Source organism: Hemicordylus capensis, chromosome 1 (genome assembly GCF_027244095.1).
Source record: "Hemicordylus capensis ecotype Gifberg chromosome 1, rHemCap1.1.pri, whole genome shotgun sequence".
NCBI lineage: Eukaryota > Metazoa > Chordata > Lepidosauria > Squamata > Cordylidae > Hemicordylus > Hemicordylus capensis.
This window is the reverse complement of record NC_069657.1, coordinates 9,641,758-9,775,724: the sequence shown is the minus strand read 5'-3', so window position 1 is coordinate 9,775,724 and position 133,967 is coordinate 9,641,758. Positions and strand designations below refer to the sequence as shown.

Sequence of the window (133,967 nt, the reverse complement as noted above, 5' to 3'; positions counted from 1 at the left end):
TCGGGAGAGAATCCCTCTAAATGCATCCGACCAAATCCTCAAATCTCCAAATAATGAAAACAAAGGGATCCAAGTAATGCAATCTGCCGGAAGTTGACTGCAAAGTGCCTTGCATCTCAGCTGGCTTAGGAGAAAGTGTCCATTAACGAGAGATTAAAATCCGTGCAAGAGCCAGGCAATACCAAGTCAGGAAAGAGCGATTTCCACAATCATTTCAGGGATGGGAGGAGGGAGCCCCAACACTTTCGTCTTGCTCTCCTGCAACAGAGCATGGTTTGCTGAGTTTTGCTGAGAAAAATGCCTAGGTCCAAGCTTATTTGTTTTCCTCATTAATCACTTCCAAAATGGTCTAGGGGGTCTTTTTTAGTGGGGTGTGTGTGTGGGACCAATAACAGCCTCCCCCCTTAAAGCAGTTTACATAGAGAAATAATATAAACAAGATGACTCCCTGTCCCCAAAGGGGTCACAATCTAAAAAAGAAACCTCAGATAGGCAGCAACAACAGGCACTGGAGGGAATGTCCACTCTGCTCTGGCCAGAGACCTTCCCTGGCACCCTCAACATTGTGACCTTGCCGACACCCTCACCCCATAAACCATGAGTGAGTGTTCCCGGCTGTGAGAAGGCTTTACCAATGTTCGATGACACCCTTGACAAGATGCTGCAGTGACACCCCCCCCCCTTTGAGGCCTCTTCTTGGCCAACACCTGGTTGCTTAAAAGAGTCAAAAGGACAGCCAGTGATGCCCTTAAGGAGAAACACAAGGTGGGGCTATAATGGGGCAGATGATGGGTTCAAAGAACCCAAGCCGCCCAGCTCCTGGGAGCCGCCTGGCTCACCTCTCCCCCTCCCCCCGAGCTCCAGCCGGCCTCATTCCCAGCTGACAACAAAGCTGGCTGGGAAATGAGCTCTGGAGGGCCGTGCTAGCCCTTCTGGGTGCAAGCCACCCTCTGCATGTGACATCATATGTGGGGTGTGTGGCTGACGCATGTGAGGGGCCACCAGGGAGAGGGGAGAACACAAGTCCAACCTCCCCTCATTACCTGCCTGGAGGAAGAGTCGCCACCATTGCCTGTGCACTAGCCTGGTCAAACCCCACCCCCACCTGCCACCCTGAAGGAGAGGGCAGGTGAACACGTGGAGGGCTGATTACCTGCCTGAGAAGGTGGGGAAGCAAGGAAGTGGGGGAAGGCGGAGCAGGAGGGGCAGGCCAGAGATCAGCCCCAGGGTGGCCTCAGATACTGCCATGCCTGAGGTTGGTGGCAAATGCTGTCTTGCCCCACCGCCCTGGTGGGGGCAGCTCCTCTTCCCAAACCAACCCTTCCAAGCTTTGAAAGTGCAGGGGGGCATGGGGGTGTGTGTTTGCCAGCAGCCTCCCCTTCTCTCCTTGTCTGCTTGCAAGCTTTGCAAGGAGTGGGAGGAGAGGCACTGCTGGCAAAGCTCACAAGGGCCAGAGGGCTCCCGAAGCTGCCCTTCTGGTGCCCCAGTCGTCTGCATCCTGAGACAACTGCCTCTCCTTGTCTCAAGGTAGGGCCACCCACTAAGTCAGCTGCGGGCGGTTCTGGGGTGCTCCAGCCTCAGCAAGCGCCTGAGGAAGCTGATCCCTGATGCTGGACATGATCAGAAGCTGCCTTCTGCTGAGTCAGACCATTGGTCCATCCAGGAGAGCTGGTCCTGTGGTAGCAAGCACGACGTATCCCCTTAGCTAAGCAGGGTCCACCCTGGTTGCATATGAATGGGAGACTACATGTGTGAGTACTGGAAGTGATTCCCCTCAGGGGATGGAGCTAGTCTGGGAAGAGCATCTAGGTTCCAAATTCCCTCCCTGGCAGCATCTCCCAGATAGGGCTGAGAGAGATTCCTGCCTGCAACCTTGGAGAAGCCACTGCCAGTCTGTGTAGACAAGGCTGAGCTCGATGGACTCAGTATATGGCAGCTTCCTATGTTCCTCAGTGTTGCCCACACTGACTGCCAATGGCTCTCTCCCTGCCCCTACCTGGAGATGCCTCCAGGGATTGAACCGGGGACCTCCTGCATGCACAGCAGGTCCTCTCCCACCCGCAGGAGTGCAGCTACTCCTCTCACTGCCTTGCCCGTGCCAGTTTCTAAGAGTGCTGAGCTGGGAAAGGTTGGCCTGGATAATGCAAATAATTAATTTGTTTGGTAGATTAGCGTTTCACTTTCTTTTTTTAATGGCCAACGCTCCTCTCTTTCTCAGCACACATTGTCTGGAAGAATTTGTGCCTTGGTTAGCAGTTTGCAATTTGCGGTGCGTGCCGTCACCACTGTTTCTCGACTGGTGCCATCAGTGACAGATTAGGCCTACCAGGGGTGCCTGCCTTTAATCTCGTTTCTGAAGGCATTAACGTTATTAGTTTTGATGAATTATTAATGGTATTTAGGTGTGCTGGGTTGGCATGAATTAATGTCCACCTCTTGCATGGGACACAAGCTCCTGTCCGTCTCCAGGGAAGTTGCTCAGCAGTTTCTGAAGTCTGCCTCCCTTCCTGCCCCCATCCCGCTCCTTGCATTTTCTTTATTCTTCCTTCTGTGATACCCGCTTGAAGCTTGGAACCAAGCACACAGCGGAGGCTGAGCCACGCTTACTTCAGTCACATGTTTGTGGTTGGCACTCTGGCGTGTTTCAGCTCAACCCATGGCAGAGCGGCTGGAAGTCAGCTGAGGAGGTACACAGGAGGAAGATGGGGGTGGGGGGCCCTGACAAATCTATGGTGCGGCCACATCTGGAATACTGTGTACAGCTTTGATCACCGTATCTTAAGAAGGCTATTGTAGAACTGGGAAAGGTGCAGAAGAGGGCAACCAAGATGATCAGGGGCCTGGAGCACCTTCCTTATGAGGCTAGGCTGCAGCATCTGGGGCTCTTTACCTTGGAAAAGAGGCGACTAAGGGGAGACATGATCGAGGTGTATAAAATTATGCATGGAGTGGAGAGGGTGGACAGAGAGACATTTCTCTCCCTCTCTCACAACACTAGAACCAGGGGTCACCCCATGAAACGGAAAGTCGGGAAATTTAGGACCAACAAGAGAAAGTACTTTTTCACACATGGCATTTCTTGCCATGGGATGTGGTGGTGGCCACCAGCTTAGAGGGCTTTAAAGGGGGCTTAGACAGATTCATGGAGGACAGGTCTATCATTGGCTACTAGTCTGGTGGCTGTGGGCCACCTCCAGCCTCAGAGGCACGACGCCTCTCAATACCAGTTGTAGGGGAGCAACAGCAGGAGGGAGGGCATGCACATACCTCTTGCTTTGGGCTCCCCAGAGGCATCTGGAGGACGACTGTGTGAAACAGGGTGCTGGACTAGATGGGCATTGTGCCTGATCCAGCAGGGCTCTTCTTATGTTCTTATGACTTCTACTGAGTCAGACCCTTGGTCCATCTAGCTCAGTGTGGTCTACACTGACTGGCACCAGTTCTCCAAGGATGCAGGCAGGATTCTCTCCCAGCCCTATCTGGAGATATCAGGTATTGAACCTGGGACCTCCTGCATGCCAAACATGTGTTCTCCTGCTAAGCTATGGCCCCATACCCAAAGGAGGAAAACTCTTGCCTGTGGGCTTCTCAGGGGCATCTGGTAGGCCATTGTGTGAAACAGGATGCTGGACTAGATAGGCTTTGGGCCTGATCCAGCAGGGCTGTTCTTATGTACTTAATATAGGAAGCTGCTGCCTACTGAGTGAGACCATTGCTCCATCTAACTCAGTGCTGTGTAATCTGACTAGCAGCAGTTTGCCAGTTCAGGCAAGAGTCTCTCCCAGCCTTATCTGTAGATGCCAGAGAATGAACCTGGGCCTTTTGTGCTCAAGCAAACACTCTGCAACTGAGGTACAGCCCCTTCCCCTAAGAAGACTATCTTTCAGTGCTCACACGTAGTCACTCATCCAAATGAAAAACAGGGAGGACACTGCTTAGCAAAGGGGACAAATCATGCTTGCTCCAAGATCTGCTCTCCTCCCCAGGTCCTGGAACAGCTCTCAGTATCATGTGAATTAGATGTCTGTGGGAAGAATAGTGTGGCAGGAACTGCCCTGTCCTCCATCATGAACATTGTTACCTGCTCCGCTCCTGGATTGCTCTTGCAAGTGTGTGTGTGTGTGTGTGTGTGGTGGCCTGAGGCAGTGTCTCAGGGGACTGCCTTGCCTCCTGCCCATGATGGGGGTCAATGTCCTTTCAGAACTGACCCTTGCAAGCTGTAAAAATGGCATGGGGAAGGGGGAAGGTTGCTGGTAGCCTCCTTCTCTCCCTGTACTCCTTGGAAAGTTGGCAAGGGTCAGATCGGTCCCAGAGAGCTGCTCCAATAGTGGGAGGCATTTTGCCACCCCTCTGGTGCCTCAGTAATTTGTTGCCTGAGGCCACTGCCTCACTTTGCCTCATGAAAGGGCCTCACTGCCTCACTTGGCCTCATGAAAGCTCCTCTCCTGCCCACTCCCCTGGGTGGGCAGGGGAGAAGCTTCCAGAAAGGGCCTGCTCATGGCCCTGTCTCTCAGGTGGTAAGAGCCAGAATCTGAGCAGACATCTGTGTATAATGAGGGAGTCTATTCCTTTCTTATAGGGTAGAAGATCTACACGTGGAAGCCCCCACTTGCTGAGACCGGAAATGTTATCCAAATCATTGTGAGATGCTGTTAATAAATAGCAGCAGCAGCAACAACAAATACTTTGTTAGCCTCCCCATGAATTGTTCTCTGGGTGGCACACAACATTAAAAAGCATCCAATAAAATCACATAAAACACCACAAACAAATCGGAAGAGAAAACAAAAAATACAATACAGTACAAAACATTTTAAAAACCAATTTTCAAAAGCCTGAGCGAACAGAAAGGTCTTCACCTGGCTACTAAAATAACAAAGTGATGGTGCCAGGCAAGCCTCACTGGGGAGGCTGTTCCATGCATGGAATAGCCTTGAAGACCTCAGTGGTGGGAATGTGGGTTAGAAATCTGCAAAATGAATAAAACAGAATGATAATCATGGAGAGCTCCTGATCAACCGTTCAAACAGCCCGGACTTGCTTACCTTAAATGGGTCCCCAGATGTTGCTGGACTGCAGTTCCCACTAGATATGTGCATGGAACCGGCTGGCCTGGTTTGGTTTGAGTCTGGACCGGACTCGAACCTGACCGGGCCAGTTAGGTCCGGCACCCCCTCGAACCCCCCCGGCGTGGTTTGGTCTGGGGGGGTTCACGGACCATTTTAGTTTTTTAAAAATTACCTTATTCCCCCTCGGGGGAGTTCCTGGAGGCGGTGTGTGGGGGGAGTTCACGGAGGTTCCCCTCCCTCCTCATGGCCCCCTCGGCTGGTTCAGCCACTCTTCGGCCGGTTTTCGGCCTTCACCTGGCAGTCTGGCAGCCATTATGGAGGCCGTGTACCTGCACACTGGGCCTGTGCATGGCCCTGGTGATGCAGAGGCCAAGTGCGCAGGTGCATAGCCTCCATAATGGCCGCCGGGCTGCCAGGTGAAGGCCGAAAACTGGACGAAGAGAGGCTGAACCGGCCGAGGGGGCCATGAGGAAGGCCAATGGGGGAAGGGGAACCTCCACGGACCCCCACCACCACCTCCAGGAAGTCCCTCTGTTCAGTCCGGGGTCGGACTGAACAGGGGATGGTTTGGTTCAACCCCAAACTGTCATCGACATCTAACCTGTTCAACGTCGAACTTGTTTGCACACCCCTAATTCTCACCACTCCAACCACAATGTTGCTTGTGACTTGGGCTGATGGGTGTTGTAGTCCAACAACAAAATGGGGCTGTAGCTCAGTGGCAGAACATCTATTTTGCATGCAGAAGATCCCAAGGTCAATCCCAGGCATATCTCCAGGTAGGGCTGGGAGAGATGCCTGCCGAAAACCTTGGAGGAGCCGCTGCCAGTCCATGTAGACAATGCTGGGCTAGATGGACCAGTGGTCTGACTCGGTATGGCAGCTTCCTATCTTCCTAACATAGCTTTTCATGCTGGCTGATTACCTTTATTCCTGCTAAATTAAGGGCTTTAATTCTTCTTCTTCTTCTTTTAAACCTATTACAATATTCAGACATTATGCTAACAGAGCAAAGAGGCACCTCTTAAAGTGGCGGTTCTCTTATATTGAGCAGGGGGAGAGCAACTGGCCCATTCCAACCCCAGCACAGCATCCCTCCAGTGGCTGTTGCTGGTGTCTACCTTATGTTTCATTTTAGACTGTGAGACTTTTGGGGGAGAGGGAGCCATCTTATTTATTTATTTATTTATTTATTTTCCGGGGGGGGGGATTACTCCTTTTGAAGACCTTCTTTATTGCGTATATTAAAAGAGAAATTAATCCAAAAGGGTTTTATGAGAAAGAAAAAAAGCAAAGGTTTCGACAATAACACGTCATCATCAGTGCTGGATGTTCCATTATCTGAGCAGACATCCTTATACAGTAAGCTCTTCGAGTCAAACACCTGAAGTAAATACATAGCAGTGGGGAGGGCGAGGGGGGAGGAAGATAACAGAACTTTTCCAACTCAGTGCAGACAAGGAGAAAGGGAGGGGGAAAGAAACAAGTCCAGCAATATACCCTTTAGTGGCCAATATTCTTCAAATTTTCTCTCGGTTCCTCCTTACCATTAACCTCAAATAGTGGATCATAGAGCACTGCTGATGATGTGTTAATGTCGAAACATTTGCTTTTTTCTTTTTAGCCTACTTTCCCGTAGGCTTATGAGATCACCCGGCATTCTCTATGTGTGTGTCTGTCTGTGTGTCCATCCGTGTGTCCCCCCATCAACTTCGCAATGCCTGGACCAATATGAACCAATTGGGTACAGTTGTAGCGACACATAGGGACACCTCAATGGTGTAGTTTGTGGTTATGTCATCCACCCCGATCCAAGATGGTGGACACGTAAACTTTTGAAGCACAAGTGGGCTAACTTGGGAACCGCCTAACTGATTGGAACCAAATTTGCTACAGCTGTAGGGACACATAGGGATGCCCAAATGGTGTGACATGTGATGATGTCATCTATTCCACTTCAAGATGGCGCCCACATGAACATCTGAGGCTCAAGCAGGCTAATTTGTGGACTGTCTAACCAATTTAAACCAAATGAGGTACAGTTGCAGTGAGTGATACACAGGGACACCTCAATGGCATAGTTTGTGATGATGTCATCCACGCTGATTCAAGATGGCAGACACATAAACCTTTGAGGCACAAGTGGGCTAACTTGTGAACCGCTTAACTGATTTGAACCAAATTTGCTACAGCTGTAGGGACACATAGCAATGCCCTAATGGCATGGTGTGTGATGATGTCATCCACTCCAGTTCAAAATGGCAGACACATAAACTTTTGAGGTGCAAGTGCACTAACTTGTGGACAGTAATCAATTTGAACCAAATTTAGTCCAGTTGTAGAGACAGTGAAAGGAAAGTGGGCTGATTAGTTCTTACTAGAACAACTTGTTTATAGAAACCTTTTGGATTAATTTCCCTTTTATATATACACAATAAAGAAGGTCTTCAAAGGAGTATTGTTGCAGGTTTGTCATCATGGGTATTTCATCACCACTATACCAGCTGATTCAAATAAATAAATAAATAAATAAATAAGCAAGCAAGCAAGCAAGCTTTGGAAACTGTGGTTGAAAAGTGGTATATAAATACTGGTGGTAGTTGTAGTACTTCATGTAGTTGAATGCACCCTCCTTACGAGGCAAGGCTACAACATCTGAGGCTCTTAAGCTTAGAATAAAGACAATTAAGGGGAGAAATGATAGAGGTCTATACAATTGTGCATGGTGTGGAAAGATAAATGTTTCTCTTTCTCTCATCACATTAAAACCGGGCGTCATCCCATGAAACTGATGGCCATGAAATTTAGAACCAACAAAAAAAGCCCTTTTTCACACAATGCAAAATTATCCTATGGTATTCTCTGCCACAGGATGTGGTGACAGCCACCAGCCTTGATGACTTTAAATTTGGCTTCGACAAATTCATGGAGGACAGGTCTGTCAATGGCTAATAGCTATAGACCACCTCCAGCCTCGGAGGCAAGATGCCTCTGAATACCAGTTGCATGCAGGGGAGCAACAGCAAGAGAGAGGGCATGCCTTTATCTCTTGCCAGTGGGCTTCCCAGAGGCATCTGGTGGGCCACTGTGTGAAACAGGATGCTGACTAGATAGGCCTTGGATCTGATCCAGCAGGGCTGTTATGTATACCAAAACATCCCTTCACTCGGAAAACTAGCAAGTCAAGGAGAATGGTCCCACCCTTCCTTCTTTCCTGTGCTTTCACATTTCTATGTGAAGGGATTTTTCTGCATGAAGAAACCTTTAAGAATGTGTCTTCCACCCCTGCAGGTTGAAGTGATATAGGCCAGACAAGGGCTTACCACCTCCGTGAGAATGAGGCTCTACAGCAGGCCGCCTGCTCAACTTAGGCCCCCCAGTTGTCTTTGAAATACAATTCCCATGATCCCCAGCCACAGTGGCCAACAGCCAGGGATTATGGGAGTTGTAGGCCAACATCTGCAGGAGGGCTGAAATTGAGCAGCCCTGCAGAGCTGCTGACGTCCCAGCCCTGGCTTGGCTTTGCAAAACAATACTTTGGAAGCAGCCCTGAGTAAGAGAGAAAAGAATATCTGTGGAAAAAACTGCCTTGAGCTGTTCTTTAAGTTAATTATCACTTCTTTTGGTACCCTGAATGGCTGTTCAATGACAGTGTCAGCGAGTGGAAAGAACCAAATTACTTTAATTATGGAGTAATTGCACAGAGTGATGGTAATTAAATCTTGATCAGTTTAAGTGAGCGAATTAATTGCTCCAACTTGGAATGCAAATCACAGCGAGAGGAGTTGTTTTGTAGTTTAATTAACACCAGCCACTAAATTCTTATCATATCAAAAATGCAGACCATTAATGAGTTTGATTCTGTTCTCACCTTAATAAGAACTAGGACATAATGCCTGCTGAGAAAGGTAGTCAGGCTGGGGGGAAGTGATGGGAAACTTAATATTCCTGTCAGTTGTGTAGATATTAGTGGCACACTCCACTCTGCCTTCCAGTGAAATGTGCAAATAGAAATATTTCCATATAATTAGCTTCTCACCCCCTTTCATTTCAGTTTTCACTGATCTGCTAAACAGTAGCCACTTTTAAATTTGTCCCCCCCCCCAAATTTTGAATTTGATATTTGCAGCATGATTCTTATCCTTCTGTACCTGATGAGAGAGAGAGAGAGAGAGAGAGAGAGAGAGAGAGTGAGTTAGTTTTCTGGCACTTTATACGAATACAAATACAATGAATATTTATATACCACTTTTCAACCAAAGTTCCCAAAGTGGTTTACATAGATATAAATTAATAAATAAAATGGCTCCTGTCCCTAAAGGGCTCACAATCTAAAAAAGAAACATAAGGTAGACACCAGCAACAGCCACTGGAGGGATGCTGTACTGGGGATGATTATTTCTACAATTATGAGAAAGGGAATGGATTAGGTGGGGGGGCCACTGATCAGATGGTCCAAGATGCTAGCAGCCATTGATACACCTATGGTGGGTGGGCTAGTCTTTGACCAGAAGATGTAGCAACATAAAAGGAGCCAGGATCAGGCCAAATGCCATCAGGTTCAGCATCCTGCTTATAAAGTGGCCAACCAGATGCATCTGAGGAGCCCACAAGCAAGGCATGAAGGTGGCAGCTCTCCCACACTAGGTAGCCTCTGAATATGGTATTTGGAGATATAATTTAACATTCCAAGAAGAACTTTGCTGGATAGGAAGAAAAGTTCATCAAGTCCAGCATCTTGTTTCCCATAGTGGCCCATGAAATGTTTGCAGGAATCCCACCAGCAAGATATGAAGGCAATCATTCACCCTTGCTCTTCCCCTGGGAGATAAGATGATGAGAGAAGCTTCGCCTTTTTAAGACCATAAGAAGAACCTTGCATCCTGTTTCTGACAGTTGCCAACCAGATGCTTTTATGAAACCCTCATGAAAAGAATACTCTCTTCTGCTCTTTGCTTCCTAGAAACTGGTATCCAGAGGAACACTGCCTCTGAACTTGGCCCCTTGACAAGAATGCCAGGATCCCAGTGAGGATTGAACTCAGGACCCCTGGTTTACAAGACCACTGAACTATGGAGCTACTTTAAATCTGTATTGCATACTTGTGTTTTTCCAAAAGTTGATCCCCCTCCCTAGGAAAAAGGAAGGAAAAACATCCCTTTCCGCCATGATTTCAAATGTTTTGGAATTAAGAAACATCTTTCTTCAGTCCACATGTGCTAAAGCCAAGTCACAAGAAACTAGCAAAATTTATGGCATGCAAAATGAGTGTTATTTTTTTAAATGCACGGTTCTCATGTTCCTCCAGTTTTGCATGCCATAAACTTTGCTAGCTTCCTGTGCCTTGGCTTTAACACATGTGCATTCGTCCTCTGGTCCCACTGACATGTTCCAGCTAGGCTAAAACTTCATGTAGTGCTAAGAAAGGTCTGAAGTGAACTGTCCTGTTGTATGTGTGGATTGATTTTCTAAAACAGAGCAAAGAACAGAGAGCTCATATATGGTAGCAGATAGCAGGTCAGTCAGGTTCTGCAGGACCATGGAGAGCTCCAAGAAGGGATAGCAGGTTGCTCCAGGAAAATAAAAAACTCCTGATATTCTCAAGCAAGTCTAAAGACTGCCAGATCCCTGCCCCTCTAGTGAAATTATGAAAAAATTATTATTATTGTTGTTGTTGTTGTTGTTGTTGTTGTTGTTGTTAACATTTATATCCCACTCTTCCTCCAAGGAGCCCGGAGCGGTGTAGTACTTACTTAAGTTTCTATTTAAACGGGGCAGAGATCTGGCTTGTACCCATGTACCCATGTGCTGACAGTTAATGATCTCATGGAGCCTTCTGCCTTCTCAGCCTGGAACCTTATGGGGACTAACAGCCTTGGGTGATCAGAGGGTGGATTCAGACTCATTACTAGGTGGATTGGTTCCAAGCTATGAGACCTGCATTCTCTGTAGCCTGCGCTATGGTACGGTGGAGACAGAAAAGGAACTAACACGTCAAGAAGTCACCAGTGCAGACTGAGAAGGGAGATGCTAACATTACCTGTTCATGTCCACACACCTGTTCCCATTCAAAAAGGTGCCCCCTGGATGTCCCTCAACTTACACAGTACAAAGGTGGCCACCCCACTACCTGATCCGGAACAGATATCCCGTCCTTGTGAAAATGCCGATGTTTGAGGGTGGGGTGAGGGGAATGGGGGGGTGAGCATCTGGACTCCCAGAGAGCCCCCTTCCTTTATCTGTCCATCCTTGAGAGATTTGGGTAGCTTACTTTTTATTTTCGTCCCTTCCAACACATTTCTGCAAAGCTGCTTTGGGCTGAGTGCTTCTTAGTCTCCTTTTCTGTTTCTATTTAAACATATAAAAATGTTTTTAAAAGCACGTGGAGGAGGAGGGGCAGAGTGTGGGTTCTCTAAGAGCCAGTGCGAGATGCTTCACGCCCATTTCTTGTTTACCAACCAGCTCAGTGGCACAATAAATGTGGCAGATTAAGATTTCCACTAAACTCTGTGTGCATCATTCTCTCTCTCTATTTTTGAAAGGGGGGGGGACTCTTCTCAAAGTGCAGAATTTATTAGTTCATGACCTTATGTTTTAGTCGGAAGAAAGTGGCTTTGCACTCCATGAAATGTGTTAATGCATGGATGGAAGCTCCTTTTATCCCTCTGCTTTCGCTGCTTCCAATCAACAGAATGGATTATGTTTCTAATAATCTGACATTAGTATTAAAAGTGATATTTAAAGCATTAGTCTCCGTAACTGGCACAGAGCGTGGAGGGCTGTTGCCCTGGCTTTCTCGCCAGTGATAAAAACATATGTTTATGAAACAATGCATTAGCCGGGACAGTCCAAATGCCCAGAGATCAACAGAGGGACTAGATTACGCGCGGAACATCGCTTCCCCTCCCCCTCCCCACTCGCCCCCAATTAGTGGCGAGGGAAAGATTTGAGAGCCATTATGAAACTGATGATGGGGAAATGGATTAAACGGGCTCTGTGCAACTGGTGGCCAGAGAGACGGCCGGAGCCGGGAAACAGTGACTGGCTGCAACTGGCGTGCTGGACGCTGCGAAATCTCTTTCGAGCAAGAATTCCAGTGGCTTTAATGACAGACCTGGCAAAAGGGACAAAGAGCCCTGTGCAGGGCCAGCTCTGCCATTAAACAGAGTGAGCTGACCTGCTTCAGGGGCCCGATTTGGGGATACCGTGAAAGCGCAGTGTGTGGTCAGTTAAGGAGCATGATGATTACATCTTTACCACCATGGAAAATGCCATTTGAATTTTCTGTGTTTTCTGTGGCCCACCAAAATGCCCTGGGTTGCCTCTGGTTCTGTTGAATCTCATAGGTTGAGAGGAAGTTTAGAAACATAGGAAGCCGCCATATCCTGAAGTCAGACCATTGGTCTATCTAGCTCAGTATTGTCTTCACAGACTGGCAGCGGCTTCTCCAAGGTTGCAGGCAGGAGTCTCTCTCAGCCCTATCTTGGAGATGCCGCTGGGGAGGGAATGTGGAACCTAGATGCTCTTCCCAGAGCGGCTCCATCCCCTGAGGGGAATCTCTTCCAGTGCTCACACTTCTAGTCTCCCATTCAAATGCAACCAGGGCAGACCCTGCTTAGCTAAGGGGGGAAGTCATGCTTGCTACCACAAGACCAGCTCTCCTCTCCTTGTTCACCATGAATCAATGTTCAGATGTTGTTCAGTTTAGATTAGATTAGATTTAATTGGTATATTGATTCATTAACCAAATGTGTGTGTGTGTACTTTTATATGGCTAACACAATAGTTTTGAATAAAAAAGGCACAGCGGCTGATAGCCAGTCTAAATTACTCCTGAGTAGTTCACCTGAAATTAAGTCTTTCCTCAGTAGTGCTATTGAATACCTTAGTGTGGATATCACCTGCTTTTTTCAGATGGTGCTTTAAGTTTTATATTATTTTATTTTAGATGCCACCATTCTTAATAAATGAATTCATGGACAACAACATTCTTAAAAAAACCAAAACCCCACTGTAAAACACAACCCCTAAAATGATAGAAATGCAGGCTAAGTTAATCATTAAAAGAGGATAGTTACAGAGAAATGTATAGAGTTAAGGGAAGGCTTGCTGAAGTTTTTTTAAAAAGTCTTCTGCTTTTGTTTAAAATTAAACAGGGAGAGGACAATCTTAAGATCAAGGGGCAGGGAGTTCCAGAGAGCCAGGACCACCACTGGAAAGGTTTGCCCACACGTTGCCGACAGTCGAGCTTCAGAAGATGGCAGGATGTGCAGTGGAGTCTCTCTACATGATCTCATGGGCCAGGCAGAGCTATAAGGCAGTAGGTGCTCCTTCAGGTATCTTGGCCCTAAGAAAACTCATAGCTGCCAGCTTAGAAAAACCATTCCCTCTTATGTGAGAGTGAAAGGAGAAGGCCTATTCTAGTATGGCATCTGTCACCTGCGAATTTTGTAAGTACTATATTAAAAACTATTTTTTTAAAAAAATGTGTAGCTTGAAAATGATTTTATTTTAACCAATTAATCAATGAAAGTTGCAGCCTTACTTAAAAGATGCCCCCCTCAGCATTACTTACTTTATTATATTTAAACCGCCTAACACCCAGATCTCATGGTGGTGTACACAACTTAAAAGAACAAATAAAGCTCAGTAAAAACAATTCTGAAATACAATTTTACATAGTTTTAACAAAAAACTTTTTTTTAAAAAAAAAAAGTCGGTCAGAACCCATTTCACCAGAAGCAAGAAATGGCATCTTAATTCAGGAAGAACACAAATACTCCCGTTTGTGCAAGATGGAAGTAGAAACGTCTCTGCTTGGATGGTTCATGCTGTCAGCAGCTTTATGGATACAGGGCAATGGCAGGTTTACAATGAACAGCAAACATAGGATGCTGCCTAATACTATCAGACCACTGGTCCATCTAGCTCAGTACATAGGAACATAGGAAGCTGCCATATAATGAGTCAGACCATTGGTCTATCTAGCTCAGTATTGTCTTCACAGACTGGCAGCAGCTTCTCCAAGGTTGCAGGCAGGAATCTCTCTCAGCCCTATTTTGGAGAAGCCAGGGAGGAAACTTGAAAGCTTCTGCTCTTCCCAGAGTGGCTCTATCCCTTAAGGGAAATCTCTTACAGTGCTCACACATCAAGTCTCCCATTCATGTGCAACCAGGGCAGACCCTGCTTAGCTAAGGGGACAAGTCATGCTTGCTACCACAAGACCAGCTCTCCTCTCTAGCATTGTCTACACAGACTGGCAGCAGCTTCTCCAAGGTTGCAGGCAGGAGTCTCAGACTTATCTTGGAGATGCTGCCAGGGAGGGAACATAGGACCTTCTGAATCCAAGCATGCAGGTACTCTTCCCAAAGCAGCCCTATCCCCAGAGGGATCTTACAGTGCTCAAACCTGTCATCTCCCATCCAAATGCAAACCAGGGTGGATCCTGCTTAGCAAGTGGGGACAATTCATGCTTACTACCACACGAACCCAGTCGTGCAGTGGCATGGGGCCCTTGAATGACAGGGAGGCCTCCACACAGCTGTTCTCTTGCTGCTGCTCAGAGGTGCTGAACTGCTGCTTGACAATGGCTTGAAACAAGATTTGAAATATGGCGGGCATTTCCAGATGGAGAGAAATGGTGTTTGGAAATGGAAGTCGTTTGTGTTTATGTATTCTCTGTCCAGATTACGTAGCTCCCTTTTGTAGAATATATTAACATTTATTGGGGGCTGTTCGCATGGCTTACTTCCTTTGTGTTCTATTATGTAGCACCATCTGTAGGTCATATGCAAAAACTGCATCTCTTGAGACTACTTTAAGAGTAGTTTAATTTCCATCTTGAATTTCTTGCGAATGGCCAGCAGGTGGTGCAGCATAATAGCTCATGGAGGAAGGAAGCCGTGAGAACAGTTTGACAAATGCTAACACGGGTAGGAGGATACGACTTAACCTGGGACATATAAACATAGGAAGCTGCCCCCTATAGCGAGTCAGACAATTGGTCCAGACCAAGAAATTTGCAAGAAATTCAAGATGAAAATTAAACTACTCTTAAAGTAGTCTCAAGAGATGCAGTTTCTGCATATGACCTACAGATGGTGCTACATAATAGAACACAAAGGAAGTAAGCAGCTTCTCCATGATTGCAGGCAGGAGTCTCTCTCTGCCCTAGTGTGTAGATGCTGCCAGGGAGGGAACGTGGAACCTTCTGCTACAAGAAGACCAGCTCTCCTACCTGGACTGAGAGTAGACAGATGCAATCTGCTTCCATTTCCAAATCCAATATTTCCCCATCTGGCTGTAGTGGCTTGTACTGTACACAGAGGCTGTAGTGGCTTCTCCTAATGAGCCGGGGGGGGGGGGGCACCAAAGGAAGCAACTTGGGTTGCTCCCCCCCTCTCCCCGCCCTGCCTGAGGGCCACGATCTGGAAATGCCCTCTTCCATTTGAAATAATCAGTGGTTTTGATTGTAAGGGCCACAGGCCAGTGGTGACCTCATCAACCCTAAATGTGCCTCCCTGACTCATTGTTTGTTGGGCATGCGTGACCCTTCGGCCAAAGCTGAATACCCTGCATAGTCACCCTGGCACCATGTGGAGACAACCACTCCCACCATGCAGTACTGCACTTTGGTTAGTGCCAGGGTGCTCTTTTCAGGGAAACCGAACCCACTTGAGCCCCTGTCCCATCTTGGAAGGCACGTGCCAAATCCTGGGGCGTGCAACCCTCTGCAGACGCAGAGCTCCTAGAACTCTTAAGAGAGGGCTCTGTCTCTCATAAAGGGCCCACCCAGCACTGAGAAACATGCCGTACGGTGTGCGGATGTCAGGCCAGTGGGAAATGGTTCTTGCCTTAAAAGTTCTTTCCCCCCCAAAGTGGCCCCCCACTTGAAAAATAGTGAGAGTTGCTGAGCTCAGCACTCTCGCCTCCCCTGCTCACTTTTCCTTCTCAAGGAGGGAGAGTTATGCAGGAGAACGAAGCTGCCAGTCTGTGAAGACAATACTGAGCTGGATAGACCAATGGTCTGACTCAGCATAAGGCAGCTTCCTAAGGGCCATAGCTCAGTGCTACAGCATCTGCTTTGTGTGCCAAAAGACCCAAGTTCCCTCCCTGGCAGCATCTCCAGGATAGGGCTGAGAGAGATTCCTGCCTGCAACCTTGGAGAAGCCACTGCCAGTCTGTGAAGACAATACTGAGCTAGATAGACCAAGGGTCTGACTCCGTATATGGCAGCTTCCTATGTTCCTATGAACATATGCCCCGGGAAGAGACACTAGCTGTAGGGTGGCGCCGGGGGTCACCAGGGGGGCCCCAAAGCAGGCATCCAAGAAGTGCTCCCCACTCTCTCTCTCTCTCTCTCTTCCTGCCCCGCCTGAGAGCCATGCTGCCTGCAGGATGGCCATTAAGGAAGTTAACCACCCAGCTCTGCCTGATGGATGGTCAGCCTACAGGCAGCAAGTTTCTGGGGCTGGGCGGGAAGAGAGAGAGGTGCAACCCGAGCTCTTCCCTTTGGCATCTCCTGGTTCATTGATGAGTCACTACTGGGCACTGGGTAGTGAGTATGCATGTGCTTGGCTGGCGGGCTGATTGATGCTACTGCCCCATAGCTAGCTTGCCTGTCTAGCTGTCCCTCCCTCCCTCCTTTTGAAAGTTGCCAGGGATAGGGAGGCTCTTATTTCAACAGGGAGCACATTCCAAAGCCCAGGGGCAGCAAAGGAGAAGGCCCCGTCTCTGAGTAGCCATCAGACAATCCGGTGGTAACCGTAGATGAACCACTCAAGATGATCTCAATGGGCAATGGGGCTCAAAGTGAAGAAGATATTCTATTAAATACCCTGGGCCTAAGCTTTTTAGGTAATAACTAGGCCCTTGTATTTTGCCCGGAAACTTACTGGCAGCCAGGGTAGCTCTTTCAACAAAGGAGTAATATGGTCTCTCCAAGATGACCCAGAGACCAACCTGGCTGCCGCATTCTGAATCAACTGCAGTTTCTGGACTATGTACAAAAACAGCCCCACATAGAGTGCACTGCAGTCTAGAGGTTACCAGCATATGTACAACTGTTCTGAGGTCGTCCATCTCAAGAAACGGATGCAGCTGGTGTATAAGCTGAAGCTGATAGAAAGCACCTCTGGCCACTGCCTCAACCTGGAATCTGGAAATGTTGGGATCCAGAAGTGCTTCCAGACTGCTTACCTATTCCTTCTGGAGGAGCATGATCCCATCCAGAATAGGCAGAGCAAGATCTTCTCCTGAGTTCTGACCCCGCACAATAAGTACCTCTCTCTTATCTGGATTCAGCATCAGTTTATTATCCTTCATCCAGCCCATCACCGCCTCCAGGCAGGCATTTAGGGAGGTTATGCTTTCTCCCAATGAGGCTGACATGGAGAAATAGATTTGGATGTCTTCAGCATACTGATAATACTCCCAGCGGCTTCATGTAGATGTTAAACAACATCGGAGACAATATGGTGCCCTGAGGGACACCATACGAAAGTTCAGATTTTGAAGAACAACAGTCTCCCAGAGACATCATCTGGAATCTGCCTGAGAAGTAGGAGCAGAACCACTGCGAGGCATTGCCTCCCACTCCCAATCTCCTCAGACGATCCAGAAGGATACTATGGTCGATAGTATCGAAGGCTGCTGAGAGATCCAAAAGGACCAACAGAGTCCCACTTCCTCTGTCAATTTCCAGTTGGAGATCATCCATCAGACTGACCAAGGCAGTCTCCACCCCATAGCCCACCAGAAAGCCAGTTTGAAATGGGTCTAGATGATCAGCTTCCTCCAAGACCACCTGAAGCTGGGAGGCCACCACCTTCTCAATCACCTTGCCCAGCCACCGAAGGTTGGAGACAGGCCTGTAGTTGCTCAAATCTGAGAGATCCAAGGCAGGCTTCTTCAGAAGAGGTCTAATTATTGCCTTCTTAAGTCAGGAAGCCATCCTGCCCTCCCTCAGAGAAGCATTTATAATCTCTACCAGGCCCTCTACAACAGCCTCCTTGCCAGATAGTATAAGCCATGTTTGGCAAGGATAAAGAATGCAGGTGGTAGGCTGGACCATTCCGAGCAACTTGTCCACATCCTCAGGAGTCGCAAACTGAAACTGATCCAGTGTCACCACATAAGGGGAGCTGCTGGACACCTTGGCATCAGACTCTGTAACAATTGTGGAGTTTCCTGTTGGCCCAAATACGAGAGATTTTGTCCACAAAAAAACCATTTAAAGCATCATAGTGAGTAATTGTTGGTTCCAAGTTCTGATTCAAGGCACACATTAGCCCCCTCACAACCCTGAACAACTCTGCCGGACGTGAACCTGGGGATGCGATAGGGGCAGAAAAGAATCACTTCTTTGCCACACATATTGCCTGAGCATAGATCTTCAAATGTGCTCTATGTAATAATCTATCGAATTTGAGTCAAGTCTTCCTCCACTTGCACTCTAGTCGTCTACCTCACCGCTTCAGCCCCTTCTGTATACTAAGGGGCCAGTTTCGAAGCAAGTCAGAGGGGACGCTTAGGAGCTATTGTGGCCTCTGCCCTGGTGAGTTGGCTGTTCCAATTCTCCACCAGGGCATCAACAGGGCAATGACAGAGCCAACACTAAATCTTTCCAAGTTTTCTCGGAATCATATTGGATCCAATAACCTTCTCGGGCGGATCATCCTAATGGGCCCTTTGCCCCGAGGAAGGTGGGACATGATTGTGAGTTCAGCCTTAACCAGATGTCGGTCTGTCCATGACAATGGGGAAATCATAGGAGTCCCCACCCATGAAACACCACCCTGTTCAGAGTGAAAGACCAGACTGAGTGTGTGACCAGAAACATGCATCGGTCCCGAGACCACTTGGGATGCCCATAGTTGTCATGGCCACTATTAACACCTGAGGTGCCCTGGACAAATTGGTCCCAAAGTGAACATTGAAGTTCCCCACCACCAGAAGCCTAGCAGACCCCAATGCCAAGCCCAAGACCAAGTCCAACAGCTCAGTTAGGGACTCCGTTGAGCAGCGGGGCGATCGGTACACTAACAGAAGTCCCAATCTATCCCTGGTCCCCAAACATAGGTACACACATTCCATATGGTCAGACACTTCAACAGGGATCCTGGCAAGGGAGATGTTATTCTTATAGACCACAGCCACTCCACCTCCCCACCCACGTCCCCTTACCTGCTCCTCAAAAGAGTGCCATGGAGGGAGAAGCTGGGACCAGACTAGGCCACCAGCCTCACCCAACCAATTTCCTGTGATGCAAACTAGGTTGGCCCCTTCATCCAGAATCAGATCATGGATGAGTCCAGGTTTATTCTGGGCTGACCTGGCATTACAAAGGAGCAAGGTGATGGTCTGTGGCCCCAAGATCAAAGAGCTGGCAAGACAGCCAGAAGAGGAAACAGCTATTAAGTTTCTGATTTCCCTTCCCTTGCAACAGCCTGCTGATCTGTCAATGTTCCTTCTTCTATTCCCCACCACCACCGGAACAGCTGCCCCATAATCAGTAGATACGCTCCCTGTCTCCCCTTCTCCAGACAAACCCAGGCACATTAAAACTAAACGCATCCAGGATTTAAAACAGAAGCTGGATCAAAAATACCCACCCACCACTATCACATCCACAAAGCATCCTGGGCCAGGCAGTCTAGCCCTCACCATCTCCTGAAGTGGTTCCCCCAAAGGGGCAGCCACCTTTGGTGTCACCCCTTCAGTGGTGAACCCACAAGTGGTGGGCCTGCCGCCACAGACAGCATTTCTATAAAGGCCCAGAGCTGGGCAGATGGTAGCAGGAACTTCTAGCATTAAAAAAATATATATATATTATTTGCATTTGAATTTTTTAATTGATTTTAACAATACCTTAACAAACAAGTTACACTTAATTAAGTAAATATTGACTTCCCGCTTACCAGTCTGCACGGTTCTTGTTAACTATACATATAAGCCATGTATAGCTTAGCAGGAATTTCTGGGTCACTCGCCCCTGGCCCCAGTCCTGCACACACTCTCCACAGAGGTTCAAGAGAGGCAGCAGGCCACAGTCCCACAGGGGAAGCAAGGAGCAGGCAGGTAACAGCAGAAAGATCAAGCAGTACTCAAATATGGGCTCTCACCCCGGGCAGCACTGAATGGGAAGCAGATGGTCTCTTCTCCTCCTCCTCTGCTGGGCTCTGCTCTGCTCTCTCTGCTCTGCTCCTCTCCTCTCCTCTCCTATTTTTTACTGATTTCAAAAGAGTTTTAAATTGTTTTGTATTATGTAGTTTTCTCCCCCTCCCCTTTTGGTCTATTATGATTTAATGTGTTATGTGTTTTTATTTCAGGTTTAAATTAATGTTGTGTTGTGAACTGCCCAGAGAACAATTTGTTATGGGGTGGCTAACAAATAAAGTTGTTTATTATTATGCTGTTTACACACAGTCTACCAGATGTTATTGACTGGATTTGGTACTTTAATTATCGGGCCCTTTCCAAGGATCTAGGATTACTAAAGAAAAATTAAAGATATCGTCGTAGTATTTGTGCTGTCCCAGGTAGCGTGGCCTTCTGTAGTTCTGTAGTTTTTGTAAACATACGGTTTACAAAATAAAAACAGAAAGTAAAACATTAGTTAACATAAAAAGAAAAAGTTAAAAACATTACAACAATTTATTTTTTTTAAACAATATTTTAGAACAGCATTAAAACCAATAACACAATATTAATTAAAAGCCTGGGTAAACAGATGCATCTTTAAAGACTTTTTAAAAGCTGTCAGAGATGGGGAGGCTCTTATTTCACTTGGGGCAGCAACAGAGAAGGCCTGTCCCTGAGTGGCCACCAGACAAGCTGGTGGCAAATGCAGACGGACCTCTCCTGATGATCTCAATGGGCGGTGGAGTTTATGATGAAGAAGGTGTTCCCTTAAGTACCCAGAGCCCAAGCTGTTTAGGGCTTTATAGGTTATAACCAGCACCTGGTATTCTGCCCAGAAACATATCGGTAGCCACTGTAGCTCCTTCAATACAGGAGTAATATGGTCTCTCCGAGATGACCCAGAGACCAACCTGGCTGCCGCATTCTGGACCAGCTGTAGTTTGTCTACTACAGTTTCTATAGGAGAGGTTCAAATCCAGAAGTACCCCTAGACTGCGTACCTGTCTAAACGTATAAATGTATATTTAACAACCAATAAAAACATAATACATATAATTGTGTATTTTTTATTAAAATAATTATTTATGTTTTCATATTTCTGTTGTATAAATTTAAATTTATATACATTATAATATTAGAAATAATTATATTCTAATATATATAATTAACATGAGAGCTCATACATTTCCCTCGACTTTTTTGGCTCATATTTTTTTCTAGCAACAACATTTTGCTGTTTGACTGCTGGGAAAATATTTTCTCTGCTGATAGAAGTGCTCCATTGAAGAACAATGTCTAGCTTCCCCTGAAGGAACTGAATAAACAACAGTTTTATTGATTGGCAACTCCACCACAACGGTTCTTTATCAAATGCACACTGGCAGCATCTGACAGTGTGACAATTATTTATTTGTGTGGTTCCAATCCTGCTTTTGATCCAGAGGGATCCTCAAGGTCGCTCACATAAAGTAACCCAATCGAAAAACATCGCTGGCTGTTGTTTGTCTCCAGCACACGACATCGCTCTGGGGTGATATGTCTTCACTCTCCCCTATGACTGCAGGCCCTCTCTCCTACTGGTACTCCCCTGCACCTAGTATTGAGAGGCATCTTGCCTCTGAGGCTGGAGGTGGCCTATAGCCCTCAGACTAGTAGCCATTGATAGACCTCTCCTCCATAAATTTGTCTAAACCCTTCTTAAGGCCTTCCAAGCTGGTGGCCATCACCACATCTTACAGCAGTGAAAAAGTACTTCCTCTTATTGGTCCTAAATTTCCTGGCACTCAGTTTCATGGGATGACCCCTGGTTCTGGTGTTATGCGAAAGGGAGAAACAATTCCCTCTCTCTACTCTTTCCACACTAGGCATACTTTTATAAAGCTCTGTCATGTCTCCCCTTAGTCTTTCTATGCTAAAAAGCCCCAGCTGTTGTAGCCAGAGGCAGCACCCAGGCCTAGGATTCCCAACCCTACAGGGGTTCCCAGGAACTGGCATCAATCCCCAGGTCAGGGGTGTAACTATAATAGGGCAAGAGGAGACAGTTGTCTGGGGGCCCACTGCCTTGGGAGGCCCCCCAGAGGTGAGTCACATGACTGACTCCCCCAGCCGCGCACCCACCCGGGCTTCCTTCAGTTGTATTCATCCTCCGAAATTGATGGGAGTCTTAAGACCTGGAGCTACCAGAACAAGAAGTCTTTCTCTAGTACCATTAAATGACTTGCATCATCCACAATTTACAAAACCTTTTAAAAAATAATTTAGGATGATGTTCAATTGTGGCACATAGAAGAGATAGATAGATAGATAGATAGATAGATAGATAGATAGATAGATAGATAGATAGATAGATAGATATTTTAAAAAATTACTATTCTTTTTGTTACCACTATTCAGTCTCATTTAAGATTGCTTTACTTCATGAGCTGAGATTCAGTGTGTGTGTGGGGGGGGGGGGCATTTTAAAATCTTGTCTCTGGGCCCACTCCAACCTTGCTACGCCCCTGCCCCAGGTGATGATCGAAAGCAATCTTTGAGATTAAAGCGGTTGTGTATTGCGAAACATACTCTGTGTAGGGGCAGGGGGAGAGATAGTTTCAGTTAGACGGCTGGTTTGGATGATAACTTACTGGTCTATGGGATTAGAAAGTGGATACACTGAAAATGTGCCTATAGGGATGGGTTATGTAGACACCCAGACACCAGCCGGGCACATCTTCTGTGGGCATCCTGACTCTTTTTCAGCAGGGGAGGTCCAGAAGGGGCAAAGTGCATTTCTGGGTGGGCAAGCTGTGTCCCATATGTTAGATTTCTGAAACAAAAAGGGGGGGCAGGTGAAGGGGGAAACTATATGTCTGCCCCCCTGCCATTTTTCACACCCCTTTATTGCATAGGGCGGGGTGATCTATTCCTCCAAATGGCCACAGAGTAATTTGGAATACAATCACCTTGATTACGGTCATTGATGAGCCACTTGGATGCATCCTCACCATTGTTTCCTCTAACAGGGACTCCCAGCTGTTGTTCACCAGGGGTGTCGCTATAATTGAGCAGATGGGTTCAAAGAACCCGGCCCCCCAGCTCCTGAGGGGCCCCCAGCAACACCCCTCCCTATTTTCTTCATTATCTCCCTCAAACTGAGGGCCCCCCGCTCCCCTAGCTACACCCCTGTATGTTCACTACAACTCCCAGCATCCCCAGCTGTAGTGGGGATGCTGTTAGAGGGAACACTGATCGTCACTTTTGGAAAGGTCCTCTATCTTGCCAGCACATGATTCTATACCGCTTGCCCTGGCACCCTGCAAAGCATCCTGGGAACTGTAGTTTGGTCAGGCACCAAGTACGCCCTTTGAGAGCTCTACTCTCACCTTTCAATTCCCAGGATTCCCTGTAAAATGGGAATAGCAGTTAATCCAGTTTTGGTCTCTGGATATACCTTTTGTTTCAGGATTGAACTGCTAGTTTTCTCGATGCCGCCTGCCTGTTTTGTGCCCGCCCCCCTGTCTCCATACAGCACCCTTTGGGTGTTTTCCTATTAACCTTATCACCTGATGGGCAAAAGAAAAGGTTTAACGGAAGCTTAGGCCTAATTGGAAGGTATTTCTGTATTTTCTTATGTAAAACGGGTTCTGGTCCATTGTTTTTATTTATTTGCAATAACTGTGCTCATTCGAGTTTGTAATGACAATGCCATGGGTGAAGAGAATTTGCTCTAAGTATTATTCTCTCCTTGTGTTATCTCCTGCCTCTTCTCTAAACTAGGTGTCTCCAGAGAAAAGCTGCCACAGAGCCCGGCTCCAAAGACACCTCGCTGAGTACACAGCCGCTTGTTTTTAGAGACGCCTTCTCCAGCTGCGTTTGAAATTGCTTTACAAATATCTTGTTTGTTTTCCCCTCCTCTGCTTCCACCTTGGGTACTTCCCAGTCTGGGGAGGGAAAAGGACTAAACAGAGAAAAACTGGTGATGTGCGGCCGCCAAAGAGTCTGTGCCCTCTGTTGAAAAGTGCCTACTCTGAAACTTCCCTCTGCAATGAACTTACGAAGTTCCAAGTCCAATGTGACTTATGGTGACTGGAATGCCTCATATCTTCTAATAATATCCATATATATAATTCTCTAAGGCGTACCCGTAGATAATCCTGTGCGTGGCAGCTCTCGTGAGAGTTTGTGAGCAGCTGCCGGGAGAGGAAGAGGAATGCTGGAAAGTGGCAGTTGGCCGGCTGAGAAAAAGTGGTGATGGCAGCAGGCAAGGGAAATAAGGTGGGGGTGGGTGGGAGGAGAGAAACAGGTGGTGCGAGCTGCCACTGCTGAGTGCTGCTGCCGAGAATGGCCCGACCATGGTTGTCCTCCTTGCGAGAAGACCAGCTGAGCAGGCAGCGGAGAGGGCAGTGCTGCCTCCCTCTACGGGCCCGCCTGTCAGCCAAATGGCAGATCAGGCCACACTGTGGCCCAATCAGATCTCAAGAGGCCTGATTCAGCCCCAGTGTGGCCTGACCTGCCATTTGGCCAGCTGGTGGGTCCAGAGAAGGAAATTGTGCCGCCCTCTCCGCCACCTGCATGGTCATGGGGAGGGGGAGAATATAGGAATAACAGAGTGCGCCCCCCCTTTCTTGTAGAATGGAGCACGGGGGTGGGGAGCTGGGAAAAAGATGTGTGAAGCGAACTGTCATTTTCTGAAAGAGCTGGGAATGTTACGTCCCTTCCAGGGGGCATAAAGAGTTGGGCTGCAGACAAGGACCCCGAGGCTTTACCACTGCGTGTGTGCCCCAAGCCACACACCCTGCACCTGACATCGGCTGCAAGGGGGCAGGGCCAATGTCAGCCTCCCCAGCAACCTCCTTCTTGAGGAGGCAGGGAAAGGAGCTCCCTTTCGGCTACGCCACGAATCGCCGAGTGGGGGAAGGGGAGCTCTGCTGGGGCTGACGGGCCCCATTCTCAGCATTGGCCGGCCCCCTTGCATCTGATGGCAGACGCAGGGGCAGGGCCAATACCTGGGAGAAGGTCCATTCGGACCCTCTCCCCTCCCTCCCCAGTCTGCGTTGCTCTGAAATGCTGGCTGGCTGGCTGGGCGGGCTCCTCCACCCCCCAGCACAGCCAGCATTTCAGTGACACACTGGCTGGGGAGGAAAGGGGCACGCCTTATGCTCCCATTCGGCAAGCACTTCTTGGGTGCAGGAGTGGGCAAGAGGGAGCCCTGGCTGAGGGCAATTATAATTAGGGTAGGACAAGGGTTCTACTCTAGTTCAGGAGCTGTGCACAACCCCATTTTGTGACAGTGTGCGAGGGAAGCAGCAAGGTTGGAGGGGGAGGAAGTGATTGTCTGGGAGGGGGAGTTGGCCGGTGTTTCCTCCTACCTTGGTAAAGTGCTGGGTAGGAGAGCTGGGTAGGATAGCTCTGTCCGACCCTGTTCCTCTCTCCCAGACAACCACTTCCTCCCTCTCTGACCCTGCCATTTCTCTCGCACACGATCACAAAACAGGAGAGTTCTCAGGCTCCAAACTAGGGTGGGGTGTTTGTGCCACTGTCATTATACTGTATTTTCCTGAACCCAAGACTAGGTTTCTTCCGAGTCCATGAAGGCATGCCCTCTCTCTTGCTTTTGCTCCCCTAAAACTGGCATTGAGAGGCATCTTGCCGCTGAGGTTGGAGGTGGCCCACAGCCACCAGACTAGTAGCCATTGATAGACTTGTCCTCCATGAATTTGTCTAAGCCCCTTTTAAAGCCATCCAAGCTAGTGGCCATCACCACATCCTGTGGCAGAGAATTCCACAGATTAATTATGCTCTGTGTGAAAAAGGACTTCCTTTTGCTGGTCCTAAATCTCCGGGCCTTCAGTTTCATGGGATGGCCCCTGGTTCTAGTGTTGTGAGAGAGGGAGAAACAATTCCTTCTCTCCACACTCTCTACTCCATGCATGATTTTATATACCATGTCTCCCCGTAGTCGCTTCTTTTCCAAACTAAAAAGCCCCAGGTGTTGTAGCCTTGCCTCACACAGAAGGTGCTCTAGGCCTCTGATCATCTTGGTTGCCCTCTTCTGCACCTTTCCCAGTTCTGCTATGTTCTTCTTAAGATACAGTGACCAGAACTGCACGCAGTACTCCACATGTGGCCTCACCATACAGTTGTACAAGGGCATTACAATATTCGCATTTTTATTTTCAACCCCCTTCCTAATGATCCCTAGCATGGAATTTGCCTTTCTCACAGCTTTCGCAAACTGAGATGACACTTTTAATTAGCTGTCCACCAGGACCTATGATCTCTCTCTTGGCCCATCAACGACAGCTCAGACCCCATCAGGGTATATGTGAAGTTGGGTTTTTTTGCCCCAATATGCATCACTTTACACTTCCTTACAATGAACCACATTTGCCATTTTTTCACCCACTCACCCAGTTTGGAGAGATCCTTTGGAGCTCCTCACAATATGTTTTGGATTTCACTACCCTAAATAGTTTAGTGTAAATCTCCAAATTTGGCCACTTTGCTGATAACCCCAACTTCTAGGTAATTTACAAATTAAAAAGCACTGGTCCCAGTATAGTTCCTTGGGGGACTCCATTTCTTACTTCCATCTTTTGTGAAAACTGTCCATTTATTCCCACCCTCTCTTTCCTTTTCTTCAACCAGTTACCAATCCACACATGAACCTGTCCCCTTATCCCATAACTGCTAAGTTTACTCAAGAGCCTTTGGTGGGGAACTTTGTCAAAAGTGTTTTGAAAGTCCAAGTATTCTGTTTCTGTCATGAACCCAGAGTTTGACACAGAGTCCAAGTATACTATTTTATCACCTTTATCCACATGCCTGTTGACACTCTCAAATAACTTCAAAAAGTTAGTGTGGCAAGACTTGCCCTTGCAGAAGCCATGCTGGTTCTCCTTCAACAAGGCCCATGCTTCTGTATATTTAACAATTTTCTCCTTAAGTATGCTTTCCATCAATTTACTCAGCACCAAAGTAAAGCTAACTGGCCTATAATATCCCAGATCCCCCTGGATCCCTTCTTGAAGATCGGAGTCACTTTGGCTACTTTCCAGTCCTCTGGTACAGAGCCTGATTGTAGGGACAAGTTACATATTTTTACTAGGAGATCAGCAATTTCACATTTGAGTTCCTTCAGAATTCTTGAGTGGGTGCCATCTGGCCCTGGTGATTTGTTATATTTTTAGTTTTTCAAAACAGTTTAGAACATCCTCTCTTGTCACCTCAAATTGACCCAGTTCTTCAGCTTCCAAGCCTGAAAAGTTCCATTCCAGAGTGGGTATATGGTCAGTATCCTCCGCTGTGAAGACAGATGCAAAGAACTTATTCAGCTTCTCAGCAATTTCCTTATCCTCCTTAATAATCCCTTTCACATGCTCATCATTCTAAGGGTTCAACCGCCTCCCTGGCAGGTTTTCTGCTTCTGATATATTTAAAGAAGTTTTTGTTATTCCTGTTGACACTTCTAGCTATATGCTAGAAATACTTTGGACCCTTTACAGCAGTATATAATTACTAATTTGCTATTAGTGTTGTTGAGCTTCCTTTTAAAAGAAGGGAAGCTCTTTATTGCTTTCCTGCTTTACTCTGCAGACTCACCACTAGAGTATGCTCAAGTGCCACCAAGTTCTAGAAGCACAGCATAAGGATGAAGCTGGCAAACTGGTGGGAGAAATCTCCAGGTACAGGATTGTTTGATCTTCTAAATGCAGTAACCTGTCTCCTTTATCAATGGCCATTTACTGCCACCTGCTCTGATCTTTGGCTGTGTCTCTTCCGTCAAAGAAACTGACCATTTAACTAATGTTATCATCTAAACGTTCTCACATAATTATAACTCCAAAGAAAATGGTGCCAGATAATAAAGGAAATGGTGCTAAAGATATCTAAAATTGTTATCTCATGGTGTGTGTGGGGGTGGGGTGGGGGGTGGGGGCTACTTTCTGGTTGCCAACTTTGCAGTGTGTCCCCTGCTCCTATGCTCTTAACAACAGCTTAATCTGCAGACCTTAGCAGGGGATTATGTTTATTTCCACACTGGGGAAAGTTTATTTTGCTAATTCAAGACTTAACAGGCATATGTTAAAAGCCACAGCTAGCTATAAGAGCCAGCTGAAAAGCCGATAACCCTATGGCACTCCTGTGCAAATCCTTATACAGGACTATAACTTTTTACCTGACCGTACTCACTCAGTTTCCCCTTTCAATCTTAGTGAAATTTGGCACAGATGTGCTTGCAAGGATCCTTGGGACAAAAAACTGGCTGACGGGATGAAGACAATTACTTACAGTAGTCTCATTGAAATTAAAAGGGCAGAGAAGCTAAGGCAACCCCTGACAATAGGTGTGTGTTTGTTTTTTTAAATAAAAAGGCTCCCTGAAATTGCTCCTGAAATAGAATACAAATATGAGAATATTTATATACTGTTTTTCAGCAAAAGTTGCCAAAGCAGTTTACATAAAGAAATAATCAATCAATCAATAAGATGTCTCCCTGTCCCCAAAGGGCTCACAATCTAAAAAAGAAACGTATGATAGACACCAGCAACAATCACTGGAGAGATGCTGTGCTGGGGATGGAGAGGGCTGGTTGCTCTCCCTATGCTAAAACAGAGAATCACCTTTTTAAAAAGGTGCCTCTTTGCTCAGTTAGCAGGGGACAAAACAGGGACATTGATTAACCAGGGATGGTTTCCAGAGAACTCAGGCTGTCCCTGGAAAACCGGGATGTTGGAGAGTGTGAAGGTGCACAAGAAGGCTCCTGGTGCCGAAAGGAAGGAAGCTAATCTTATACTCCCTTCCTTCTGTTTCTTGTGCTCTTTGCCCTCACTATTCTTCTATGGGTTTTGGCCCTTGTGGTGTTAGGCCAGAGCTGCACAACTTTGGCCCGCCTGCAGATATTGGACTACAAGTCCCATCATCCAGGAACATAGCTAGGGGAGAGTGGGCTCACGTTCACCCCTCCCCCTGGCAACCCTTTGCATGGGCCAGCCACACCCCCGTGCGTGTGGCATGTGGCAGGGAGTATGTGTCTTTATTAATGGCAATGGAGTAAGCTGATTTGTGCACGCCAAGGGATGTCTGTACACAGAAGTTCCCTCCGTAGATATGAATGGGGGAATCATTCAGGATGTGAGAGGGACATCTTTGTGTGTATTGGGCTGGATGTACTCCCATCCGGCTAAAAACAAAGACGGCACTGCAGGAGCCTATTTTGCACCGTGCTGAGTTTATGCCACCTGTTAGACTGGGCTGGCCAGCTGTTGTTGGTTGGACTACAACTCATAAGAAGAACATAAGAACAGCCCTGCTGGATCAGGCCCAAGGAGGCCCATCTAGTCCAGCATCCTGTTTCGCACAGTGGCCCACAAGATGCCACTGGAAGCCTACAGGCAGGAGCTGAGGGCATGCCCTCTCTCCTGCTGTTACTCCCCTGCAACTGGTAATCAGAGGCATCCTGCCTTTGAGGCTGGAGGTGGCCCACAGCCCTCCGACCAGTAGCCGTTGATAGACCTCTCCTCCATGAAGTTATCCAAGCCCCTCTTAAAGCCATCCAGGTTGTTGGCCGCCACCAGATCTTGTGGCAGAGAATTCCACAAGTGGATTATGCGTTGTGTGAAAAAGTACTTCTGTTTGTTGGTCCTAGATTTCCTGGCAATCAGTTTCATGGGATGACCCCTGGTTCTAGTGTTATGGGAGAGGGAGAAGAATTTCTCTCTATCCACTTTCTCCACACCATGCATGATTTTATAGATATCTAGCATGTCTCCCTGCAGTCATCTTTTTTCTAAACTAAAACGCCCCAGGTGTTGTAGCCTTGCTTCATTAGGAAGGTGCTCTAGGCCCCTGATCATCTTGGTTGCCCTCTTCTGCACCTTTTCCAGTTCTACAATGTCCTTTTTTAGATGTGGTGACCAGAATTGTACGCAGTACTCCAAGTGTGGTCGCACCATAGTTTTGTATAAGGGCATTATAATATTAGCCGTTTTATTTTCAATCCCCTTCCCAATGATCCCTAGCATGGAATTGGCCTTTTTCACAGCTGCCGCACATTGAGTCGACACTCCCATCACCCCTGCTGCATGGTGGGAGAACCTCAGGCGGACCTGTTTTAGGCTTCTTCCGTATTCCTGGAATGCCGATCGGACACACATACGGACCCTCTCCCAACCCCGAGTGGCTCCAGTGAATGTGGGCCCACACTACCCCTTTATCCACCCACGAGCTTCTAAGCACACACAGACCCCTGGAGCAGGGCAGTTGCCTCGGATGCTCCTGTCTGATGGCCCTCCTGCTCAGAATGTGATACACAACATTTCAATCATGCTATCCCTTAATCTCCTCTCTCTCCCTCTCTCTCTCTCTCCCTCTCTCTCTCTCTCTTTCAAATTAAATGAATGCAAACCTAATTTCCCAAACGTCTCTGCTTAGATATAATCCACACGACTGTTTTATCGTCCCAGTTACGCTCAGCTATCTCTCCCCTCCCTCTCCATTTGTATTCAAAACCCTTCCTTTAATCTTCTCCGGTACTCCAGGTATGGCTTCACTAGTCTTTTGTTACAATCCCATAATGATTTCTGCGGATGTGTGTTTTATTCTTCTATCAATACTTCCCTGTACTCTATTTGCTTTCCTAACTACTGCCACACGTTGAGCTCTGTTTTTAATATCCTTTACAGTGGAACCTACAATCCCCAGCCCAACGTGTGTGCTCTTCTGGATGGACCCCTTTGGCACATACCATTTTTTATTCCTTAAGCCCAGTGACTAACATGGAACATTTTTTAGATCGTACACTCCAACTGCCCCTATTTACCAGGGATAATTCCTGTTTTCCGGTTCCCTTCCTGGCAAACCATTGCCCCCTTTTAATCCCTATTTCTGCTGTTGGAGGGCCAGCTCTTCAGTAACTGATGCCCTGAGCAAAATCCCAAATCCACCCCTGTATTAAATACAGGTATTGTTGGTTTGGTCTCCGGCAGCACCCCTGTGTGGCACTCCCTCCGGGGCGGATCTACCATTGAGTGATCGTGTGCTCTGCACACAGGCCACCACCAGGGAGTGCTAAGGGCCACACAAGAGGAGTCACTGCATCCTCTCACCGTTCACATGGGATGTGCACGAACTGGCAGTGGAGGGGGGTTACCTTTAAGGAGCAAGGAGGAGCCCATCCTACCAGACACATTCCCACTCCCCCCACCCACCACAAGGTGCTGTCGCCAAAAATGCTGGAGCAGGGCTGCTGCATACCTCCTTGCAGCCCCGGTCAGTGTCATACCGGGTGTGGCTGCCACTTGATAAGGAAGGAAGAGGAGAGCTGGTCTTGTGGTAGCAAGCATGATGTGTCCCCTTAGCTAAGCAGGTCCATCCTGGTTGGTATTTATTTATTTATTTATTTATTTATTCATTCATTCATTCATTCATTTATTACATTTATATACCACTCTTCCTCTGAGGAGCTCAGAGTACATGCTTACTTTTATCCTCACAACAATCCTGTGAGGTAGGCTAGGCTGACAGATACATGACTGACCCAGAGTCACCCAGTGAGTTTCATGGTTGAATGGGGATTCGAAGACGGGTGTTCCTGGTCCTAGATACTTTTCAGAGGTCCAATATTGTTCTATTCTTCAATCCTTGTCTTCTTGGTTCTATGTAATATTCTAATTTTCTGAGATTGTGGATTTGGGGTTTTCATGAGCTGTACGCCATGATCATCACAATTATAACAAATTAAGGCTTGACTTATCTCGCTTTGCATGTAATGCGTCTGTCTCATATATCAGTTTCACCTTTTAATTTGCATTACTGAAATTAATGGACTTTTGCACGATATTCTAATTTTCCGAGTTTCACCTGTAACTGGCCCTATCCAACCCCAGCACAATACTTCCAGTGACTCTTGCTGGTGTCAGTCTTAAGTTTATTTTTTAGATTGTGAGCCCTTTGGGGACAGGGAGCCATCTGATTTATTTATTACCAGAATGTTGCAGCCGCTAATTTGAATAAGCAAACAGCTCTTTCCTCATTTCATGATGAAGATTTCTCTATGTAAACTGCTTTGGAGACTTTGGTTGAAAAGCAGTATATAAATATTTGTAGTAGTAGTATTCTACCTCACGAGTAAAGCAGATGTAATTGGGAGCCCATGTTTTTTACTCTCAGAATCACCGATTCTTAATTTTCAAGTTTTGCAGATGAATATGCCAAAATGAAGAAAGGATTTCAAAGACTATTAAGAGGGTGGTACTCATTATGAGGACAAGCAGAAACCCAGCTGTTTTGTTAGAAATGCACAAGGAGGAATCACATGGAATTGTGGACTCCACAAATCCTTCAGCACAGCCACAGAAGAGAATTAAGCTACAACTTGGGATCCGTAGTGCTGGCGCTTTTCTTATTTGGCTACAAAGATGAGCAAGTGCTGCAGGGAATGTGTGTGGGGTGGTGGTTTCCCCAGCCTTCTACAGTACCTAGCCCCCAGCCTGGCTTCCCAGGGTGGGTCAGAAGGCATTCCTCAAGCTGTCCCGTAGCAGACATAGCAGTGCATGGGCTGACGTGACCAAATTATGGTAGAGTGAGTGGGGAGAGCTGGTCTTGTGGCGGCCAGCATGGATTGTCCCCTCTGCTAAGTAGGGTCAACCATGGTTTGCATTTGGATGGGAGACTACATGTGTCAGCACTGTAAGATATTCCCCTTAGGGGATGAGGCCATAGCTCAAGTGGAAGAGCATCTGCTTGGTATGCAGAAGGTCTCAGAAGCAATTCCTGGCAGCATCTAAGGGCTGGGAAAGACTCCTGTCTGAAATGTGGGAGAAGTTGTTGCTGGTCAGCATAGACCAGTGTTTGTCCGCGGACCGGTGCCAGTCCATGAGCTGTTGATTACTGGTCCGTTATGGTACTGGTCCATCATGTGTCAAGGGACGGGGCCTGGGATCCTTCCCCACATCTGTCTTCTAGCCAGCCTGAGACTCTCCAGATGATGTTGGACTACAGCTCCCACCATCCCACTGCTTTATTTATTGCTGATGATGGGTGTTGTAGTCCAACAAAAGCTGGAGAACCTTGAGTTGGTCACACCTGTGCTAGAGGGACTCTTTTGAATAGAAGACTGGCTGTACGGCAAACCCCCCCCCTTTCCCTACTTTGAGTGTTGGTTTGCTTTGTGATGTATTTATCTGTTTAACTTTGCTGTACAATAAGACTGACTGGCTGCTAAAAGTGAGGGGCGGAAGAAAAATAAAAAATGAAATAAGCTGTTGTGTTTTAAAGGTTTATTAATCCTCCCTGAAGATGTTGTTAGTAATGGTTTGGAAATTTCTGTCTGCTGGAAAATGGGAAAGGAAACCATTGCATTCCTTTGTTTATTGGTTTTTGAAAACACATTTGCTTGAACATTTAGACACAGGAACTTATCTAATTCCTAGGCACTAGATGTCCTAGTGGGTTACAAGAAGGTGTTCACGGAGTATTACATTTTCAAGTGTGTGTGTGCTCATTGCTTCTGCTGTGGTAGCAGCTTTGTGAAGGCATACAAATATTCTTAATAAAAATAGTAATGATAATTGCAAAAATCATTACCTAATTATGTCACGTGTGCATAGAGGAAGCACTTCATATCCACACCTGTGTACATTTCCCAGTTTGACTGACTTGGGGTTGTGGTGGACAGCTCGTTGAAAGTGTTGACTCAGAGCGTGGCAGGGATGAAAAAGGCTAATTCTATGCTAGGGATCGTTAGGAAGGGGATTGAAAATACGAATGCTAGTATTATAATGCCTGTATACAAATCTATGGTGCAGCCACATTTGGAGTACTGCGTGCAGTTCTGGTCACCATATCTTAAGAAGGACATTATAGAACTGGAATGAAGAGGGCAACCAAGATGATCAAGGGCCTGGAGCACCTTCCTTATGAGGCAAGGCTACAGCATCTGGGGCTTTTTCGTTTGGAAAAGAGGCAATTACGGAGAGATGTGATAGAGGCCTATAAGATTATTCATGGAGTAGAGAGAGTGGACAGAGAATTTTTTTCTCTTTCACACACAACCCTACACACACAACCCTAGAGCCAGGAGCTATCCCATGAAACTGAAGGTTGGGAAATTTAGGACCAATGACAAGAGGAAGTACTTTTTTGCACGGAGCATAATTCTTCTTCCTCTTTAGTTGCTTCTCCTATTGGAAGTTAGCTATCATAAGGCTGCTTAATCTTCTGGCACTGCATCTCTAAATAGTGATGCAATGCTTGTACCAGACCAGTCTCAAAGGTTTTTTCAACCATGATGTTTTCCTTCTTCCTGCCCTCCTCCTGCCTTCAGCCTTTCCTTGCAATATTAACTGCAGAAGATGATATCTCTGATGTCTCATCGCATGCCCCAAATATTCCAGTTTCCTTTCTTTTATTGTTCTTAAAATTTCCATGTTTTTATTCATTCTTCGCAGAACTTCTAAAATTGTGACTCTATCTAAAGATAGAGACGTAAGCCGCCCAGTGATGTAAGTTTGGGCGGGGTATAAATTTAATAAATAAAGTAAAGTAAAGTTGTGCCATCGAGTTGGTGTTGACTTCTGGTGACCACAGAGCCCTGTGGTTTTCTTGGGTAGGAGGGGTTTACCATTGCCTTCTCCCGTGCAATATGAGATGATGTCGCCTTTCAGCATCTTCCTATATCACTGCTGCCCAGTATAGGTATTTCCCATAGTCTGGGAAACATACCAGCAGGGATTCAAACCAGCATCCTCTTGCTCTCTAGGCAAGTTACCTCTCCATTGCACCATTGGGTGACCGTTGACTCTATCTACCCATGATATTTTCAACATTCTTCTATACATCCATGTTTCAAAAGCCTCAAGCCTTTTACATATATATTTGGTGAGTGTCCAACTTCCCATTCCATAAAGCAAGATGGGGAAAGAGCATAATTAATCTATGTAACTCTCTGCCACAGGATGGCCACTAGCTTGGATGGCAAGAACTCTAGACTTGGCTTTAAAAGGGGCTTAGACAAATTCACGGAGGACAGCTCTATCAATGGACAGTAGTCTGAAGGCTATAGGCCACCTCCAGCCTCAGAGGCAGGATGCCTCTAAATACCAATTGCAGAGGCGCAACAGCAAGAGAGAGGGCATGCCCTTGTCCCCTGCTTGTGGGCTGCCCAAAGGCATCTGGTGGGCCACCGTGGGAAACAGGATGCTGAACCAGATAGGCCTTGGGCCTGATCCAGCAGGGCTGTTCTTATGCATCCTCCTCTCCTGCTAGGCTGCACCAGTGCGGAGATGGCTATCCATCTCCGAGGCCCTGCAGCTTTTGCTGGACTACAACTCCCATCACCCCCAACCACAATTTATTGCAGCATAAAGTGTAAGTCCCTGATCTGAATCTCACCTCTCTTGCAGCCTCATTAGGTGGCCTTAGGCAAGCTACTCTCTCTCTGCTCAGCCCTGCATCTGCATGGGGATGATGAGCATACATTATTGAAGTCAATATTGTTATCCTCAACACTTGAAATGCTCAGTTTTGTTACTTCAGAGAGAGACTTTTCTCTGTCTCTCCTGCTAGAACTTGGGGGTCATTCAAGGAAGCTGATTGACAGGACATTCAGGATAACAAAAGGAAATACTTTATACATGTAATTCACTTTTGGGGAGGAATCTGTGCCCCCAAATATGGAAATAGACTCTAGCTGAGATGGTTTTGAAAAGAGGATTCCACATATTCATGGAGGATAGTTTAGTTCTATCAATGGCTATGAGGGATGATGATAGCTAAATGGAACCTCCTTGTTCAGGGGCAGTTATCCCCGTGCACGAGATAATGTTGGATTTACACTCTGCTTTCCAGGGGGTTGTAAGAACCCATAGGTACGTTGGAAGTTCCCATACACTGAGTCAAACTATTGGTCCACCTAGCTCAGCACTGTCTACCCTGACTGGCAGCAGCCAGCTCCCCAGGGTCTTAGACAAAGATCTTTCCAAGCCAGCCTAGTAGATGTGGTGAGGGATTGAACCTGGGGCCTTCGGCACATCATGCTCTACCTCTGAGCTTCAGCCCTACCCCCTAATAAGCTGGGTGCATATGAAGTTGTCTTGCACCAAATCAAAGCACTGGTTCATCAAGCGAAGTATTGTGTGTTTCTGCTCTGACTGGCAGCATCTCTCCAAGATTTCAGACAGTAGAGGGTTGTCTTCTTTCCCATCCCTACCTGGAGATGCTGCCAGCAGGGACCGAACCTCTAGGGACTTTGTGTGCAAAACAGATACTCCGTCACGGTCCGGAGCAGCAGTCAGCATTCTCAGCTGAATGGCCTCAGCTCATAATCTTATATCTCTTATCTGCTATATTGGGAAGCAAAAACACAGAAGAACCGATCAGGTGCAGTTTGACCCTTGATCAGGGAATTCTCAGTATCAGACCCAGGTCTGCCTCTGCGTAACGTGTGGAAGGTGCAAAGAGGCAAGATTCCCAGCCGTACAACGACTGGCCTTAGAAAACGGGAACTCAAGGAAACTGCTCCGCATTCCGCAAACTAAAACGACGCGGCCCTTCGCTATTGCCGATCTCGCCTTTCCGCTCGGTTTTCTTTAGAAACCACCTGCGCATGCAGTACCGCCCTCCACCAGCCGGGGAAGCACATCGCCGCCGCCGTTCAAGGCAAGCAAAAGAGCTCCCTTGCCGATGAAACCATCGTAGCATTTCAGTAGGGGGAAGCGCTTCCTCCCCCCCTCCAAAATTTCGAAATGGCACGAGCCGGCCTGGCCCCGCCCACCTCTTCCCAGAACCCGGAAGCCGAAGGAGCGGCGCGCGCATGCGGAGGCGGCTGGGTGTCCACATGGGTCCGCGAAGCGGGGCGAGCGCGGTGGGCGCAGCGGTGGCAGCCCTGTACGTGTCGGCCCTGCCCCACTCCGCGCCCGGGGGAGATTCCGGTAAAGTACCACGCCTCTCCCTTTCCCCACGCACGTGACTCCTTCCAAGATGCAGCGCAGGCGCTGTGCTAATGTGCACATTTTTGCATTTTGTAATTAATGCTAAAATCTCCTTTTTGGGCTGTTGTTGTTTTTTTTTTTGCAGCTGACATAACTAAGGGAGGATTCGAAAAAGCTGGACAATAGTGTGCTAAAAAAAACACCACCACTTCAAAATTATTTATTTATTTATTTATACACACACACTTCAAAGTTGTGTGTGTTTGTGTGTAACGGGTTCAATCACTGCTGAGCTTTGAAGGGCATGGGATTAATTTAGGTAATTCTTTTCTTTTTTTAGCCTGGTCTACCTCCCAGGGTTGTTGGGAACAGAGGAAGCTACTTATACTGAGTCAGACCATTGGTCCATCTACCTCTGTATTGTCTAGCTCTGTATTGTCTACGCTGGCTGTGGCTCTCCAAGGTTTCAGGCAGGAGTCCCTCCCAGCTGTGCCTGGAGATGCCAGAGATTGGACTTGGGACCTTCTGCATGCAAGCATGCAGATGTTCTTCTCAAAGTGGCCCTGTCCCCTAAAGGGGATATCTTGCAGTGCTCACACATGTAGTCTCCCATTCAAATGCAAACCAGAGCAGACCCTGCTTAGCAAAGGGGACAAGTCCTGCTTGCTAGTGCAAGACCAACTCTCTTCACCTTGCTGTGGGGATAAAATGGGGGTGATCCCATAGAGTCATCCTGAGTTCAGAGTCGCACGTATTTCTACATCCCTGCTCCCTTTACACTTGCTGGAAATTGCTGAACACTTTTGCTCCTTTCAGGCATTTTGAGGAACCCAGTGAGAGGAGTTGGATGGATCACATGCCCCCATTCTCCATGCATGCATTTGAGTGTCTGTAAAGAGTCCTCGTGTCTATATGCATCGGGCTCTCTCCACATGATTGGGAATGCTGCTTTTTCAGGTTTCCTGAGTGCTCAAGGAAAGCCCACTGTGTGTACGGTTAGGCATGCAGGATCTCTTTGCAGGCCTTCAGGTGGATGTGTCAGTCACCTCAAGGTTGGAGCCTGTAATCCTGCTTCTTCTTTACACGTGTTGATTGAAAGGGCTGAAAGAGGTTTTAATAGCTGACAGTGACACTTGTGAAATGGTGGTGCCCTTGGGAAATGTGTGGGAGGGGAGGGGAGATCAATGGCCTCTCTGGGGTGCGTTCTGTGCAGTGGCCCACTCACTGTTATGCACATGGTCACTTGATGTTCCGTTCATTATGTGTTGACTGCATTTGTGAAGCAGGGTGATGAGCGGGATCGCCGTATGCTAATAAAACAGCACAAAGAGCCTTGCAAGGTAGGCCCCCTCCTGTCACACCCATTTGGGGGATGCAGAGCCGAGGCCTGATTTGTACATGCAGCACAGTTTGTTGGTGAGGAGGTGATAGAAAGGACCCTATTACTTTAGACTGCAGGAGAAGGATTTTTTTAAAATAATGGTCATGCTCCACCCTCCCCTTAAATCATCAGTGCTCTGCAATCAGAAAAATAGTACAACAGAGATTGGGCTGTGGTAGAAGCTATCTCTCTGTGGTAGTTCTTTGCTTGCCCAAAGCTTGGTACGTGAGCAGTCAGTCAGGGGACTAGATAATAGCTCTGTGGTTGAGCACGGGTTTTGCACATAGAAGGTCTCAGGTTCAATAACTGGCTGGGGAAGTAACCTTTGAGGGCTGCTGCCAGTCAGTGTAGATGATACTCAGCCAGGCAGATCAATGGTCTGACTCAGAAGGCAGCTTCAGATGTTCCATCAAAAATGTGATTCCACCATCCACAGTAAGTGACCATTTTGCCAGCTGTTTGTGCTGCATGTGTGTGAAGCCCATAAGAACATAGGAACATGAGAACAGCCCTGCTGGATCAGGCCCAAGGCTTATCTGGTTCAGCATCCTGTTTCCCACAGTGGTCCACTAGATGCCTCTGGGCAGCCCACAAGCAGGGGGCGAGGGCATGCCCTCTCTCTTGCTGTTGCGCCTCTGCAATTGGTATTTAGAGGCATCCTGCCTCTGAGGCTGGAGGTGGCCTATAGCTCCATTGACTAGTAGCCATTGATAGACCTGTCCTTTGTAAATTTGTCTAAGCCCCTTTTTAAAGCCAAGTCTACAGAAACAGAGTTCTTGCAAGTGATTTATTTTTTAAAAACCCATTTTCCACCTGATTTCACCCTCCTTTTTCGCTTTTCTCATCGTAGCTCTGTGCCTGTAAGAGCTGTGTGGCAGGCGGAAATTTAGCTGGTGCAGCTTTTCACCACCATGGAGTTGCGGTGAGAGGGGTCTGCTTCACTTGCAGCTGTTAAAGGCACAGAGCTCTCTGCAAGGGAAAAAAATGGAAACCGCGTTTGACTTCCTTCATGCTGTTTGTATGCACATGTGAACGACTGGAACACATGTTTGGAGTGCAAGAGATTCAAGTTTTGATTGAGGGCTGTGCGGGAATGTGGGCTTCTATTTGCAGTTCAGCTTTTTTGAGGCACCTCGGAGCTAGATAAATAATAAATAATAATAACTTGTGTGCTCTGCTTGAAGCACTGCGGTCCTCCACTATGAATGTCGTAGAGCTGTATGCCTTTTGGATTAGACAAATGGGTTTGGGGGCGCGGGGAGAAAGTATCCTCTCCAGCAGTGGCGTGGCGATTTCTGTAGCAGGAAAAAGCTGCCACAGAAATTGGTTGGAGTAGCAGCAATGTCATTAGTGATTTGATGGTGTTAATTAGAATAATGTTCAGCAGCTTGTGAAAATGCCCTTTGGCTTGCTAGTAATATGATATTCCCATGAAACGAAAGTATACAGCTGCCTTCTACTGAGTCAGACCTTGGTTAATCTAGCATAGTATTGTCTACACTGACTGGCAGCAGCTCTCCAGGGTTTCAGGCAGGAGTCTCCCCCGGCCCTACCTGGAGATGCTGCTAGGGATTGAAACTGGAACCTTATACATGTAAGCAGATTCTCCACTATATATTACAGTGCTCACACGTAATCACCCATCCAAATGCAAACCAAGGTGGGCCCTGCTTAGCAAAGGGGACAATTCTTGCTTGCTACCACAAGACCAGTCCCATCACCCACAATGTTTACTGGTTAATCCCCAGCCAGTTTCTTCCTCCCTCTCTCTCTCTTGCTCTTTCAATTCATTCCAACCTTGCAGGGTTGTTGTGAGGCAACAGTTCCATATTCCATGAACACCACCCTGAGTTCAATGAAGGAAGGCTGAGATATAAATGGTGAATAAGAATAGCCACTATCAAACATGGCAGTTAGTTTGTGTTGCTTCACAGCTGACAGAATTCCCACACTAATATGATTTCCATTAATCTGAGTCATTTCAGTCTACATAGGGAACCGGTGCAAATTTTGACACTGAAGTGAAATCCTGTGTGGGATTGTTGGCATATGTGATGTGACGATGTAAAAAAGAGATATTGGAAAAGCAGAGCTGCAACACTTAAATTGGTGAGAGTTAGGGATGTTCACGAAATGACATTTGTGTTCCATTCCAAGCTCAGAATGGAACACAAATGCCTGGAACATTCTATTTGAACAACTGGCTGAGCCGTTTGTTCCGGCGGAATGAGCTTGGAACACTCACAACGTTCCAAGCACAGTTTTGGTCTCCAAAATGATGTTCTTCCGGCCTCTGAGCATGCATGCCAGCCATTTGCGTGGTGGTGCTGACCACACAGGTGGCTGTTGCGCATGCTCAGAGGCCAGAAGAGCACTATTTTGGAGTCCAAAATGTGCTCGGAACGCCCAAAATGTTCCGACTCGGAATGGGGTCGTTCTGAGCTCGGAACAGGTCCTTCATTTGAACGGCATTCTGTTCTGAGCTTGGAATGTTCTGCACATCCCTAGTTAGAATTGGGGGTTCTTACACCTGGGTCACAGATGTTGTTGAACTACAGCTACAGTCCAGCAACTTCTGGGGACCCAGATGTGATGATAACCCGGAACGATACAATGAATATTTATATACCACCCCAAATAAGTTTACATAGAGAAACATAAATAAATAAGGTGGCTCCTTATTTAAAAATAAGGAGGGCTTTTTAGTTTAGAAAAGAGACGTCTGCGGGGAGACATGATAGAGGTTTATAAAATAATGCATGGTGTGGAGAAAGTGGAGAGAGAGAGTTTCTTTTCCTTCTCACACAACACTAGAACCAGGGGTCACTCCATGAAATTGATTGCCAGGAGGTCTAGGATCAACAAACGGAAGTACTTTTCCACACAATGCGTGATCCACTTGTGGAACTCTCTGCCACAGGATGTGGTGACAGCCAACAACCTCGATGGCTTTAAGAGGGGTTTGGATGACTTCATGGAGGAGAAGTCTATCAATGGCTACTAGTCAGAGGACTGTGGGCCACCTCCAGCCTCAAAGGCAGGATGCCTCTGAGTACCAGTTGCAGGGGAGTAACGGCAGGAGAGAGGGAATGCCCTCAACTCCTGTCTATGGCTTCCAGCGGCATCTGGTGGGCCACTGTGTGAAACAGGATGCTGGTCCAGATGGGCCGTGGGCCTGATCCAGCAGGGCTGTTCTTATGTTCTCCTCTGTCCCCAAAGGGCTCACAATCTAAAAAAAGAAACAGAAGATAGACCCCAGCAACAGCCACTGGAGGGATGCTGGGCTTAGGATGGATAGGACCAGTTTCTCTCCCCCTGCTAAATAAAGGGAATCACTGCTTTAAAAAGGTGCCTCTTTGCTCACTTAGCAGGGGTGTTAGATTGGTTATTTTAAGAAACTTTTGATTGCCTAAATCAGGGCTGCACAACTTCAGCCCTCTAGCTGTTGTTGGACTACAACTCCCATCACCTCCAGCAATAGTGGCCAGTAGTAAGGGATGATGGGAGTTGTAGTTCAGTATTTGCAGGAGGGCTGAAATTGTGTAGCCCTGACCTAAACAGATGCCCTGCTTATTATTATTATTTTTTAACAAAATTGTCTTTAATCTACACTCTTATAAAAACTTCAGGCAGCGGTGCTACCTTAGAGAAGAATTCCACTTTTTCTGACACGAGAGGGAATACCGCTTTCTAAAATGATGCCTTCTACAGCATACTTGTGAAACTTTTAAAACAAAGCACGATTTATTTTCTTTGGAAAAAGCAGCTATGAGGGTGCTGCATATTTCTAGTGTGTCATGACAAGGGGGAGATCTGCACATCTCCTGCAGGGAGATGCTCAAAGTCCCCGATGCAAGTTCCCTTTTGGCACGTTATGCTGGGAGTGTGAAGGTGGGAGTTGCTCGTGCACCTGCATTTCACCATTTGTAGCCTGCAGAACTCCATTTGCTTCATGCGGCTGTAGCATCTGAACACACTTGTGTGGGGAATTGTATCGCGCCGGGTGAAGGATGCACAAAAGGATCTGCGAATCTGTAAGGTTGCATTCCAGTAAAAGAGGCAAACGGACCTCTCTCCCCGTTTTTGGAAGCTATTTTGCCCTGATTCTCACATTTTAATTTATATTTTAATTTATATTTTAAATTATATTTTAAATTATATTTTTATTTATATTTTAATTTATATTTATATATTTTTATTTTTATATTTTTATTTATTTATTTATTTATTTACTTACTTACTTACTTACTTACTTACTTATTTGATGTATATACCACCTGACTCCAAAGGCTCTAGGCCAGTGGTTCCCAAACAGGGAGCCTCCAGATGTTGCTGAAAAACAGCTCCCATCATCCCCAACTCCAATAAATTGTAGATGGGACTGATGGGAGTTAGGGGTGTGCACAGAACTGGCTGGTCTGGTTCGGTTTGAGTGTGAACAGGACCCCCTTGAAACACCCCCCCGCCCCCAGTTTGGTCCAGTCCAGAAATAGCCCTTCATTCTTCAGGTGGGGGCTCATGTGGTTGAAGCCAGTGTGCAGCCGTGACTAGCATGCCTTGCTAAAAACAAGGGCGTAAAGGTAAAGTGTGCCGTCGAGTCGGTGTTGAACTCCTGGCGACCACAGAGCCCTGTGGTTGTATTTGTTAGGAGGAGTTTCCCATGGCCTCCTCCCGTGCAGCATGAGATGATGCCTTTCAGCATCTTCCTATATTGCTGCGGCCTTATATAGGTGTTTCCCATAGTCTGGGAAACAGACCAGCGGGGATTTGAACTGGCAACCTCTGGCTTGCTAGTCAAGTCATTTCTCTCTGCACCAACGAGGAGAGTTGGGTTCAAATCTTCACTGAGGGCTCTGAAGCTCTCTGGGAGACTTTGGGCCAGTCACTGTCTCTCAGCCTAGCCTACTTCGCAGGGTTGTTGTGAGAATAAAATGAGGAAGGGGAAAAGACCTTTCTTTGGGGATGGGGTGATCTGTAGTTCAGAGGCAGAGCATCTGCTTTGCATGTGGAAGGCCCCAGGTTCAATCCCTGGCAGCATCTCCAGGTAGGGCTGGGAAAGATTCCTGCCTGAAGAGCTGCCTCCAGGCAGTCCAAGTAGGCAAGATTGGACCAACAGTCTGATTCCATGGAAGGCAGACTCCCCTACTCCCTACTTTGCTTTCCAGTTGTTTTTTAAACCTTGTACACTTCTCTGAGCTCCTTGGAGGAAGGCTGAGATAAAAACATCAGGAATAAATCCTCCTTAGTGCACAAATGTTCCCTGCACATTAAAATTTTTTGTTTTAGCCCAGCTGGAGGTACCTTACAGGTCTGGGCTAGCATTCTGAACTGTGACAATTTATGCCAGGGTTTGGCAAGCCTTTGCTCTCCAGTTGTTGCTGAACTACAACTCCCATCACCCCCCAGCACAATAAATTGTGGCTGGGGGTGATGGGAGTTGTAGTTCAGCAACAGCCAAGTTTGCCCACCCCTGATTTATGCGCTAAAATTGTGGGTCCCTGTTTGCAAGTGAACACATCTTTAAGAAAGAGGGGACCTTTTGCACACCATCTCTTCTAGTTCACCAGTATCTGATTTCCTCACAGGAATTTGGGTTGCCACATGGCTGATTCTAGAATGGACCTGCTGTGCCTTTAGCAGCTTTGGACGAATGAGGATTTCACGAAAGTGCCCTTCCCTCCCTCGCCCCTGTAGAATGAACTGTGTCTGCTGGAATTCCCTCTTCAAGTAACGGCACACAGAGGAAGCTTCTTCCTTCCTTCACATCTGGGCACCTTCAGATCTGTATTGGTACTTGCAACCATGACTTCTTGCTGTATTTGGATACAGATCAGTGTGACTTTTAGTTTTATTTATTAAGAAATCTTTTATCTCACTTTTCACCTCAGCACAGGGCCCCAAACAGCTCATGGGCACAAATTAAAACCATCTATAAAAACAACAAAACAGTATCAACAACAAGCAGTGTGAGAGAGTACTAAAAATCACCACTTGAAGATCAGGGAATGCCCGCTGAAACAGAAGCATTTTCAGCTTCTGCTGGACCACAGGGAGTCAGTCTCATCTCCTGTGGCATGGAGTTCCACAGGGAAGCACTTCAGGGAGGGCCCTCTCTTGTGTCACCACCAGCTGAGCCTTGGAGGCTAGTGGAATGCACAAGAGGACCTTCCTAGGAGATCTCTGGGGCTGGGCAGATTCACACGGAGGAGGATGGTCCTTGGAGTGCCTTGGTCCTGAGCCATTTAGGACTTTAAAGATGAAAAACCATCATCTCGAATCATGCTTGGCAACTGATAACTAGTGCAGTTGAAACAACAAAGCAGCAACATGCTTATAAATTAAACACATTTGCAATTAACTTGCCTATACTCAGGAGTCAGGAGCCTAGAGGTATGGGTTCACAGCGCACCTGTTTAATTTGAGTTGGGTGGTATAGAAATACAATAAATAAATTGTAAGATTTTGTGTAGCAGCCACTTGAAAAACTTTGATATATAGTGCAGGAAATCAATATGGTGGATTTTTCTTGCTAAATATATAGGTCAGATATCAGGCCAAATCTATTTGGGGCATCTGGGTTGGATTGCTAGACTGAACCATTTTTGTAGTCTGTGTGGAACCTTGACATTTGGTGGGGAAGAATGCAAGTATTTTGCAACAACTCACTGAAAAAATACGTAGATTTGTGGTTTCTTAATGGACAAATGTTTGAGTCGAGAAATGCAGATTATGTCATGAATATCCCCAAAATTGTTTGGGGCCGAGCCTGTGAGCCCATGGATTTGCCATCTTTTTGAAGCTTGCTCTCAGGCCTACTGATAGGTCCTATCATTTTGCTTAATGTTACATTTTAGATGAATGTACCTAATGCCATCTGACAAATCTTTCCAGATGAGATCGGCATGCAATGCTTTGAAGATGTAGCATGCTTCAGAAAATGCTAACGAAGCAACGCTATTACGCCACCATCTTCCTCTTAATTTTCGAGGCATTTCAAAACAAATTGAAAAATTCAAGGCAGGGCTGGTGATATGTAATAAAATCAGGACAAGAATAATCGTAAGGCAGCACAGAAATCATAATGCCCTGAGGAACACACTGTCCTGAGTAGTATGTCGATGTTGGTTAAGGTGGTTTTGTGTGTGTGTGTGAAAATTAAAAATGTAAGTGTCATTTTGCAAATGTATGATTATAAATGTATTGCATATTGATTATATAAAATGTACAGAAAATACAAAGACAGAAAAACTATTAGGACAGATGATTCATTGACAGTTCATCACACTTGGTTCAAACTAGATAGTGATAGATAAATTCCCTGTTAACTCAGCAAAGAGTAACCTTTAAAGTGGTGCTTCTCTTATTTTTAGCAGGGTCTGGGAGAGCAACTGTCCTTTTCTCTAACCTCAGCACAGCATTTTTCCAGGGACTGTTGCTGTTCTCTTCCTTGTGTTTCTTTTTAGATTGTGAGCCTTCATTTCATTTTCAGTGTGAACCACTTTGAGAACTGTTTCTTGTTGAAAAGTGGTGTGCAAATATCTGTAAAAAATGCTTCCAGTTAATGTACAAGGGTTAACTATTTTTGGACTCCGTTCAGCCACCGTTTGAGGCTAGCAAAGTGGGATTCTTATCATGTCACCTGTGAGGCTGGTGGGATTCTTCTCCCACCACTTAGCAAAAAAGATTCTTTTGGCAATTATGATCATATATAGCAAATATATTAAAGGTTTTTGAAACTTCTTAGGCTCAACGCGCCTGGAATAATTAACCAGTAGGTCATGGATTTTAAATAGTATCTGACAATCAAATATTATGTTAGTTGCATCAATCATTATTTCTCAAAATTTCTTTGCTTTATTGCCATCTTTCCTTGCTCGGCTTCCTTGCTTGGATAGTTGCCCTACTTCACAATATGAAACTGCAGTTCTTTCAGGAAGAACTAGCCGTGGTGGCAGCGAAAGACGGTGCTTCCGAGACTGTGCTACTGTTGAAATCAACTCTCCTTGATTATTTCTCTTTAATTTCTCCTTGCAGACTCTTCCTGTACCTTGAATGGTTCCAACCTTTTAAAAATCATTGTTGTTCTTTTTATTATTAACGCAGCTCACCTTCACTTATCGGCCAGAAGAAGTGTCAAGAAAAAAATAACAAAAGCTATTTTGTGCAACGACATCAGAGAGGAAAGAAAATATTCTTGGAGAATTTCATGCTGTTAAATCTCCACAGATTTACACTTTTATCCAGTCAAATTAATGCAAAACCCCCCAACGCAAGGGTTTGGATTTTGAAAACTTGGGAGGAGTGTCATTCCCTAATAGTAATTATTGGTTTTACATTATTTTTCCACAGGGGAGTTGATCACAGCCGCCTATGAGCTTGGAGTAAGTATTAGTTTTATTGTTTAATCAATGCTCTCATTAACAGTTTTAGGAATTAAGGAAGTTTAATTAAGCATGGAGTTAAAGTAGATTAATTTATTTTCAAACCACAGTTTTTGCTAACTTATAAGTACAGCACGCGACAATTTACTCCCAAGTTTTAAATCCAATTAAACTAAATTATAAAGCAAAAGCTTTACTGTATGTACAGTAGCTGGCTTATTATCAACCCAAATTTTGTATAAGCTGGGGAGAATAAAATAAATCGGGTTAACAATTTTAATAAGTTTTATTATTTAATAAACTTTATTATGGCGCATGATCCCCTTTAGGCGAGACCTTAGGACTGTCATCGTGGTGGTAATCCGATAGCAGTGTGGTCTTTCAACTTGCTAACCAATAAAATAGTTCAGAATCTGTTCTGTGTGTGTGTGTGTGTGTGTGTGTGTCTGTAAGTGTAATTATTAAGAACAGAAACCTGGCCTTTTGAATGACCCTAATATACTATGAACCCAAACTTCAAGCCATTTAAGGGACGATAATGACGAGTGTCACCGCCTTTCTAAGTGGTACATTCTTATGCGTGATGCGTGTCGCCAAATCCACTCGGGCAAATATTTTGCTAAGTTTGAAAATTGGCACTTCAGAAAAGGGAAAAGAGAAAAGCTGCTTTTGGAGGGAGGGTGCTGCAACCTAGTGTTTATTACTGGGCTAATAAGGGAGTTATTTCTCAATTAGGCAGCCATTGTGACATCTTAATGAAAATGCCTTCTCTGTTTGTTCCTAGGTTGCTCACCCCCCTGGCTATCCGCTCTTCACAATTCTGGCTAAACTGGCAATCGAGCTGCTCCCGTTTGGCTCTGTTGCCTATCGAGTGAATCTTCTCTGTGCCTTGTTGGGGGCAGCTGCAGCAGGCTATCTCTTTTACACCGTTTCCAGGTAAAGGGGATGCTCATGTTTTGCCGTCTGCTGCTGGGGTTCCAGCTTCTGGTTAGAACATGCATGCAAAAGTTAATAGCACAATTGTTAATTTAGAGCTAAGAACAGGAATTGTGCAAATGCTAAAGTCCATGGCCAAGAATGCTGTGTGCATTCAGCTGGAAAAAGCATGCGTGCAGTGAATGCACTTTCTCTTCAGCAGTGCGGGAGCTCATGCTTGAGGAGAAGGTGGATTTTGATCTCCTTTTTCCCTGGAAGTGCTCTGTGCAGTGTGCAGATATGTCCAGCAGTTCTCCCGGATATATTTGTGCATTGCACAGAGCACTTCCAAGAAAAGAGGAGATCAGCAAAGAGCATAGGAACCACGAGCGCATTCACTAAATGCCTGCTCTTGTTTGGGCTACATGTCTGCAGCATTACGTGGGATGTCAGCCCAGGAAACTAGGATAAGGAGCCGTAGACAAGCTAAGGACCATGAAACTAGTTCCATGAGCCCAAAGGGACTTTTAGGCTTGCTGCCTTGAATGGTAGCCTGTTGAGCCGAGTGGCAGACAGCTCTTGAAACTGAGGGGAATTTCAAGAGTCGCTTCTGATGTGATACTGGGAAGAGTCTGTTGTTGTTGAAAGAAGAAGAAAACTTAATTGGCCTAGCGCAGGCGCCTTGTGTAAGTATAGGTTCTTCCTTGGATCCCAGGCTATGGAAACATGGAAAAATGTGGACCACCGGATGGTAGTCATAAGAACAGCCGTGCTAGATCAGGCCCATGGCCTATCTAGTCCCGCATCCTGTTTCCCACAGTGGCCCACCTCTGGAAAGCCCACAGGCAAGAGAGGAAGGCGTGTCCTCTGTCCTGCTGCTGTTGTTCCCCTGCCACTGGTATTCAGAGGCATCCTGCTTCTGAGCTTGAAGATAGCCTATAGCCACCAAGACAGTAGCTGTTGATAGACCTGCCCTCCTGGAATTGGTCCTGCTTAAAGCCAACCATCACCACATCCTATGGCAGAGAGTTCCATAGATTGATTATGCGCTGTGTGAAAAAATACTTCATTTTGTCGGTCTCTTTCACAGATGCTCCCCACATTAAAAAAGCAGAAGGTGAAGGAAGCATCTTCACAGGAGCTTCCCCTGGCCTGCCACTGCCCTCATTTGTAGTGAAATGCATTACGAATTAGGGCAGAGAGAAGACCTGTGCCTGGTTACAAAAGACTGGGTGTTCTGCAATGCACACATGACATTCCTGCACTCAGATGCTCCCTTGTTTGTTTGGCCGTGGAGGGGCTGCATGGACTTTCTTCTGCATGTCCTTTGGAATGAATGGGGACCCTTGGCTGGCAGTGGTGTTCCTTGTGTGCATCCGAGCACCTATAAGAACTGGCAGGTTTGGGATACATGTGGAAGGCCAAAACAGTATGTGTATTGGATAGGTTGCGCATGCGCCACTGAGGCATGTACGTTTGACTACCTGCCAATAAATCACAAAATGTAAAAATCTCCATGCAATTATGTCCAGCGTTTCAGCAATGAACCCAGAGGATATACACATAGGGCCAAATCATTCCTGGGAGTGCTGTGACAGGATTTCCCAATCCAGGGGAAATCCACACCCTAGCTGATTCTGCAGGTGTGCACGGCATCCTAACTGATTCTGTCGGTGTGCAGTGAAGAATGCACTTTCTGGGCAACTCTACCCCCACTTGCGCTCAGGGTCAAGGAGCAGTTTTTGCTAATCTCCCCTTTCTCCAGAAACACTCTCCAGATGCATGTCTCTCCCCCCCCCCCCTCCCATAACACTAGAACCAGAGGTCATCCCATGAAATTGAATGCTGGGAAATTTGGGACCAACAAACAAGTACTTTTTCACACAACGCATAATCCACTTGTGGAATTCTCTGCCACAAGATGTGGTGACAGCCAGCAACCTGGGTGCCTTGAAGAGGGGTTTGGATAACTTCATGGAGGAGAGGTCTATCAACGGCTACTAGTCGGTGGGCTATAGGCCACCTCCAGCCTCAAAGGCAGAATGCCTCTGAGTACCAGTTGCAGGGGAATACCAGCAGGAGAGAGGGCATGCCCTCAACTCCTGCCTGTGGGTTCCCCAGTGGCATCTGGTGGGCCACTGTGCGAAACAGGATGCTAGACTAGATGGGCCTTGAGCCTGATCCAGCAGGGCTGTTCTTAGGTTCTTATGTCCCTGAGGGCTGGGCAGCAAAGCTGCAAGATAAAATTGTGTGGGACACAGTGTTCTTCCAGGGGAAGGGGAGATTGGTGGGAATCGCCCTGCCTGTGAAGAGTCCCTATGCTCTGTCTGCATACCTGAAGTGGTAGTGAGGATGTTGGCCAATATCATCATCTTCTGACTAAAACCAGCCTTGAGGGTGAGTGATTTGCAGTGGGGCTGGAGTGCTGGAGAAGGTTGGTTAGCCCCTTCCACTCTGTGCTGTTTTTCCACTTAAAACACCCCCCAAATTCCTATTAACCTTTTGGGTGGAAAAAAATAGTCTGTTGTGGTGGTGGTGCAACTTGGATCAAGGTTGTGGCATGGGGAGGAAAGGTTAAAGCTCTTAATTTCCCCCATGCCACCGCCATGATCCCAATCAGGCTCTCGTATAGTTGCTTTTAACGAAATAAAAAGGTGTTGGGTATCAGCAGGGAAGTAACTTGCCTAGCGAGCAAGAGGTTACCGGTTCGAATCCTCACTGGTATGTTTCCTAGAATATGGTATGGGAAACACCTATATCGGGCAGCAGCGACATAGGAAGATGCTGAAAGGCATCATCTCATGCTGTGCGGGAGATGGCCATGGTAAACCCCTCCTGCATTCTACCAAAGAAAACCACAGGGCTCTGTGGGTGCCAGGAGTCAACACCAACTCTATGGTGCAACTTTACTTTTATCAGGCAATTCAGTCAAGATCTCTGGGATCACATGTTGTTTGGTCCTCAGCTACTGTGAAAGGAATTGTGCATTGTAAACAATACTCTCTAGAGCAGGGTTACTCAACCTTGGGTCTCCAGATGTTGTGGGACTACAACCCCCACCATCCCATATTGGCAGGGGGTGATGGGACTTGTAGTAGAACAACTTCTGAGGACTCAAGGTTGAAGAGCCCTGCTCTAGACAGAAGTTTTAGGGACATGAAAGCTATCCTTGGGATATGCAGCTGACTATTTTGGTTAATAAGCTTATATCTCATTCCCTTTCTGCCCCAGTTTTCCTTCTCAGCTTCCAAGCCACTTCTCTCATCTTCTTCTCCTTCCTTCTCTTTCTCCTCTTCTCCTTCCTCCAATTTCTCTTGAAATCGAGCATTGTATGTTGTAGTGGGATCCTTGTTTGGATCACAAGAAGATAAGTATATGTGCACTCTGCCTTAGTTCATAAAGTTTGTGTCCAAGCTAAACAAATTGTGACCTATTCTGTGAATATATTATAACAAATACACGCAAGGGGAATATAGTTGTGGTGTCCGAAAAGGCCTCCTCCTCCTCCTTGGTTTGAATATTAAAACTCAATATAAAAGTTATTAACAATATGAGCTCATCATCACCCAGCAGGCTGCTAAAATGTCAATGTCTCCCTGGTGCTTGCTGCAAACTGTTAATTGATTCATCTGGCTGCAGTTCATATAATTTGAATTTTACATTGGAGCTTGGATTCTTCATAAGAGTTCTGAAACAACACAACAAACTCACCCAGCCCCAACTGATTTATTTCAAAAGAGTAGCAACATTGTTCAGTCTCATTAACGCAGACCACTGATCAGATTTATCTGACCAGAACTAACAAAGTTTGTCATTATAGAAAGACACAGATGGCTTTTCTTTGTTTCCCCCCTTTCCTATTTCTTTCTTTCTTTCTTCCTTTAAAGTATATTAACATGAGCACCAACTGTATTGGCAAACTTTTAATTGCTAGTATTACAAAGGACAGGCAGCTGCCTCCCTCGTTTTCTGCTCTGCGTTTTCTACCTGTGTTTAGTACAGTAACTTTTTTTAAAAAAAGGATCCTGTAGAGCATTGAAATAGAATTTAGATTTGCTGGAATTGTGATGCGAACAGGAAACGTCATGTGCAAGTTACTTGCTGCATCCCAGGAGATGTACTGGGTTGCAGCCTTCTAGACGTCTAACCATGTGAAAAGAAGAAGCATTTAGGAACCTAGGAAGCTGCAATATACTGAGTCAGACCCTTGGTCCATCTAGCTCAGTATTGTCTACACAGGCTGGCAGCTTCTCTCCAAGATTTCAGGCAGGGGTTTTCCCCAGGCCTACCTGGAGGTGGCAGAGATTGAACCTGGGACCTCCTGCATGCAAAGCAGATGCCCTGCACACTGAGCTACAGACCCATTTGGAGCTGTGGGATATGGATGGTTTTGCTGCATCCTTGCAGAATATGTGAAGGCCCCTGTGAACGATTCACACAACAGCATGTGAGGATATCGCAATAACATGGGTGGAGCCAGTCTTATCTATCTATCTATCTATCTATTATAGACTGCCCTTCCAAAAATGGCTCAGGGTGGTTTACATCAAAATGGGTCCCACCTAGCTGGGAAGGACCTCCTGTTTCTTCCTCTCTCTCTTTGACGCACATGCACACAGCAGCCACATTCCCGTCTTGCAATCACACAACTCTGCAGTATTGTTTGTTTGTTTGTTTGAAATACTTGGATCCCACCCCTCCAGCAGTGTTCTTTCTAATTTATTTATTTATTTTTTGTCTGTGTGCGGGATGAGTTTTGTTCCGGGCAGCAGTGTCAAGACAGTGTGAGCGCGCGTGCCTTCAGAGTGGGACCTTCCTGATTAAACCTGAGTGGGATCTAAAATTAACTGAGCGGACACTAAAAAACGTGTGAGCATGCGCACACCTTGGAGGGAACGCTGCCCTCCAGTGCAATACTGCTTGGAGTGGCTTACAACTGTAAAACAGTAAAAGTAATATGAAATTTAAGCCACTGAAACATAATGTAGAATGAAAAATAATTAATTTGTGTTGTATTTGAATGCTCAAATGTAATGGTATTCACATGGACACCATAGGAGTCCACCTTTAGGAAGTGACTGCTGTGAGTGCATGAGGACGGGATGTTCTCTTTGATGTGGGGTTAGGGGAAAGCTTATTTTATAACTTGGCTATAATCCCCCACTATAAATTAAAGTTTCAAAGCAATGTTTGGGAAATGTAAAATGTGTCACACTGTCCCTGAGAGTGCTCTGGCAAGAGAGTTTTCTAGTGATGGGGTAATTGAGCCCCAATAAACCCAATTATTTTGCTGATCAAAAGTTAATTTAAGAGTCTTTCCACACAGGGGTCATTCAAAAAAGCATATGACTCTAATGGATTAAAAAAAACTTTTGGATAAATAAGTTGGTCTTAATTAACTGAGGACACCCACACCCTGGGCAGATGGTCAGAGGTGACCATTCCTGTTTAGAAATCCAGTTAATCATTATTAATGGTTTTGATATTGTGTCGAGTGCCTGAAAGCACATTGACAACCCTTATTGCATTCATTTTTGCAAAAACCCCTGTCAGTCGGGTCATTAATAATCCTGTTTTATGGATGGGGAACTGAGGCTCGCAGATAGCACGCTGCCCAAGGCGCCTCAGTCGAATTTCCATGGCTAAAAATAAGGTTCTGGGCCCGAGTGGCCTGCGTCCAAATGCCAACAGTGGAGCTAACCGCTGGGCTGCACTGACGGTGTTGATGGCGTCCAGAACTTTAAACAGATAAACGGTGCCATTTCTGCCGACAAACAAGGCACCCTTATAAGCAGGTGAGAATTTAAAGAAATGAACAGTGCCAGTTTGAACCCACCATGTGCCGAGATCTCCTGCAAATGCCACTGGAAAGGAGAACAGCCGGCAGTCTCTTGACTATCCCTTATTACACACTTCCTTTTCTGTCGTAGAAGAATTAACGTTCTCGCTTAATGTTGTTTGAAATCCAAACCTGTTCCGCGCTCCGCCAAGCGCTCCTTCTGCCAAGCCTCGTTAAAACAGATGCAGGCTGAGTGAGAAGAGAGCTTTGTGGACGGCATTTGGAGGCTGTGATAAATGTTTAACATACTGCGTGCCTGCGGGCTCAACTGCCTTCAGCTGCCTTATTTGCTTAAGTACACCTCTCTAATATTTTATGAATAGGGACTTGCCCTATCAGATAATTCATCCTTAACTAATTTTCAGTGTAGTTAAAGAAATAGGGTTAATATGAAGAAGGAGAAGAAGGAAAAGGCCCCAGAGCTTTTGAAGGGAAATATTTAAAGCATAAACTCTCAAGGCGAGATCGCTATTGTATCGGTGAGGAACAGTGTCGGGCGTAATGTTCGAGAAGAATAAATAATAATGCTCAAGTTCCATTAGTGGGGAAAAATCCCTTATTCTATACATTTTATTTTAAATTAATCTTTAATGCATTCCCAGTAATGCCGCTCTTTGTACGGATCTGCCCTCGTCGTCCGTTTATTCTAATAACCCGGACTGAAACCGTACAAAGGAATTACATTTGTGGGTGGGGATTTTTGTTGCCCTGCTGGGGAAGGGGACACTGAATAAACAGGTAAATGAAAACAACATCACAATGGCAAGCTAATTTTGGTCCCCTCCCGCCCCTTTTTCATTTTAAATCGGACTTGAAAATTTAATTTTAGAGGCAGTAAACATTATGTACAACGGTGCGATGCACTTGAGAGAATGCACAGGAAAGACTGGAATTGTGAAATGTGACAGTCGGACATCTTGTGACCATATATTTACATGGTCTTACAGGGAGAGCCAATAAGGTAGCCTCCTTGTTTGCCACCTTTCTAATTTGCTAGCCATGTACTTCATTTCAAACTCACTAAAGTCAATCGATGGGCCTCCTCTAGAGTTTTGTGACTTGAGCATAGCTCCTTTTGACTACTGTGAGTCTGTTATTGCAGTACCTTGCACACTTTCAAGCCCCCAGTCCTAAACATTTGTGCAGGTGTTTCCAACTATATGGTGGTGGTGTCCTGTCCTGTTGCTCCCACAACGTTCTGTAATGTGGCATTGTAGGTGGTTCGTAGGCTATGCCCACTCTAAGCTCGGGCTCAGCAGCTCTAGTGCTAACACCACCGATCCGTAAATGTTGCTGATATGTTTTTGAACTTGGTTGTCAAATTTGACTTGAGGTGGTGGCTACTATTTGCCTGCATATTTACTGTAATCTCTCTCTAAAATAAACCAAACAAAAATCTCCATGCCTCCCTGTGGAAAAGCCATGGGGATGTTTTCCATTGGGATGGCCCTACGCCCTCTCTAAAGCATCTGCACTATTTCCTCTTTTCTTGAAGGGATTTGGAAAATGTTTAGATTATTTGCAGGGGGTGGGTGGGAATTGCAGGATTCTAGAGATCCTGGAGCAAACTTCCAGACACAATCTCCATACCTCAGACTGATGTATGGTAGAAGTGGCCTTTTAAATCCTATTGGGATTTTTGTTTTGGGATGGGTGGTGGTGGTGGGGTCAAGCAATAACCACCCCTCCTTTTCCCTGTGGGTGTTTACTGGTGTATGGTTCCTATGAAAAGTCCATCGATGTTTTTTAAGACGGCCAGTAATTAATGACGTGCACATCCTTTGGGGACAGCACAGTTCAAGTGGCAAGTCTGTTTTCTCGCCAGACAATAGGCACCCTTCAGGAAAGAGCACACCATCTCTATGGTAATTTGGGGCCGAGAGCGGCCTATTGATTTGGTGGAAGAAGACATTATACAGTGTCAGTTGGGGTTGTTACAATTTCATTTGCCGCGTGATCCGAACTTAACCTTCTAAAAACCTTTTCTTGCGTGCACATAAGCCCCCCAGCCAGCCGCCCTGACTGCACCAACAGTTGCGTACAGTAAAGAATCACAGCGTGGGTCGCTTGCTGTCGGGGGGTGTGTGTGTGTGTGTGTGTGTGTTTATTCTTTAAAACCAACCATCTCCGCGTGCACCCACCCTGTTTCCTACATTTATATGTTATGTTAATCATTCCTTTTAACAGATTTTCTTTCTTTGTCTGGTGTGTGTTTTGAGACATGTCCCAAGTTTTTATATTCATTTGCAGGTCAAGATAGTTTCATTTTAATGTTTAATTGGAGGAGGCTTTTGATTCACACAATAGTTTCATTCATTCCCACTTAAGAGGACATTGTTCTACATGCCGGATTAGTGTTAACTATATTCTGACACTTTGTTCTTCTAATCAGGTTTTTAATTCTGCCAGGTAGTTAGGGTTGTTTAAAGTCCTTTTTGATGTGTATATTCTTTTTAAAAAAGCAACAACTATACTTGTCTGAAATAGACATTTTTCAGAAGACTTTTTTAGTTCCTTAATTTTTGTCACTTACACTTTTGTCGGAGCATGTCTGATGTCAAAAGCTCCATTTCCAGCTCTGTTAGTTCTAGAACAATAAAATTCTTCAGTACTGTCCTTTTCTCTGGTAAAATATTTTGATTGCTTATAAAACAAAAACACACACACACACATGCGCACGCGCACACACACACGTTTCATTCATAATTTGTGTGGCTGTGTTGGTTATTTTTGAGTATGTGTGGGAGCAAGAAATCTAAAAATATGTTCTGTGTTGACATTTTTGTAGTTTAGAAATTAAGATGCCACAGTTGCTTATTAAAATCTGCATGATTCATTCTCTTGCTTGCTTGAAAAGGATTTTTCCCAGTCTAAGAGACATTTTTGTATGCTTTCTGCTAAATAGGAAGGTGAACAGCCTGGTTTCTTATATATCTAATTTCGCTTTTGCAGGGATGCATTTTTGCAATAGGGAAACATGCCTTGTAGCTTCCATAGAACAAAAAAGGCTAACCTTTTAGGATGCAATTGTTTCATAAATGCTTCTTTCTAGGTTTGCAACTGTATTGCAGTGTTTGACTGTGAAGGCTCCTAAAAAGAGATCTCTCTCATTAACTTGCATTCCAAAACTGAAATGTTAAAATGAATTCAGTTCAGATTTGGAATTGCATTGCAAATGTTAGGTTGTAAGATCATTGACATTAAAAAAAAACCCAAAAACCACAGGGGAGGGCATACATAGACATTTAAAATAAATGCAACTTGTTGTTTTTTTGGGAAAATCCATCACAAAATTCTCTGGGACAGGCATAATACATGTTTGCTGTTTGACACTATACGGTGGTGCATAGAGGGGGGAAATATTTAGGAAGACTTGTTTTCCACTCAATTTTTCGATTGTTCATTCTTGACAAGAGGAAGCAAGACACAAATTACCTTGAAGTGAAGCTGTAATATGCTGCTCATTTAAAACAGAAGCAGAGATTTACGGGGCAGGTGAGAAGCAACAGTGATACTCGCATCCATTTGTACCCACAGCTGAAGTCACAGAGTAGCATTAATGTTTTCTAAAGTGGAAGGAATCTTAAATATTCAGGGAGTGGGGGTAGAGGCTCCCAAAGTTAAGCCAGAAATGATAAGGTAAGTTTGATTTTAAGGCATTGCTTCTGCAGTGCACTTAGCTGGCAAAACAGAAGGTTAGCCTGAGTTGCGTCTTTGCGTTTGTATTGCAGTTCATTGCCTGATGTTCAGTTGTCAAGTTTAAATAGGACAAGCTGGTTGAGAGTTGAGATTGATTGTTTTCATTCCTTTATTGATCTTTTAAAACTTCAGTCTTGTTTGAGGCAGAATGATTTGGGGGGACTTTTTTGTACCTTTTCAATGGTTCTCTGTAGTGTTGAGTCTCTTCCCTACTATTGTCCTAGTGTGTGTTGTTTGCTGTATGGCCCATTATATGATGCTACTGCTCTGTCAAAATCCTCTTTCCCATCTGCCGGTCCTTACCTGCCTATTGTTAGACAAATTAATTGATCAGATTTTCCACCTACCCAAATATTTCTGTGCTTTCACATACGAAACTGGAGCAAAAAGGATCCTTATTCTAGGCGGAGAGTTCATTCTCTTCCAACATTGTATCTTTCACCATCATCCCATTCAGGGATGAGCAGAAAATTAAAATGCTGTACTTAAAAAAGAGTGAAGAATCTTCCGATTAAGGTATATTTGGATACATTTCTTCCAGATTAGAGATTATTCTAGACTATTGCCTTTGTGTGGCGTTCTCCGGGGCTCTTTATAATTTCAAAAGCAGCTAATAACAAGCAGCTTCTAAGTTTTAGTGAAGCGGGAATGTGGAATAAAAGACTATAGAAAGCTCTCGTATTAATTTCCCTTTTAGCAGACTATCTACCGTGACCCCTTGGCTAATTGATCTCTCTCTCTCTCTCTCTCTCTCTCTCTCTCTCTCTCTCTCTCTCTCTCTCTCTCTCTCTCTCTCTCTCACACACACACACACACACACACACACACACACACACACACACACACACACACACATTTCTCTCTTACTTGCAGCAAAGTTCCATTGAATCTGACTTTCTGGGAGCCTTAATAGTTTCTCCTCATTTGCATTTGCTTATAAAGCAGACACATTTTAGGCTCCCGGATCGGATGTGGGCTTCTTCATTTTGGAAGTGCGAGCGGGGGGGGTTGGGGGTGGAGAGAAGAAGCAGGCCAACTTGGCCCCCTCCCTCCTTAAGCAAAAGAAGAAGAAGAAGAAGACTGAAGAGTCTTTCGTGACAGCTAGTCAGAGTTAGAATTAGTTCAAGGAAATGTTAATAAAGCACTGCCTAGCCTAATCCTCTTGATATCGCCAGGTATCCTCCTGTTCATGGGTTAATTGCTTTAAAAGCGGAGGCACTATCCTGAGCGGTGGGCCGCTTCACCTTTTCACAGCTGTTCCCATTGAGTGACAACTAAATCCCATGTGTAAGATGAGGAAGAGCTCAATCTCCAATTGGGAGAAAATTTATGTAAACCGCAATCCCTTCAGAATGTGCGGAAGTCATAGACTTTCTTGATTTACTCTGCTTTCCCCAGAAAGCTCTATTGTTCCCTTCCCTAAGTCCCATCAACCCTTTGTAGGAGAATATCACAGCGGCGGCAGATAGCTTGAAATATATAAATGCTATCATAGCTCTGATTAATAGCACCGCTTATGAGTCAGGTCTGATAACGGGGCTGCTCTCCACTCAATTTCAGATACTGCTAATGGAATCTGTCTTCTGCAATTGTAATATGAGAAGGTCTAATTTGCTATGGAGCTTGGATCTGTCACCAGTAGGGGATTGTGGGGTCAGAAGGGAGCCGCCAGGTTTTTGCCCCGAAGCTTGTATCTCTCACTTTGAATGAAGCAGCCCCCTGCCTGCCAGTGAGCTGATAGGCCCTCTATGGGGTTTATGCCACTTCGCACAATAGGCAAAGGGCTTCCTAGCCTGGCTTCATAATTGTGAAGCGAGCTCATATTTCCACAGCTACTCTGCTGCATAATTTCTAATAAGTGGGGTTTTTTATTATTTTTTTTTAGCAAATGTCAGATTATGAAAAGTTTCCTCAATTACAAAAAAAAAAAACTTATAAAACATTTAAATTGCTAAATCTGTTTCCTGCCGAGTTTTTCCACCCCCAACTTTCTGTTCCACTGGCATCCAGCTCTACTTAAACAGTACCAGTTGAGGCAAGAAGCTAGAAAGGTGCGTGTTTGTACACACACACACACTCTCTCTCTCTCTCTCTCTCTCTCTCTCTCTCTCTCTCTGATCGATTGGGTCGTAACACCACACTGGCTGTCTTAGCAGAGCATTGCAGTCCCAAGAACTACCGTAGCAGCAACTCAGGGTGACATACATACTTTCTGTTAACTCATAGAGGAAAGCATTATTTTGATGGTGCTGTTTTAACTTAATATGTCTCAGGAAGATCCTGCAAGAGCAATGCAGGAGAAATCACTCTTTTCAAACGTTTAGCAGACTCAGTTTTCCCTCCCTCAAAATCCCACATTTAATCATGAATCCGCCGAACTTTGTAAGATTACATGGATGTCCTTGTAAAATAGGGAGAGATCTGAAGTCCATCTCTTCCAAATAGGGTTGGACATTTGACTGGTCAGTGGGAAGTTCTCTTTGTGAACTCCCATTGGAATGAACTGGAGCTTGGGAAGAAAATTTGTGCACTGTTCCTGGTCTCTCCAATGGGCTTTGTGTAGGACAAGCTGTTGAATTGTGTCCTTGGTACATCGGTCCAAAAACTGCCAAGTGTTTAAAGCATTATTTCTGTTAGTACTGTGACACACAGACTCACACACGTAACAACTTAAGAACGTAAGAACAGTCCTGCTGGATCAGGCCCAAGGCCCATCTAGGCCAGCACCCTGTTTCCCACTGTGGCCCATCAGATGCTGTTGTTGGAGAGGAGAGCTGGTCTTGTGGTAGCAAGCATGACTTGTCCCCTTAGCTATATGCAAGGTCCACCTTGTTTGCATTTGAATGAGAAACTAGAAGTGTGAGCACTGTAAGATGTTCCCCTCAGGGGATGGAGCCGCTCTGGGAAGCCAGCGTGGTGTGGTGGTTAGAGTGCTGGAGTAGGACGAGAGAGACCCTAGTTCAAATCTCCATTCAGCCATGATACTTGCTGGGTGACTCTGGGCCAGTCACCTCTCTCTCAGCCTAACCTACTTCACAGGGTTGTTGTGAGGAGAAGCTTAACTATGTAGTACTTCCTATACTATATAAAATATAGTTATATAGTAACTATAAATATATAGTTATTTATAGGGATATAAAATGAAATGAATAAATAAGAGCAGAAGGTTTCAAGTTCCCTCCCTGGCTTCTCCAAGATAGGGCTGAAAGAAATTCCTGCCTGCAACCTTGGAGAAGCCGCTGCTATTCTGTGAAGACAATACTGAGCGAGATAGACCAATAGTCTGACTCAGTATATGGCAGCTTCCTATGTTGCTATACTCTCCTGCAACTGGTATTCAGAGGCATCTTGCCTCTGAGGCTGGAGGTGGCCTATCCTCCATGAATTTGTCTAAGCCCCTTTTAAAGCCATCCAAGCTAGTGACCATTACCACATCCCATGGCAGAGAACTTTCACTAACTGCAGAAACGCCAAGCCCTTGATCCAGTAATGAGTTATGCACCCTTAAGCCCATTAGCTGACATCCAGACTAACCCTGTGCCAATGTGTCAGAGTTGCAAGGGTTGTGTGTGAAATCCTTCCTTTTGCAGCTGCCTGTGTCTTCTGAATCTATGTGATTTCCCAGTCTATCATTTTATTTTTGTTTATCTGTCTGTCTGTCTATCTACCTACCTACCTACCTACCTACAACATTGGGGGGGCACCCAGGAGGAGAATTAGTCTTGCAAGCATTAATTGCCCTCTTTGCTAAGCAGGGTCTGCCCTGGTTTGCATTTGAATGGGAGGCTACATGTATGAGCACTGTAAGAGATTCCCCTTAGGGGATGAGGCCACTCTGGGAAGAGCACATGCATGCTTGCAGCACAAAGTTCCAAGTTCCCTCCCTGGCAGCATCTCCAAGAGAGGGCTGAGAGAGACTCCTGCCTGCAACCTTGGAGAAGCCGCTGCCGGTCTGTGAAGACAATACTGAGCTAGACAGACCAATGGTCTGACTCAGTAGAAGGCAGCTTCCTATGTTCCAGGGGCATTTTCAGGGAGGCACACGTGGCCGCAGAGGGAAGCAGGGTAGCTGAAAATTGTGCCCTCCCTTGTGTGACAGAAAAGTCTGGCACAGCAGTTCAGGGTTAGTCTGGATATTCATAGACTAGAAGGGCATAAGAACTCTTAACTCGGTGTTGGATGGTGGCCGAAGTTAGTTAACTCTTTTGAAGGGGGAAATGAGATTAAATTGTAATCGTTATTCATATTAATATATTATGCAAATCCAAACAACTTTGAGCTCCAGTGACATCCATATGCAGATGGCACCCAACTGTAGCCCTATTCAGACATTATGTTGCACGAGTACAAATATCTATATACAGGTACATGCTTTATGTGAATGACTGTGCCTGTGTTCAAGTTAAAAGTGAACCTGGATACAGGCCCCTCAAATGCATGGGACAGATAGGAAATGTTCTGCTGTATACATGTGAATAATTGTGCCTGTGCACAGATTTGTACTTGTGTACTCAACGTATGAGTGCCGAACATAAAGTGTGAATGGGCCTAGGTATAGATCTGTACACAGGTACAGTCATTCACATGTTATGTTGAACACAGGTACAGAAGTATATTTCCTGTCTGTACCATGCATTTGAAAGGCCTGTATCCAGGTTCACTTTTAAAATGAATGCAGGTACAGTCATTCACACAAAAGGGTGTACAGAGATCTGTGCACTTGTCAGCATAATGTCTGAATCAGGCTTTGTTGTACAGTGTTGAGCATAATGTGTAAAGAGAGCTTCTGTTGCTTCCTTTTATCGGATGCTGGGACAGCAATGGGAGTGCTAAGATGATAACTGAGATTGGGAATAGACAAGGGCTGACAAACTGAAGCTCAGTCCAGATGAGATGGAGAGGCACTTGATCCACCTGGAGTGGGAGATGGTCCTTAGCCGGTTTTGGATGGGGTTGCACTTCCCTTGAAGGACCAAGATTGGACCAAGTTTCCCTTGAAGGACCAATAAGGTAGACACCGGCAACAGCCCCTGGAGGGATGCTGTGCTTTCCCCTTACTAAATATAAGGGAATCACCACTTGAAAAGGTGTCTCTTTGCTCAGTAAGCAGGGGTATTCCCTCCTCAACTGCAATATGCGGATAATGATACCTTAACAAAGTTGTTTTAAGGATGACATTCAAGTAATTCACATCAAGCACTCTAGACATTTAGAAACCCCCCTACAAATGCTAAGTATTATTAATAATACCTAATGAGCCCTTTCTCACGACCATGGAGAAAGGGCTCCATGCTGCAGGGGAGGAAGCCTTAAAAAACTCCCATAATGCACTACGCAAGTGCACGGTGCATGATGGGAAGCCTCCCAACGCTGGTCGGGATCCCTGCAGTCTCCCAGCCCTGGCTGCAAAGCAGCTGGGGCTGACAGATGATCAGCAAAATTGGGTTTGGGGTCAGGGGAGTGCTTACTCTCTTAACCTGGCTCAGCGGGTTTGCCACCAAGGCACCGCCAGGATCGGGCACAATCCTAGCGGTTCTCATGCGTGGGCAAGTCCAGGCTTGGCTTTGTTAGCCTGTTGTGTGTTGTTCCCCCCCCCCCAGTGTGTGAGAACAGCCTCTATAAATGGCTTGGGACAGCCCACCTTAAGGCTTACCTCCTCCCACATCAGCCTGCTCAGCTTTTAAGAACTTACTCGGAGAGGGAGGCCCTTCTTTAGGTCCCCCCCCCCCCGCTTCAGAAGACGGGTTGGTGGGGATCCATGACATGGCCTTTTTAGTTGTGGCTCCCCACGTTTAGAACTCTCCTTCCCAGGGCTGCTGTCTGGCTGCTGAGCCCCATGCCTTTCTAGTGCTAGCCAAATAGCTTCTTATTCACCCAGGCCTTTTATTTTCTCTGTTTTAAAAGTTCTGTTTTTAACTTGGCTCATACGACTGCACCGCGATTATTTTCTTTCTTTCTTTTTTTTAATTTTATATTTTCTATCCCGCTCTTCTTCCAAGGAGCCCAGAGCGGTGTACTACATACTTAAGTTTCTCCACACAACAACCCTGTGAAGTAGGCTAGACTGAGAGAGAAGTGACTGGCCCAGAGTCACCCAGCAAGTCTCATGGCTGAATGGGGATTTGAACTCGGGTCTCCCCAGTCTTAGTCCAGCACTCTAACCACCACACCACGCTGGCTCTCTTATAGATTCTTATAGATCAGCAGTTCTCAAGCTTGGGCCCCCAGATGGTGTTGGGCTACAACTCCCAACATCTCCAGCCACAATGACCTATGGCCATTTTAGCCCAACACCATCTGGGGGCCCAAGTTTGAGAACCGAAGGGGAGCAACAGCAGGAGAGAGGGCATGCACATACCTCTTGCCTGTGGGCTTCCTAGAGGCATTTGGTGGGCCACTGTAGGAAACAGGATGCTGGACTAGATGGGCCTTTTGCTTGATCCAGCAGGGCTGTTCTTATGTTCTAACCCCTGTGATAGATTATTGATATTTTTAAATTATGTGTTGTCTTGGGAGGTGCTTGCCTGATAGAGTTGGGTTTAAAAAAAAGGAAGGAAGAAACAGCTTGGTTATTTTCCTTTTTTTGTGTCTGTCTATCCCTCTACAAGAGCCCTTAATGATTTGGGCCCTGGGTACCTGCGGGACCTCCTGCTCCCAAGGGTTGCTGCCCGCTTGACGAGGTCACCTGAGGGGGCTCTTCTCTGGATCCCGACTATGAGGGAGGTTGTCATGCACTCGGGACAGGGCCTTCTCAGTTGTTGCCCCTAGATTCAGGAATGCTCTCCCGGTGGCCATCCACTCCTCAGTCTCCATCACAGTTTTTAGAAAGCATGTGAAATCTTGGCTTTCTACCCAGGCTTCTATATGATTGTTTCTATTGCTGCTGCTTTGTATTTTTTTTTTTAATGGTTCTGTTGTGCTTGTTTTTAAATTCTTTTAAATCAGATCTGTATTTTAATATTCTAGCTTAATATTTCAACTGTGTATTTTTTATAGTCTTGTTTTGACTTTTGTGTCATTATGATTTTTTTTTAATGAAATTAAATTTTTTAAAAAAATTTAAGATTTTTTTTAATGAAAGGCGGTATAGAAATTTAACAATGAATAAATTTAACCATGAATAAAGATGCCACAAAGGGCATGGGAAATACTTGCTCATCCTACATAAAGAGCACAGGATAAAAAGGAATCATTTTAAATTTCAAGGAGGTACACTTTGGATTTACTTTTTAGAAAACTTTTAAGTTTTTTACTTTTAAGGAAGAATGAACTTGTAAATGATGAGGGAGAGCTGGTCTTGTGGTAGCAAGCGTAACTTATCTCCCTAGATAAGCAGGTCCTCCCTGGTTGCATTTGAATAGGAGACCACATGTGAGCACTGCAAGATATTCCCCTCAGGGGATGGAGCCGCTCTGGGAAGAGCATCAGAAGGTTCCAAGTTCCCTCCCTGGCAGCATCTCCAAGATAGGGCTGAGAGAGATTCCTGCCTGCAACCTTGGAGAAGCCGCTGCCAGTCTGTGAAGACAACACAGAGCTCGATGGACCAATGGTCTGACTCAGTATACGGCAGCTTCCTATGGTTCTGTGGTTCTCCTACCCTAATTCGGGAGCTGTGCACACTTCCATGTGCCGATCGATTTTCAATTTTAAAACAAGGTTGGCGGCACCGTCTGTGATCATGTGCTCAGCAGTGGCTGAGTTGGAAGACTTTCCCTCCTACCTCATTCAGCAGCTGGGCACAGCCGCTGGATAGGAGGGAGCCCCTCTGACCCAGCCGCTGCTGCTCAGCACACGATCACAGATGGCTCCCCCTACCTTTGTTTTAGCTGACAGACGGTTGGCTTCTCTAACCCTATTCTTCATCGTGTGAACTGCCCTCTCAAAACACAGCAAGGAGGAACAGCAGATTGAACAGTCCAGAGTGGTTTAAAGCAGGAGTAGGCAACCTTGGCTTTCCAGCTGTTGCTGAACTACAATTCCCATCTTCCCCAGCCTCTGGGGAATCACAGGAGTTGTAGTTCAGCAACAGCTGGAGAGCCAAGGTGGCCCACCCCTGGTTTAAAAGGTCCCCAAAATGTTATTTTTTAAAAAGGGGTTTTGCCTGGTGCTCAAAAGACATCCGAACAGGCCCCTGGATGAGAAGGGCGTTCCACAGACAGGGCAGCACAGCCAAGAAAGTTCTTTCCCTGTTGGCCATCCACCTCAATGCAGAAGGCAAGGGTGCACAAGATGAAAGTCTTGGTTAGTTACTGTTGGCTGACATCCTGACTAACAAAGGGCTTGCTTAATGATCAGAGTTGTGCTAGTGCAAGAAGAGAGCTGGTTTTGTGGTAGCAAGCGTGAATTGTCCCCTTTGCTAAGCGGGGTCTGCCCTGGTTTGCATATGAATGGGAGACTACATGTGTGAGCACTGGAAGATGTTCCCCTCAGGTGATGGGGCTGCTCTGGGAAGATCACCTGCATGTTTGCATGTAGAAGGTCCCAAGTTCCCTCCCTGGCATCTCCAGATAGGGCTGGGAGAGACTCCGGCCTGCAACCTTGGAGAAGCAACTGCCAATCTGGGTAGACAGTACTGAGCTAGGTGGACCTATGGTCTGACGATTTCTATGTTCTTAAGACTGGCCGATTTCTATGTTCTTAAGAAGGCCGATTTCTATGTTCTTAAGATTGCATCATTGCATTAAAATGCCAAGATGTGACGTGCTGCAGTTGTGCACTGTTGCACAAGAACAAGCATGCATACCATGGTGCGTGCTATGGAATGCGAGCTCCAGGCTTCGCAGAAGTAGCTAGCTCAACAGTTTTGCACCGGCATGGTGTTCTTCCACAAGCGTTTCATTAGCCAAGATGTCCACATAGGCCACTCTGCCTACATTTTCTAGTTTAATTCAGAAAAGACATGTAAACCGTCACTTACCTGGTTGCCTCTGGCAAATAGGAAGTGTCTCCAGAGCAGAGTTCCCTGTAATGGGAATTCCCAGACGTTGCTGACTGTAACTCCCATCACCCCCAGCTGCAGTGGCCTCTGGCTGGGGATGATGGGAGTTGTAGTCAATACCATGTGGGAATCGTTGTTGTTGTTGTTGTTGTTGTTGTTGTTATTATTATTATTATTTTTAATTTTTTTTACATTTATATCCCGCTCTTCCTTCAAGGACCCCAGAGCGGTGTACTACAACTTGAGTTTCTCTTTCACAACAACCCTGTGAAGTAGGTTAGGCTGAGAGAGAAGTGACTGGCCCAGAGTCACCCAGCAAGTCTCATGAGGCTGAATGGGGATTTGAACTCGGGTCTCCCCAGTCCTAGTCCAGCACTCTAACCACTATACCACGCTGGCTCTGTTCCAGAGAGGGTGTTTTTGAACTGCAAGACACGAGCTGTGTTTCCCCTCCCTTTCAGGCCGAAGGACTAACACAGGTGTAAGAAGACAGGCTACTGGATGGTGTTCTTGGGCTACCATTGTCTGACAGGCTGCTTCTCCCCTGGCCGTTGGCCACCCTTGGTATGTGGTGAGGTGGCAGTTCTCTGCTTGAAATCTCATCTTTGCTACAGACATTCACTATTTGGGCCTGAAACTAGCCATTGTTCTGTCACCTCAGGCTTCCATCACCAACACTGGAATAGTAACACTAAGCCTACCTCACAGGGGAGGTGATTCCTGATTGCTTCCCCATGGTGAGAAGTTGGAGTCCACTGTGGCGTTGTGGTTAGAGTATTGGACTAGGACTGGAGAGACCTGAGTGCAAATCCCCATTCAGCCATGGGTGACTCTGGGCAGGTCACTTCTCTCTCTGCCTAACCTACATCGCAGGGTTGTTGTGAGGATAAACATAAACCATCTATACTGTTCCGGGCTCCTTGAGGAGAGAACTGGAGGGCTGTGGGCCACCTCCAAGGCAGGATGCCTCGGAGTACCAGTTGCAGGGGAGTAACAGCAGGAGAGAGGGCATGGCCTAAATTCCTGCCTCTGGCTTCCAGCGGCATCTGGTGGGCCACTGTGCGAAGCAGGAGGCTGGACTAGATGGGCCTTCTTGGGCCTGATCCAGCAGGGCTGTTCTTACATTCTTGTGTTCTTAGCAGGATGTAAATGTAAAGATAAATGAAAGCAAGCATCCCCCAAACTCTCTCCACTTTAGTTGCCCCCCCATTGGCGCATATGCAGTAGTTTTCTCTCTGTCAAAAGTATCCAGCCGTGGGATTAAGTAGCATTTTGAGATACTTGCACTTAAAATAAAAAGTGTTTTCTGAAGGCCCATTAATATTCTTCAAATCTTTCTGCTGGAATTTGTTCCTCATAAAGCTCACCTGAAAATATTAATAAAGCTATCTAGGGATGTGCATGAACCTGTTTGGAGTTCTATTGTTAGGATGCCGAACAGGTTCGGAACCCCCTCGTTCGCACCGGTTTCAATGCAGGGGCAGGGTTTAGGGGAGGGTGCACTCTCCCCCCCCCCCGCTGCCTCACTTCCCCCTCCGGTGCTCTGTGTATGAATAGTTTGGTGGGGTGGTAACATACCTCCCTGCAGCTCTGTTGTTTCTGTGACCGGAAGTGCCGTGTGTGTGTTGCGGGCAGACGCATGCACACATGATGTGCGCCCACGCACACGGCACTTCCGGTCAGAGAAACAACGGGGCGGCAAAGAGATATGCCACTGCCCCACTGAACTATTTATACACAGCGTGCCTGAGGGAGAAGCACAGTGCGTGTGTGGGGGTGTAATTGTACCCTTCCCTCTCCTTAAAGCCACCCCCCCCCCCACCATCGGCTCGAAGGGAGTCGGTTCTGTGCACATCCCTAAAGCTATCATCTCTTCCCCAATTTGCTGCCTCAATCAACAGATGCCCCACTGTGTTCAATGGGGCTTACTGTCAATTAAGTGTACATAGATGGCAGCCTTAATTTCTTCAGTTTCATAAGAGTGTGTTTGATTTCCAAGTGGCTGTAAGGATGCTGTCCCTGTTGTACCATTTCTTGGCATTCTTCAAAAATGCCCCGTTTGCCTTCAAAATGGAAATATTCTATCAACCTGAAAATTGATGGGGATTTCCCAGGATTTAACGCTTTGCTTTCCTCATCCCATGTCTTTAGGAGCCAGATTACAAAGTTCTTTGCTAACCTACATCGCCTTCTCCTTCTTCTTAACGCATAAGACGTGTTCTAAAGCTATCTTAAGTGAGTCTTGTCTGAAATCGTATCTGGAAAAGATTTGAGAGGCTTTCTCCTCTTTCGTTCTTCATTGTTCTTTGCGTTTGCTCATTCCCGGGTTCCTCTTTTTTCCGGTCAATGACTCTAATAAAGATTCACTGACTGTCTTGCTTTCTACTCTTCCTGAACTGTATGTGGCATTTGGTTTTTGGTTGTATCTTAAATTTTGGAGACCATCAGTTGTTTTGAGTGTTCTGTAACGGGGCAGAAAAAGTGGGTTATAAAACTTTTAAAGATAAACAGATTCTTGTTTTAACTAGGAGAATTTTTAAATTTCAGTTCTGGACTTGAAACATGCAGAGTTTTCCATTCAGTTCATTTGCATCTCTCCCCCGACCCCACCCCACGTCCTGATCTACACTGAGCAAAACACAGTTTTGCTGTGCTCACACATATGACTGTATCATTCTTTTTGTGATGTCTATTGCGTACTTTCCAAGGGGAAGGCATCTGAGACCACTGTGTGGTCAGTGGTGTAGTTGAAAATTCAGAAGCGCATGATGCCTCCCCCCTCTGAGATAGATGCAGTTATTTGGAGGGTTCTGTTACAAGAAGTCAAGGATGGTTTCCTAATCCTATAGAGGCTGAACATCATGTGGTTCTTCACCCAGAAGAACAGCCTGGATGGTCTACCACAAAGGGTGAAGTATGACCCCCTCTATCTAATAACTATTGTGTTAAAGTCAGAATTTATGTATGTATGTACTTTTTGCTCAGTTTTATACTGTCTTTCATAATGCATCTCAAGGGGGTTTACAAAAGTTAAAATACAATAAAATTCCGTAAAATTTACATCTAAAACCTTAAAATCAAACCATAAATGCCAAGAAACAATTAGAAACAAACGCAAGAAAGCTGAGAAACCTGAAGCCTCTAGGATGTAAAAGCCCAAGTAAATTTTTAAAAAGTCTTTGTTGTTTTTTAAAAGCAGCCATAGTAGTCACAGAGCAGATGTTTACTGGGAGAGCATTCCAGAATCAAGCCAAATGCACAGCACCTGGAGGGAGGGGGGTGCTAGAGGACCCTAATTTTGTGTGTGTGGCTGATCTGTGTTGTTGCAGGACAGTGGCCCCTCAAAGTGTAGAGAGCACCTCATTGTACTGGCAGCAGGATAGAAAAACCAGCCATTTCTCATAAGGAATGTTCTCCCATTCATGATCATTGTGATGGTCCTTTGCTGTACCTTACCCAGCTCTACAATTCTGTTTGAGGAAGGGTGACCAGAACGGCACCCGGTCTTCCAAATGGGACCACACCCTCTATTTCACAAGGGTATTTTTCAGAGTCCTTATACTGAAAAACAAGCCCTGTTTTTAAAATAAAATAAACTTTCCAAGAGGTGTTGTTATCAGGAATATCTTGTGGTGGGAGTGTGCTGTCAGCCAGGTGTATTTCCCCGACGCTCTTATTTTTGGGTTTCAGGGCGGGTGGGGTGGTAGCGGGGAGGGACAGTGAAGTCGGCTTCTTATTTTTTTTTTCCTTGTCGGAGAAGAAGATATAGTCTTGTTATCTGCCTTTGCAGGCTTTCTGGCACGCACGCTGCTGGAATCTTTGCTGTGGGGATGTTTTCTTTCTCACGCCTAACATGGCAGTGGTCCATCGCGGTGGAGGTTTTCAGCTTGAACAATCTTTTCGTGGGGCTGCTAATGGCTCTCTCCGTGCACTTTGAGGGAGCAACTTCCGCAAAGGAGAGATCAAAGGTAACCCATTCGGGATCCAAAAGGAGGGTTGCATTTTCTCCCCTGCCTTTCACAGAGCCAACCGGATCTGGTAGACGTCTGACTACAAGCTAGGCATGAGAGTGGTAATTTTGTCTTTTTAGGCTAAAGCTGAACTGAAAGGTCTTCTCCGCTGGGAACATGTGGCTCAAACTGGAGATGGGGGTGGCTTGAAGGCAAAACTGCTCCCCCACTCACTCCCCCAAACCCTGGCATCACTAGTTTTGCAGCTGTGGGGCTGCTGCTCTGGATGCCTGATTTCAGCCATTTTTTATTTCCCAGTAGTCCCCTGGGATTGCCACTTTGTGAAGATGTGACATCATTCTCAGGAGACTTCTGAGAAATAAAACATGGCGGATGGTGGCTGCTAGCAAGAATGCTGCTGGAGCAGAGAAGCCTGTCCCCCACTTTTGCCCCCATGCCTGAGAATCACTGAAATGCCCCCCCCCATTATCACTTTCTGTGAATGAGGTGTTGAAATTGGGGGGACTTGGATCTGTCTCAATTATATAGGAAGCAGAGGCTAGCTAGCTTCTGCTAACTGAGCATAGAGGCACCTTTTGAAATGCAGATTCTCTTGTATTTTGCATGAGGAGAGCAACTGGCCCTATCTATCTCCATCACAGCATCCCTCCAGTGATTGTTGTTGGTTTCTCCTTTGTGTTCCTTTTTAGATTGTGGAAGGACAGGGAAGCCTTTTTCTTTATTATTTTCTTTATTATTTTATTATTATAATAGCGTTGATAACTTTTGTTGGGAAAAGGCATATGAATATGAGGAGGAGGAGATGAATATGAGGCATATGAATATGAGGTTGGAGAGTCCAGTTCTTTGAAGAGCTGAAAGGATGCACAAGTGGGAATGCCAGACTCTCCTCCTGCTCATTGCTTCAGAATCTGCCAGCATCCTTCACTCTATTCTCAGCCCTGCCTTTGACACAGGATTGGTGGTTGGGTGCTTATTTGTATAGTGTTTTACAGCAGAAAGGTTCTCAAAATGGTTTACCTAGAAAAACAATAAGATGGTCCCCTATCCCATAAGAACATAAGAACAGCCCTGCTGGATCAGGCCCACGGCCCATCTAATCCAGCCAGAGGCGTATCTAGGGAAAATAGCGCCTAGGGCAAGCACTGAAATTGCGCCCCCTGTCCAAGCATCTGACACCCATCTTTCAGATAACTTTACCATAATATCAGCTGAAAAATACAAGTCAAGCTCGTTAACCTTTTAATATTTCAAAAACTATTTTAGCAGTGGACTTAGCCAGATCAAAAAATGCTGGAAAACTACAAATTTCAGTATGCTGGGGCTCATGAAATACCCAAATACTATGTGGAGGTGTACTTGGAAAACTAAACAGAAGTGCCTGTCTAATTCTCTACTATGTATTGTAGCATCACCATTACATAAGTTTTAAAAATCAATGGAGAATTTGACTTTTCCCAGATACTCTGTAAATAAAGGATATGCAGAGTAAACTGTGTCACTGATTGGAATATATTCTAGTCTTTCAGAAAGACAGTTGAAATGAGAGAAAGAGAGCAAGAAATTCCCAGTGGGCCTTAATATTAAGGATTTCACACTGATTCAAAGACAAACTCACCATTAATAGCCATATTAGCAAGACATCACATTTAACTCACTTATCACAAGAAGCAAAGTAAGAGCAAATGAATACAATCCTAGCTCATAAGCATCAGCTCAGTATTCACAAGCCCTGATTCTCTGTACATAGTGCCAATCTGAATATGTGTACAGTGACATATTATATATTATTATTATTTTTTACCTGTAGCCCCTTTGGGGGGCTTCCTAAAGGCTGGGGGGTTTGCAAAGGTTCCTCCTCCCCCCACTGGCCTCTAGGGCCTCGCAGGGACCATTTGAGCATGTGCAGTGGCCATTTAAAAAAATCTTTTTTTTTAAATGGCCACTGAAAACAAAATGGCCACTGCGCATGCTCAAATGGCCTCTGCAAGGCCTGGCATGACCTAGGGCCTCACAGAGGCCATTTGAGCCTGCACGGTGGCCATTTTGTTTTTGGCAGCCTTTAAAAAAAAATAATAATTAATTTTACAAAATGGCGCCCCCCTTCAAGTGGCGCCCAGGACACGTGACCTGCCTGCCCTACCCCTAGATACGCCCCTGAGTCCAGCATCCTGTTTCACACAGTGGCCCACCAGATGCCGCTGGAAGCCACAGACAGGAGTTGAGGGTGTGCACTCTCTCCTGCCATTACTCCCCTGCAACTGGTACTCAGAGGCACCCTGCCCTTGATGCTGGAGGTGGCCCACAGCCCTCCGACTAGTAGCCATTGATAGACCTCTCCTCCATGAAGTCATCCAAACCCCTCTTAAAGCCATCCATGTTGTTGGCTGTCACCACATCCTGTGGCAGAGAGTTCTACAAGTGGATCATGCGTTGTGTGAAAAAGTACTTCCGTTTGTTGGTCCTAGACCTCCTGGTAATCAATTTCATGGAGTGACCCCTGGTTCTAGTGTTGTGTGAGAGTCTAAAAAGAAACCCAAGGGGGAGACACCAGCAACAGCCGCTGGAGGGATGCTGTGCTGGCCCTGAGAACAGGGACAGTTGTTCTCTCTCTGTTCAATATAATGAGAATCACTACTTTGAAAGGTGCCTCTCTGAGACTGGTGGCGACCAGGAGCAGGGCCTTCTCAGTAGTGGCTCCTGCCCCCCATTTTTGGAATTCCCTCCCAGAGAAGTTTCACCAGTTGATTTTTAAAAGGAGCTTGAAAGCCCTTCTTTTCCAAGAGGCATTTTCATTCTGGTTTTAATTGGTTTTCCAGCTTAACCCATTTTAGCCTCTTGTGTTATCGCCCTTAGTTTTCTTGTTTGTTGGTTATATTTTTATATATTTCTATACAAATATATTGTAATCATTATTGCAATGAGCTTTTCCTTAGGCTGCCCTTGAAAACTATTTGGAAATTACAGATGGTGCAGAATGCCAGGTTGATTTCTGAGACTGCACCCATTGCACACTTTACTCCAATCTTGCACTGGTGGCTAATCTGTTTCCAGGTACAATTCAAAGGGCTGGTTGTTACATTTAAAACCCTAAATAGCTTGGGCCCCGGGTAGGTTAAGGAGCATCTGCTTCCAGCTTAATTTATCCACCTGACTAGATGGGCTAGGAGGGCCCCTTTCCGTGTGCTGATAACTTTTGAGGCTCGTTTGTCAAGGCCTTGGGACGGGGCCTTCTCAGTGGTTGCTCCCAGGGTGTGGTTAACTTGCTCTCAGCTGAGACCTGCATGGCTCCCTCTCTCCCAGCCTTTAGGAGGAAAGCAAAGATGACCCTTTTTATTCAGGCTTCTGGCCAATGACTTTCCTCCTGCTCTCTTTATAAATTGTAGCTGTTGGTTTTTTTCAGGTTGCTTTTATTGAAATTTTATGCTTGTTTTTGACTGCCCTGGGGTCTTGGGATGAAGGGCAGTATATAAATATAAACAAGAAATTTTGGTAAGAACTAATCTGCCTACTTAATTTATAATTGCCATCTTCACAATTTAGCCCACTTGCGCCTCTTAACATTTACGTGTTCACCATTTTGAATTGGGGTGAATGGCATCGTCACAAACTACACCATTGAGGTGTCCCTATGTGTCTCTACAGCTGTACCAAATTTGGTCCAAATCAGTCGAGGCACTGCGAAGTAGATAGGGACAGAGAGAGAGAGAGCTGTGCGATCTCGTAAGTTCACTTTCCTGAAGAAAAGTAGGTTAATAAAGATAAATAAATCAAATAAACACAGTTTCCAGGCTATAAAATGGGAATCGTCAACTATCTCACAGGGTTGTTGTGAAGACAAGATAATTTTATTTATTTATTTATTGTTGATTTTATTTTATTTCTATTTCTATACTGCCTTTCCAAAAATGGCTGAGGGCAGATTATAGTAAAACAAAACTAAAATCAATTATTAAAATAAAAAACTGTAAAAATAACATAAAACAGTTTTTAAAACCCTGGAAAACCAGGCCAAACCTTTACAGTTTAAAAACCCTGGAAGGCCAGGCCAAACAGATAGGTCTTAACGGCTCTCCTGAAGGCCACTAATGAACTCAGATTATGGATTTCTGCCGGGAGTGCATTCCACAGCCCAGGAGCGGCTACAGAGAAGGCCCGCCTCTGAGTCACCACCAGACGTGTTAGTGGCAACGGAAAAGAATCACAATTAAAAGTTCTCTCCTCCATTACAGATCTGTAAAATTGGTGCCTTTTGCTGTGGACTGAGCTTGTGCAACCAGCATACCATCGTGGTCTACGTGGCATGTGTTGCCCTGTGGGTTTTCTCTCGCTTGTTCAGGGAGAGGGTAAGTATATTTATGGCTGCTGTTTGAAAGGCCAAGAGAGTCTAGAAATATGCAGATGTGGCCTACTCTGGCCCTGCAATGACCCTGCATGGGTGTGTGGAGAGGGCGGGGCTTGCCACCCAGAGTGGGCGGAGCATCTGACTGCTCACAGAAACGTTTTATTGAACTTGATTGAGGAGGTTTGAAAAGCCAAGAAATCCATGCTGGCTCCTAAGAAAATAGCAATAGCACTTACATTTAGCACTTACATTTATATACCGCTTTATAGCCGGAGCTCTCTAAGCGGTTTACAATGATTTTTTAGCATATTGCCCCCAACATTCTGGGTACTCATTTTACCGACCTCGGAAGGATGGAAGGCTGAGTCAACCTTGAGCCCCTGGTCAGGATTGAACTTGTAACCTTCTGGTTACAGGGCGGCAGTTTTTTTACCACTGCACCACCAGGGGCTCAAGGAAAATAATGATTCCTCTGTTTACCTATTGATATGCACAGCAACATCAGCCTATGTACTGTAGGTGTTTGCAGAGCTTCAGGGGCTAAAAATAAGGGCTTTATTCACTCTTTCATTCATTTATTATATGTCTGCCGCTCTCTTGCAGTACACTGCTGCTCGGGGCGCCACACAAAACCAGCAAGACACAAGATAAAACAATATAAAACTAATCAAATAAATCGACATTAACTAAAAAGAATACTCCGTTGAAACCAAATTTTAAATTACGGGTTAAAAAGTTAAAACCCATCAAATGTAAAATGCAGGTAAAATAATAAAACACCTCTCTAAAGAGATGGTCAAACTACGCATTCCATGAAACGCTTCTCTAGCCCTGATGTGCTTAATTTTTGCTTGCTAAATAGCCACCATGGGTGAGGAGCTTGTGTGCAGTCTGGATGAGGACCTGGGGCAGGAAGCTTTAGCAGTTTGCCTTGACCACAGTCTCTTCGTGGATGGCCTCTCAAACTTAGGACCTCAGATTTTGTGGGACTACAACTCCCATCATCCCCAGCGACAGTGGCCGCTATTAAATAAATAAGCAGGCCAGCTTTGGGCCATTGTGACTGGGGATGATGGGAGTTGTAGTCCAATAACATCGGGTGGGAGGTCCCAGGCTTGAGAACCCTCTGTCTTATCTGGATTGAGTCCCCTATGGCTGCTGATTGCTCTGGGAAGGAGACCCTTTTCATGAGGGGGCCCCCCGATCCAGATTTAGACTGCAGCAGAAGCAAATGGTTAGAGCTCCCCCCACTTTCACACTCTTGTTCTGCTCTGACTTTCACTCCCTGGCACAGCTGCTGTATAGTGGATGCCAGGGCCAAGGATGTGTGTAATGCAACTGGTGGCTTGATCCCCAAGGTAGGCCCCTGCTCCCAAGCACAATTGGAACTGATTGCTTGCTGCACTCATGGACACCCCTGAAATTGCTGCTGGGGGCCACAGTGGAGCGTGGGAAGGCTGCCCCCGGAAGTGCCTCTAGCTCACCTTTTTGTCATCACCTCCTGTTTCATGACAGCCGTGCATCTCCCAGCAGTGCCAGATGCCTTAAAAAAAATTTACCCAGAAAACCTCTTGGAAATCCCAGATCACAGAGCATTTTCTGAAGGGACTTCTGGGTCATAAGAACAGCCCTGCTGGATCAGGCCCAAGGCCCATCTAGTCCCAGTGTCCTGTTTCACACAGCACTCCTCCAGGAGCGTTCCCAGACAGCAGGATTTATTGTGGGTTTACGGCGAGGCTTTATTGCAAGTTCAAAGTTGTGCCCCCACAAATGATGCAAAAAGTGGATTTTTAAAAATCCCGGATATAAATTGGGCTACACTCTGACACGCAATGAAAAACCCGAATTGTGTGTGAAGTGCTCCTTGATAGCTCGCAGGGACTTCAGGGTAAATTGAGCCGGTATGTGAACACACCCCTCCATTCCGGAGGAGATGCAAAATAAAAACTGAGTGTGAAATACTTCCAGATGCCTCTGTGAAGCCTACAGGAGCTGAGGGCATGCCCTCTCTCCTGCTGTTTCTCACCCGCAACTGGTATTCTGAGGCATCGTGCCTCTGAGGCTGGAGGTGGCCAATAGCCACCAGACTAGTAGCCATTGATAGACTTGCCCTCTATGAATTTATCGAGACCCACTTAAAGCCATCCAGGCTGGTGGCTGTCACCACATCTTGTGACAGAGAATTCCATAGGTTAATTATGTGTTGTGTGAAAAAGTACTTCCTTTTGTCATTCCTAAATTTCTTGGCAATCAGTTCCATGGGACGGCCCTTGGTTCTAACATTATGAGAGAGGGAGAAAAATTCATCTCTATCAACCTTCTCCACATCATGCATGATTTTATAGACGTCTATCATGTCTTTTATCTGTTGTCTTTTTTTCTAAAATAAAAAGTCTCAGCTGTTGTAGCCTTGCCTGGTAAGGAAGGTGTTCTAGGCAAGCCTTTTGTTGAGGAGAGTCTTTTTCTTAAGAGAGCTGATCTTGTGGTAGCAAGCATGAATTGTCCCCTCTGCTAAACAGGGTCTGCCCTGGTTTGCATTTGAATGGGAGACTACATGTGTCAGCACTGTAAGATATTCCCTTTAGGGGATGGGGCCGCTCTGGGAAGAGCACCTGCACGCTTGCCTGCAGAAGGTTCCGAGTTCCCTTCCTGGCTGCATCTCCAAGATAGGGTTGAGAGAGACTCCTGCCAGCAACCTTGGAGGAGCCACTGCCAGTCTGTGCCGACAATACTGAGCTAGATGGACCAATGGTCTAGCTCGATATGTGGCCACTTCCTATGTAAGGATCCCATCATGGGGATCCAAACCATTGTTTCCTGCAGTTAGACGTGCATTGAGCATGCCCCTTGAACTGTTTCCAAATCCTTCCACGTAGACACGTCCCAGCACTCTCTCCAAAGCAATAAAGATAAATCTAAATGGTGAGATTGGCCATCGATGAAGAGCACGTTGAAACAAATTTAGGTTATAATTTAATTAATGGAGAGGGGGATGCCGCCGGAAAAGCAGCCAACTCTTAATCATTGCAAAGTGGTTTATCTCAGCCTTGCAGCGCTTCAGCCATCCAGGCATGTCACGGGGCAATTTAAATGGCAAAAGATGCCACCAACGTGATCCTCGGGAACCTCTAATATTATTCGCTTCACTTAAAATTTCACCCTGCCATGCAAAAGAGATCAGAGCAATGTCGTCTCCCCAAGTAATCCACAGAAATCGTGCCGTTTTTACATCGCGTTTTGCAGGGACTTAAACCACAAATTGAGAGATCTGTGTGTGTGTGTGTGTGTGTGTGTGTGTGTGTGTGTGTGTGTGTTTCATTCCTCTCCCCCGCCCTCCACAACTTGATGTCCAATCTTGAAGTTCCAGCAGGGTTCAATGGAAATAATCGTTGTTGTGACATATTTCTGGTGTAGGAATTGACCGTGGGCCACATGCTGAAACTGAGTTTCTGCTTCTTGGCTGGTTGCCTGCCTTATCTCTACCTGCCTGCTTCTTCCTACCTCAACAAAGCACGCTGGACCTGGGGAGACCAAACTACTCTCAAAGGTTTTATGACCCATCTTCTCAGGGAAGAATATGGAACGTTTAGCCTGGTAAATAGACCTCTCTCCCTAAGAACAAGTTTGCTTTCCTTTTTCCTCCCCCCCGCTCCCCGAATACGGAATCTGTGCAAGGACCTCACCTACAGGTCGTTATCCTGGAGGCAGAAGAGGCTTAAAGTTATTACTATTTGGTGTTTGTCCAAAGCAGTGTAATAACACTTGTGCTTGTTCCTTGGGATAGCTAAAATCACGGGGTAGCTGGAGAAGTAATTTAATCTGCCTTCATGCTGCTTAGATGTAATTTTGTTCAGATGCAAAAACGAATGTCCAGGTAGGTGTGTAGCAGAGAGGCAGTTGGGTGCTTGGATCCAGGTCCTGGGGGGTGTTTACTGTGTCTGTGCACCCCTCTTGTGTATCCAGCCGCCTTATTCTTGTGTATACAGCTGCCTTATTTGGGAAGGGGGTAGTATTCAGCATGTCCAGAATTATCCTTGCCATTGAAGTAAATGGGGATGCCCTTGTGACGTGTAGAAATGTTTAGCTGCTTGTAATATCCAAAAAGGAGGGAGTTTCAGTCTGATATATGGCCAGCACCAATGGAAAGATTTTCATGCAGCAAGCAGTACATTTTATTTGCATTTAGTCATCAGACCATAGCAAAACAAGTGGAACAAATCCAATAAACAATTTACGCAGAAGCACCCCAAAATGGCACACAGGCCCAAATGAAAAACGAAAAACAATATAGCACCAATCTAGTTTTTAAAAACAGATTACACAAATGCAAGCATTTTGCCCTAGCATCATTCTCTACGACTTAATGAGGGCATTCCAGTTGGTGGAAATGATGGCCCTTGACCATGTGGAATGGGTGGGGCTTATTTGCATGACTGGGAGGAGCCTAGTTTAAATTATGGCGGACATGGAACATATTTATCATGAGCAGAAATCATCAGAAGTCATCTTCATGCATCTTATTATTATTGTGACTCTTACAGGGCTTTCAGCTGATGAAAACAAATGGGAGTTGATTGTGAGTTTGTCAGTTTGCATACATTTCATATTAGTAATCTGCAGCATAGTTTTACTGACACTAACAAAGCCATAATTCTCAACAAACTGTGGGCTGGTTCAGATGGCACTGAGAGTGCACCCACCTTGTCAGCACTGCAGGACATCCCAGCGTGCTTTTAGGATGTTCTGCAGTGATGTCTGGAGGAGGCACCCTGTGCTACTCACATGTTGTGTCTGGTGCTTGTGCGAACTGGCCCTATTTTTGTCCATAACCCTATCAAGGCTGCTTTCAGGCATGACATTGTTGTGAAGGAAACTTCACAACATCTATTTACCCAGAAGTTGTACTGAGTCCAGTGGGATTTACTTCCTGGTAAATTTCCATAGGATTGCTGCCTGAAATAACCTGGAATTGCTTGCTCGTGTGGGCACGGGTGGTTATTTCAAGATAGCCATGGAATGACCTCTACATTTGGGCTGGAACCAATTGTATTAACCAAAGGTCAGCTGTAGCTTTCAGTTTTATACCTATATGAGTTTCTTTCTTCTTTTCTGCCCAGGCAAAATCAGAAAATGGATCCAGTATGGCTGATATATTGCTGTAAGTGAATGCAAGCTGTATGGTTTAATTTTTGTGTATTTTGTAGTAAGAATTGTTAATTTGGTCTTAACCTAACATATGAAGCTGCCTTAAATGCATGAGGCCATGAGTCTGCTGAGCTCTGTTTGGTTTGCGCAGGCTAGCAGAGGTTCTCCTGGGTCTCAGTCAAAAGTCTTTCCCAGCTCTACCTGGAGATGCCACAGATTGAACTGGGAGAAGGATCTATTAGATCAATTCTTTTACGAAGGGATAGAAATGCACAAGTGGAAGAGAGAAGTTCTTTTGAATAATTACCATACCACTGAGGAAGACAGCATTACAGTCAAAATATGATTGGCAAAAGCTACAAGACTGATCGCATGCTCCACCTTCCAATTGAATACGGACTTAGGTAAAGTGTGCCGTTGAGTCGATGTTGTCGTCTTTGGTAGAATACAGCAGGGGTTTACCTTTGCCATCTCCCACGCAGTATGAGATGATGCCTTTCAGCATCTTCCTATATTGCATAGTCTGGGAAAAATACCAGTGGGGATTTGAATCGGCAACCTCTGGCTTGCTAGTTAAGTCATTTCTCGCTGCGCCATTAGGTTACAGACATAGTTCTGTATTATTATTTTATTTTATTTTATTTTTAAATTTTGTTTTATTATACTGGTCTTGGACTGTAATAAAGATTATTGATTGATTGATTGATTGATTGATATTTTATATTCTGTCTTGGACTATGACTATCCTGTCATATTAAGAACATAGGAACAGCCCTGCTGGATCAGGCCCAAGGCCCATCTAGTCCAGCATCCTGTTTTGCACAGTGGCCCACCAGGAAGCCTACAGGCAGGAGTTGAGGGCATGCCCTCTCTCCTGCTGTTACTCCCCTGCAACTGGTACTTAGAGGCATCCTGCCTTTGAGGCTGGAGGTGGCCTGTAGCCCTCCAACTAGTAGCCATTGAGAGACCTCTCCTCCATGAAGTTATCCAAACCCCTCTTCAAGCCATCCAGGTTGTTGGCTGTCACCACATGTCAGGGCAGAGAATTGGACAAGTTGATTATGCGTTGTGTGGAAAAGTACTTCCATTTGTTGGTCCTAGTTTTCCTGGCAGTCAATTTCATGGGATGACCCCTGGTTCTAGTGTTATGAGAGAGGGAGAAGAATTTCTCTCTAGCTACCTTCTCCACACCATGCATGATTTTATAGACCTCTATCATGTCTCCCCGCAGTCGTCTTTTTTCTAAACTAAAAAGCCCCAGGTGTTGTAGCCTTGCCTCATAAGACAGGTGCTCTAGGCCCCTGATCATCTTGGTTGCCCCCTTCTGCACCTTTTCCCATTCTACAATGTCCTTTTTTAGATGTGGTGACCAGAATTGTACTCAGTACTCCAGGTGTGGCCTCACCATAGTTTTGTATAAGGGCATAGTTTTGTATAAGGGCATTACAAAACATACATAAATTTATTTAACTAAATAAAATAAATAAAATTATATTAGCAGTTTTATTTTCAGTCCCCTTCCTAATGATCCCTAGCATGGAATTGGCCTTTTTCACAGCTGCTGCACATTGAGTTGACACTTACAATGAACTGTCCACCACGACCCCAAGATCCCTGTCCTGGTCACTCACCGATAGCTCAGATCCCATCAGCATATACTTGAAGTTGGGGTTTTTCATCCCAATGTGCATCACTTTTCACTTACCAACATTCACTTTACACTTTTGCAACATTGCAATCACTTTACACTTGCCAACACTGAACCACATTTGCCATTTTGTTGCCTACTCACCCAGTTTGGGGAGATCCTTTTGGAGCTCCTCACAATCCATTTTGGATTCCACTACCCGAAATAGTTTGGTATCATCTGCAAATTTGGCACCTCACTATTTACCCCTACTTCTTCTACATCTATGAATAAATTAAAAAGCACCAGTCCCAGTACAGATCCCTGGGAACAAATGATATTGATTTGGAGGAACGAGATCCAATTGGGTCAGGGTACATTTTTATTGTATGGTATATAGTTTTATTATTATATTAAACATTTGTATTATATCATTGGATTCTTTTTGGCATTGTGGTAGATTGTTGAATCCAAATAAAGGTTTTTGTGTCTGCTCTTCTTCAGAATGGGACTTAGCCACTGTTTTTCCATGGTTCCCAATCCCTGTTGCTTCTGATTTATTGGCTTTACTATCATGTCATGAACATATCAATAATCAATGATTTATTGGCTTTACTATCATGTCATGAACATATCATAATCATCTGCCTGGTGCTTTAATGTCTGTTTTTCGTTATTTCCCAAATAGGACTCTTTGTGTCTCTTTCCTCTGCTTCAGCCATTGTTTGTCTTCAGCAGCAGATGAATTCTTTCACTTGTTCATTACCCTTCTTCTTCTTGATGTCTCCACAGTTCCCAGGTGACCCATATGAAGACGGAGCTTTCCCCCGTGGTCCAGGCCCTAGCAATTGCAGCATGCTTCTGTGCTGCAGCAAGGTAGTGGATTTGTCTTAACTTTGCTCTCTGAAAAATTGTGAGAATGCATTTGCCTGCAGTTTGATTCATGTGCAAATTAATTTGTGCCAAATCGAGGTGAATCGAGTGATTCAACCTCGAATCGAATTGCCCCTAAAATGAAGGGCCTGATTTGAGGTTGAATCAAATCATCCCAATTCTCTATAAATCGATTCAAGTGTTTCAAGTTGTGAGTGCCATTTTGTTTCCATGTTTTCCCCTTGCTGATTGGTTTTCTGGGACTGGCCTCCAATTGGCTTGAGATCTCCTTGCTTCTTGGTTGGCTTGTTGTCATTCAAATCAAGTGTTGGCATGGGCAACTGTGCCCCCATTGGCTGCAGAGAGGGAGCAGGGGAGGCCAAAGGAAGAAGTTTCAAAATGTATTTAAGGGGCTGATTGCAGGCAGAGAGACAGCGAGCCGTTTGTGCCTTAGGACAGAGAGAAGGATCAGAGAGCAGCAGCAGCATTGAAAAACCGAGCAGAGGCTGGTGGTGGTGGTCTGGGCCTGTCTGTCTGGTCCAGTGAGTGGAGAGAGAGGCAGAGGTTTATCTGACTCTCTCTCTATATTTTTTAATCCTAATTTGCAGTGCTGCCAGCAACTGCTTTTATTTTCTTTGGATTTTTTTTTAAACAGCAGCCCCAGTGGCTTGAACTTGGTGCTGCTTGGAATTTCTGTTCCCCCCTCCATTGCTTGTAGCTATCCCCCCTTTAATAACTGAGGTGCTGTGATTTTTCTTCCCATTTTTTGAAAAAAAATTACCAGCAGCCACCAGGCTTTAACTGGGTGCTGCTTGGAATTTGATTTTATTTCGATCTCTTCTTATTCTTGCTGGTAGCTAGCCCCCAGTGGCTTTAATAAGTGAGGTGCTGTGCTGGTCCCCACCCCCAACGCACTTCTACCAGCAGCCTCCAGTGGCTTTAACTGGGTGCTGCTTGGAATTTGATTTTATTTCGATCTCTTCTTATTCTTGCTGGTAGCTAGCCCCCAGTGGCTTTAATAAGTGAGGTGCTGTGCTGGTCCCCACCCCCAACGCACTTCTACCAGCAGCCTCCAGTGGCTTTAACTGGGTGCTGCTTGGAATTTGATTTTATTTCGATCTCTTCTTATTCTTGCTGGTAGCTAGCCCCCAGTGGCTTTAATAAGTGAGGTGCTGTGCTGGTCCCCACCCCCAACGCACTTCTACCAGCAGCCTCCAGTGGCTTTAACTGGGTGCTGCTTGGAATTTGATTTTATTTCGATCTCTTCTTATTCTTGCTGGTAGCTAGCCCCCAGTGGCTTTAATAAGTGAGGTGCTGTGCTGGTCCCCACCCCCAACGCACTTCTACCAGCAGCCTCCAGTGGCTTTAACTGGGTGCTGCTTGGAATTTTGTTCCTTGTGTGGTTCCCTCCTCCGCACCATTGCTTGTATCCAGCCCCCAGTGGCGGCGGCTGCTGCTGCTGTAGTAGTAGTAGTAGTAGTAGTAGTAGTAGTAGTAGTAAATAGGGGTGTGCAATTTGGGATTTCGGCTGATTCGGTTCGAACCCAAACCGAATCACCCCTGTTCTGTTTTGTGCCCGAATCTGGGTCACCCGAATCACCCTTGATTCGGTTCGGATTCGGATTTAATCTGAATCCGAATCGATTCGGGGGGGTAAAAAGGGGCCCAGGGGCAAAATTTTGGGGTGGGGTGGTAGTGCCTAATGGGTAGAGTCTACCACCCCAATTTCAGGGGGATTGGGCAAAATCCTGATTTTTGGTGAATTTTTAAAGTTTTAGTGACTTTGGGTCAGTTCGGGGGCATAGCATGGGATCTGGGCAAAAGTAGTGGGGTGGGGTGGTAGTGCCTAATGGGTGCAGGCTACCACCCCAATTTCAGGGGGATTGGGCAAAGGGCTGATTTTTGGTAAATTTCTGAAAATTTCATGTCTTTGGGGCAGATTGGGGCATATTGGGGCAGAAAGTGGGGCCTGGGGCAGAATAGTGGGGTGGGGTGGTAGTGCCTAATGGGTGGAGGCTACCACCCCAATTTCAGGGGGTTTGGACAAAGGGCTGATTTTTTGAGAATTTTTGAAGTTTGGGTGTCTTTGGGGCAGATTGGGGGCAGAAAGTGGATCTGCCCCAAAGGAGTGGGGTGGGCTGGTAGATAGTGCCTAATGGGTGGAGGCTACCACCCATCCCCAATTTAAGAGTGATTGGGCAGAGGGGTGAATTATGGTGAATTTATTTGTATGAGGTTTGTCTTCATAAGGTGAAGTGTGCTAAATTGATTACTTCCTCATATTATTCATAGTAAAGGAAAGTGAGAAAAAGTGAAAGTGGGGTCATGAGAGTTGTTTAATTGAAAAATATCTCATTTGCTATGATAGAATGAGAATTCACACCTTTTCTGATTCTCAAAAAATCAGCCCTTTGTCCAAACCCCCTGAAATTGGGGTGGTAGCCTCCACCCATTAGGCACTACCACCCCACCCCACTATTCTGCCCCAAGCCCCACTTTCTGCCCCAATATGCCCCAATCTGCCCCAAAGACATGAAATTTTCAGAAATTTACCAAAAATCAGCCCTTTGCCCAATCCCCCTGAAATTGGGGTGGTAGCCTGCACCCATTAGGCACTACCACCCCACCCCACTACTTTTGCCCAGATCCCATGCTATGCCCCCGAACTGCCCCAAAGTCACTAAAACTTTAAAAAATCGCCAAAAATCAACCGTGAACTGAATCACCCGAATTTTTCATGCCCGAAATTCGGGTGATTCGGCTCGTGCCAGAAAAATATCGGGGGACATCGGGGGTGATTCGGTTCGGCCCCGAATCACCCGAAATTGTTCGTTTCGGACACAGATCGTTCTGTGCCCGAAATTTTTTGCACATCCCTAGTAGTAAATAATAAATGTTAGCCGCCCCATAAGAAATTGTTCTCTGGGCGGCAACACAGCATTAAAATATCAAGTAAAAACACCTAACACATGGAATCAACACACACACAAATACAAAACACAAAACAAAACAATTTTAAAACTTTTTTTAAAAGTCAATTTTGAAAATCAAATTTAAAAATAAAATCAAAATTTAAAAGGCCTAGGTGAACAAAATGGTCTTCCCTCCAACCCACAAAAGAAATGGGCAAGCAGATGGTTTTTAATTTTAAAAAAAATCTAAAAAATTTCAAAACTTTTTCAAAAGGCTAACCTTTAAAAAAAAAATTAACAATCATCTGCTTGCCCATTTCTTTTGTGGATTGGATGGTAAGTAGCACTCATCATGCCCTACCACCCAACCCATGTTGGTTTCCCTAGGAGCTACCCATGGGGAACAATGGGGTGATTCGAGTTTCCCATAGGCAAATCACGGGAATATTTTTGAACTTTTGCGTTGATTCATCAAAACAGCTGGCAGTGGCTGGCTGTTTCGATGAATCAATTTGGGTAGGTGCAATTTGATTCGAGATAGAATCACAAAAACCAGTTCATGCACATCTCTACCTCATTGTGTATTGCTAAAGCGTGGGGTTCCACAACTTAATGTTAGGTGACATTATACAGTGCTTTAGAGTGTAAAAATCACATTGCAAATGTTACATTCTTGTAATCTTTACAACAATTGTGTATGGTATGTTGCTTCTTATTATCATATGGCAGACTGAGAAACTGAAGATGAGAGAGATTGCTATGAGTTCATGGCAGAGCGAGATCTGAACTAGGCGTTTACTTCCCTGATCAATTTCTTTAGCCACTATACATCATTAGATTTCAAACCACAGATAGCCCACTAGGCATGTCTTGTAGACCACCAGATGCTCAGTCAGCTACTTGTTGACTAAGCTCAATAAAGCAACTCAGCTAAATAAAGCAATTTAGTAGAGGCTTTATAGTACTCAGGAGCGTAATCCAGAAGGGGGGACATTAGGAAATTAATTAAGTCTACAATCCTAAACAACACACTTACTAGAGAGTAAGCAAGCCCCATTGGACATCGTGAGACTTGCTTTTGCATAAACATGGATAGGATTGCGCCACACAGATTACTGTAAATATTTAAGAATACTAAGCAAAATAATTTACTTTAAGACCAAGCACCTGGCACTTTCCAGAAGCAAGGGCTGGTAGTTGCTGGGCAGAACAGAGTTTTTAAATCATGATATTTATTTTATTGTTGAATTTATGATATGATATGATATGATATTGTTGGTATTTATGATATGGAACACAAATGGCCATGGTATATGACTGATAGCCAGGATGTTCCTAATTTTCAGAATATTAAATTAAACACATGCTAATGTGTTGTTTATAAATATTTGCATTTTTTTAAAGCCCCTTGTTTTTGTCTCAGTTCATTCATGTTCATAAAAAATCAGGGGTTGGCAAACTTCGCCCTCCCAGCTGTTTTTGGACTATAGCTTCCAGCACCCCCAGCCACAATTTGTTGCACCTGGGGAAGATGGGAATGGCCATCCAAAGGCCTCTGGAGGGCCTTGTTTGCCCACCCCTGCTTTAAATCAAGGTGCGATTAGAGTCACAGATTCAGTTTTAGAAAGTTATGGATTTAAACTGGGCTATTTTTGAGGGGCACTTAATATAACTGATTTATTTTTAATTGATTTAATTATTTAATATCATTGATCTAAAAAAAAAAAATCCACCCATTTGTCTGGAGTCAGTTGCTGCCAACGGCAATCGCATCTCCCTTGTTGTCAGGGCATAAGCCACCATCTGTCTCGTGTATATCATGACATAAGGGCTGTTTTACTACCTGTGCAGTGTTTTTGGCTGTATTGATTTTTGAAATGTAATATGTTGTTTTTCTGTGTGTTGCTCCTGAAATGTTGGTGTTGTGTTTTGAAATTGCATTATTGACATTTTTTTGATATATTGTTTCTGAAGTGTTCACTGCAGTTGATATTACATTTTCGCTGCTGCTGCTGCTACAGTATTGCAATACACAGGGGCGTACATTCTAATGCTACTGTTTGCACTAATGCAATGCTGCTGTTACTATAGAGTGCAGTGCTGTCAGTTTTACATATTGCATACTGCTTTGAGTGCAATCTCTTTTTTCTGAAAAAGTAGCAAATTGATTCAAAGTCTAATCCAGTAAGTGGAATGTGCTGCATATTTTGTGTGTGTGTGTTTTCCAGTAAGAATGCAGCTTATATCTGCCTGATCCTAACGAATGGCTCTTAATGCAGGTTTCTCTCCCCTCCCCTCTTCTTCCAGACTGAAGGTGGAAAAGCTGGGTTTAGTGTGGCTGTTTACTTGGATGCTCTTGGCATACTCATTTTTCTTTGCTTGGAGAGCAAATCTGGATATTTCGAAACCTCTGTTTATGGGGGTGGTAAGTTTTGGTTTTTGCTTGTATCCTTGTGTCAATAAGAGAGAAATTTCTTTAAATAAATAATTATGATTTACAAGGGGGAAATTCTCTGAATTTTGAGAAAATTGAATCCTCCTGCACTCTTCCATAGGCTCCGAACTTTGGTAAATATGCATTTAAAGCAGGACTGCACAACCTTGGCCCTCCACCTGTTTTTTTAGACTAAAATGCCCATAGTCCCCAATCACAGTGGCCAGTAGTCAGGGATCATGGGATTTGTAGGCCACTCTCTTCAGAAGAGCCAAAGTTGTGCAGTGCACTCCTGCATTAAACAGATATTTACAGGGCAACTCCTTAGATTTTTGAAAGCCCCCAAATTGTTTCCTTGGATCCAGAGTTCACTGAAGTTGAATCTGCAACTCAATGCAAAGTTTCCCAAAAGTGCACGAAATGCAACTTTATCCAGTTGCAGTTGGGGAAAACGCTCTCTTTCCTTCCGCAGGTAGAAAGATTTTGGATGCAGAGCAACGCAGTGCTGGCTGTCTTAGCTGGCCTCGGCCTCTCCTCGCTTTTCTCTCTTGGTGAGACGCTGGTTGAAAACGGCCGAGTGCTGCACTTCCTGGAATGGCTCGTTGCTGCTGTTCTTGTGACGGGGCAAATCTACTCCAATTACAGGTAATTGACAGAGGCAGCAGTTGAGGTGGCTTTGTGGAGTGTGCGTAGACGTCCATTTTGCAGCTGCGTATATATCCGATGAGAACAAAGGCTCTCTGTGGTCTCTGGTTTAGTTTTTGGAGGGGGTTGGTTTTCAGTACGCTGTGTAGGCTGAGCCGTGTGGATATTTTAGTCTTGCTCCTCTCTATTTATTTGCACTTTACATTTTGTATAGATTATTGACACTGTTGCCAATATATAGTTTTTCAACTTACTTAACTGAAAATGTTTATACAAAGACTCTGATTTTCTGCGGGTTCTGACTATTTGTGGCCGGATCATAGGGACCTGGTTTCCATTTTAGCTAGGGTAATTTCAGGTGATTTCCGCCTATTCACAGTTCCTGTGAGACTGGAAATGACTTCCGGTGGCATTTCTGGCCTGGAGGCAATATGGAGCCATTTTGTTGCTTTTTTCCAAGCCAAAAATAATAAATTTTAAAAAAATGGGAGGGTGGGGTGAAAAATGGACTATTTCGGGATTTGTGGGGACACTGCAAGAGTAGGGTACTGTGCTGTACTCCTCTAATTTCTGCTCTGCTCCCCCCACTTTTTGGGCATTCTATCTATCCATCACATATCTATTATATCTATTATATACCCAAAGTTTCATCTCTGTGCGGTTAACATAAAACAATTAAAACACATATAAAAAGTTAAAACAATTCAACAATTTAAAATCAATCACAAAATTAAAACCAACAAATTTTAAAAGGCTGAGAAATCTCTCAATCACGGGGCAGCAACCGAGAAGGCCCCTCTCTGTGTAGCCATCAGACGAGTTGGTGGTAACTGGAGACAGACCTCCTCAGATGATGTCAATGGGCGGTGGGGCTCCTAGTGAAGAAGACGCTCTCTTATATACCCAGGGCCTAAGTCATTTAGGGCTTTATAAGTTATAACTAGCACTTTGTATTTTGCCCGGAAACCTATTGGCAGCCAGTGTAACTCCATCAGCAAAGGAGTGATGTGGTCTCTCCGGGATAACCCAGAGACCAACCGGGCTGCCGCATTCTGTATCAACTGAAGCTTCTGGACTACGTACAAAGGCAGCCCCACGTAGGGCGCATTACAGAAGTCAAGTCTGGAGGTCACCAACAGATGTACCACTGTTTTGAGGTCATTGATCTTGAGAAACCAACGCAGCTGGCGTATCAGCCAAATCAGCTGATTTTAGCACACATTAACATGTGGAGGAACTTAACCCCCAGATTTCCATAGACAAGGTTTTTCTCCATGGTTCCCATTTTCGCGATTGTATGCGAAAAAAGAACTCCCGTGAGAAACGAGGACCTTCTGTATTAAGCTTTCTAGGTTTTGTAAATAATGAGTTTGAAATAATTGTAACCATATATTGTAGACCAGGGTGTCTGAGGTATGAAGCAGAACTTCCTGGGTTTGTGGCCTCCACCATGAACGTACAAAGGGTCCTTAGGCAACCTCCTCCCTCTCAGCCTCAGCAGCAAGATCAGATGTATTTACTTTACTGCATCATTGTAAGGATTCTAGGATAATTGATGTGAAGTGCGTTGAATATTCTAAAGCACTGTGCAAATGCAAAGTATGGTTATTGATGTTTTTGTAGCCAAACTGCATTTCAGCTATTTCTTGAGATGTTTTATCATATCTAAGTTGCTACTGATATGTGATTTATGCTTTGATGTAGTCATATGGATTGGATATACCCTTGTTATATTGTTCCAACAGCCGTGGTTCCGCATATCTGTGATGAGGTCCTAGAGAGCTGGTTTCTATACCCACGGGTGCAAAAATAGGCGATTTCCACCTACCTGCAGTTTCAAGGCCACCGGAAATGCCTTCCAGAGTCATTTCTGGTCTGTAGGTTGGAGAAAAGATCCATTTTGTGGCTCTTTTAAAAAAAAAATTCCCACAATGTTTTGCTAAAATTGTAGTAATTTGGGGTTTGTAGGGGCATTGACCTGGAGAGTAAGTTGGAGTACTTTTCCCCTCTTATTTATGCTTTCTCCATCCAATTTTTAGCCTCTGTGTGTGTAGGAATCTAAGCGCTAGATTCCCATAGGGGTAAGTTTTCGTTATTTGTGGTTTCCATATTCACACCTATAGGCAAGAATGGAACCCCTGTGAATAATGAGGGCCACCTATATTGTGATATTGGCTGGACTGCTGGTTATAAGTAGCTGTTAAGTTCTGAGGATTGGTTATTGTTTTGAACTCAACCTGATTGCGGAAAAGCAGCCAACAAATAAATATATAAAATTATGGAGGGGTGTGTATCTATCTGGATTATTTTCCTTGGAGGCCTTTATGAGAGCTTAGACCCATCTTTTTATTCTGGATTTTAATGATATCTAGTTTCAGTTTCAGTTTTAATCTGGTTTAAACGGTCTTTTAAAAAAATTGTTTTATTATGTGTTTTTTATTTTTAATGTAATCCATCCTGAGGCACTTTAGGAATGGTGGTATATAAACTGAATGAATGAATGAAAATCAGTCATATAATTTGGAACACCTTTCAGGCCTCACGCTGAATATATGAGATAAAATGACCACTTGGAGAGCGATCAGCAGAAAATGTGTATCAAGGTATCTCGATGCCACTGTTGTTTCTGTCACTGAACGTATGAAGCTGCCTTCTGCGGAGAATCTCCAGCTGTTGTTGAACTACCATTGCCCCAGCCACAGTGTCTGCAGCTAGGGATGATGGGAGTTGTAGTCCAACAAGAGCTGGAGAACCTCAGGTAGAGCAGTGCCTGCCTGCCTCTTCATGGGGAAACTAGTTCCAAGACTGGGATGTTGAATTTGGAATCTGATGGCTTACAAATGGAGCTCTAGAATATCACCTTTCACATATTTATGACAGCAATGTTTTATCTATAAACGGTTTTTTTTTTGGTGTTTTTTTTTGTCCAGTGTCTGTGACCAGAGCAGCAACTATGTTGTTGACCAATTTGCAAGGAACATTTTGTCTTCCATGCCCCCCAATGCCATCGTCTTACTGAGAGGGGACTTGCCTGGGAACTCTCTCCGTTACCTGCATTATTGCGAGGGAGTGAGACCTGATGTTTCTTTAGTGGACCAAGAGGTATGTGCAGCCAAGGGACTGAGTTATGAATCAAGAAACCTCTGGTGGAGATCTTGCTGTTGCCATGAAACTACTAGAGCGGTTTTGGGCAAGTCAAGGCAAGACCTTGAGCCAGCTGGAGAGGTCAGTAATAGCATCTGGGGGATGAAGGCTCATTGTAATTTTTGACCAGGTCTATAAAATAGGGGTTAGCACGGCAATTCCTTCAGCTTTCGGTGTGTTGTCATGCTTTTATTGGCCTGACCATTGGTCCTGCAGCAGCCAAGTTTGCAATGGTGTTCTAAAAACATGAAAACTACTATAAAATGTTGTCAGTGTTGCCAGGGCGGAGAGGAGAGCTGGTCTTGTGGTAGCAAACATGACTTGTCCCCTTAGCTAAGCAGGATCTGCCCTGGTTGCATATGAATGGGAGACTTGGTGTGTGAGCACTACAAGATATTCCCCTCAGGGGATGGAGCCACTCTGGGAAGAGCAGAAGGTTCCAAGTTCCTTTCATCGCTTCCCTAAGACAGGACTGAGAGAGATTCCTGCCTGCAACCTTGGAGAAGCCGCTTCCAGTCTGTGAAGATAATACTGAGCTAGCTGGACCTATGGTCCAACTCAGTATATGGCAGCTTCTTATGTTCCTATGACCCTGCTTAGCTAAGGGGACAAGTCATGCTTGCTACCACAAGAGCAGCTCTGGATGTACCCTGCTAATAACCCCTGCTAACTGGGCAAAGAGGCACCTTTTAAATGTGGTGATTCTCTTTATTTAGCAGGGGAGAAAGTAACTGGCCCTATCCACCCCCCAGCACAGTATCCCTGCCGTGACTGTTGCTGGTGTCTATCTTATATTTCTTTTTTAGATTGTGAGGACTTTGGGGACAGGGATCAACTTTATTTATTTATCATTTATCTGTGTAAACACTTTGGAAACTTTGGATGAAAAGCAGCATATAAATATTTGTTGTTGTTGTGGATTTTAGCCAGCGTAATTTTGATTGGATTGTGAAAGACCTTTCTGTAGTATTGCAGTCAATTAATCACTTAGATTAATAGAGCAAACCCCTCTTTAATCAGCTAAAAATGCATGCCTCATTAATCAGACAACACTTTTTTAAAAATCCCCATTTTTAAAATATAGGTAAATATAAAAACTGGAGAAGACTTGCTCATCTTAGAAGAGGTCTTCCACTCCCGCCTTCACTCTCACACACGAGGGAATGCCTCTTCTGAGATGCCACCTACTCTGCATGCACCAACTGAAAACAAAGCATGTTTTTTTCTTTCTCCAGTGCTAATGATTTTGTCATAGGCAGATTTTAAGAAGGCAAATTGATTAAAACTCATTTGTTTAATTGATTAAGATTTCTTTAATCATATCGGATTTTATCTTTAATTCTGTGCCACTCTGGGAGCTTATGCTGAAAGGTGGCTAACCGATTGGCTAAATAAATAAACAGGAGGCAGCCCTAGCTATCTTCCTTAAATTTTATTTATGTTTTCTAATCTTTGCTGGGTTCAGGGTCTTGCAAGCCACAGAGAGCATCTTCACTTGTTTTTTTGTTTGTTTGCACTAGATGATGACTTACCACTGGTACTTGCCAAAGTTGGCTAAACATCTGCCTGGGGTCTTCTTTCCTGGGAACCGATGGAATCCTGTGGAAGGGCTATTTCCTGATGGAACAATCACATTTAATCTTCATCATTTTCTCAAAGTAAATAAACAGTAAGCATTCCACTTTGCATAAGGGCTTTTTGAAAATTGCGTCTGCTCATTCTGAGATTGCTTTTAGGTAGCAACGAGTCCCGCTTGCCAGCTTCCCACGTGGACTTCCATGCCGTTGTCAAGAATCTCTCTGCAATTATTGGTTTGTAGTTGTACTTGCATCCTGATCTTCTGCAGCTTAACATAAAGTTGCCGTCATCTCCCATCCAGTGGTGATCTGGTCTGTCCTAAGGTTAATTGCAGCCTGTATGTTACCTTTCAGTATTAAATATTCCCAAATACAAAAAAGGCTTTTCTATGGCTAGGCTAAATGCCTTGCCATCAGTCATCATGGAAGGTCGAATTAAAGGTCTACCTTGGCACTTAAGAGTTTGTCCATGTGGAAGCAGTGCCATTGAAACATTAGCTCATATCCTTCTATACGGTAACTTCTACAAAGACATTAGAACCAGTTTTATTTTTCCTGTGCTTTGCCCTGTATCATGGGAATTCAGTTTCTATATATGAGAGTGTGTGTTTAGATATAGATATAGATATAGATATAGGGCTGCAGAAATCCACTAGTCAACTAGCCTGTGACGAGTGAAAAATTATGCCTGATGAGTGAAAAAAGTCCTGATGAGCAATGTATCAACATAGCTTGACAAGTAAAATATTTTGTCTGGCTGATAAGCTGAGCCAGCATTTCATCACCCTTGTGTGTGTGTATGCGCATGTGCATGCACACACACACACACACACACACTCTCTCTCTCTCTCTCTCTCTCTCTCATTGTTGATCTGGTCTGTCCTTACACAGCTTCAGCAGTGCTACAACATTAGCTGCTCCAAGACCAGTCACTAGGCCCAGGAACAATGCAGTTTGGGCAGGTTTATTTATTTAAAATATTTTAAAATATTAATGAATATTATTTTAAAATGTCTGCCCCAACCCTTTAGCATGCTGCTGTTCCTGGCAGCCTACAATAAAAACAAGGGAATACAATAAAAATTGACAACTCAAACAAAACAGCGACAAAAATTAAGTGCAAGAGTGCAAAGGCTAAAATGGGTTAAAACCATGAAAAACAGATTAAAACCAGATTTAAAATGCCTCTTGGAGAAGGAGCGTTTTCAAGCTCTCTTAAAGACTCTTCGGGGAGGGAGATTGGCAAAGCTCTTCTGGAAGGGCATTCCAAAAACGGAGGTGGGAGAAACCAACCACTGAAGGGGCCCTGTTCCCAGATGTATACTCAACTCAATTGAAAGGACTTCTTCCACATGGTGGAAATGTCTGTCCTTGCCATCCATTCCGCTAGTGAGGCCACCCTCCCCTTTATCAGCAAGAACCACGCAAAAGAATTGGAGGCAGGGTGAGAGGAGAGGCAGCCAAAAAGCATACTCTTCAGTTTTAGGTGATGACATAGCAGACACCATCTTGGAAGAGGCATCCATATGTGAGAGAAAAGGGGTGTGCCTCTTTTAAGGTAAAAGTAAAGTGTGCCATCAAGTCGGTGTCGACTCCTGGCGCCCATAGAGCCTTGTGGTTTTCTTTTGGTAGAATACAGGAGGGGTTTACCATTGCCTCCTCTCGCGCAGTATGAGATGATGACTTTCAGCATCTTCCTATATCGCTGCTGCCTGATATAGGTGTTTCCCTTAGTCTGGGAAACATACCAGCGGGTATTCGAACCGGCAACCTCTGGCTTGCTAGCCAAGTCATTTCCCCGCTGCGCCATTAGGTGGATCTTTTAAGGTGGTGCTTGCCGTTTGCAGTTTTCAGAAGGACTCGTGTTAAAAATAATGCACTTCTTTAAAAGACCCGGGATACCTTTTTAGTCAACCAGCAGTTGTGAGTTTGTTCATATTTTGTTTAATCTAACCAATTAATTCAGTACTCTAACCGATTAAATAGTGCAGTCCTCCAAAGAATCTAATGCTGCTGCTAGCAGTCTGCCTGCTGGTTGCTTTTGCTCTTTCCAGGAACCAAACTTCATTGTGGAACTCCAATAATCTCCCGTTTCCTTTTCCTGTTTCTTGGCTACAGCAAAGAAATCTTCGTCTGCATCGGGCTTCACGAAGGTGACCCCACCTGGAGAAAAGCCTATTCCCTTTGGCCCTGGGGCTCTTGTGACAAGCTAGTGCCTTCAAAAGATCTTTTTGACCCAGGAGAGTGGATTGAGCGTACTAGAAATCTCTATAACTGGAGTGAAGAATATGGAAGGTGAGCTGGGCAGAATTGTTTGCAGCTGGTAAGCTCTGGTGAAGTTGGATGAGGAGAAGCAAACATACAAGAGAACCCTGTTATTTGCAGGGGTTCTGTTACGTGGGTGGGGTGGGGTGGGTGAAGGGAGCATATAGCAAATCCGCGGATGATGGAAAATTAGGGCTATGGAAATCAGGGAGTTAGGTTCCCGGACTGCCCAAAATTGCCAAAAATCGGCCAAAAATAGGTGTTCCACCTCCAAATGACCTCCCAAAGTGCCCTACCATACTCCTGAGTAGTCCACCATTTTGAAAATCAGCCAAAAATAGCTGTTTTACTGGTTGTGTACAGATTGCGATAGCTGATGTCCCTTGATGCAAAGTGTAGGCTGTCCAGGGGCAGGGTTTTATTGTTTTTCTTAGCACAGAGTACACATAGCCTGTCTGTCTGTCATATCTATATATTGTCAGATATGTGTATCCCTAGGTGGTGTACATAATTTACAATAAAAAATATATATAACAGGATAAAACAATTAAATTAAATTTATGACATAAAAACAAGCACATGAAAATTAATTAATTAACTAAAAGCCTTTTGCTCTGCCATTTTGACTGTCGCCATCTTCACCTCTTTGTGACCTCTGAGATAACTGCCTGGCGACTGCTAGAGACGAAGCTCTGGTCCAGCTCAGCAAATGAACTCCTTTCTTCCCCTTTTAAGGTTTGATTCGTCTTCATGGGAGGCTGTAGCGAATGAAGAGATGTGGCAAGCCAGGTGAGAGTCGACCTGCCCACAAACGTGATCTCATCCAAATGGGTTGTAAAGGAAAGGGAGGCACTCTGACATTCATGTAGGACTTGACTGCATCACAAACTGCCCTAGGAAGCAGATAGCACCAGCAGGGCATGGGGAAAATCTAGAAAGCAGAAGCTGTCATCCAGCAGTGGAGTAGAGACAGTGGCTGACATCTATGGCAGTGCTCTCTGGATGTACTGGGAAGATGTGTCTGCACTGCAGAGAGCTTTCCCAATACTGTTGTGCCTGCCTGCACAATGTGGGGGGCCTACTTTAGACTATTTTCGCTGCCTCCAGAAGTGCCCTGTGACACTTCCCAAAAATATATCTCTGAAGATTGTGCGGCCATCAGGGACATATTCTTGGGTGGCACTGGCAGCTCAAATTGTCTTAATTTGCCCCTCACCCCCCCCACCCGCCCCCATTGCATGCCTAATATGATACAGCTAGGGAAGCTTTTTTTAGCATGGATACATCTTCCTGGCATGCCCATGGAGTGGACATGCTCTGGATGTCAGCCAGTGTTGGAGTAAACCCAGTCTTTTTAGATTCACACTATAAGGCCTCCTTTTCCTAGTCCATTGTTTCTGCCATCATTATATGTGTTTTGCATGCAGTTTCCACATTTAGTTATCTTCTGATTTGATTTCTTCTTTGGTATATCTCAGCCACTGTGTGTGTGTGTGTGTGTGTGTGTGTGTGTGTGTGTGTGTGTGTGTGTGTACACGTACACCGAAAGGCTCAGCAGAAAGTTCTCCCACAACTATCAGCTCAAAATTGGGGTAGGGGAAGTAAAATTGCACCAAAACTGCCCATGGCTTCCCTTTCATCACCAGTACCATCACCGTTTTCACTATCCAAGGCAGGCAACAGAAATAAGAAGTTCATCAAGCTGCTGGTGGGCTGCATTCTTCTGGGCAGCTGATGGCCCTTATTTCTTTCCTTGAAGTTCTCTAAGAATGATGTTGCATCATTGTGTAATATTTCCAGAAGATTTCTGGGGGAAATAACCCCTGCTAACTCGGCAAAAAGGGACCTTTTAACATGGTGATTCTCTTTATTTAGCAGAGGGAGAGTAACTGGCCCTATCCACCCCCAGCACAGGACCTCCAGTGACTTTTGCTGGTGTCTATCTTACGTCTCTTTTTCAATTGTGAGCCCTTTGGGGACAGGGAGCCATCTTATTTATTTATATTTCTCTGTGTAAACCTCCCTGAGCCATTTCTGGAAGGGCTGTGAAGAAATCGAATAAATAATAATAATAGTAACAACAACAACAACAAAATATAAAGATCTTCAAATCGAAATTGAAAAGTTGTGGCAGAAGACCAAAATAATCCCAGTAGTAATTGGCGCCCTAGGTGCAATTCCAAAATACCTTGAAGAGCACCTCAACACAACAGGGGTCACGGAAATTACCATCAGTCAGTTACAAAAAGCAACTTTACTGGGAACAGCTTACATTTTGCGAGGATATTTATAACAACAACAATATTGAGAATAAAATTCAGGCATCCTAGATCCTTGGGAAGGACTCAATGTCTGGATAAAACAAACCAGTCAATGACATCTTTCTGACTGTGTGAATAAAGAATAAAAATGCACTCCCTGCTGAGATACGATCCTCCCCATCTCTGGCGATTTTCAAAAAACACCTGAAAACCCATCTTTTCGCCCAAGCTTTCTCAGCTTCCTAATATTTTTGGGTTTTAATTTCTGGTTATTTTAAATTGTTTTTAACTTTTTGTATATATTTTTAACTGGTTTTATGTTATTAAAAACATAATATATGTTTTTATATATTAAAAGTTATAGTAAACTGCCCAGAAATTAAAGTTTGGGGTGGTATACAAATTAGATGGATTAGATAGATAGATAGATAGATAGATAGATAGAAAGAAAAAAATAATGGTGGCTGCCAATTACCAGAGGAACAGCATTGCCAGGGTGGTATGCCCTTTTATTCCTCCCTTTCATCCCCTAATACTACTACTACTATTTATATACTGCTTTTCAACAAAAGTTTCCAAAGTGGTTTACATAGAAAAATTATATATATATAAATAAGATGGTTCCCTGTCCCCAAAGGGCTCACAGTCTAAAAAGAAACATAAGGTAGACACGAGCAACAGCCACTGGACGGATGCTGTGCTGGGGTTGGATAGGGCCAGTTGCTCGCCCCTCTGCTAAATGCAAGAGAATCACCACTCACCACTTTGCTCAGTTAGCACGGGTCCCCTCCCCAAAAAATCACTGGCAAATGTTCCAGTGAAATGGTGGGGGGCCCTTCAGGTCCACCGTATGTGTCCCACCACTTTCCTGATCCACTTCTAAGATTGGCTATGGCCTTTGCATGCTAGTATTACCATAAACAAAGAGTAGAGAAAACTTCAAAAAGTGCATGGGCATCGGTTTATGGAGGTCTGTTATTCCGAATAAGAGAGAATATTTCAGAGAATTATTCCACCCATTCTATCAAATGCATTGGAGAATATTCTTTTCCGAGCCTAGTTTTGAGTGATGAGGCTCCTCCTGGGCCAGTTTCTCTTCAGAGGAGTTTCTTACACGCTCAAGTGGGTTTATCCGATAACGGGCTGGTTCTCACGGTGATTAAAATGGCTTAGAGGCAGTATATCCAGGGATTCCTGGTCATGAGAACCCACGGGCATCCCACAAAGCCCAGCTCACTGAGAGTAGGGTAAACAGATCCTAAACCCTGCTCTTATCCCAGGTTTGTTGAGAGAGAGAGAGAGAGAGAGAGAGAGAGACGCCCCGCCGGCAGCTTGCTGCTCGTGTGTTGGGTTTTCCGATTTAAGCACCTCCTGGCAGCCACCCGCCATGTTTGTGATAGAGTGTTGTGGCTACAGGGGCTGCCGTCTCTGAATGTGCCACTCTGCACAGCACACTCTGTGCTCCTTTGATCAAAATGGCTTGAATAGGGCTGAGCTCGCCTCGTGCCATTTCGTGGCCAGAGGGTGGCCAATGAAGTCAGGGAGGCTTTCCCTTTTCCTGGCAGTGTGGTGCACAGTGCAGGTGCTTCCGTAGTGTTCCCAGGCCCTTTCCTTACCCAGCTCCTGGCTGCAGCGATGGAGAAATTGGCTGCGGTGCTTTTTCTGGGAGTGGGGCTTGCAGAGCTGACTGGAGTCTCTGTCTTAAGTTATTTATTTAGTTATTTATGCATTTATTTATTAGTACACCGCTCTGGGCTCCTTGGAGGAAGAGCGGGATATAAATGTAAATAATAATAATAATAATAATAATAATAATACATTTATAAACCGCCCCATCCAGAGGCTCTGGGCGGTATCCACCAACTTTTAAAAGACATAAAAACACACAATTGAAAACATAGTGCTAAAAACAATATAAAAACAATTAAAATCATTTAAAACCAATTAAAATACTTTTAGAAAACAACAACATTTTACCAACTTTGGAAGGCCAGGCCAAGCAAATAGGTTTTTAGGGCTCTCTTAAAGGCCGACAGCGTGCCTAAACTGCGGATATCTGCCGGGAGTGCATTCCATAGACCAGGAGCAGCTAGAGAAAAGGCCCGGTTCCGAGTCGCCACCAGGCGTACTGGTAGTAACTGGAGACAGACCTCTCCAGATGACCTCAACGAGTGATGGAGATCATACCAAAGAAGGCGCTCTCTAAGATAACCCAGACCCAAGCCGTTCAGGGCTTTAAAGGTAATAACCAGCACTTTGTATTTTGCCCGGAAACATCGGCAGCCGGTGCAGCTGTTTTAAGACAGGCATAATATGGTCTCTCCAGGCTACCCCAGAGACCAGTCAGAGACCCAAGTTGAGTAAGAGCCCTTCCCAGCCACAAACCATCCCCTTCAGGTCGTGTGAAGGAGCCTGGTGTGTAAAAACACTCAAGCAGCTTAACTGAAGAAACTCGCAAAGTGGCTGAAGGTGTTGGCCCTTCATAAACTAACTGATGCCTCATCACCTTTGAAGCTTCCTCGTCTCTTTGTTCCTAATTCTGGTGCCTTTCCTCCTTCCTCTTTTTCATCTTGCAAGAGAATGTCTAGTCTGGGGTGCCCATCCTGGGGCTCTCCAGCTGTTGTTAGATTACAACTCCCCTGATCACCGGCCACAACCGCAGCTGGGGATTGTGGGAGTTGTAGTGCAGCAAAAGTTGGAGATCCTAGGGATGGCCACCCCTGAACTAGTCCAAGCCCACACTAACTTGGGACCCACCATGCCAAATGCAGCTCACCCAGCAAGTATTTATTTATTGTTACATTTATACCCTGCTCTTCCTCCAAGGATCCCAGAGTGCTGTACATGGTTATGTTTATCCTCACAACAACCCTGTGAGGTAGGTTGGGCTGAGAGATAAGCAACTGGCCCAGAGTCACCCAGTGGCTTTCATGGGTTAGCAGGGATTTGAACTTGGGTCTCCCAGGTCCTAGGCCAGCACCCTAACCACAACACCATGCTGGTATTATAACTTGTCAGCTGCTTGACAGCCTCTTGTTTTCACTGTCCAAGGCAGGCAAAATAAATAGTTCATCAAGCCCCTGGTGGGCTGCATTCGGTTTGGCGGATTGCACGTTCTTCAGGCCTAAGCGGTTCTCTGTGTTGCTGCAACAGACTTTAAGGCCGTCCACACGCCCTTAGCTGCTGAGGCTGGGGAGAGTTGGGGGAAGGCAGGAGCTTACTCCACCCCCATGACCCTCACCGCTCCCAGGCCTGCCGCCTGCCCACATGACTGCCACGCAAGCACTCCCAGAGTGGTGAGGAGGACAGGGGAAACCTGGCTGCATCCTCCAGGATCCCACAATGCACTGTGCAGGGAGTGTGGTGCGTTGGGGGATTCCCCACTGTTGGGCCGCTCCTTCCTCCTAACTCTATGGAAGCTCATAGGAACATAGGATGCTGCCATATACTGAGTCAGACTCTTGGTCTACCTAGCTCAGTATTGTCTTCACAGACTGGCAGCGGCTTCTCCAAGGTTGCAGGCAGGAATCTCTCTCAGCCCTCTCTTGGAGATGCTGCCAGGGAGGGAACTTGGAACCTTCTGCTCTTCCCAGAGCAGCTCCATCCCCTGAGGGGAATCTCTTCCAGTGCTCACACATCAAGTCTCCCATTCATATGCAACCAGGGTGGGCCCTGCTTAGCTAAGGGGACAAGTCATGCTTGCTACCACAAGACCAGCTGCCAGCAGCCCGAACTTTCACATGACCAGGTGGTGAGGCAGGAGGGCGTACACATGCCCTTCTATCTCATTTTTAGCCCAGGTACCTTAAGAGGCGCAGCGGGGAAATGCTTGGCAAACAACCATAAGGTTGCTGGTTCAAATCCCCACTGGTACGAACATCTGTATCAGGCAGCAGCGATATAGGAAGATGCTGAAAGGTATCATCTCCTACTGCGCGGGAGGAGGCAATGGTCAACCCCTCCTGTATTCTACCAAAGATAACCACAGGGCTCTGGGGGTGCCAGGAGTCGAAAGTGACTTGACGGCACACTTTACTTTGCTTTACAAAACCCAGGGTATGCAGCAGAGGAGCGCCAGGATCGGTCCCGATCCCAACAGTTCTCATGGGCAACACTACCTGGGCCAGTGCTACCCTGCCCGGATAGGGCAGTTTGTGAGAATGACCCCTTTGGGTATTAAAAATAGCCCAATGGCTCGTGATTACCACTGCAAAATTACTTTTGTTTTTCCAAACGCTCTCCAGGTCCCAGAGAAGGCAGAGCTGGTATGGAAAGGATCCCTATAATCAGCCCCTGCCCACATGGCTCCGCCAGCAACACCTTATTGGGAGAGTGTGGGATTATTTCACTGGGAAGTGGTTTCCACCCTGCAGTAAAGCTTAAGGTGTGGAGAACGAACCCTCCCACCCCTCCCCTGCTTCATGATTGCTGGTGCCTGTTCAAAGCAACGCTGGTAATCGCTGTCATGCCACGTTCTTGGTTTCTTTCCCCCCAGGATGAAAACGGCCTTCTTTCTTTTTGACCTTGCAGAAAGTGCTTCCAGGCCAATGGATGTCAAAGCACAACTGTATACATTTGCTTACCACGTAAGTGCCGGGCCTTTGCAAGGGTCTGCCCTTGGTGGTTGGGCATGGGGACAAGGGTGGGGCAGGAAAAGCCAAAGCTGAGACGGAGCGAGTGGACCAGGGTCCAAGAGGCCAAGGACAGGGGTGGAGTCCAAGCTAGGCTGCAGGCTGAGTTCCTGGAAGGATGGCCTCTCCGGGCTGTTATTGGTAGTGGCAGTGGGGAAGTGCTCAGAGGAAGAGCATCTGCTTTGCTTTGCAGGCAGAAGGTCCCAGGTTCACTCCCTGGCAGCATTTCCAGGTAGGGCTGGGATAGGCTCCTGCCCGACTCCTTGGAGAGCCGCTGCCAGTCAGTGTAGACAAGACTGAGCGAGATGGACCAAAAGGCCACAGAATGCATAGAGTTTCCGAAGGGCCAGTGGCCATTGAGAAATCCCCTGCATTCCTGTGGCCCACTGGGGAGAAACCAGGGCATTTCAGTGGGCATTCTTGTCATTCATTTTAGGATGAGGCTGTAGCGAAGTTGGAGGCCAAGTTGAAGTCAGATCATCCTGGAGAGAATCTATCTCTGTGGTTGCTAAGAGTCAAGGCCGGCTTGACAGCACTTAATCAATCAATCAGTCAATCAATGTCGCTTGTGAACCACCCAGGGATGTCTTTGTACGGGGCGGTATAGAAATGTAATAAATAAATAAATAGCTCAGTGGCAGAGCATCTGCTTTGCATGCGGAGGGTCCCAGGTTCAATCCCTGCCGTCTCCAGTTACGGCTGGGAACACTCCTTCCTGAAATCTTGGGGAACCCACTGCCAGTCACTGTAGACAGTACTGAGCTAGATGGACCTATGGTCTGACTCGGTATATGGCAGCTTCCTGTGTTCCTGTGTCTGCTCTTTATCTCCAGTTTGGATCAAATATTTGCTTAATCTTAGGTATGTTTTGTGTGCTCATTTTGACTTTTTTTTTAAGCATTCGCTGGTTTATTTTGTTTGCTTTCACTGCCTATCAGCATTTTGGAAATGCCTTCATAGCTGCTTTCTCCCCATTGTTTGCAGCTGTACAAAGAAATCATAAGTGCATATGAAACTCATCCAGTGAACTGGCATAAAAATTACGCCATTGCTTGTGAGAGGATGCTGCGTCTGCACCCAGAAAGAGAAGACCCAGAAATCTTGCTGTCCGAAACCATCAAACATTTCCTCCTTTATACCAAGAAAGCGGCAGATGATCCCCAGGAAGACCACATTTTGCAAACTGTCAAGCATCTGAAGAAAGAACTTCGGGAGCTGAGAAAGGTGAAGAGAGGTGAAAAGAGGCAGCGGGCATAGGATGGCCTTGTGACCTCTTGTCTGTTAACGGCTCACTGGGAAGTCTTTGGGAATAATTCTTGGGAATAAGAGAGCTGGAATTTAAAATGAACAACCCCATAGATCAGGGGTTCTCAAAGCTGGGCCCCAGATGTTGTTGGACTACAACTCCCACCACCCACTGCTAACGTTTCAGCAGGGGATGATGGGAGTTGTAGTTCAAAAACTTGGGGAACCAGCTTTGAGAACCTCAGTCAGAGAGGGAAATGAAGACTTGGCGTGTGTATGGTGCTTCCTTACCATATCCTTGATGATGTGATTACAAGGTGACCCCTGGGGGGGAAGAGATTGCCCATTCACCAAGCATGATTAAAGCAATTGGGGCTTTGTGACCTCTCTTATAAGAGAGCTATAAGAGAGGAAGAGGTCTGGGAAAGAGAGCTGGTCTTGTGGTAGCAAGCATGAATGGTCCCCTTTGCTAAGCAGGGTCTGCCCTGGTTTGTATTTGAATGGGAGCCTAGTGTGAGCACTGGAAGATATTTCCCTTAGGGGATGGGGCAGCTCTGGGAAGAGCAGAAGGTTCTAAGTTCCCTCCCTGGCATCTCCAATATAAGGGTGGGAGAGACTCCTGCCTGCAACCTTGGAGAAGCCTCTGCCAGTCTGTGCAGACAATACTGAGCTAGATGAACCAATGGTCTGACTCAAGGCAGCTTCCCATGTTCCTATATAAGAATGAGCTGAGCTTCTTCCCTGGGGCTACTGTTGGGAGCGGAGATTGTGAACGTGGGCTGGGGGTGTGGTAGACCCCCCCCCCATCTCATGGAGTCGATGTCTTTTGTTGCTCCGCACCAGGGCCTCCTAGGTCCTCTACGGAGCTGCTTCCCACTTCCCCGTGCAGTGAGAAATTCATAAAGCGCATAATTTCCACGCAGGGTTAATCTATGGAATTTTCTGCTACGGGATGTAGTGATGGTCACCAGCTTAAGTGGCTTTAAAAGGGGCTTAGACAAATTCATGGAGGACAGGGACGAGTCTATCAGTGGCTACTAGTCCTGTTGGCTATAGGCTACCTCCTGGTTCAGAGGCAGGATGCTTCTGAATGCCAGTTGCAGTGGAACAGCAGCAGGAGAGAGGGCATGTCTTCCTCTCTTGCCTGAGGATTTTCCAGAGACACCAGCTCATCTGCTGCTGCCCCGAGACTCTGGAATGCGCTCCCTGGTGAAATAAGAGCCTCCCCATCTCTGACAATTTTTTAAAAGTCTCTAAAGACACATCTATTCACCCAAGCTTTTGAACTAGATCTATGTTTGGTGGTGAACCAGGGAGGGTGGCCTGATCTGCACCTCCCCCCAAGTTCGTTAAAATTCCTTGCAAGAGCGGCCACCGTCTCCTAAGAGACAAAACGAACTTTAAAACCTTTACAAGAGTGTGTAGGCCAAGCAGGCACGTAGGGCGACAGAACGGAGCCCATTTCCAGCCCAGATCAAGTTTAAAACAATTGGAATCTAGTTGATTTAAGAAGATATAAAACACAGAGCAGTTCACAGGCAAACAAGGCAAAATGGTTGAAATGCAGAAGCAAGGGACTTTCCGCCCTGCCTGGTGTTAGACGGGAAGCTCAGTAGATCTTAGGTCTTCAGCTGTAGCTCAGAAAATGAAAGCTTGCCTCATGGTGCAATTCTGCATGCTCTTAGGAGCCAGGCAGCATGCTCTGAGCTAGCAAAGCCAAACTAACACAAAAAGTAACATTTTGGGCATGGCTACCTCAAGACCCCACTCCAAGGACTTACAACCACTCTGCCTCAACTAACTCAAAAGCTGTTTTCTTTATAGGGGAAATTGTTCTCAAGCTTTTAATTTCTGTTTTAATGTGTTGCTGTAAACCACCCAGAGTTGGAAGTTTGGGGCAGTGTACAAGTAATAAATAAACAAATCTGGTGGGCCACTGTGTGAAATAGGGTGCTGGACTAGATAGGCCTTACGTCTGATCCAGCAAGGCTGTTCTTAAATTTCAGGGCCGTGCTACCCAGGGTGCACAGTTTTCCTTGGGAGGAGAAAGTACTGGAGATGTATGTGGTCTTTATGATATTTGCTTTACTTATACAAATAAAAGCCACCTAATGGTGCAGTGGTGAAGCAAGCTGCCTAGAGAGCAGGAGGCTGTGGGTTCAAATCCCCACTGGTGTGTTTCCCAGAGTATGGGAAACTCCTATATCGGGCAGCAGCGACATAGGAAGGTGCTGAAAGGCATCATCTCAGACTGCGCGGGAGGAGGCAATGGTAAACCCCTCCTGTATTCTATCAAAGAAACACCACATGGCTCTGTGGTCGCCAGGAGTCGACACCTACTCAACGGCACAACCTTTTCTTTTCCCTTTATACAAGTAAAGCATAAGTGGAGGCTAAGAGCAGGCTTGCCCACAAGTTCAGCCACCTCACCATCAGATCCCCAGTGCAAAACCCTGTGCCTTCAAGGCTAACCCACTCTCTGCTCTCTTTTTTCTGCACCTATGGAACAGAGAGAGGCAGACCTTTTCGTGTTTTTACACACTTTGCGGGTCAGACTACACACAACATTAAGCACGTAATTGTAGTTCCATCTTCTGGGGCCAATGGCAGCTTCTCTTAGGAACCCAGGAAGCTGCCTTCTACCGAGTCAGACCCTTGGTTCATCTAGCTCAGTATTGTCTACACTGACTAGCAGCAGCTTCTCCAAGCTTTGAGGCAGGAGGCAGGGAGCGAACTAGGAACCTTCTCCATGCAAAGCAAATGCTCTTCCAGAGTTACTGCCCCATCTTCTGTGAGATCTCAAATTAAGATTAACCCCCCCATCCCCCACCCCCCCGCAGCTGGAATTTTTTAAGATGGACCTACATAGATGTGTCTAACATGTTGTGGTTTTTTTTTTTTTTTTGGTAAACTGCCCCGATAATAAGTTTTGGGCAGTATATAAATTTGTTAAATAACATATATGTGTGGTTTGACCCTTAAGTCCCCTTCTCCGTCCCCAAGATCAATTAGCTATCTCCTCCAAACATTCAAAGAGATAGGCCAGTATTTCCCAAACAAAAGTTCCAATTAAGGACACATTGATCAACCATCCGGGGCTGTTAACAACCAATCTCCCTAATGAAGGGTGGCCAGTGTTAATGATGGACCACACATTTGACATCAGTGCCTAATTTTGTTAATGAGAAGGGCCAGTTTGTTGCAGTGGGGAGAGGAGGGCTGGTCTTGTGGTAGCAAGCATGACTTGTCCCCTTAGCTAAGCAGGGTCTGCCCTGTTTGCATATGAATGGGAGACTTGATGTGTGAGCACTGTAAGTTATTCCCCTCGGGATGGAGCCGCTCTGGGAAGAGCATCTAGATCCCAAGTTCCCTCCCTGGCAGCATCTCCAAGGTAGGACAAGATTTTTTTATAGGACAAGATTTTTTTTATTGAACCAACAAACTACCAAAGCATACAGTACATTCATCTCCAAGTTAGGGCTGAGAGAAATTCCTGCCTGCAACCTTGGAGAAGCCGCTGCCAATCTGTGTAGACAATACTGAACTAGATAGACCAATGTTCTGACTCGGTATATGGCAGCTTCCTATGTTCCTATGCTTATCTGGAGGTTGTTTTTTTAAAATATGTATATCCCACTCTTCCTCCAAGGAGCCCAGAATGGTGTGCACGGTTATGTTTATCCCCACAAGAACCCTGTCAGGTAGGTTAGGCTGAGAGATAAGCAACTGTCCCAGGGTCTCCCAGTGAGTTTCATGGCTGAATGGGATTTGAACTCAGATCTCCCCAGACCTGGTCCAACACTCTAACCACTATACCCCACATATTTGGGGTGCTAGCTGCAGCTAATCAGTGGTGAAGAACAGGAACTCCATACAAGCTCTGGGAAATTCATGTGATTCGTTTACTTGATTCGGGACTGAACCTTAGTGTTGCAACAGTTTCTAGGGCTTCAGCCTGGGCTAAGCCTTTGCCACCAGTGGCCAAGTGGCCAAGCCTGGCAATCAGTGCGACAGTCAAGACAGGCTTTCTCAGCACAGATTCTCTGTCACTCGCGTACATTCAGAACTTTGAGTGCATAGAAGTTGAAGGAGATGTTCTTATTGCTGAAGTGCATCCTGGGCTGTAGCATGTTTTTAATGGAATTCCCTTCCAGCACTGGGCCAGTTGAGATGGTAATCCCTCCCCCCCCCGCAAAAGACTGGTAATCTCCCCCCTCCCCCCACAATTAATTTTTTTAATTGTTAAATTATTTTTAGGTTTTGTGTATGTTTTTAACTTGTTTTATGCTATTGTTAACCGCCCAGAGATGAAAGTTTGGGGAGGTGTACAAATTAGATAGATTAGATAGATAGATTAGATAGATAAAATAAAAACCAGCCCATGAATTTGAGAAGCTGGTTCACTGAGAGCACACACATCCCACTGTCCTCCTGGTATACATCTTTACTGCATGGCAGTGGGGTGGTTCAGATGAATTGCCCATTCTGGTCCAACACATTAAAATTTTCAATTTAATGTGTTCTAGTGGATTACCAATCCTCGTCTCAGAGCAAGCCCACGTGAGGGGAAGAAAAATGCTGAATCATCCCCTCTATGCTTTCCAAGCGAAGGCTTCTGCTTCCCTGTACTTCTGGTAGTTCTAAGGCTGCCACCTCCACCCACTTTTTGACAGAGCTTGGCTTGGGTGGAAATCTCAGGGAAACTCTGGGCTTGGGTGGAAATCGCAGGGAAACTCTCCTGCTTTTGCTACTGGGAAAGTATACAAGAACCTTCCACATGCAAACCTACACATGGTGAGAAAACAGGTGGTTGCTGAACGTATGAGTGTTGCACCGTAGAAAACACCCCCTTTCCCCAAGTTAAAAATCCACTCAGAGAGGCTTGCAAAACACAAAAGAACAAAAAGGGGGTGGGTGGACTTTATTCGAAATACTACAGACAGCTTCCATCTGAGGCTCTCTCTGTTTTTAGTTACATGTAAAAGGAATACTCAGCAGGTTACAAGAATACTTCAAAAAGAACCTCAGATGATGTTGGGGCAGCACACTTAAAAAATCGTGGTTACCCATTTGCAAAGCACATGGATATAAGAAAATAAAAAAGCACCTTTTTTTAAAAGCTTGCAGAGTCTTTTGCAATGCCCTAGCTGGATGGGTGCAGGCTTAGCTTAGTTACATTGCAAGTAAACAACAATAAAACAGTCTCAGGGATATGCAATGCACACGAAAGCAAACAAAAGTCTAACGCACAGTCTGACTAAACAAGCTTTTCCCTGGACTAATTTCCAGAAGCCCCAAAGCCCTGGCTTCCTTCTTGAACTCACCAAAACCATAATAGAGGATTTAAGTTCCCTGCCCTTCTGGCTTTCCTGGACCTGCAGAGAGATTTTCCTGCAGCTCATGGCCACATGTTCTACTCTCTGCCCTTCCAGCCAGCTTCAAATAACCAAGAGACCTTCTCTTCCTCCTCACGGCTCTCTAGGTCCCACCCACCTGGTGTGCTGATCAGCTGAGCTCTGGAGTTCACCAGCCTGTCAGTCAGGACAGGGTTCACTTCCGATTTACTCTTTAGGGGAGAGGAGAGGCTGGTCAGTGGCAGATCACTATAGTTTTTATTTGTGATTTCATTTTTATTAGTTGTATTTATGTTTATTGTTTTATACTGTTTTAATATTTGATTGATTTGCACACCACCTAGAGATGTTTGTATCAGGCAGTATGAAAATATGATAAATAAACATTCTAACTGTTGGGATTATGCCATAGACATTGTTTCAGTTCTTTCTGTGGGGCATGCTTGTCTGTATTTGAGTGTCTATGTACTGGTTTGCAGGTGGAGTCATGGCTTGTTTGTCTGCTCCTTACTTGTGGCCTTGAATTCAAACTGAGAGGTTCTCCCTCTCTCTGAATAAAAGACTGTTAGTCTGTTTATTGTTTTCTTAGCCTATGTTTAAAGGTAATGGTCAAGTGTGCCGTTGAGCTGGTGTCGACTCCTGGCGCCCCCAGAGCCCTGTGGTTTCCTTTGGTTGAATACAGGAGGGGTTTCCCATTGCCATCTCCTGTGCAGTATGAGATGATGCCTTTCAGCACCTTCCTATATCGCTGCTCCCTGATATAGGTGTTCCCCATAGTCTGGGAAACATACCAGTGGGGATTCGAACCGGCAACTGGCTTGCTAGTCAAGTCATTTCCCTCTCGCGCCATTAGGTGGCCTGGCCTATGTTTAGTTAGTAATAAATATCAAACTCTTGTTTCTCAGTTAACGTTGGCTTCTTGTTCAGTTACTGATAGAGGATAAGAAATTTATTCTGCAACACTGCCCCCCTACCCCACACAGTGAAAGAATGTGCTAAGAGTACTTTGGGTCATCTAGGAAAGATGTTGGGATGTGTGCCCTCTCACTGTGCCCCAGCTGCAGGAGGCGGAGGGAATATCATCCGAACCAGCCCATTGGGGTTAGAAGTGTAGCCATCTGGGAATTCCACCCTGAGCATAGTGGCCCCCTGTGCAGCAGCAGATCATTTGATAGCCAGGTTAATTGGGGGTTGGACAAATGAACTGAGCAAAAATGCCTTGGGACTGTTTGAATGAAAGGCGGTATATATTAAATTAAATTAAATTAGTTGGGGTTAAGGAGCCATGGCTCAGATTCCAAGAATTCAGCTGTCTCGGCATTCAGGCTGGGTGGTAAAGCCACCCTGGATGAGCGAGTTCCCCACATCCCATTCTTGATCTGTGGGTTTGCTCTGCTCTGTATAATGCTCCACTGTCATTCTGATTCAACGTGGAGGGTTTCTAGAATTTACCTGGGAGTTGGCATGTGTGCAGTTGGCTTCAGCTTGCAGTTCTACTCATTACTGGTATCACTCTGAACATTACTGATTCCACATGGCTGTAGTCAGTGTGAATCTTGCAGCCATGGGGTGCAGCCAACCACATGGGCCTTTCCCACCCAATCAGCATCTCGGTAGGAGGATGGTTAATGATTGGGTAGGAAAGACCTACCCAAACTGCCTTGCATTAAGAGTTTCAATATTTGCATGCATGTCTTCCGATGGGAAAATGGCTCTCACATGTCTGGAGGGGGGCTGTGCCTCTCTATGCAGTGAGATCAGAAATCTCACCTAATGCCACAATCGATCAGAAGCCCAAATTGGAGCAAGCAGTATGGCTATGTTGAGCCTCCATGTTCAGAGACTGAATGGGTTCACACGTACGGCAGTTCCTGAGTTTCATGCAGACCTGGGACTGTGTGCCCCCTTCATCCCAGCACCAGCCTCTACTTCCTGTGCCGAGTTAGGTTTGCTAGGGTTGTTCGTGATGGCTGAACCCACCAATTTCAGCTTACGCTGCCCTACTTCCATCGGGGAGCCCAACACCAACTGAGATTGGATGTTGGGTTCCCTGGCAGAAGTAGGACAGGAAGTCAGCCAAGATTGCTTCCCAGAGGCATCGACTCCTTGGGAAGTGGGATTCTGTACATAAATGACCTTGGGTCTGATCCAGCAGGACTCTTTCGGTTTTCTCAGTGGCTGCTTGCCTTGGTACGATCTTGAGAGCAAAGAGCGTTTTGCCTTTATTTAACCTTCGCTTTCAGACCACAGGCCTGCTAATACCCCAAGGAATGACTCTGGATCAATGGAACCCATTAGAGCCACTGGCCTAAGCCAACGGTGCTGAAAGAAGCCAACGGGCGGAAGTTTGGCTTTCTGTTGCCCTCTTGCAGTGCTGTCCTTCCAAGGTTTACCAAACAAGCGGGCGATCCTCCGTTAGGCTCAGTTGCACAAACTGGTTGCCCGCTAAACACCTTTCTGCATCTTCCTAATTACTTTCCGATTTGTGTTTCCCCTCCCTTTTTGTCCTCTGTGCCGATCAGGTCCTTGTAATTAGCCAAGGCTCCTGCTGCCTCTGTGTTGAAAAGGAGCATTTTGCGGGGGGGGGGCTGCCTTTCTTCCCCTTCTCCCCAACTCTCTCCTTTTCTCTTGCGTGTTTTTAATTCCCCCCTTTAAATAAATTCATTCCCCCCCCCCGTTACAAGAACCCTCCCCACCCCCGCCGCTGCATATGAACGAAAGGGAACAATGTTAAGAAATGCAAATAATGGCTCTTTATTTGATTATGACAGTTAATTAATAGCAACCTGTTTTAATGAATTAAGTCACTCAGGGCCCTTCAGCACTTCCTAAGTAGTCGCCCGAATCTGTAGGGTTTCTTTCCCCTTCCAATTGTCAAGCTCCGAGACTCGGCGCGCTATATAGGCCTCTGTATAGAAATGTCCGCTTAATGAAGAGGGAGGGCTGGCGCTCTCTTGCATTCAAAGATCACTGGTGAGCTATTCAGGGGCGAGGGGAGCCCCCCCTCCCCCCGATGAGGAGCAGTCACAGTTCCGCACCATTGTGTTCGCCCAGGTCCTTGATCAAAGGCCCCCTGTTGAACTCCACCGGGCTCCCTTTCAGACCACGGCCATAATTAAAACCCCTAATTCTCTTTTAAAAGTGCTGCAGGATGCCATGGAGGCATCTGTTTGGAGTGCCCTTTGTGATGTCATAAGCCGTTAAGGGCGGGGGGGGGCACCCGGTGTGGTGGGGGGGGAGGTCGCTCGGGGATTGCTTTTTGAGCAAGATGCCAGTCACCGAGGTGCTTCAAGACCAGGGTGCCTGTGAAGACCGCGACAAGGTCCCGGCTGCACCATCCTCAAGCTCCCTTGGCCCTCCTCAGCTGCCGGAAACTGGACCTCCAAAGGGCTGGGGCTGGGAGGGGGCTGGGGTGGGGGCAGGGGGTGGCATTGGGGGAGGCAAAGTGCCATTACCTGATCTGAGGGCCTTGATTAGTTTTGGAGTGACCCAAAGGGGAGCGGGCTGGCCCTCCCATTCTCCCTGCTCGGAAGGTGCACGTTGGAAGCTGCCAGGCCCTGAGTGGGCCCTTTTGAATAGCATCAATGGATGTAACAGTTCAGCTGTTAGGGAGACAAATAAGTGGAGGAGGCTCATTAATCCCTTTCTGGCTGCCTCGGTGCCTTTTGCCCTTTTATCGCTGCCTTATTAGTCTCCTACTCATCTTGAACGGGGAGGGGAGGAGGGGATGAATGGGAGTTGTTGAGTGCTAATTGGCAAAGACTTTTCATCGTGGGCCAAGGACTTTGCTGACTTGAAAGTAACTTCTCCATGGGAAGGGGGCTGGAAAAAAGAGGGGTGGGGGAAAGAAATCGCCGTTTTTACCTTGCCCCATTCACAAAAGCATTTCACAAACAGCGCACAGAAGCAGGGTAAGGCCTAATGCTGCACAGAAGTGCACAATTAAGTGCTCGATCCTTAAGCCTGTAAAGGTGCACATGGCCAAAAGATGGAGCCTAACTCAGGACTTAAAAGTGCATCCTACAGAATTCAGGGAAACCTACTCACAAGTATGCTTGCCTAGGGCTGGCGTTCTGGTAGACAATCCCGTGCACATTGACTCAGAAGCAAGTCTCCCCTGTCTTCAGTGGAGCTTACCATAATTATGAATATGACAAATATGTATATACTGCTTTTCAACCAAAGTTCCCAAAGCAGTTTACAGAGATAGATAAAGCTAAATAAAATGGCTCCTTGTCCCCAAAGGGCTCACACTCCTAAAAAGAAACCTAAGATAGACACCAACAACAGCCACTGGAGGGATGCTGTGTTGGGAATGGATAGGGCCAGTTGCTCTCCCCCTGCTATATACAGAGAATCACAACTTTTGCCCCTTTGCTCAATTACCCAAATATAAGACAACTCTGAATGTAAGGCAATCAGGAGGTATAAAAATATGATAGATAAATAAATAAATACCCTTAAAAACACAGATTAAATACAGGTTGTGCCTACATTGATCCAAAAGGAAGAGGATTCTGAATTTAAGATGAACTCCCAGTTTCTAACATAAAAGAGCTTGGGGAAACCCTAAATATAGTACTCTCTTGTGTGTATAGACTTGTGGCCTTAATGGGCCACAAGTACTTCTGCAAATTCTGGTACTCTTTATTTCTAGCCTACTTTCCATATGGAAAGCACCCTTAATAGATCACCTTGCTGTCCCCCAACAATTTTGTGTGTGAGTGTGTGACCCCCAACAATTTTGCAATGCCTGCACCGATTTGCACCACATTTGGTACAGATGTTCCAGAAAGGGACACCTGAACAGCAATGGTTTGTGAGGATGGTATAGCACCCCAATCCAAGATGGTGGCTGCACTGAAAGTAGGCGGAAAGTTCTTACCTAAACTGCTTGTTATCTTGTTCAAAAATGCAAGCAATAAAAACCAGCCCATTCCATCCAGTCTGCCTGCTTGGCGTTTCCAACTAAAGTTTGTTAATTTCCCTCAGACCTATATGCCATGTACTTTTGAGTACGTTTGAGAATCGCAAATCTATCTCCAGAAACTGTTCTAAAAATGTCTAGTGCTCAATGCATACTGCTAGGACACTCGCTAGATCCCGCCCAACTTAGGGAGGAGAGCTGGTCTTGTGGTAGCAAGCATGACTTGTCCCCATAGCTAAGCAGGGTCTGCCCTGGTTGCATTTGAATGGGAGACTTGATGTGTGAGCACTGGAAGATATTCCCCTCAGGGGATGAAGCTGCTCTGGGAAGAGCAGAAGGTTCCAAGTTCCCTCCATGGCAGCATCTCCAAGATAGGGCTGAGAGAGATTCCTGCCTGCAACCTTGGAGAAGCTGCTGCCAGTCTGTGAAGACAATACTGAGCTAGATAGACCAATGGTCTGACTCAGTATATGGCAGCTTCCTATGTTCCTATGACCGCTGACTGAAAACATTGCTATTTCCCCCGACTGACTGGTTTTGACCATCACTGGACTGTAGTTTCTCATGCTGGGATGTAATCTGATTGTCTGATGATGATTATAGTTTGTATGGTTGTATTTATTAATCATTGTTGAAATGTGTTGTCCTCTTGTCTTTGGCATACCCCTTTGAGCTCTTAGGAAAAGTGGTATATGACTTTAATAAATAATTGGTAATAATGCTTTGGACCTACCTGGACTTAAAGATTGCCCTCTGAGGCCCTGTTTTGAATCCCACCCCCCTCCTTCTGACATGAGGCAGGTGGCAATCAGAGGCAGGGTCTTTTCAGCGGTGGCACCTCCTCTCTGGAACGACCTCTCCAAAGAGGTTTGCCAGAACCAGCTCTATAGACTTTTTCGCATCCGGTGAAAACCTTTCTCTTTTCCCAGACCTTCTTGATTGCTTTGGAAGGCTTGGTTTCTATGCTAGGAATTCCTTTTTAGTCACTGCTCTGCTCCATGGATTGACTGCTGAAGGGGCTTTATTATTTAGATTTTAAAGTCTTCTATTGTATCACCCCTCTGAAAGCTTCAACTACATGAGCAAATACTTTATTTGTGTGTGCAAGGTTCTAGGATAAGTCCTCAGTATTTCCAGCTGAAAGGGTTTCAGGAAACGGGACTTAGAAAGACCACTGTCAGGCCAAGAAGCCAATATTTATACTAGCTAAATTATCAGTTTCCAACCTTGGGTCACTAGATGTTGCTGGACTACAACTCATAAGAACAGCCCTGCTGGATCAGGCCCAAGGCCCATCTAGTCCAGCATCCTGTTTCACACAGTGGCCCACCAGATGCCACTGGAGAACCCACAGGCAGTTATTGAGGGCATGCCCTCTCTCTTGCTGGTACTCCCCTGCAACTGGTACTCAGAGGCATCCTGCCTTTGAGGCTGGAGGTGGCCTATAGCCCTCCGACTAGTAGCCGTTGATAGACCATGAAGTTATCCAAACGCCTCTTCAAGCCATCCAGGTTGTTGGCTGTCACCACATCTCAGGGCAGAGGATTCCACAACACAAGTTGATTATGTGTTGTGTGAAAAAGTACTTCCGTTTGTTGGTCCTAGATTTCCTGGCAATCGATTTTATGGGATGACTCCTGGTTCTAATGTTATGGGAGAGGGAGAAGAATTTCCCTCTAGCCACATTCTCCACACCATGCATGATTGTATAGACCTCTATCATGTCTCCCCGCAGTCATCTTTTTTCTAAACTAAAAAGCCCCATGTGTTGTAGCCTTGCCTCATAAGAAAGGTGCTCTAGGCCCCTGATGATCTTGGCTGCCCTCTTCTGCACTTTTTCCAGTTCTACAATGTCCTTTTTTAGATGTGGTGACCAGAATTGTATGCAGTACTCCAAGTGTGGTCACACCATAGTTTTGTATAAGGGCATTATAATATTAGCTGTTTTATTTTCAGTCCCATTCCTAATGATCCCTAGCATGGAATTGGCCTTTTTCACCGCTGTTGCACATTGAGTTGACACTTTCAACGAGCTGTCCACCATGACCCCAAGATCCCTCTCCTGGTCACTCTCTGACAGCTCAGATCGCATCTGGCAAAAAGCGGGATGCACAACAAATAGAAGGAATGGGGTAAAAGACACCGTGCAAAGATAAATACTCAGAGACCATAAAAATTACTAATGGTGGCGGCAACACTGCTAATACTGCAAAAATGGCCAAAACTCTCAGATCTCATCAGCTTATACTTGAAGTTGGGGTTTTTCGTCCCAATGTGCATCACTTTACACTTACCAACACTGAACCAAATTCACCATTTTGTCGCCCACTCACCCAAACTCCCATTATCCCTAGCCACAAAGATATTTGGCTGGGGATGGTGGGAGTTGTAGTCCATCAACATCTGGTGACCCAAGGTTGGGAACCCAAAGGCTAAGTGGACCGATGTTAACAACATTAGGCTTAAGACCAGTCTATCTGCAGGAGTTCCTTTTCTGATGTGTTCCTGGCAATTCTTTATCATCTTAGGAGTCTCTTCTCTGGGTGCTGCTGCTCACAGTGGTATGACAGGTGGCTACCAAGAGAGAGCCTTTTTCTTAACAGCACTCCCCCCCCCCCACCACCACACACAGACAGTGTCCATGGAATACTTTTCCTAGGAAGACCTGCCTGGGTGAGGAGAGCTGGTCTTGTGGTAGTGACCATGAATTGTCCCCTTTACTAAGCAGGCTCTACCTCAGTTTGTCTTGGGATGGGAGACTACATGTAAGATATTCCCCTCATGGGAGGGGGCTTTAGTTCAGTGGAAGAGCATCTGCTTTGCATGCAGAAGGTCCCAGGTTCAATCCCTGGCAGCATCTCCAGGTAGGGCTGGGAGAGACTCCTGCCTGCAACCTTGGAGAAGCCACTGCCAGTCAGTGTAGACAATATTGAGCTAGGTGGACCAAGGGTCTGACTCGGTATAAGGCTGCTTCCTGTGTCTTCCTTGTATGTAGTTGGTTTTTATGGGTTCATCCTTTGATTTTAATGTGATTTTTGTAAAATCTGGGAAGAACATCTAGGTTCCAGGTTCCCTTCCTGGTGTCTCCAAGATAGGGCTGAGAGAGATTTCTGCCTGCAGCCTTGGAGAAGCCACTGCCAGTCTGGGTAGACAGTACTGAGCTAGAAGGACCAAGGGCCTGACTCAGTAGAAGGTAGCTTCCTGTGTTCCTATGACTTTGTTCCATCCTTGCAACATCTATGGGCTAAGGAAGAGGCACTCCACTCGCAGCAGGAGGCGCTCAACCAACTCAGATTGCCGTCCAAACAGCTTCATTGCCCACCAGTTAACAAACAAACTGCTTAGTTGCTTTCCAGTGGGAGAAGGCACCTTGGCGTCACAGGGTCAACCGCCTGGTAAAGTTAAGGTAAAGTTCCGCTATCTGGATCAGTCCCAAGAAGGCCCATCTAGTATCCTTTTATATCTAGGCCCATCGAGCATCCTTTTTCACATAGCATCCCACCAGATGCCGGATGTGGGGAGCCCACAGGCAAGAGGCGAGGGCATGCCCTCTCTTTTGCTGTTGCTCCCCTGCAACTAGTATTGAGAGTTGCAGGTATCGAGAAGGGCCCTTCACTGGTGGGCAGAGTGGGGCGGGGGCAGGGGGGGTGTTCCTGCAAGCGGGCAGACCTAAGGAGCACCTAAGTCTCCGACCTGTCCCCTGAGCTCTCCTGAGATGAGGGACAGGCCACCTTGGCACTCCAGCTGCTGTTGAACTGCAACTCTCATCATCCCCAGCCACAGTGTCTGGGGATGATGGGAGTTGTAGTTCAAGCACATCTGGAGAGCCAAGGGTGGCCTATCCCTGCGCTAGACATTTGGAAACATAGATACAGTTCCCTTATTTCCATGTGATGAAGCAGGGGCTCTCATGTTTGGGTCCCCAGATGTTGTTGGATCACAACTCCCATCATGGCGTTTGGCCACTGTGGCTGGGCATGATGGGAGCAGCAGTCCAGCCACACCTGAGGACTCAAAGGTGAGATCCCCGATGATAAGGTAAGCCACCTAATGGCACAGCGGAGAAGTAATTTGCCTAGGGAGCAAGAGGTTGCCGGTTCGAATCCCTGCTGGTATGTTTCCCAGACTATGGGAAAGATCTATATCGGGCAGCAGCAATATAGGGAGATGCTGAAAGGCATCATCTCACACTGCGAGGGAGATGGCAATGGTAAACCTCTCCTGTATTCTACCCAAGAAAACCACAGGGCTCTGTGGGCACCAGGAGTCAAAATCGACTCAGCGGCACAACTTTATTTTACTTTATGATAAAGTAGGCCCATGAATGGCTCCGGGTGTCATTTAGGAGGAGTATGGTTGATAAGATATTCCTCTTGGGGGATGGGGCCGCTCTGGGAAGAGCAGAAGGTTCCAAGTTCCCTCCCTGGCAGCATCTCCAGATAGGGCTGAGAGAGACTCCAGCCTGCAACCTTGGAGAAGCCACTGCCAGTCTGTGTAGACAATCCTGAGATGTACACCTCTCCATTTCAGTCACTGGGCATTGCCTTCTGCTCTCTGCATTCTCCCCTCAATGGCTGACTGTTGAAATGGCTGACACAAATGGGTGCTTGGTCCTCCAGAACCAAAGATTCTGTGCAAGAGAGTAATCTGGCTAGCCTTCTTGGCCAAGTTTTAGGTTTTCATCTGCAGGAAAATGTTGATATGAGGAAGCTTTCAAATATGCAGCTCCTGACGCGATATAGTCCCCTCCTAGGACTGTGTTGCCACATCTATTCTGAGGCAATGCAGTCCTATGAGGGGACTATATTTATTTATTTATTATTGATTGATTTTGCACATTTTTATACCGCCCTAACCCAAGGTCTTACGTCAGGAGCTGTATATTTGAATTGGTCCTCAGAGACATTAAGAAAGAGGGCTTTGTGCTGGTTAAACAGACTGTATGCTTGCAAATGTAAGCAAGAATCAGGTTTCCAGGGAGTGCTGGGAAGTTTTAAAGGACGCCGGATTTTGGCACATTATTATGAGAGCGAACACAGTTATGGCTTCTGTACTCATTCTTGTATCCAATGAAGACATCACTGTCTGCACTCTTCAAACATCTCCATAATTTGAATCTATAGAGCAAGCCTATAAATAAAATATTAGATACACAACCACCAGGGGATTAGGATGCATACGTTCAATCCCTGCCATCTCTTAGTAGGGCTGAGAAAGATCCAGAGAGCTTCTGCTGGTCAGGTTAGACGATACGGAGCTAGAGGGACCGGTAGTTTGACTCGGTATAAGACAGCTTTATATGTCCAGATGGCTACTCTGCTTTTCTGGCATCTGTCCCTATTTTGCCTTTGGAGAAATCTTTAGAGTGCCTTGATTAACAAAAGTTTATGTGAGTGGCTAGAGCTCTTGTTCTTTGGAGTCTGGTGCCTTACCTGGGTTTTTAGAAGTTAAATCTCTGAAGGGTGTTGGTAAACTGTTGTGACCTTGGATCCAGGTAAACACCACCACCACCACCACCCCATTGGGGGATGAGATTCCAGGGGTGAGATGGAGCGGGAGCAAGCTTAGATGACCCCATGCTGCTGCGACCCCCTGCAGCAGGAGATCTCGAGCCAGCCCCCCAACCATGACCTGAGGATGCACCTCTGTTTTCGTCATCTGACATGGAGGAATCCCCTGAGGACCTGCCAATTTTAGCAGACAAACACTCCACACACCCTCTCGCATTGCTGCAGCCAGTGCTTGAGAAATTGGTTGAGACACTTTCCTGGAGAAGGGGCGGGGCCAATACACCCTGCCTGGGCAGCAGGCAGTATAAGAATCGGCAGTTGGCTGTGAGAAGTTGCTGGTGCAACGTTCTCATCTGTATTGCAATACCCAGCTCTGGCTCCCCTGCTCTCTGCTGGCCAAGTCTGGTCTTTGGAACTGTCCAAGATCTGGTGTGCTCCTGGAGCAAGGCCTTGGCAGAGACCCTGGAGCAGGATATATAAATGCCCATTTAGTTTGCATGCAGATGGAGGAATACTAAGGCATTCTATGGACAACTAGCAACATAGGAAGCTGCCATATACTGAGTCAGACCACTGATCTGTCCAGCTCAGTATTGTCTTCACAGACTGGCAGCGGCTTCTCCAAGGCTGCGGGCAGGAATCTCCCTCAGCCCTATCTTGGAGATGCTGCCAGGGAGGGAACTTGGAACCTTCTGCGTGCAAGTATGTCGATGCTTTTCCACAACGGCCCTTTCCTCACAGGGGAATATCTTACAGTGCTCACACATGTAGTCCCCCATTCAAATGCAAACCAGGGTGGAGCGTCCTTACCAAAGGGAACAATTCATGCTTGTGACCAAAAAACCAGCTCTCCTCTCCTTGAAGCTGCCTTCTCCTGCATCAGACCACTGTAAAGCTGGTCTGAAAGGCTCTTTTGATTTTCTATACAAATTCTCAAACTGGAGTGGGTGGGTTTCTACAATTTTTCAGAGGGGGTTGAAAAATTCCAATGAATTTCTCAGCCCCCTCTGAAAAAATGCAGAAAAACTAACTTTAAAAAACTAGAGAAATGTATGAATTTCTCAGCCCACCGGCAATCATAATCCCCCCCTTTTTGCACCTGTTGCAAGTGACCTTCTGTTCAGGACAGTGAGCAAAACTGGCTTTGTGGGCAGAGTTTACACACTGGTAGCATTCGTAGCTCCTCTCTTGTGCTGCCACTTTCTGGGGCAATGCCATATGGGAATATTGGGTTTGGAAGGCTTTAGACTTAACAGCCTGGATTTCAGGAGATGGATCTTGAGGATACCAAAGAGAGCGATTTGGTACAGTGAAGAGCATTTCCCACCCTCCTAGCCATCTCTATAACTTTATCCAAGGTAAGTTTCCATTCCAACAGTTTTTCGTACAGTCTGGAGCGGTTTGTTTTCATAACAATCTGATCCCTGATCAGTTCATCAATAAAGTTTGCAAACTCACAGGTTACACTTAAGGCACGCAGTGCTGTGCCATATTGATCAACAAATTCATCAGGCAGTTGGGGTCCAGAACAGAACTTGTGACGTTCAGTAATCACATTCAAAGTAGGGTTGAGATGATCATCTAAGGTTTGAAGAGCAGCTTCATAAGATTTGGCCCCCTCTTCCAAGTGGGCAGGAAAGGGCCAAAGAATATGTAACCATTTGCCTTCAGAGCCCAGGCAGTGAAGCAATATAGCCTTCTGCTTTGCTGGAGTAAAATCAGGGCTCTGTGTGATGAGGAGCTAATTGCAGAAATAGGCCCTCCATTGTTTCCAGGGAAGACCAGGTTCTCCTGGGGTGGACAAAGAAGAAGAAGAAGAAGAAGAAGAAGAAGAAGAAGAAGAAGAAGTGGTGGGATCTGAGCCATGCTGCAGTGGGCATCCAGTGAACAACAGAGTCCAGGACTGAGAAGGAAATAGCACCTTCAGGTGTTGTGCAGGTCAGGAAACTGGAGAAACAATCAGCAGCAGCGCTAATAGAAAGCAGTTCAGGGATGTAGGCCCAGGAATGCAGTGAAATGAGGTTGCAGGAACATTCACAAGCTTTGCAGGCTCACATGCTTACTTGTTCAAGATCTCATCGCCAAATGTTTTATAGCTGCTTCCCTCATACACACACAAGGAAATCTGACGTGGATTTAATGGAAGGTTCATTCAGCAACAACTCCATGTTCTCCTTCTCCTTCCCCTTTCCCTCCCTTTTCCTTTGTGGCTGCTCCCCCACAGTGGCTACTGGATCCCCCTTCGGACAAGGGTCCAAACAAACAAACAAACGGCAAGAGATAACTGGACAGGATTAAGGGGTGGGCTACTTGAGCAGGTTAGCTGCTCAGGAACCACCAGGCTGGCAGCCGAGCCCGGTGGTTCCCACGGTGGGACGAAATCGGGCGAGCCATCGTGTGAATAACCTCTCTGTGTTATTTCGCTTCTGTGCAAGAAGGTTTTCCGTCTCTGTATGAAGCAGTGCAGCAGTTGGATACCATGTCTGTCCCTAGAAAATGTGTACTGACTGAAGCTAACTTGGCTGGTGGGGGGCAAGGTAAGGTGCCAAATGCTACCTTGCCTCACTCATCCCTGGTGGCGTCCAGTGCCTTAAAATTAGTCCTTGCAAACTTTGGAAAGGAGGAGGCAGCAGGGGGGAGAGAAGGTGCTAGTAGTCTCCTCTTCTCTCCCTGAGCTTCTTGCAAGCTTGGTCAGCAGTGGGAGGCGAGGGGTTCTTTCTACGGGTGCAGGGGTGGAGCCACCATTGAGCGGATGGGTTCAAAGAACCAGGGCCGCCACCCCTCAGGGGTTAGGGTTAGCCTGGCAGCCCAGATACACCCCCACCCCGCATTTGATGTCAGACATGAGGGGTGTGATTGAGCTCCCAAACGAGGCAGCCCAGCCCTATTTTTGAGCTAAATCTGCAGGGAGAGCAGCTCCTGGCTGCTCTGCAAATGCAGCACTGGCTGATTTAGCTCCCAAACGGGGACACATGGCCCTGTTTGGGAGTTAGATCAGCATGGCCAGAGCGACTTTCCCTGCATCTGACGTCAGATGCAGGAGTGGGGCTGGGGGGCGGGGGGCAGCGGCGGCAGAAGTGGGGCACTGCTGGCCTCCCTCCACCCCTGTATGGGTGAAATCAGTCCTGAAGTGTGTGTGTGTGTGGGGGGTGCTTCTTGCCACCTTCCTGGTGCCCCAGTAATCTGCCACCTGAAGTGACGGTCTCACCTCGCCTTATGGAAGAACCGCCCCTGAACTTGGGGTCTGTTTCAGTCAGCCCACAGAGACCCTGGGAATCCCAGCCGCATTGCCTTCTGGCCTTCATTACATCTGGTAAGGTTGGCATCCCCTTGACATTTAGATGCTCCATGATTGTGGGGCTAAATGTCTGGACGGTCCATCCTGAGGATCCAGTGTTCTATTTGGAGCCTCAACAACTGATGAGGAGTCAGCTCTTTCGTTCCAAGTTATCCTGTTGCTGCCGTGGGCGAGCTTTGGAAAAGGGAATCGGCCCAAGTAGTGGACACAGTGGCCCCTAGATGGTCTCCCTTCCTATTTGTCTCCAGGGACTGTATTCAGAAGGATACTGTCTCTGAAAGATGTCCATGTTTTCAGTGGGATGAACTGTGATCAATGACAGCCATTAATACAGGGACTCTCAAGCGTGGGTCCCCAGATGTGGTTGGACCTTTATTAATTGATGATTCAATCAATCAATCAATCAATCAATCAATCAGTACTGCCTCACCCAGATGGCTCTAGGCAGCTCACAAATATAAAAACCGATAAACAATCAATAATTCATTAAAAGCAAATAAAATGAAAACCGGTTTGAAATCATTTCGAGAATCACTAAAAGCCAGGCTAAAAAGAGTTATTTATTTTTATTTATTTATGTTTACACTTCTATCCCGCTCTTCCTCCGAGGAGCTCAGAGGAGCTTATTTTGTATCCACACAACAACCCTGTGAGGTAGGTTAGGCTGAGAGCTACTTGACTGGCTCAGAGTCACCCAGTGAGTTTCATGGTTGAATGGGGATTCAAACTCGGGTCTTCCCGGCCCTAGTCCAACACACTAGATCTTATAAAGGTTGCTACAGCTCTTTAGCCTCTAATATCCACAGCGAGCACATTTCACAGCCCAGGAGCAGCTAATTTTGAGTTGCTGCCAAGCAAGCTGGTGGCAGCTGGAGACGGACCTCTCCCGATGACCTTAAGGTACGGTGGGGATCATACTGAAGAAGGCACTCTCCCAGGTAACCCAGTTCTAAGCCGTCTAGGGCTTTAAAGGTAAATACCAGCACTTTGTATTTTGCCCGGAAACATATCAGCAACAGATTCCCATCCTCCCCAGTGACATTAGCCTTTCACTCATGGGAGTTGGTAGTGATTGACTGAGTGATTGATGAAGTGCCGTCAAGTCGGTGTCAACTCTTAGCGACCACATAGACTCTGCAATAAAGCAACAATGAATGCAGGAGACACCATGAACAGAAGGCCTCTGGCGCATGGAAAGAACAATGCCTCAATGGCCGCACACCTGCTTTGCAGGCAGAAGGCCCCAGATTTAATCCCTGGCACCCCCAGATAGAGCTGGAAATATCCCTGTCTGAAACCTTGGAGAGCTCCTTTCAACCAAAGTTGGCTAGATTCTGGGCTAGATAGAAAAACCATCTGGACTTCACATAAGGCCAAGATATGCGGCTCCTGTATACAGGATGTATTTATTTGCTATATTTCAAACCACTTTTGCCATGGCTCAAAATGGTCAGCAATCACATATCATAGGAACAAAGGAAGCTGCCATATACCAAGTCAGACCATTGGTCTATCTAACCCAGTATTGTCTTCCCAAACTGGCAGCGGCTTCTCCAAGGTTGCAGGCAGGCATCTCTCTCAGCCCTATCTTGGAGAAGCCAGGGAGGGAACTGGAAACCTTCTGCCCTTCCCAGAGTGGCTCCATCCCCTAAGGGGAATATCTTACAGTGCTCACACTTCTAGTTTCCCATTCATATGCAACCAGGACAGACTCTGCTTAGCTAAGGGGACAAGTCATGCTTGCAACCACAAGACCAGCACAAAACCAGAATGCTATCCTCTGGGTACAGACCACAATGTGAAAGTTTTGCTGAAACCGTGAACTGTTCAGTGAATGTCATATCAACTTGTATCCACCAGTTTGCAGTTGTCTTGACCCAAGTGGAAAGAGATGTGTGACAGAAAGCATCATAAGACACCACAATTCTTTCTCAAGTTGGATTTCCCCCCCTTTTTTTGTAATGTGCCATCGGCAGTTTTCAGATAAGAGCACACACATTTTAAGTGGTATTATCCTCAGTAATTATTTGCACCGGATGGGAAATTAAACAAATTTTGCACAGCCATGAAATTATTCCTGCCACGTATTTACTTTGGTGACAGATTTTCGAGTTTGGACCGGCTGGGTAGCAAGGGAACAAAACATGGAGACTCAGAATAATAACCCTCCCCACAAACCCTACCATAGGTAAGTCCTTGTAGCAAAAATTTTTTGGCTGGATCAAATATTAAACCTGCTACTCCAAATTTCACGCCTAGCATTCTTAAAGCAGATGCAAGGAGGTGGTGCCAAAAATTAATTGGAGGCAGCGTGGCCTGCATTTTCCCCCTCTTTCCAGAAGAGGGCACACCAGATAGGTCTTGGGCACCTCTCTCAGTCAGGAGAGGAGTGAGAAAGACCAACTTGTAATTGTTTCTCTCAAAATATGTAACAGCATGCTTGTGTGTGCATATTTACATTTTGGAATGTGATTCAGAATGCGGGCATCAGATTTAAAACTTTGTGTCTCCTTGCCGACACGTTGGAGACGTTGCTTGAGGTGTGAGCCTTTCTGTTTGCGGATACAAGTTACTAAATGGATGGATTAAATTGTCACACTTGAATGAGTTGTTGCATTTCTTTTCCTGACTTATTTTTGCAAAATGTAAAACATCAGATCGGAGAAGGGTGGAGAGTGCTGGTGGGTGGGTGGATATCTCTTAAGATGCCAATTTTCCCAAAATAGTTCCCTGTTTGTTTGTTTTTGTTTTTGCTAAAAATTCATTCATGAAACTGAACATTTGCGTAGCCTTTTAGTACATGGAAAGCTACAATTCCCTACGTGATCTCTGGAATTCTTGCAATGACTCTACAAGGTTCATAGGAAGCTGCTTTATACGGAGTCGGACCGTTAGTCCATCCAGCACAGACTGACAGCAGCTTCTCCAAGGTTTCAGGCAGGAGAATCTCCCAGCTCTGCCTGGGCGTTTTCTGGACTATGGGATTTGTAATGGTTAAAGTGTTGCAAAGTGCAACTGAATGAGGCAGCGGTTTGAAAATGCAAGCGCAGAGATTCTCAATGTATGCAGCATGACAGGGTTTTAGCCATCCATATTGCCTGCCACTGTAGCAGATTCTCCAAGCAGAGGGTCTCCATATTCCACTGTGCTCGCATTCACTGACCCCCCCTCCATTTCCAGCCAATAGGGTCACGGAGTGGTTAAAAAAACATTTCTTGGTGCCTTTGTGCAAAGCCGCCAGCAGCGGAAGGCCCAGCAACTTTCCCCTTTGCACAAGCAGAAGCACGGAACATGTGGGGCGTGAGACAAATGGGATGAAAAGCCAAGGTCGAAAGCGGAAATGAAACAGAGCGGAAATATATTTTTTAAAAGAAAAAAAAGTGCAAATGCGAATGAAATCCAAAGCGGATGAGAATCGAGTTGCACCCTCGCACCCGTGTGTCTTGCACCCTTGCGCAAGAACTCATTTTGCATGAGTGGCAACTCATTTTACTCATCAGTGGAAAATCATTTCACATGAGTGGCAACATTCTTTTAGGAATGGGCGGAAAGGGGCTGCAAACATCAGCAAATCGTTGCACTGCGAGTGAACCATCCACACCTGCAACGCATGAAAAACGGGGCAAGCCTCCTACAGCGCAAAAATACAGCTACTTTCCAGCAACGCATTTACAGCATTGTAGGGCTACAGTACATCAATGAAATCTGAAACAAGGCATGGGAAATATGAATGGCACCTTGCTGACAGCATAACGACAGCGATGTTGTTACATGGGCAGTCTGGAGGGACACTTCGGACACGTTGCAAAACTGTTGCAGTGCGTAGTCCAGAAAATGCCCTGGAGATGCTGCCAGGGTTTGAATCTTGGGAACTTGTGCATACAAAGCAGATACATCACCACTGAGCTACAGCCCCATCCCCTGAAGGTATCACACATGGGTCTCCCTTCCAGCCACTGACTACACCAAGACCTGCTTAGCTCCAGCAAGATGGCTGTATCATGTACCCTTAGACCAAGCTCTAGGAACCAAAGATTAGGCAATATTAGTTTAGAGTTAGCTGATGGTCAACTAGAGACTTCAACGTGGTTTGAAAGAGAGAGGGCAACTCATAATAAACTCCTACTCCTATTTTCGCCTCTAGGAAATAGATTCAACAGGTTTTGTGATCTTTGGAAGCATGCAACACCTGTTTGCTCAGCGGTAACGCTGAGAACAAAATGCATCAGGCCACTCTGATGTAGACGAAGAGGGGCTTCTCGCAAACCATCTTGGATTTATATATATATATATAAATTTTTTTTTTTTACTGCCCAAAACTTATGTCTCTGGGCAGTTTACAACAAAATAAAAACAGAAAGTAAAACATTAGTTAAAACAAAAACAAAACATTTAAAACATTACAACAATTTAAAATTTTTAAAACAATATTTTAAAACAGCATTAAAACCGTTAACACAATATTAATTAAAATCGTGGGTGAACAGATGCATCTTTAAAGACTTTTTAAAAGCTGTCAGAGATGGGGAGGCTCTTATTTCACTAGGGAGCACATTCCAAAGCCTCGGGGCAGCAGCGGAGAAGGCCCGCCCCTGAGTGGCCACCAGACCAGCTGGTGGCAAATGCAGACAGACCTCTCCAGATGATTTCAGTGGGCGGTGGGGTTCACAACGAAGAAGACGTTCTCTTAAATACCCAGGGCCCAAGCTGTTTAGGGCTTTATAGGTTATAATCAAGACCTTGTATTTTGCCCAGAAACATATTGGCAGCCAGTGTAGCTCCTTCAATACAGGAGTTATATGGTCTCTCCGAGATGACCCAGAGACCAACCTGGCTGCCGCATTCTGGACCAACTGTAGTTTCTGGACTACATACAAGGGCAGCCCCACAGACTGCAGTAATGCAGTCTGGAGGTTACCAGCGGATGTACCACTGTCTTGAGGTCGTTCATCTCAAGAAATGGACACAGCTGGCGTATCAGCCGGAGCTGACAGAAGGCACTTCTGGCCACCGCCTCAACCTGGGACACCAGGGAGAGGCTCGGATCCAGAAGCACCCCCAGACTGCGTACCTGTTCCTTCTGGGGAAGCGTGACCCCATCCAGAACAGGCAGATCAAAATCGTCTCTCAAGTTCCAACCCCCACACAATGAGTACCTCCGTCTTATCTGGATTCAGTCTCCATTTGTTATCCCTCATCCAGCCCATCACCGACTCCAGGCAGGCATTTAGGAAGGTTATGCCCTCTCCTCATGATGCTGACATGGAGAAATAGATTTGGGTGTCATCAGCATACTGATAGCACCCTGCACCAAATCTCCTGATGATCTCCATAAAACTGCGGGAGAGGCATGATTTGAATAAGGGATTGCTGGTTCACTGTTGAGTTTCTGAGACTCGGTGTGTGTGTGTGTACAGTTGTGTTGGGACGATACCATTTCAGAGGTCAGGTTGGGGGACACATGACTGAATGTTCCTTAAAGCCAAAAAAATAAATAACCCCCCCCCCCCCCCACACACACAGAAAACTGTCATTCCACAGAGAAGGGTTTTAGTTTTAATAAAAACTAAAACCGCGTGGTGGCCCCATTTTGGAGGGAGATCAGCCTCACTGCATTGGCAACGAGGCTAGGAGCAGCTCCTTGCCTTTAAAAGACTTCTTTGAACCGGTTCGCCCAGCGGTGGCTCCGCCCCTGATTCTGTATCATGGCTTATTTATCTGTTTAATTTTGGCCCTTGAGGGCAGCGTTCCTCAAATATCTGATAGCCGATCCTCACTTGTTTCCCTTTCAATTCAAACTGAACAGATGCTTCACAATAACCCACTTTCCATGTTTCTGTTTAGTTCAGCTTCCTTTTCCCTAAACCTTCCTCTTCCCAAAGACCAGATACCTTTGGGAAGCTCACAAGCACAGAGGCTGCCATATACTGAGTCAGGCCATCAGGTTATCTTCCAGGTTATCTTGTCTACTCTGACTGGCAGCAGCTCTCCAGGGTTTCAGAGAGGAATATTTTTCAGCCCTATCTGGAGATGCAGCCAGGGCTGAACCTGGGACCTTTTGCATGCAAAGCAGATGCTCTTCCACTGAGTTACACCCCCTTTTCTGAGCATTCCTCCTCTGATAGGTAATATGGTTTGGTTTTATTAGATTTCATATTGTTTCTAATATTCAGTTAAATATTAATTTGACTCTATTATTTTCTCTCCCAAGGAAATCGAAAGTGGCTCACAATACAGTGTGTCAAACAGAACAGCTTTCAGCATTTCTTTTAAAAATAAATACTAAATATGATTTTTATTGCTAGGTTGTGGGAAACAGCACACACACACATACTAAATAAAAAATAAATCAACAGATGGAGAAGATTTGGAAATGTATGATTATGTATAAGGTAACTCAACAAGCTAGGCAGCCTGAGAACTCAGCTCTACCTAATAATGGAAGGCAGAAAGTTCCTTTCCTTATTAAACAGATTTTTTTTAAAAAAACAAACAAACTTATTTTTCGGTATTTAGGGGTATATTTTTAATTGCATGCTTTTACCTTAGCTGCAGAATTTTATTTAGTTTTGAAAAAATAAACTTTGTTCAATTTGTAACACTGCCTAGAGATTTCAATATTGGGTGGTATATAAATTCAATAAATATACAATAAAGTTCATATTTTAAAAACTCAATTACTAATAATCTCAATCACAATTGAGATTACAATTCCTAGTGAATGAAACACATGAAACAACGAACAATGAAACTGGGAAGGAACCTTTTCTCCCTGTTATGTCCCATCACCGATGACACAGGGACTTTGCAACATGTACTGTATGTATGTATGTATGTATGTATGTATTCACTTTTTTACATTTATATCCCACTCTTCCTGAAAGGCTCAAAGCAGCTTACAGTATTCTTTGGAGTGAAGAATCCTTTCCCAAAAGGGTGCACAATCTTTCGTTGCCATAGGCATTTCTGCAGCATCTACTCAAAACATAAAATCCAGTTCAGATCACTTTATTTGCAAAGTGCATTGCAAATTGGTCATAGTGGCCTCCTTAAATAAATGATAGCACACATGTAACTGATAAAGGGGATATTCAAAAACAAAAATGGTGTCCTATGTTTCCAATTAATGTTTCCAATTAACGATGTAGCTGTTGGGAAACCCAAAGCATTCTTGTATAGTGAGCCATGTACAGTTACATCCCAGTCACTAAATATTCACACGTCTTTAACACTATAAATCTATAAGCTTACATGCATGCCAGTGACAGTCACATGACAAGCATTCCTAGTAACCGTGGTGTAATGGACAGGAGACATAGCTATCCTCTGCAAACAGTGTGCCTTGACAGTGTTGTGGGTTTGCTGCCTGATTATGGTCAATTGATTCATAGGAACATAGGAAGGTGCCATAGACTGAGTCGAACCATTGGTCCATCTAGCTCAGTACTGTCTACACAGACTGGCAGTGGCTTCTCCAAGGTTGCAGGCAGGAGTCTCTCTCAGCCCTATCTTGGAGATGCTGCCAGGGAGGGAACTTGGAACCTTCTGCTCTTCCCAGAGCAGCTCCATCCCCTGAGAGGAATCTCTTACAGTGCTCACACTTCTAGTTGCCCTTTCATATGCAACCAGGGAGGACCCTGCTTAGCTAAGGCGACAAGTCATGCTTGCTACCACAAGACCAGCTCTCATCTCCAAGGTATGGCTGAGAGGGACTCACTTTATGGGAGCCAATTGTTAAAAAATAATCTCTTGATCCTGTTTTTTCTCTGGATTGTTTGGCATGGGAAAGCAACTATAGATGGACTGCAAACTACCAGGAATATTATTCCAGATGATGTGGCCACAAACTGAGCTATCAAGCTTTGCCACTTTGTCCTTACCCACAATTATATCAGATTTGGCCACAACTTGCTTCTTTGGGTCAATGCCATGGGGGATTTGGGTGGCTCTGGCAAACACACGCATAGCTGATTCACAGCAACACTTTGTCATTTCCTGTCCCCCAAAGTGTCTCTTCTACATGAGATTCATTGATAACTTATTTATTTATTTATTTGATTGATTGATTGATTGATTTCTATACCACCCTTCCAAAAATGGCTCAGGGCAGTTTACATTAAAACAAAACAATAAAAACCAATTAACAGTTAAAAACATCATAAAACAATTAAAACTTTCAACACAGTTTAAAAACCCTAGAAACTCAGGTTACAACAGATTAAAAACATTTACAACAATTTCAATTTGTTATCTTTCATCCAGCCCATTACTGCCTGTAGGCAGGCATTTAGGGAATGAATGCCATTTCCTGATGATGCAGATGAAAGGGAGAAGTAGATTTGGGTGTCATCACCATACTGAAAACACCCAGCACCAAATCTCCTGATGACCTCACCCAGCGGTTTCATGTAGAGATTAAAAAACATTGGTGACAGAATGGCCCTGCGGGACTCCATATATTATTATTATTTATTTCCACAGTCAGACAGGTGTTGTTGACTGGTTTGTTTTATCCAGACATCGAGTCCTTCCCCCCTAGCTTCTGGGGGCCGATCGGCCCCTGCACACCCCCCAGCACCTGCCTGCTCCGTAACAGAGCCGGCCGTGGTGTGGGCGGCTGTTTCGGCTGCCCAGAGCAGACTGTCTGTTCGTGTGTCTGCTCGTGTGTCCGCTCACCCTCCCCAGGCGGGTCTCACTGATTGTTTTCTCAATGTTTTATTAATATTCATTATTATTAATATTCATTATAATGTTAATATTCATTATATTATATTAATATTAATATTCATTTTAATATTCATTATAATAATATACATTGTTGTCTCAATGTTTTATTAATATTCTGTAATTTGCTTCTTTTAATATTGTAAACTGCTTTGGGTGCCTTTGTCAAGGCAGAAAGGCGGCATAAAAATGAAGTAAGTAAGTAAATAAAAATACAACAACAAACTGCATTTAAAACAAACAGGTTAAAATCTAAAACAGTTCAGATACTTCATATTTTTTTTAGTGGGAGCCTAGGAGGAAAGACACTTTTTGGGACGAGATATGGCTTATTAGTTTTTGTGGGGATAGTCCAGTAAAATAAGGGGGGGGAGCCCCTCAAATGCTTGGGGGAGACCTGCAGCCATGCTCACAGACATCTGAATGTATGTGCAATGTGGCGTCTGAAGATGGCTGTGGGAAAATAAGGACTATACAACAATATGAAACCCTCTCCTTACCCGGTGTGGAACGGGTCTTCTGGTAGCGAGCACGAATTGTCCCTTTGCTAAGCAGTCTGCCTTGGCTTGCATTTGGATGGGTGCTGGAAGATACTCCCCTTAGGAAATGAGGCCATAGCTCATGATAGAGAATCTGCTTGTGTGCAGAAGATCCCAGGTTCCCTCCCTGGCAGCAGTTAGGGCTGAGAGAGACTCCTGCCGAAGACCTTGGAGGGCCTCCGCCAGTCAGTGTAGACAATACTGAGCGAGATGGACCAATGGTCTGACTCAGTAGAAGGTAGCTTCCTACGTTCCTATGAAAAAAAGTCCCTCTCTCTATTTGTGGGGACTACGAAAAGGACAGCCCTGGATGGGGCCTCCAAGGCAAGAGTACCTGACTGCTTGCATGCAGAAGGTTCCAGGTTCCTTCCCTGGCAGCATCTCCAAGATAGGGCTGAGAGAGACTCCTGCCTGCAACCTTGGAGAAGCTGCTGCAGGTCTGTGCAGGCAATACTGAGCTAGATGGTCTGACTCGGTATAAGACAGCTTCCTATGTTCTGATGTGCAGGGACATTTGTCTCCTCATCCACCCATCGCTCATTCCTCCCTTGTATGAGCCCGTCGTCATGGTGCTGACGACGCTGTGGTGAATTCACAACCTTGCGCTTGGGCCCACTGTGTCTCTTTTCTCCTTCTTTAAGCTTCTTCTTGGTGAAGGGGGATTTGTGGCTGCAGACAGGCCTCCCTGCCAACTGGCTGAAGGAGGCACTCCTTCCCTCTTGCTGCAGACTGCCGTTTCAGTGCCGTCTGCTTCCACCTGCTGAGGATCCGGCATCACCTCATAGCCACATGGAAGCACCGCTGTTGTTCCCCTGGCTGAGGGCAAACGTTGCGGATTCTCAAATCCCCTTCACTTGCGCTCCTTTATTGATGCCGGGGAAACCTTTAAACCTCCCAATTTCTCTTCAGTGAGCCAACATGTGTGTGTGTGTGTGTGTGTGTGTGTGTGTGTGTGTGTGTGTGTGTGAATACAGCATGTGCGCAGTGATTATTCCCAATATAATTGGAAATTTAATAAAGCTGCTAAAATATGTTGCGGTTTCAGCTTTTCCTCCCCTCTCGCCAAGAAACAAGGCCTTCCTGGTTTCGCAGGCATCTCTCAACAACTTTAATTTCATTTGTAGATTAAGGATGGAAGTTGTATTTCCACTCGGTTGCCTACTGGGCATGAGGAAGACAAAAATACGCATTGTTTGCTGTGCTTGAGAATCATTTGATAGCTCTCTCTCTCTCGCTCTCTCTCTCTCTCTCTCTCCCCCCTCCCTCTCCCACCCCCCTTTCTCCCTCCCGCTCTTTCTTTTTTGGCTTGTACTTTTAAAAACCAGACATTAAGCCGTAGGTGGCATTCTTTTTATCTGACGTCGGAGCACTTTTGCCAGGTGTTGAGTTGACAGGATTTACTGCAAGCCCATCTTAGATGCAAGGAAGAACTGAAAAGAGAAAAACATTCCTGTCATAGACAGGAATTGTACACGGAGAAGTCAAAGAACAGCTGAGGTGTGCTCGCTGAGTATCGTCAGCTTTCCTCACCGAGTAATGCCAGATATGTGGGGGCAATTCGACAGCCGGTTATAGCGCTGAGATGGCAGGCAACAAAATGGCAGACCTGCACATTGTTTTATTAAATGCAATTCTGTGATTTGCATTTTCTATAAATTCCCAAGAAGGCTTATGAAAATCATAATTATAAAACAGATGCAATAGCATAGCCAGCAAGTAGTCAAGAGTGAATAATAAAAATAAATCATTCAACTGGCAGACCAAATGCTTGCCAGAAGAAGAAGGTATTTAGATGAAGATAGAAAGTCATCAGGGAGGAGGCCAGGTAGATCTCCCTGGGCAGGGAACTCCAGAGTTTAAGCGCCACTGCAGAAGAAGCTTTCTCTTGTGTCCCCAGTAACTGCGTCTCAGACCAGGGATTCTCAAACCTGAATCCTCGGACTACAAAGCCACTGTGGCTGGGAATGATGGGAGTTGTAGTCCAATGATATCTGGAGTTCCAAAGTTGAGCACCCCTGCCTTAGACAGTGGTGGGATACCCTAGAGGCTGTCTGTAGTCAGTCGGAGTAGATGAGCAAGCCATTTATGATCTTTGTTAATAGTACCAAATGATGTGATAACACCTGCTAAAAAAGAAAAAGGTAATCCAGTTGTAGGCAGAATAAACAGAAGTGGTGGCCAGAATACAGCAATAAATGGTTCTCTGCGCTAGTCAGACCTCACTTGGAATCCTGATAGACAGCCAGACTAAGTTACTCAATTGT

At 45.7% G+C, this 133,967-nt stretch overlaps 1 protein-coding gene across 3 annotated transcripts; it reads left to right on the top strand.

Moving 5' to 3' along the window:
- Window positions 1-36,997: 36,997 nt before the first annotated feature.
- TMEM260 (transmembrane protein 260) lies at window positions 36,998-109,109 on the top strand. Of its 3 annotated transcripts, none has more exons than XM_053286807.1 (16): window positions 36,998-37,123; window positions 46,854-46,885; window positions 47,670-47,821; window positions 70,067-70,244; window positions 74,480-74,593; window positions 78,007-78,186; window positions 79,710-79,750; window positions 82,157-82,240; window positions 87,457-87,574; window positions 88,056-88,228; window positions 91,159-91,330; window positions 92,893-93,041; window positions 95,068-95,244; window positions 95,950-96,003; window positions 101,971-102,061; window positions 103,091-109,109. In XM_053286807.1, exons 1-16 carry the CDS (start codon window positions 37,006-37,008, stop codon window positions 103,361-103,363), a joined length of 2,106 nt encoding a protein of 701 aa, XP_053142782.1. In that variant the 5' UTR covers window positions 36,998-37,005; the 3' UTR covers window positions 103,364-109,109. The 3 variants fall into 3 exon arrangements, with proteins under 3 accessions (XP_053142782.1, XP_053142781.1, XP_053142783.1); XM_053286806.1 differs by having other exon boundaries at window positions 91,159-91,453; XM_053286808.1 differs by having other exon boundaries at window positions 91,159-91,453; window positions 102,006-102,061; window positions 103,091-103,249.
- Window positions 109,110-133,967: the final 24,858 nt, after the last annotated feature.

Bases quoted from the DNA above. Each gene is read 5' to 3' on its own strand.
- TMEM260 (XM_053286806.1), top strand. From the start codon at position 37,006: ATGCGGAGGCGGCTGGGTGTCCACATGGGTCCGCGAAGCGGGGCGAGC. The intron at 37,124-46,853 runs GTAAAGTACCAC...ATTTTTCCACAG, and splicing joins CGCGCCCGGGGGAGATTCCG to GGGAGTTGATCACAGCCGCC. The intron at 91,454-92,892 runs GTCAGTAATAGC...TGTTTGCACTAG, and splicing joins ACCTTGAGCCAGCTGGAGAG to ATGATGACTTACCACTGGTA.